At 39.8% G+C, this 144,179-nt stretch overlaps 7 protein-coding genes across 8 annotated transcripts in view; 2 read left to right on the top strand and 5 right to left on the bottom strand.

The window, feature by feature from the left end:
* Positions 1-19,214, bottom strand: part of LOC124285954 (adenylosuccinate synthetase-like) — a 23,109-nt gene extending 3,895 nt beyond the window's left edge. Inside the window, 8 exon segments of the mRNA XM_046722243.1 lie at positions 2,009-2,132; positions 5,217-5,298; positions 5,419-5,480; positions 6,346-6,391; positions 7,044-7,101; positions 11,606-11,719; positions 15,929-16,031; positions 18,969-19,214. Coding sequence (XP_046578199.1) covers positions 2,009-2,132; positions 5,217-5,298; positions 5,419-5,480; positions 6,346-6,391; positions 7,044-7,101; positions 11,606-11,719; positions 15,929-16,031; positions 18,969-19,151 — 772 coding nt within the window. The 5' untranslated portion in view covers positions 19,152-19,214.
* A 16,861-nt stretch (positions 19,215-36,075) lies between these two features.
* Positions 36,076-58,082, bottom strand: LOC124285953. Its single transcript, XM_046722242.1, has 26 exons — positions 57,968-58,082; positions 57,175-57,367; positions 56,560-56,673; positions 56,143-56,272; positions 54,641-54,762; positions 54,047-54,244; positions 53,556-53,738; positions 52,781-53,032; positions 52,397-52,594; positions 51,821-52,015; positions 51,301-51,440; positions 50,000-50,300; positions 49,311-49,472; positions 48,450-48,611; positions 48,044-48,251; positions 47,759-47,925; positions 43,170-43,337; positions 42,605-42,835; positions 41,849-42,019; positions 41,109-41,312; positions 40,527-40,787; positions 39,573-39,755; positions 38,585-38,740; positions 37,991-38,008; positions 37,650-37,740; positions 36,076-36,432 (listed from the first exon to the last, which is right to left on the bottom strand). Exons 1-26 carry the CDS (start codon positions 58,043-58,045, stop codon positions 36,297-36,299), a joined length of 4,422 nt encoding a protein of 1,473 aa, XP_046578198.1. The 5' UTR covers positions 58,046-58,082; the 3' UTR covers positions 36,076-36,296.
* Positions 58,083-62,878: 4,796 nt separating this feature from the next.
* LOC124285983 (neurogenic locus notch homolog protein 1-like) lies at positions 62,879-107,724 on the bottom strand. Of its 2 annotated transcripts, none has more exons than XM_046722294.1 (6): positions 107,584-107,724; positions 65,721-65,895; positions 64,452-64,565; positions 64,087-64,332; positions 63,571-63,768; positions 62,879-63,225 (listed from the first exon to the last, which is right to left on the bottom strand). In XM_046722294.1, the coding sequence occupies exons 2-6, from the start codon at positions 65,761-65,763 to the stop codon at positions 63,053-63,055; spliced, it is 774 nt and encodes a 257-aa protein (XP_046578250.1). In that variant the 5' UTR covers positions 65,764-65,895; positions 107,584-107,724; the 3' UTR covers positions 62,879-63,052. The 2 variants fall into 2 exon arrangements, with proteins under 2 accessions (XP_046578250.1, XP_046578251.1); XM_046722295.1 differs by lacking the exon at positions 107,584-107,724 and adding an exon at positions 66,216-66,604.
* Positions 67,578-89,302, top strand: LOC124285952. Its single transcript, XM_046722240.1, has 27 exons — positions 67,578-67,585; positions 67,941-68,016; positions 68,372-68,540; positions 68,708-68,839; positions 69,128-69,263; positions 72,213-72,337; positions 72,598-72,768; positions 73,455-73,631; positions 73,994-74,242; positions 74,694-74,930; positions 75,761-75,949; positions 76,287-76,760; positions 77,667-77,828; positions 78,241-78,402; positions 78,781-78,973; positions 79,474-79,664; positions 79,991-80,134; positions 80,398-80,628; positions 80,963-81,133; positions 81,574-81,777; positions 82,444-82,728; positions 83,307-83,507; positions 83,873-84,031; positions 85,042-85,077; positions 85,230-85,323; positions 85,752-85,875; positions 88,836-89,302. Exons 2-27 carry the CDS (start codon positions 67,948-67,950, stop codon positions 88,923-88,925), a joined length of 4,575 nt encoding a protein of 1,524 aa, XP_046578196.1. The 5' UTR covers positions 67,578-67,585; positions 67,941-67,947; the 3' UTR covers positions 88,926-89,302.
* LOC124285951 (protein crumbs homolog 1-like) lies at positions 92,501-97,431 on the bottom strand. The gene is made up of 8 exons (XM_046722239.1): positions 97,425-97,431; positions 96,218-96,359; positions 95,527-95,693; positions 94,936-95,103; positions 94,391-94,621; positions 93,804-93,974; positions 93,173-93,304; positions 92,501-92,775 (listed from the first exon to the last, which is right to left on the bottom strand). Exons 1-8 carry the CDS (start codon positions 97,429-97,431, stop codon positions 92,501-92,503), a joined length of 1,293 nt encoding a protein of 430 aa, XP_046578195.1.
* On the bottom strand, positions 104,728-107,637 carry LOC124285950 (sushi repeat-containing protein SRPX-like). The gene is made up of 5 exons (XM_046722238.1): positions 107,580-107,637; positions 106,450-106,563; positions 106,122-106,367; positions 105,469-105,666; positions 104,728-104,954 (listed from the first exon to the last, which is right to left on the bottom strand). The coding sequence occupies exons 1-5, from the start codon at positions 107,635-107,637 to the stop codon at positions 104,782-104,784; spliced, it is 789 nt and encodes a 262-aa protein (XP_046578194.1). The 3' UTR covers positions 104,728-104,781.
* A 2,601-nt stretch (positions 107,725-110,325) lies between the features above and the next one.
* Positions 110,326-120,813, top strand: LOC124285948 (neurogenic locus notch homolog protein 1-like). Its single transcript, XM_046722237.1, has 7 exons — positions 110,326-110,651; positions 111,190-111,363; positions 112,336-112,455; positions 113,411-113,446; positions 113,624-113,717; positions 119,917-120,037; positions 120,718-120,813. Exons 1-7 carry the CDS (start codon positions 110,339-110,341, stop codon positions 120,811-120,813), a joined length of 954 nt encoding a protein of 317 aa, XP_046578193.1. The 5' UTR covers positions 110,326-110,338.
* Positions 120,814-144,179: the final 23,366 nt, after the last annotated feature.

Raw genomic sequence — 144,179 nt, 5'->3', positions numbered from 1 at the left:
TTTTAAGTCAAAAGGACCACTAATATAAGTTTGCTGTAACCATAGTATATTACATGCATTTTTAATAAATTATACATCAAGTGGCTGAGTGAGTGAGTTTAGTTTTACGCCGCACTCAGCAATATTCCAGCTATATGGTAGCAGTATGTAAATAATCGTGTCTGGACCAGAAAATCCAGTGAACAACAGCATGAGCATCAATCTACGCAATTGGGATACGATGACATGTGTCAACCAAGTCAGTGCGGGTGACCACCCGATCCCATTAGTCACCTCTTATGACAAGCATGGGTTACTGAAGATCAATTCTAACCCACATCTTCACTGGGTCCATCATGAATAGACAAGAACAAAGGGCTGATAGCATGATAGATGATCCACAGTGATGGGGAATGACACCAGCTAGGTCAGATCATCTAGTTAAGTCTGGGATGACTTCTCAAAATTTGCCTCCATTGAACATATTCCTTCAGAGAGAGCACTCACTCTCATTGAATGCCACAGAATAAAACCAGCAATAACTTAACTTAGTGTGACTAGTTTTTTAGAAATTACTAGAATTATGATGTTATGGCACATCTGTCTGTGATGCCATTTTGAATTTGTATACAAGAAACAATTTAAATTTTGCTGGTTTTGTAATATTTCAGCAGCTCTGATAGGATCAGTGTTTCATAAAGGTTTTGTTTAGAAGCCCAATCAATCGAAACAAAATAATGTCTCTGATTTGGGGCTAAAAGGCAGAAAACAGATTTAGAACACATCATGTCAGCTATGCATCAAGTCATTTTCAGTTTCACAATCATTGTCTTAACTAAGACTATAGTACTCTATTGTGTGGTGCCGGAATGTACGCAAAAATATGCATTCCAGGTTGTGATTCAATTGTCACATGTTCTTGTAGATGCGTACATTTTGTCCAGAAACAGGAACAACCCCAATATGCCACTTTTTAATGGCATTTTTTTCTTTAATTGATTCATATTTCTTACACAACTGGATGCTGAAGATAGTTTTCCCAATATCCCTTAACTTCCCAAAAATCATCTGAAATTTACAAAAGTGCCAACTGATGAAGGGAGGTAACTCTAAGGTTTTCACCGTTCACTAGGGACCGTTCATAATTTATGGCTAGGGGGGTGATGATGATTTTTATGGAGAAGCATGTACAATGTGACTGACCCCCCTAAAATTTATGTACAAAGTAAGTGACCCCCCTGCTTGTCATGTACAAAGTCATTGACCCCCTTCCCCCTTCAGATATTTTTCATGCACAATTTTCAAATATTATTATGTACAAAATTGATGACTTCCCCTAGTGCATGTGTACAAAACTGACGACCCCCCTACCTCCCCAGAACAAAATGGGTGACAACCCCCTCCCCCTAAAATCATCATCATCACACACACACACCCAGCCATAAATTATGAACGGTCCCTAATGGCGGTGCTGAAATTAAGATTCTTTTCTACATAATTTCATGTTTGTTATGTATGTTCACATGAATAGTTCTCATTTAGTGTTTTCCTTTAGTGTAAGTATAATATTAAAAGGGGGTAATTTCTTCAAAACAATTCAGCATTAACATAACAATTATATCTTACTGATGCACATACAATAAAACAGAATGTGTTAATATAGAGCTGATTAGACATCAGTACTTAAGCTGTTGGTAATGAATACCTTAGCTTATTTCTGAAATCCATGGAAAGGGTGAAAAAAATTCATTAACTGGACATCTGAAATGTCCAAAATACAATCATATTGGTTATCTGTCCCTCGGTTTGGTAGACAGATTTGCTCTGGCTCATGGACTTTTGGCGTTTTATCCAAATTTCTGAATTTTTAAGATATAACAGCACTTAAAAACTTTTCCAGGCTATTTCAAGGCATGCAGTCTTAATGAGGGAGTGTAGTTGAGAAAATCTGGGATTCAATCAAAAGAAGCTACTCCTTATAGTTCTGTCCCAGGGAACCATTGTGAAGAAAGACACGAGCTGAACATACCAAAGTCTATATCCAGAATGGTGGACTGAGCTCCTTCTATTAACACGTTCTTTCCCTCCTTCAGGCATTTGTTTAAATAGTAGATCGTGTCAGTGACCATTGGTCGAATCCTCTCCCGTAGCTCCTGAAAAAAAATGGCACCATTTGAAAACTGCACCTTAATGTTAGGTCTGCCTGCAAACTGAAGAGCAGTAAACTCAAACATAGGGTAAAAAGGAGGTTCAGATGTCACTAAAATCACAACTGATCACTGTACTAACAAGTTTAGCGTAACACATTCACAGTGAGATTTCTGAGCTAAAACGTGAAAAACTGCAAATGTGACAAAAATACATAAAGTGAAGTTAAACCAGACAGTGATATTTATATCAAAATCATGCAGATGAACAAATCACCAAATTATGCAACCAAGAATACATTGTAAGCTAAGATGCTTCTGTACTTGTATATCAGCAACAAGAAGCCAAGACTAACTGACTGAGTTTGGTTTTATGCCGCTTTCAGCAATATTCCAGCAACAGCACGGCGGGCGACACCAGAAATGGGCTTCACACATTGTACCCATGTGGGGATTCGAACCCGGGTCTTTCGGCGTGACGAGCCAACGTTTTAACCATTAGGCTACCCCACCGCCCCTAGAAGCCAAGAAGCTTCTGTAGTTGTATGTCAGCAACAAGAAGCTAAGATGCTTCTGTACTTGTATGTAAGCTACAAGAAGCCAAGATGCTTCTGTACTTGTATGTAAGCTACAAGAAGCCAAGATGCTTCTGTACTTGTATGTAAGCTACAAGAAGCCAAGATGCTTCTGTACTTGTATGTCAGCTACAAGAAGCCAAGATGGTTCTGTACTTGTATGTAAGCTACAAGAAGCCAAGAAGCTTCTGTACTTGTATGTCAGCTACAAGAAGCCAAGATGCTTCTGTACTTGTATGTAAGCTACAAGAAGCCAAGATGCTTCTGTACTTGTATGTAAGCTACAAGAAGCCAAGATCTTATTGATGACATAGGGGCATATCCATAAAAAAAACATCAGTCAGTTGAGCAAATTGTTTTTCTGTGCCACGCAAACAAGAACTTCTGTAACCTTTGAAAAATTGACACTGTGCAGTGATCTTATACTTGCAGAACAAGGGCTGAACACCAAAAGGTGTCCTTGAAGGCAGGAGAAGTATGATGAGCACATACCGGCAGAACAAAACAAATCCAAACCCCCAAATCCTCAAATGGTTTCGTTGCATCTTCCTGTATCGACCACACATCAAATGCACCCATTAACAATATGTGCTTCAGATTCTCTATAATAAGCGAAGATTTTAAATGTCCACTTCAATGACATATTACGAGTTATTTTGAAATTTCTTTGATTGACAAAGAAAAATATTTTCTAAAATTTACTTTACAAGCACAAGAGATGGTCACATCGACCATGACTGAGCTTTGACATATGTGAAACACCAATTGTTATTCAGAAGAAGTAAAATGTGCAAACACTACACCATGTCCGATAATCAAATCTGTCAGCAAGTGTGTGAATATTGTTTATGCCAAGGTCGACAAATTTTTAGCTGTGCTTGTCTGACCAGACACACCTGTGGATGTTAGCAGCAAAACTGTCTACTCTGTCATCTATAAGTCTCCAAGTTCACAGAGTAACTCTACTATGTCTGTGCATGACAACCAACCAGAGCCCCAGATAAGCTACCTATTTGCGATATGCTATAGAAAAGTTGAAATACGCAAGAAAAATAAATGCCAGCGTATGAAAAACACTAAATATTTATGTTTATGCTATGTCAAAATAACATCGCGGATTTACCCAATACATCAAAATCATGTTGCATATGGTAGCCCTTCACTGATTGGCCCATCTATAAATAGCGACCAATCAAATAGCTGTTTTCTTTCAACATGTTGTGTAAACAAAATGATAATGGTGAGTAAGTGTGGTCGAAAGCTTCAACACGCTCAAAGTAAAATATCTTTTTTTTATGCTTTACAAACAGAAAACAACATCATTAGAGGACTGCTAGATGAATTAATATAAGTTTCACAATCAGAATCAATTGCAGGTGATATTATATATATGAACTTGTAACATTAGCTATTCGTGGCGTGGAAGTGAAAAAACACTATGGGGACAAGGTTTCAAGAAAACTGTTAGAGTGAGGACATGGCTGTTATATCATCTAATAGCCATCTTGATATCTTGTTTTACACCAAAACGGATGTAGACTAAGGCACATATAGTGTAGTATATGGACAAGTACGTTATTTTATATACATATATGGGAGACAACTCCTGCAGACTTATGTGACAGTAGCTGCAAGCCGATTAGAGTTGGATTCCTTAGGGACCCCTACTTGTTACCCCCACTTCCGTAGTAAACGCTCAACATTGAAGTCACGGTTTTATTGTGTTCTGTTCGGCTGCGGCCTTAGAAGTGTATAGGATTCAAATACACAACATATTATTTCTTACAGCACAAGTGGAAAAAGCGATATTAGCTATTAGCTATAATTTAGCATTGTCAGGAGGATTTTGTATTATTATATCAATGAATAAAAAAATGTCGCACCTCTTCTACTTATTTCTACTTATGGTAGGTATCTAAAAGTATAGATATTCACTTGAAATTGGAAATACCCACTTAGTTTCAAAAGTATAGGTATCATACCCACATGGCCAAAAGTTTATCTGGAGCTTTGACTCACAATCAACAAGATCAGGGAGGAATAATGAAATCAATGTATAATCTCCGGGTCCTCGGCAAGACAAGCAAACACTTGAATCACAAGGTTACCCTACAGCCTTTCAGAAAAAAAAGCCAAACTTTTGACCAATATGACATTATGTTGAATACCTAAAATGTCACTGTACATCTCTTAATTCAGCAGAAGTATCAACTGAGGCAGGTACCAACGACAAAGTGTTGCAAGACATCTTAGGGTCACACTCAAACCCAGGACCAATAGATGTTGATTTGATGGAAGGACATAAATTAGCGGACATAAAGTAATTTTATAAGGACAAAAGTAACTGACAACTGACGAGACTTGATCACAATCGGTCTCATCATTTCACTGACATGTCAATCCACAAAACACACAACAGGTCATTAACTATACACAATGAAAAGGTCTGCAGCAGTTCAAAGGTTGACTCTGCGTGTCAACAAAGGGGAGACAACTGTGGCCAGGCACAACTTACTTTATACTTGCTTAACTCTGCATCAGCGTCCACATCAAGGTCGGGACAGAGGCGCTTATGATGCTCCACAAGATTATGGAATCTGGAATCAAACATACAATATCGTTTCCATGGCAAAATTTGAAATGTCTAGGGAATCGCAAGTGAATGTCCCAACTTGTGCAGTCTGACAAATACAGTCTGCACAATGGTGGCAACTTACTTTTCTGAGAAGGTTTCAAAGTCTCCCATCAAGTCACACACGCGGAGTCCATTCCTTGTGGCCTGTGAAAACACGACAAAGGAAGACTTCTTAACATGTTTCAAAAGTAAACGGCATGTGAAAATATCGCGCCAACAAAACAAAAAACATAATCACAGTGTACCGTGGTTCAACCCAAGTTGCTAAAGTAAGTTTCTGGCATGCCAAAGGGAAGTAACTCTGCACAGTAAACTGCAGTGTCTTAAGCAAATTGGGGAATTTGGGCAGGTGCTTATTAGGTGTTTGTATATAATGTTCATCCATCACACAATGTATTATTGAAGATAAATCATGTGTGAAGCCCTCTATTGTCTAACACAGAAGTAAAGAGTACATCAGATATTACATGGCTGTGGCATACGCTGGACATATGGGAAACATTTTCTTTTGAGATTTTTAATCTGGGTATACCTTGGCGATTCCTTGGATCACCCTCTCATGAGAACTATTTTGTTGCTTGATTTGTTAGCACATAAAAATTGCGACTTCACAGTAAAACGGCCATATGTAATGATGGGCAAAACTGTGGAATACTGACAGTGTGCACATAGCCATAAATTCAATGAATCTATACAGTGAGGGAGTTAGTAAGGCTTTACAGCACTTTTAGCAATATTCCAGCAATATCATGGCTGGGGACACCAGAAATGGGCTTCAAACATTGTACCCATTTCGGGAATCGAACACGGGTCTTCAGTGTTACAAGCAGACACTTTAAGTTTAACCAGTCAGCAGGCTACGCCACTGCACCCCCCCCCCTATATTATATGGGGCATATAGCATTCATCAATAAAACTTAACATATATTTCAGGTCTTTCTGCATTGAAAGTAATCAGTTTAATCAACATTTGAGTAAATATTTCCCTATATATCTGGACTGTACTTACTTTGGAGGAATAAGCCGGACCTATTCCTTTCTTTGTTGTTCCAATCCTGTTGACAACAAAAACATTGTGTCAGATCTGATATGTCATGTGCATCTTATTTATAATGAGTCAAATCTACACCATAAAATATGCCAAATAGTTGTACATTTTCCCCAGGCAATGGATCCCAGGATACTCAATTTTGTCCCGTCTCAGCTTCCTGGGGAGTATCCAAACTGTCTGTGATTCACTAGAATGGTAACAGTCATATTACAATCTCACCCTACCATGTACCCAGTCACAGAACAATAACAATAAAATGTAACAGTATTGTGTGTTTATAATATCAGAGATGGAGCTTTGGTCCTTGATGTCTTCAACAGTATAAGTATTTTAGCAGTAGCACAGGTTCATTTAGTCCTAATAAGTTACCAATTTTAGATTTGAAAGCAAATGTCAATAAACCCATCTAAAATACATATAATCCTAATACATGTTAATATGGTAGAATTAATGTCATGATGAAGCACTCTCTGATTAGTATTTCAATATGGGAAACTGGAAAATATAACATTAGTGTTACATTAAGGATGTTGAAGTATGTATGATGAATCATGGAGTGTTTTACAGTGTCAGTGTCAAATTCCAGGAAATAGACATTAATAAAGTCATAATCCTTACTCGTAACACTGTCCAAATTTAACAATCTCTCAACTTACAATTTCGTACCACGACCTGATTCTTGCATCCCATCCACTTTTTGGTGCAGGTCAAAAACTGAAACATAACAAAACCAATATACTCTCTACCGTGTTTACAACATAACATGTAAATCAATGCCAGCCAATAGTAATTCAGAAACTCAGAAAAGTCAATTGGAGACAATCATAAACATTATTATTGTCTTGACATCAGCAGATCCTGTCTGAAACTAACCCCTGAAGGTCCGGGTTAAAATATTGATCTTCAGTAACCCATGCTTGTCATAAGAGGCGACTAATGGGATCGGGTGGTCAGGCTAGCTGACTTGGTTGACACATGTCATTGGTTCCCACTTGCACAGATCAATGCTCATGCTGTTGATCACTGGATTGTCTGGTCCAGACTCGATTTTTTACAGACCACCACCATATAGCTGGAATATTGCTGAGTGCCGCGTAAAACTAAACTCACTCACTCCCTGTCTGAAGCCACATATTGCTTGGCCATACATGCTATGAATACACAATGCCATTTAGAAAGTGGCCAAATGTAATATCTGTTATATTTGGGATTACACTTTCTCAATAAAGAACACATTCTAGTACTAACAAAAGTACTACCGTATATTACTGTAGATAAGCCGATCTCGTAGATAAGCCGAACCCCCTAACTTGACCCTTCAAATCAGTATCAAAATGGTACATTCAATAGATCACAAGCCCCTTTAGCATAGTAATTACCATGGGAATTGAGATCAGAGTTCCACATAACAGATCAGTGTTAAGGTGTTTAACTTGGAATCCCTCGCATGGCCTCGTCTTTACATTTAATTACGATCACAAGAAATGAGTCTCTGATGTTAAAATGTTATTCCTCTTTTTTTTTCCTGAGCATGTACAGAAAATTTCTGCTTCAATAACTAGCTCATGTTTCATTGAGACCATCAGGACCATGTCGCATCTTAATATCAGTTGCAGTCTAACAAACCTAATAATATACATGCTAATGAGAAAATCTCACTGTTAGTTGGCAACAATACATACACAACCAGTTTTATGGTTGGCAACTACACATACACAACCAGTTATTTGGTTGGCAAAGACACAACCTTATCACTGGCTGGAAACAACAAAAATATTATTATTTGTTCACAATTAATTAACACAATCATTCATAACGTGTTGACTGACTAAAGGCTCAAGAAAACTTCAATCTTTTTCCAGTGGTCTCCAGTTGCAAATACTATTACAGTATATCGCTGGCTGTAAAGCAAGTTTCAGGTACAGTCATCCCTCGCAATGATGCTCTTTTCGCGAAACCGCAGATTCGGTTAAACCGCGGGGTAATCCGTGGCTCCCATAAAAAAAGTTGCCCAGTGATCACACATATTCACGTCATCGAAAATAGCACATCAACAAATCCGCTGTTGAGCTATGGTTAATCAAGTTGTAAACTAGTGAAATTCAGTGCGGATTGCAATTAACAGTGTTTATTGTATATATCCATGGTTTTTCAGATGCTTAAAAAATGCAGGGTTTTTTTCAATAATAATAGATGAACAGCGAAACATCGTAATAACTTTATCATAAAGACATGTCGATCATCAGCCGAGTACTTACAACGTTTGCTATGATGCAACACACCGCGTAATTGCGCGGGTAAACACTGCCATCCAAATTTTTTGATGTCAGAAAACACATTTTATTTGATTAAATTCAATCCCATTTTCATTCATTAAAACTGTTTACAATAACAACGGAGAAACCATGAGTGAAATGGCATTAACTCATTCCATACAACACCCGCTTACCCCATTCGTGAGGGTCCGTTTTTCGCGCCTACAATAGCAATAGCACCAACTTCACATTTTCTCAGCAATCACGAATTGATTACAGCCTTGTCATCCATTGACCCCAAGACCCACGTTATTGACTCATTGAAGTCATATTTGACAATTAATTGCCAACATTTTGTTTTTACAATCAAAGTGGCACATACTGCGGGACTGACTGACTGACTTGTCAAACTGTCTCCTACGTAAAATGTATCCAGCCAGGTAACCCAAAGTGCTTAGCAATGCTAATTATTATGTTAAATATGTTCGTAGAAAACATGCATTATACTTATACATTAGTAATATATAAGATCTCTGTTAGATTAACTGCTTGACATATAAATTATTCTGATAATGGAATAGAAATTCTTTGATGTTATATTTTTGGATCAATTTTAACTGAATCACCAGTACATTTGACCAAAACATCAATCTGTGCCCAGCTGATTGCTATTTCTGGCTTAGTTGAATATCAGGTAGCATGACAGGAACAACAATTGAATTATCATGTCTTGTGATGTTTGATTGCAAGTTTCATGTACATAAATCAATTTTCATTTACAAAGTTTTTTGTTTTTTCACCTCAAACAATATATAGTTTTGACTGGGCACAATACACAAAATAGCAGTTTTGTTATGTCCCTGGAAAATACGATTTTACTTTGCCTTTGTTCCGCGTTATGTAATCGTTACTATAACGCGGGTGTCTAATAACGCGGGGGGTCATCCATGGACCCCAAGACCCGCGTTATGGCAAGGGATGCCTGTACCTAGAATGAGTGGAGCATAAAACTGGGTCACACAGTTGCAATGACTGCTCCCTACGCTCAAATACATGGGTTCAAAAACCACACTCAATGACTTCCTGAATTTGTGAGGAATGCTGGGTAATAAACGACATCATGGCTGACCACGGATGGTGTTATTAGTGACTTGGCAGTATCTAGCTGGGTTTGCTACAAGCATGGTACAGGACTGACTGAGTTTGGCTTTACGCAGCTTTTAGCAATATTCCCGCAACATCACGGCGGGGAACACCAGAAATGGGCTTCACACATTGTACCCATACAGGTATTCGAACCCGGGTCTTCGGCGTGAAGAGCCAACACTTTAACCACTAGGCTACCCCACCGCCCCGCATGGTACAGGAGGTGCAAGATCTCTCAGATTTTTCAGACTGCTCAGGTTCCACTAGTGATGCCATCAAGAGTATGAAAGTTAGCCCAAACTTATAAACATTTAAGTGAGTCATGATTGCAACCTAAATTGAAAAGCCATCTGACAGACGAAATACAAATCAATAACATGACGTTCAACGCCGGAAACAAGGATAGCGGAATCATCTCAAATAGCTAGTACGTAATTTGCATAACATGTACTCTGAATATAAACAAAATTAAAATTGTCATTGCATTTCCTTCATTCCATCAATGACTTTCACGGTTTTATAAAAATGGAAACAAAAACAAAGATACAACCAATAACAAAATCACATGTTTTATGAACGTGAGATGTCCCATCTGTCGTCAAATCAATTCAATTCCCACTGTTTACTGCTGAGTTTACTGTGTACTATGAGAGTGTGATGGAGTTAGTGAGTGAGTTCTGTTTTATGCCGCTTTGAACAATATTCCAGCTATATCACGACGGGGAACACCAGAAATGGGCTTCACACATTGTACCCATATGGGGAATCGAACCCGGGTCTTCGGCGTGACGAGCGAACGCTTAACCACTAGGCTACCCCACCGCCCCAGAGTGTGAAGGAGGGAGTGGATTAGAATCTGTGAATAGAAATGCCTTTAAGAAAGAAATTTACTTATTTAGTAAATTTAATTGATGATTTAACTACAAAAATGCTATTCCCAGTTCCTCACTAAAAATCACACCCATTGCCTTTTTTCACATTATTTTGTAGGAACCCATTAAAGATTGAACTGTGTAAACAAATGATGCCTTAATGCAACAAAGCATCTTAGACAATACTTGCTAAGGAACACATGCTTGTTGTAAGTGACGACTAATGGGATTGGGTGGTCAGACTCGCTGACTTGGTTGACACATGTCATCATATCCCAGTTGTGGTGATCGAGGCTCATGATGTTGATCACTGGATTGCCTGGTCCAGACTCGATTATTTACAGACTTCTGCCATATTGTAGCATTAAACAACAAACAAACAACCTACATGCTCAGGGCCACACCTCTGAGTAAAGATGACAACTTCGGTCTTTAATAAGTGCTCAGTAATTATTTTTTTTAAATCTATTAAATTTTTTTCACATTTTCATGTCATGCTTCAGTCTGGAACGTAAAGGCAGAGTACATAAATTAACATTGATATTTAGGTTTCTAAGGAAATGTATCATTACTGACAGCAATATACTGCAATTGTAACAACAATATGTCTGTACAGATTTCCAATGATACTTTATTGTGAAACTGTATTCAATCTTGTACGTGAACCAGATGGTGAGAGCTGACGAGATCATGAGAGCCATCGTGGTATGATTCACAGGAAGTGTTTTCGTCAGAACCTACACACTGAGAACCTGAGCTCTATACAGTAACAGAAGAAGAGAGTAATTTCATCAGTCAGTTGTAGAAACTATCAACTACAGACACAAGTCTCATTTTCCTGTTTAAACATTTCAGTACAACACACTGAGTCAGTCACTATACAGATTGTCATCACTCAATCAATGTATCTGGGTCACACACGATGTACACACAAACAATACTTACCCAAGTGAGCCCTGTTCGAGATGAGTAGTCTCCCTTTCCAATCAGGGAGACCATGTTTTTCATTTTTGGCAATCTCGTCAAAAAGATTTGGTAGATGTATAACCACGCCATTTCCTGCAAATATATATAAAATTTATTAAAGAAAAGCAATCCCTGAATCACTGTATGAATTGAGACTGAAAACTCAAGTAATTAATTATCTCCTCAAGTATTGTGTTAAATGACTACATGTCAATGCTTGCAGCATTGAACAATAGACATTCCACGTTATACGTCTAATTTGCACCAGGTGCAAGTCAAATTTTGAGTGGGAAAACTTCTCAAAAGAAATCTAAATAATTTAGCATATGTCTTTTATTACATGTATATTGCAATATTGCAATAAAAGCAGTGAAACTGGCATTTGGCTGGTGCACGTAGGTTTTATCTTAACATCTCTTAAATCGAGCCCTGCTGTCAAAACATTTAATACAAACTCTGAACATTTAACTAAAGATTATGTCATTACCCAGATAGCATTCGGACGTTGGCAATGTTGGCAAAACCATTGCCAACGTTGGGTAATTGTCTAATTGCACTCTGTCAGCTTTGATCTAAAAATATACTTTACTAATATATAAAAACAAAAGTTTTTTCAGGTATATCATGAGCATGTTATAAAATATAAAATGAACCAAAAGTAATTGCTCCATTTAGTTAATATCTGAAGTAGAAATATAACTAGCTGCTGATGCAATATCCAATGGAGGCTTTGTTAGAACTTCATCAGGTTCATGCAGCAAGGAACCCGTGAAGATCCAGGTTAGAATTGATCTTAAGTAACCCATGCTTGCCGTGAGAGGAGACTAATCAGGTGTCAGGCTCGCTGACTTGGTTGACACATATCATCGTATCTCAATTGCTTAGATCGATGCTTATGCTGTTGATCACTGGATTGTCTGGACTAGACTCAATTATTTACAGACAGCTACCATAAAGCTGGAATATTGCTCAGTGCGGCGTAAAATTAAACTCAATTACTCATGCAGGAAGGCTTGGTATCAGAAAAAATGATCAAACTTTAATAAAACTTACAGAAGGCTATATATACATTTTCAGTGACAACCTAATCCATGGTTTTTTTTTATTAATTAATGGTATTTCTAGATTTATTTCATTGTGTTCAACCATGCTAATTACTGTGTGTCATAAATGATTCATCGAAGCAATTCGAAAGTTATACACAAGTCCCCCGATTATCATGTCAAGCAACTCAACAAAATCTGTACAATGAACACAGAATATTTATCAGTTGTTTGTTGTTTCGGTCCAATGCTTAACAACGTACAACAGCCTATAAATAATTAAGCCTGTGACTCAACAAATCACCAAGTCTGACTACCAAGTAGCTAGGTGACTTTACACTGCATAGAGCTGGAAATAATCTGGGTATCTTTGTCAATGCAGTCTGCAAAAACGCCTCAGTCTGACTAGCAAACTCTCCGGAGTTAGTTACAGTAGAATGTGTCTTCCACAGAAACACAATCAGGACAATCATTTGGCAGACGCATTAATTAAAGCTGTACTCTACAAGAACGCTCAGTGCCAAAAGCGATTTATTTCAGAAGGTATGCTGAACTACATTCATGAAACTCATTGTCATATTTAACACCTTCCACAAAATACAATGAGAGCTTGGGGATGTTGACAAACAGTAGTGTTCATTTTATGCTCGCTGTAGAAGTGAATAGTACAATACACAGACTTAATGGAAAACATTCAATATACTCCAGCAGTTTCACGTTGGACATCTCAGAATCATAAAATATTCAAGTGAGAATGATTTTGCACATCTTTTAGCAATATTCACATTAAAGTGAGTGAGTGGGGTTTTTTATGCCGCTTTTAGCTATATTCCAGCAATATCACGGCGGGGGACACCAAAAATGGGCTTCACACAATGTACCCATGTGGGGAATGGAACCCGGGTCTTCGGCGTGACGAGCCAACGCTTTAACCACTAGGCTACCCCACCACCCCATTTTACACAAAAAGCAGAAGAAATAAGCCTTACAAATTGTATCTATCAGGAGTCAAACCCAGACCCACATTATGACAAGCGAACACCTTAGTGTCTGTACTAACAAACTGCCACACATATTCTTGTGGTGTAGTGGTTTGTCTGGTGGTTAAAGCGTAGCTTGTCACGCCAAAGACCCGGGTTCGAATCCCCACATGGGTACAATGAGTGAAGCTCATTTCTGGTGTTCCCCGCCATTATATTGCTGGAATATTGTTAAAAGCGGCATAAAACTAAACTCACAACAGATTAAACATGCTTCTAGTATTGATTCCATGAAGGTGTAACAGCTAATCAAACACCAAGAAACAGGATGTGTCCAGCTGCTTACTTATTCATTCAACATGTTCAATATCCAATCACTATCAATACCCATAGGGCCATAAAAACATTAATAATTGATTTTCATCCCTACCTATCTCACTAACAAAGACCCTCTCAAATTAATTTCTTCTCCCAACATACAGAATAAAATTGCTCTTTCTGCACTTTTCTCTCTTCTTGAGGAAGTACCCATCCATATTTGTTAGTATGCATGACACGTAATATATACAATAAATATACATTTGTAATATATACAGGATATATACAAAATAGTTTAAATTACAAGAATAGAAGCTTTGACAATTGTGCCCCAATGAATACATATTTACTTAAATTTAACCCAAGGGTGGTGGGTGAAATCCCATCCATGTTTGTTAGTGCACACAGATGCCTTGAAGTAATACAATACAGAACATTTTCATAAAAAATAAAATGCCTCCCAAATTTTCTGATAATGTTTTAATGACAATTCAACATATTGTGGTAATATCTCACCTGATGAATTTTAAATTACCTGTTCAACATATATGCATAATAAGGTAACAAACTTAGTTCACTAGGATGACCTTGGTTTTCAAGGTCAGAATTGACATACCTGAGGTAAGTGCAGTAAGTGGTGTCACTGTGAACTTACACCAGGCCAGGCCATACACACGATAAGACTGCTTCTGTACGGAATCATGTGTTCATTCTATATTGATTTTGCAAACTAACATTTAGGTGTAGCGTGAGTGTCATTGAGAAAGAGTGAGTGAGAGAGAAAGTCGGTTTAAAAACAATTTCAACAGTGTTTGTATTATGACACTGCAAGTCAGCTTCCTGGGCATGATCGAATATGTGCCTTCGGGGACTACCCCAGGCATGAGCCCAAAAAGGGAGAGGGAGAGAAGGACAGAAGGGGAGAGAGAGTGTGCGTGTGAGAAAGAGAAAGTGTGTGTGCGTGTGAGAAAGAGAGAGAGAGTGTGTGTGTGTGAGAAAGTGTGTGTGTGTGTGTGAGTGTGAGAGAGAAAGAGTGTGTGTGTGTGTGAGAGAGAGAGAGAGAGAGAGAGAGAGAGAGAGAGAGAGAGAGAGAGAGAGAGAGAGAGAGAGAGAGAGAGAGAGATGGGTTTTATGCCACTTTTAGTAATATTCCAGCAATATAATGGCGGCAGACACCAGAAATGGGCTTCACCCATGTGGGCAATAAAACCTTGGCAAGATGAGTGAACGTTTTAACCACCACAGGGCCAAATGTCAAGGCCATCTATGGCCGACAAGTGAGTATGATTGCCGATGGTTTTGGAGAAAATGCCTGCTTACTGTCGAGGAAATGATTTGTAGATGTTGCAATAAGTTTTTAGACCCGTGGAATGTCACTGACAATCGAATCTAGCCCTACATAGGTGCTGTCAACGTGGCTCGAATTAATAAACGAATTTAAAAGGTGAGTTTTCGTTGTCTTGGGTGATCCACGATTTTGGCTTGGAATTGCGGAGGTAGCTGTTTTCGGTGAGTCGTGGCGTATAACTTTTGAAATAATGATCTGATTGTGACCATTTATAGCTCATTTTGTAGGGAAATCATCTTGCTTTCGATCTGTAGGCCTCGACGGGGCCTTAAAAATAGTTTACGTGGTGAAATCTAACTTTGAATGAGGCGGGGTGGTTCCGTCGTAACATCCCTTTCCTTTTATATAGTACTAGGGTAGGGTCTATATACTTACCGGTATATGTCTTTCTAACGCTGTTTCTAAGCGCACATGCCCCTGTGTTAACCACTAGGCTACCCTGCCACCCCTCAAGTGGGGCTGATATACCATGAAGACTAAACAAAGCAAACTGGATTCCGACCCAAGATCACTGGTTCCTTGAGAAACTAAAAGGCGCAACTCTTCACAGTTTGTGTCACCGTGGATGATGGGACTACCAACGCCCTGTGTAAAAGAGAACTGGAATATTCACCAATGAGAGCCTTGCATTCTGGATTGACGATTCCACTGGGCAGTAGATGGAACGCGAATTCTTTCCCATCTACAACAACTGAGTGTCCTGCGTTGTTCCCGCCCTGAAAGATCAAAGTACTATCATATAGTTTTAACCTTGCAATTACAATGACTATCACAAGACTACAATGCTTGTTTGTATAAGGCTGCACAGAATCCAACATGAAGTGAATATGATACGGATCACCCAATCTAGGGTAATGAATACGAATATTTCTTATGAACACAATAACTTGTCAGGAGTTGATGTATTATTCATTAGATTATGTGAAACAAAAACAAACATAGCTAATATGATATGTGTTCACCATGTTGACAGTGTTAAATTGAATATACAACTGTGTTGTCCATTATCCGTCCCAGCTTGAATTAATGAATCTACATTTTTTATAAACAAAATTAAATAAAAAATAAATACAAAAATAAAATAAAATAAAATAAAATAAAATAAAATAAAATAAAATAAAATAAAATAATAAATAAAAAAAAATAAATAAATAAATAAATAAATAAATTAATAATCCACACTTTTTGAAAACAAGATATAACACGCAAATGTAAAGTAACAACCTTAGCACTCACAACATTAAAACCATAGAATACAGTACTGATTTTGTGTACTGAAACAGTGCGTTACTGCAAATGTCCTCTGCATTTCCACTGTGGGTCGATAACTTTCCATGACACAAAAACATGCGAGTAAGCCATCAATCAATTTGTTGTCAACTAACACAACCCATGGTGATAAAATGTTATTTCATGATACATACTGACTCAAAAATACTGCAGGGAAACAGGATACTGGTCAGTTTGCTGTGTCATGTGTCAGTTGGCCTGACGGTAAAGGTATCCCGATGGTCGAGTTCCTTTCCAAATTGTTTTAAATAACCGAATGAAGCAGTCCGGTGACCTTTGCGTTCCAATTGTTTTGTTGGAGGTCAATGGCATTTGGACATTTTCACTTCTTTATTGAACAGGAATACAAGTTAAAAAATATTTGGAAGCAATCTGTGAATGTCACAGCAAATAAACTGGTTACAAACTGTGGGGAGTTTTGGTCCAGTAAATTAAACAATTTCATTCCAACTTTTAACCCCCATTTAGTGGAGTAGAGCTTTATGATCATTCATGTTAATAACATTGACACAACTTTTTGAAATTGAGTAAGAATAGTTTGACAGTAGTGTCATAATAAATATTTAGAACTAAGGACCGATTTTCTGTAAAACTGTTCATTCAGGTATCAATAGCATGCCCATCACAGCTTTATATTGGAATTTTGGCATAAAGTTGAGACCACAAGAAAGTATTCCTTCAAAAGCAGTAGAAAAAGGAAACAAATTACGACCAAAGGATCCATATCATTTGATAACCAAACTCATTAATTTCATTTCTGTTAACAATAAGTTAAATTAACTTTAAAATGGTGTTTGAGGGTTCATTTTAAGCCAGAGGTGTGAACATAAATTTGGGGAAATGATTATATATTTTTAACGGTTTCCTAAAATGTAAACATAGCTTTGGAAAAAGTTCCTTCCGTTCCCCCAACCTAGTATGTCTCACAGTCCCTGAACCACATTATTTTCCCCAATGCTTAGCCCTCCCTGCAGTGCTGAAGCCCTAAATGAAGTAAGTCTATATTTCCTCAGGTTCAGGACCTGTTAACATCTGCAAGAAAACTAACTCACTTTGGGGGTCGGGCTACAAAGTAAACATATCTAACTGCCATGGCTGGCTGGACCAACATCCTCACCAGTGGTCTGGAATCTTGCCTCACATGTTAATCTGTCAACTCTTAATTAACAAGCACATGGGGTGACACAAGCTATAGTGGAGGCCTTGTGCACAGTTTTTGGTCTTTAAGAGACAAATCAAGCAAAATCTTAGGGAAACTTTCCTCCTGAATGACAAAAAGTATTATTTCCATGCCTGTCTTGGGTGCACATATGGCAGGTCAACTGTGAACTCAACTGGTTGACTTTTTCGCATACTTTTGTCACTACACCGATGCAGTTTTTACAATGTTTGTATACCACTCTTGAATAAAATACCCAGAACATCCTCAAGCATAGGACAGACGCTGGTCTTTTCACTTCCATTGAACAGTTTTCTTATATAAAGCGGTTTGTCAATCTATATCCTCTCCTCATATTTTACAAAAGGAAACTTTTGAATTTGGAGACAAGTTCCAACTCCTAGATAATTTTGTTGGTGATCATATAGATCTTGCACCTTGACATCTAGCCTTCAAGTAACATTGTGGGTTGAAGTTTCCAAACATTTAGGCAGTAGGGGCTTGACTGGGCCACATGAGGTGACGACAGCACTCTGGTCAGACTCCATGGAGATGGGACAGGGCTTAACACAAGGGCCAATAAATATGCCTGTCACATAAAGCGTCATCTGATGGTTGTATGATGTGACTTCTAATTTATAATGACCCCAGGACGTGCAGCCCCAATGCAGATGCTATTAGTCCCTGAATCTCTGGTCTCACTGGGGCTACTTTTTAATTTAAATGGGTTTATTTGCTACTATCAAATTTATATGTATTCAGGGACTAAACGTTAGTGTACCCCCAACCCTAACTAACTCTAAACCTAACCCTAACCCTAAACCTAACCCTAACTTAAATTTTGGACTTCAGTCATTTTGTGAGTTCTCTTGTAATTAAATTATATTGGGAAAGAGCGAGACGCTGTGGATGTGGGAACAAATGCAGCAGCGCTGATTAAGTATCCAGTGGCAACTCGCCTTATAGATCATGTACGATGGTAGTCATGCAACATGTGTTTCCTCGGTAGATAACCGACCGAGGCCAACTTCTATTAATATCAGTACAGGTTACCGTGAAAACAACAACACACAAACCAGTGCCCTTGCTTGACGTTCATAACCGCCAGCTTTATATTGGCAAGGGATCAAGTTCGATGACACAGTGGTGCTACAGTGGATGTTGTTTTCTAGTTGTACACATGTTGGGAGAGGAGAGTATTTACCTGACATCGACACACAACATCCGCGTCAGCTGCCAGCAGATCCACGACCTTGCCTTTACCCTCGTCGCCCCACTGGGTCCCCAAGACAACTGTGATCTTCCCTGTCTCCATTATTCGTTGTCTTTTGGCAGGTACATCGCCATTTCGGCCATTGACTCTGTGACAGTCTGAGTTGTTCGCCATCTCTGTTGATCGGGAAAGAGACAAATAGGGGTCATGCGCAGAGCCCAATTTGGCGCGAAACAGCGTGATACTTTATAGAGTTATCGTTCTTTGGTCATACATATTTCATCATCCCAAACCACAAGTATTCAATGTTCTAGGTCGAGCGTGTATTGCATACTATATTCGCACAAATAACCTCCCAAGCCAACAAATAAAACACACACCCTCGAAACATGAGCAGACAGATATAAATACAGACACAGGGATGGTGTTTTTTCGAGACAGATATATATTATGCCATATAAGCTAACATCGAATTCCTCTGTCCACGTGTTGTTGGAAATCAAACGAGTGTGAAAGAGAACTGGGGCGGAGAGAAAGAAATGTGTAGAGCGTCATCAGAAGAAAATGGCAGCTTATTTACGTGTCTAATGTTGATGTAAAATAACACTCAAATGCGAAAATATCACAAGCTTTAATTAACTCCGTACAAGCATAAGATACACGGATAGCATATATAGTATTCACATTCTCGACAGAATTGGGCACATTTTCGCAAATTGAAACAGACGAAAGAGCTACACGATATAGATTTGTCTAACAAAATAGTGTTTACTCATCAAGATTAGCTAGATGACTGACACAAGCGTATAATTAAACACATGTGGTATGTTGATTAAACTCGCTCTAAACATTATTGACGGTATTCAGACAATAGCATCTTAACATTATAGGACGTAATGGGAAGTAATATTACAGCCAGAACAAACATGGGGTCACAGTCAATGGTATGTAATATATATAGGCCGACACTGTTCCCGCATGGACGCGGTTATATATATGCTAGCCACATGTGTAATAGTACATTGTTTAAGTACACGATTGTATGTGATATGGACGTACCACACTATTTGCACATTGCGGTACCTTATGACGTCATAGTCAATTATAGTAATGAGTGTAAAAGTAGCACATTTACACTATCACGTGACACACATTACAAACTCTCGGAGTATACTAGTAACTACTTGACCTGTCTCTGTAGTTATGACAGAATGCTACACTCGTGTAAAGCCTTTCTTCTGTTTAGCCCTCGAAAAGATTCGTACTCTACGCTGTAATCCACACACACTACACTGTATACTGAATATATAATATCAATAGGTATTATACAGACAGCGGGTTACTGTATGTGAGCCTGTATGTGCGCCTGCTTTTGTGTAAACGCATCAAGTATTGATACCATTGATTGTCAGATTATAATATAATATAATATAAATAATGTACAATCACACACATATATATGAGAGAGAGAGAGAGAGAGAGAGAGAGAGAGAGAGTAAGAGAGATAGAGAGAGAGGTGCTCTTAAATTTACTGCTCTTCGGGTTCAGTTAGATACTGATCTTTTTAACGGGTGCTCTGTCTCATTAAAAATTGGCGACGTGTTATTTGTTGGCATTGTATCTAGCACATGTCAACAGACCTTTGTTTTTTAACATGCCTTCGCGCAATGTTGCCTATGGGTCTATTTCAACTAATTGACCATATACATACATATATACATTCATTTGAAACGGTTATTACGAGTGTGCGTAATACTGCATGTGTATTCACTGACATATATACCGACAGTTTGGCATATGCACATGTACATATATACAACCGCTCCTTATTTCACACATGTTGCCAAGCCAATACACCTTCACACAAGAAGTAGAACGATTACATCAATTTTGGACACATATTTGAAAATACAGAACTGATAATACGTATGATAGATGAATACACAATCCGATTTCGAAAGTAGTCAAATGTAACGTATGTTAAAGTGGGGATAACACTTTCTCGGTAAAGGACAGACTCTAATATTCTTTTTGGTTGTGTCCATTCGGGATTCGAAGCCATACTTTCAGAGTCAAGAACCTTAATTATAGCCTGCACACAAAGTCAGCGCTCTAACCCAAACCGCCAACGCAGTTTCCACAGATATGGAAATCTGGCAAGTGGTGGTCTAGATCACCCACTTCGTGTATTACTTTCTGAAGTGGCATGGTTTCTTAATTTTACTTCAAAATACGTTTCCTTTTACAAAGTGAGAAAGATCAATAGTCCAAGGCATGTTTTATAACTGGGCCACGTCAGCAGTTACTGACGTTGCTGTATCATGTCACATAGTCCGTGTGGCAATCTGGTGGATCCCGGAAATAGTCTTCATATTTAAATAAACTAAAGAGTTAAACATTTCATATCTTCATTACTTCATTGGAACTTACCTCCTACATTAAGCTGACACACTCACCTAATATACGGGAGAAAAAGAAGCCTTCACACCAGCAATCCTTATACAGCACAATGCACTCTACAGTAGATGCCGACTATACCCACGTCTCCCCGGACACTCAATACAAGTATATTGTATATCTCACCCCCAATGAAGCAGTAAAGCCTAATAACACACTACATAATCTGACGTAATGACTTTATCAACGTTTCACATTAACGATACACATGTGTGCGCTTGTATCTATCTGTTCGTACGGATCAGTGCGCGCGGGTGTTTGTGGTTGTTTGCGTGAAAATGTAAATAGGTGTATTCAACTGCTATTCGGTCGATACCACAATCAGACTTCATACACTGCCTGTTTCACAAGACTGATGTACCTTACGGCGTCAATGCAATGTGTCGTAATCACGAATGTTTTCGTAATCTTGGCCAGATTGTGGCTTTAGTAAGAAGGTGATAATAGATATAGACGAGGTATTGATAAACGTTAAATGTGAAATGGCTGTTATCTGTTCTATTTATTTCTAAAGCTGTCAATGAGAACACATATTGCGAATATATTACGCAAAACGCTTACGTTATATTTACCGCAATTATATAAAGCTTGATAAGCATGCGATAGCAGCAATCATGTTGTAAATCGTACGCCAGTGAAACTATTCTCCTGGTTTTTGTTGCGGTTTAAGGAGGGAGAATTATATTCAAATTTACATTTTAATACGTTATAACAAAGTTATTTCTTTATAAAGTAAAAGGGACATCGTTTGTCCACCACAGGGCTCGCAACGCAAAAAGACAAACAAAACTGGCGTTAGGGTAACAGTATATACCTTGATGCCAGGGTTTGTTTGCGTTACAAGCTCCTCTGGTGATCACATCAAGTCCAAAATATTAAGGCGGTTTTACGGGCAAGCAGATCTGAAGAAACAGCTAATTGTAACGTTATGGACGTTTGGAAGGTATTACGGCGTTTCTGCTGAATATCACTTATAACTTGGAGCAGTGACTGTGTATGTTTGCATTATTATATCAATAACGACAACCATACAAGTAATCTTTCTACTTTTCCATCCATAATATATCTATCAGAGAAGAATATACATGTATGAACAAAATCTCGCTCACTCGTTCGTCACACTGGAGATTCGAGTTCGATTCCCCACGTGGAAAGGAGCTATATATATGGCCTATGATTATTATTATTATGGGTATAATCATGGATAATCTACGACAACGTTATATATTCTCCCTGGTATAATGTTCCTTGTGGGAAAAATTCCGTACACCGGATAGAATGTGTGGAGCTCATTTCTGGGATCCTCTGTCATGACATTGCTGGAATATCACTCGACTGTCGATGCTGCTAAATTAGTCAGATACTATAATAGCATAGTACTATGTGCCATATCGACCCATAAACAGGTGCCGAGTACTACCACAAAACTCGATGCACTTGCACTCTTAGCATGCATATTCGATACTAGAATTATGGTCCGTGTTCATTTGTGAAATATCGTATTATACAGCCTTTGTATGAATATTTACAACAATCAATACCGGGATTTGACAATGACCACATCGATTGTGGTTTGATTTCAGTGGTAATGTGGGTACGGTTTTGTTTGTTGTTCAACGACCTACATAGCAACATTCCAGCTGCGTTACTGTTGTCTGTGAATAATTGAAATGGTACCGTGACACCCAATCATAATGCGAGTCATGGCAATCTGAGATTCAAACCCATGATTCTGATATTCCTCAGATACACACACATCAGCACTTAGAGGTCACATATGGCTGAAATATTGCCGATGTGACTATTAATCTTAACTCACCCACTGAACTCAAAACGCAACGCCTCCATGAGTTGGCCCTATCGTTGTGGTTTTCGAGATAATATAACCTATAGTACAGATTCTATATATCATTGATATCAGCCGATGGACAAAATATTCTGTCTACTGAATTCAAAGCTGGAGATAATTTAGAAATCAAAATAGAACACCACTGAACTAGAAATATACGTGACCTACCTTCAACGTCAGTATATCCACGCCAAAATCAGACCTTTCACTAACTACTTGCTTAACAAGCCTTCTCAAAGACGCAAGTAAATAATCAACAGGTTTGTCATTGTCTAACGTTACCTAACCTTGCCACTTCAAGTCACGTGACACACCCCACCCCACCCCACCCCCCAAGTGATTAATTAACTTTGCATAATTCTCGGCATAGCACAGTGGCTATAACGTTTGAACGTTGTTCCTCCACTTACAAGATGTATCCACATAACGGGTTAATTAGACGGTATCCCCTTTCTGACACACAACAATTGCCTGTAGGTAGTTAATTGTAAGGGTATTGTGCAGTGTGACGTAAGCGGGGATCAGAAAGCCCCGTTGTTGATTGTAAAAGCTGGTCGTAAGGTTGTTCGAGGAGATTATATCAAGATTCGATAAAAGGGTTACGCCGTCCTTTTTTTGCTGAAATTACTCAATAGAGAAAAATAGTGGAAAAATACCCATTCTCATTTGGAAGTGAATAAATATGTGATAAATCGTTATGTTAACAAGAAAATTGTTCGGCTTCTCAATTCAGAGAAAATATAGTGTATGTCTTCAAACTGGGAAATAAAATCCCACAATATGCCTAGAGGGATACGGGGAAAAATCTGAGTATTTTACAATGGATTTTGTGAATGGACTGTGACAAATGGATGGATGTGTGTGTGCGTATGTGTGTGTATGTATATTATCCAAAAAAAGAAACGCATAGGCGTTTTTGTATTTTTAAACATATATTAATTACCTTTTGTGTTCAAACAGTCATTAAAATATGCAAGAAAAGTGTTGATAACATGATTTTACACAACTGCACAAGTAAAAAATCGACTTTGATGTTGATCTTGATGAGATTTCTTACAAGGATTAAAAAGTCATCGCCACAATGCAACAGGAATCACCTTCCAGTTGAAATTGTGCAGCAAAGAGCATGCACTGTCTGGCTATAGAAATCCAGATTACTTTCGGAAATCGGCTTTTGTTTTGTAGGAGTTTTAAGGCCAAATCACTACGTCACGTGGAACATCGCCATTGAAAGAATGCACGCTGGAGATTACCTTCCACCAGACAAAATGGGGGTGTGGTCGAAGCAAGCCCTCTGATTGGCCAACGCTTGCAAATCTGCACATTCTTTGTAAATTCGCTGGAAATTTTCCTTCCATCGACTGCTTAATGTAAGAATATTCTTCGAGCAATGACTTCTTAAGAGAAAGCATCAGTTGTAAATGTCCCCTTAACATGCATCAACCAATCAGAGGACTTGCTTCGATCACACACCCATTTTGTCCGGACATATCGTCATCCATTTGTGTCAAGATCGTTTAGTTGAGGCTCAAAATCGGCTTTCAATCGACTTGCAGAAAAAACAATAAAGAATTGGTAGGTGTTATGAGTGGTGATCGATAGCCCAACCATCCATGATTATGTTTACATTAAGTTTTAATCGATTGCATGCAATGGTGGCGTAGCGATCGGCAAAGCAGGCGGGTGGGGTGCACCGAAGTGTCCGGCCTTGTCATGATATATTGTACTGTGAAGCATTTCGAGTCGGGGGTCATCTAAAAAATGTATTCTTTTTTAATCTTTAATCTACGCAAAGACACGAGGTCCTGTGGTTTATGCAGGTGCTCATAATTTGGTGCAACTTGCTTATATGATGTATGTACACATTGTATGTGATGTCGGCTAAATAAAATATTTGAATAATAAACAATCTTCATTATTCATTTGGAGTTTTTTGGGTTTTGTGCTAAGGGGGTTTTGTCCTAGGCGTTTTTGTCCCAGAGGGGCTTTCGTCAACAGGGGTTTATATATGCTGTATATGTCCGCACATCTCATAGACATAGCGCAATACTCGTATTTTCCTTACTTTAATCTCCATTGCGAAAAGAGAATTCAAAAATATATGTCACACTCCATGATTGTGATAAATAGACGTGTGTACTGTCTGGTCCAACACCATTCCTTGAAGCAAGGCGGTTATCAAGTACATCAACCTAGTTGTACCACTTCACCTGGGATAAACGGGCATTCTGTTATTGTCACACTGAAATTCTCTAGGTTGCTTGCGTCAGCTCACATCTCACCTTGTTAGTCAAGGTTAAAGTGTTGTTCATACGAAGCCTTGTCACATACTAACGTGGTATGGGTATAGTTTGTTACAAACGTGTACGGGTATAATTGATGCAGCACTATACGTGCGTATACCTCTGGGGAAAGCAAACTGTTTTGTATTTTATGCAACATCCCTGAAGGAAAACAAAGTTCTATGGATAGTCAACTTCTTTATTGCAATGAGTACAAGAAGTTGACTATCCATAGAACTTGTTTTTCCTTCACCTATTCAACTTCTAAAATGCCTCTCAAAGAAACATCTCTGAAGACTCTCGCAAACATGCAGTGAGCGAGTTAGACTAATGCTTAGTCTCAATATATATATAATTTTTAGTCTCAGAATATATATATAATTTTGATCGTAACAAACAAGCCCATTTAAATTGAAAAGGAGCCCCAGGGAGACCAGGAACCTGAGGAAATCTAGACTTGCATTATTTAGGGCTTTAGCGCTGCAGAGAGAGAGTGGCAGTGGGGAAAATAATGTGGTTCAGGGACCGTGACACAGACTATGAGCGAGTTTGTATTAAGGCTGCTTTGATCAGTATTTCAGTCACATCGCAGTTTGTGGGGTAAAAGTGTGAAGAAGTTTGAGTATGTTGACAGGCAAAATAATTCTTGAAACAGCAGATCCTGGCACAACTAAGAGACGCAATTTTGTTTCAGACAACCATGACTTTACTGTGCACAAGGTGCGTGCTCAATGTGCAACAATTAAAGTTTTGCTCAACGTATCAGTGTGCACTAGAATTCTATTCTCAGCCCATGTACCATCCTCACAATACAACCCGAGCTGCCCTGTCAGGCGCTAAAGGTGAACTGTCACGTTACCATCTCATTCTACCGGGTACCCATTCACTGCTGGATAAACTGATGCTTATTCGAACAAAGTACCTGCCGAAGGAGACACCACACGTGCTACATGTTCTTCAGTGTATGGTACGATCGAAACCCTGGAAACTCTCAAAGGTCAATGACATCGATATCTTACCATGCTATTGGAAATACGTTGATGCTATAAACTCATTCTTGATGGTGACCAAAATGGAACAAATAAGAAATGGTAATTCGATGGTGATTCACTTATTTTCATAGTTGCATTTTAGACCTTCTGTTTGGAGAGTTTCGGCGAATGCCTGTCCTATGTCTGTCCCCAAAGGAGAGTGAGTGAGTATGGTTTTACGCCACTTTTAGCAATATTCCAGCAATATCACGACGGGTGACACCAGAAATGGGCTTCATACATTGTATCCATGTGGGGAATCGAACCCGGGTCCTCGACGTGACGAGCGAACGCTTTAACCAGACCATTCCACCGCCTCCTCACGAAAGGAGAACAAGGAAGATACTGTGGTGAGGCTCGGCTACTGGGTTAAACGACGTGCCTGATGACGGTACTTACCCGGCTGGTTTGTCTGGTGTTATTTACAGACAGACGTGCAAACGACTGGGTTTCAGCTGATTGTGATGTGCAGGACTCACTTACCCACCTTCACTGTTGAGTGACGAGTTTTACAGTCAAAACAGACTGTCGGGATGCACACCAGCTACGTTAGACATTGAACTTGAACATATGACAAGACTGGCACAGGTTCATCCATTTCCATGGCAATATAAGAATTAAACTGACGTACAAAAGTAAGTACACACACGGTGCTTTGTCGTTGTTTTCAAGGAACAAATACTACAGTAAATATTTTTAAAAGTGTTTTACCAACCAACCGAAAGGACCCTTAATTGCCACACCAACCCATCCATTGGGAAGTTGTTGAACCGTATGAGCAGTACCCATCGCCACTGAACACACTCGCCACGTTCAGACTAGCTGCATTCCATACCACATACCATTACCATTATGAAGGCAAAAAGCGACCGATTTATCCCAACCCAACTTACACAAACCCAGGTGAATGTCAACAGCAATAACACCTGCTCAGGTGTATAATGAGTAAATATGTTCGGGAAATGAGTTTCAGAAACACATTTACGAGACCTGAATGCTTACTTAATAGTGTCAGACATTCGCTTTATGTTTTATGTTTATTTCCCATGTTGTCTGGTCACAGATGCAATCGCTACAAATGTGATTAATGGATCCTTATACACTGCAGCTGACATCTGACTATTTAATGTCAATCAAAACTTGACCAATCGTGTAATTATGCATATGGATTTACTCAGAAACCCGTACCCTAATAATTTGGAGCGTTCGCCATTATATCACATTACGGGGTTGACAAATAGGTGATGTAGGATGGATCACAGATACGCTATATGGGGGAAGTGTATGTATGCAGTATATTGGGGAGTTGACGTATACGTTGCATGGGAGAGATCATGTATGCAGTATATTGGGGTGCTGTCGTATACGCTATATGGGGGCAGTTTATGTGTGCAGTATATTGGGGAGTTGACGTATACGCTATATGGTAGAGTTCATGTATGTATGCAGTATATTGGGGAGTTGACGTATACGCTGTATGGTAGAGTTCATGTATGTATGCAGTATATTGGGGAGTTGACGTATACGCTATATGGTAGAGTTCATGTATGTATGCAGTATATTGGGGGGTTTACGTATACGCTGTATGGTAGAGTTCATGTATGTATGCAGTATATTGGGGAGTTGACGTATACGCTATATGGTAGAGTTCATGTATGTATGCAGTATATTGGGGAGTTGACGTATACGCTGTATGGTAGAGTTCATGTATGTATGCAGTATATTGGGGAGTTGACGTATACGCTATATGGTAGAGTTCATGTATGTATGCAGTATATTAGGGAGTTGACGTATACGTTTAATGGGAGAGTTCATGTATGAATGCAGTATATTGGGGAGTTGACGTATACGTTTAATGGGAGAGTTCATGTATGAATGCAGTATATTGGGGAGTTGACGTATACGTTACATGGGGGCAGTTTATGTGTGCAGTATATTGGGGAGTTGACGTATACGTTATATGGGGGCAGTTTATGTGTGCAGTATATTGGGGAGTTGACGTATACGTTTAATGGGAGAGTGCATGTATGTATGCAGTATATTGGGGAGTTGACGTATACGTTATATGGGGAGTTCATGTATGTATGCAGTATATTGGGGAGTTGACGTATACGTTATATGGTAGAGTTCATGTATGTATGCAGTATATTGGGGAGTTGACGTATACGTTATATGGTAGAGTTCATGTATGTATGCAGTATATTGGGGAGTTGACGTATACGTTATATGGGGGAGTTCATGTATGTATGAAGTATATTGGGGAGTTGACGTATACGCTGTATGGTAGAGTTCATGTATGTATGCAGTATATTGGGGAGTTGACGTATACGTTATATGGTAGAGTTCATGTATGTATGCAGTATATTGGGGAGTTGACGTATACGTTATATGGTAGAGTTCATGTATGTATGCAGTATATTGGGGAGTTGACGTATACGTTATATGGGAGTTCATGTATGTATGCAGTATATTGGGGAGTTGACGTATACGTTATATGGGGAGTTCATGTATGTATGCAGTATATTGGGGAGTTGACGTATACGCTGTATGGTAGAGTTCATGTATGTATGCAGTATATTGGGGAGTTGACGTATGCGTTATATGGTAGAGTTCATGTATGTATGCAGTATATTGGGGAGTTGACGTATACGTTACATGGGGGCAGTTTATGTATACAGTATTTTGGGGAGTTGACGTATACGTTTAATGGGAGAGTGCATGTATGCATGCGGTATATTGGGGAGTTGACGTATACGTTATATGGTCTGAATGAAAAAAGTCTGAACTGCATCGACTGATCATATGCTTAAAATGATGGATATTTCTGATGTTGACAAACGATCTCAATTAAAGCGAATCTGGAATTGAACCCATGATCTGTGACTCCTGCTGACTGGTAGGAGAGATATACGAACAATCACGTAGAGTTTGTGAGTGAGTGAGTGAGTATAGTTTTGCGCCTAGCAATATTCCAGCAATATCACAGTGGGGACACCAGACATGGGCTTCTCATATTGTACCCATGTGGGGATCGAACCCGGGTCTACGAACGCTTTCACCACTAGGCTACCCCACCGCCCCTGTATAGTTTGTTTGTGTCGAATTAAAATAGCTTTTCGTTTTTAGCGGACGTTAGAAGTAACTTCATTTAGAACCATCTGATTACAGGTGCGGAAGTATATTCTTGCTTTACTTATGATAGTCTCAACTTCTAAAATATACTGGTACATACCGCTATGTTACTGGTAAATCTGCGTGTCTTCTATCTGGTCCAGAGGTGATGGAATAACCTACAGTCGTAAAGTAGAAATCCCCGGTTCGATTCCCCGCTGTGGTACAATATGAGTTCCGTTTCAGATATTCATTAATGTTGGTGGAATGTGGCGCGGAAAGCGGCGTAAAACCATATTCATTCACCCCATTTATCTTGTCTTTCACTCATCGCGTGTGAAAACAGATGAGGCCTGCTATCAAGTTCATCAACCTGGTTGTCCGACTTTACCTGGGATAACAGGATATCCTGTCATTGTCACATTGAGCAATGTCGTGTTGATTGCATCAGCTGACACGGCGATTATTGACGCGTTGTTGATGGAGAACGCTACTTCCCCACCCATGTGACGCCGATGACGTTATGGTGATCATAGTTACATCATTGTTCAGGTGATGTCTGGACATGTAGCTCTACTAATGTTTAATTTTTTAAATACTGGAATAGTTTGAACATGAAACAGTGGATGTGTATTGTGAAACATCACTATACGTACACATTTCTGAAAAATTAAACAGGACAGGCTTCTGATTTGCCGAAAGACTGACTGACTGACTGACTGACTGACTGACTGAGTTTGGTTTTGCAATATTCCAGCAGCATCACGGCGGGGAACACCAGAATGGGCTTCACACATTGTACCCATGTGGGGATTCGAACCCGGTGTAGCAGCCCAGAATAACCCCCCACCAGATTATACCCCGGGGTAAACTATAGGCTAGCCCAGTTTATACCCCGGGGGTATATTCTGGACCAGGCCAAAGTATACCCCTCCAGCCCAGACTATACCCCTAAAAATTATGTTGACAATTCGCTCAATATGAGTGTGTGACTCCGGGCAATGGTCTTGGTGTCATTTAAAGGAATTTGTAGGTGCATTTCATTTACATTACTGCATAATACAAAATTACTGCATAATACAATGCCCAGAAGCGCTGGAAACCATCCTCGATCTCCGTAAAGGCATCTGTTCCACTGTTTCCGACAATATCTCCAATGCACAGGATCGCCAGAAAGAAAACTACATTAATGATGAACTAAAACATTTCCTGAACCAAACCGTGAATGAGTACATCACTAATTCAGGAATTTCACGATATGGAATGTGGGCAACAGATGCAGAAGTTATGTCAACAGCAAGTCTGTTAAGATGTGACATTTATATTTACAGTGCAGTTAGTCAGTCAATGGAATGGCTGACATACCCTGCCAGCTTCAGCTTGAAAACCCAGACTGATTATGCTTTGTACCTGGAAAATGTATCGGACCATTTCAATGTTGTAACCAGTGTTTAATTGTGTGAGAAGTACAATAAAATTATAATAGTATCCTTAATCACTTGTTTTCTGTAGGGGTATAATCTGGGCTAGGGGGGTATACTATGGCCTAGTTCAGAATATACCCCGGGGTATAAACTAGGCTAGCCCAGATTATACCTGGGGTATAGTCTGGGCTAGCCTAGTTTAACCCCGGGTATAGTCTGGGACAGGGGTATACTCTGGCCTGTTACACCGGGTCTTCGGCGTGACGAGCCAACACTTTAACAACTAAGGCTACCACACCGCCCGATTTGCCGAAAGAGAGTAATTACAATACATTAATTTCTAGAGCTGACGTACATATTGTGTATGACAGCTGACTTACACATTGCACAGGAAAATTCATATGTATATATTGTACAGGAGAGCACACGTATGTGCTGCATAGGAAAGCTCACGTCTATGTTTCATATGGTAGAGCATATGTGCTTATTGTTTCGAAGAGCTCGACCATACATTGTATAGAAGAGCTCACGTATACATTGTACAGGAAAACTGACATGTATATTTATTGTACAGGAAAACTCACGCATGTGTTGTACAAGAAATCTCACTTATATATAAAGCTCGCGTATATATATTTTTCAGGATATTGAGTGAGTGAGTTTTGTTTAACGCCGCACTCAGCAATATTCCAGCTATATAGCGGCAGTCTGTAATTAATCGAGTCTGAACCAGACAATCTAGTGATCGACAGCGTGAGCATCGATATACGATCCCGTTAGTCGCCTCTTACCACAAGCATGGGCTACTGAAGATCAATTCTAACCCGGACCTCGTACAGGAAACCTCGCGTGTATATTGTACAGGAAACCTCACGTGTATATTGTACAGAAAAACCCACGTGTATATTATGCATGAGCTTCACATACGCCCTAAATGGAGGCTGATGAATATATTGCGCACGCGCGTACGCACACACACACACACACACACACACACACACACACACACACACACACACACACACACACACACACACACACACACACACACACACACACACACACACACACACACACACACACACACACACACACACACTGTGTCAATTTGAATTAATGCAGCAACTTCAAGAAGTAACGTAGAAATAAGTATTTTACGTGTGTTTCAAACTATAATAACATAGCGTTTCGCCCGACAAATGTACGTCTCAGTAATAATATATATAATTTAAAAGATTGCTATTGTTGTCCCTGTTGGCATATTATGAATAAATATTTTAGCAAACTTGAACATGCTGAAAATTAAGAATAAAATGTTCATTAAGTCCATGTTCCATACAAATGTATAAAGTTGCGTGGCTGCCGACAAAGAACCCCTTATCACTTTACATATTCATCCTGTGTGCCGAGGTGCTAGCAAGTATGATTCAATAAAGAACATGAGAGGTAATTAAGTAGATAATCTTGAGTATGTATTGATATAGTATGCTGACGATATTGAATTTTTACTTGATCGTAACCAGTCCTCATTTGACTAATGTATTAAGACTATGATCTTTTGCGGATATATCTGCCAGATATACACTGCTGTAAACATAATACTTAAGTAACTAAACTGGAGGAATCAGAAGTACTATCGTATGAACCATACAACAACTGATTCTGAAACACCTGCAATGAAAGAAAACAGTACAGACTGCTTTTAAAATAAATAGAAAAGAAGATGCAGGGAACAAAGGGACATTTGAATCCAAGTGGCAACACGACCGGACCTGGTTGAAATATGAAGACGTCCAGAATGAAGGCATGATATTTTATTCTCTGTGTCAAAAGTGGAACACGAAAGGGAGAAGTTGGATTCATGGTATGGAATAAGGAGAGTTGTCAGACCATTAGACGTGATAAGGTATCATTGCACAAAAACTCTCCGATGCATCAATATTACATGAGAAGGACGAAGCAGTTTCCATTGAGAATTCTTTCAGGAACCCTTCTGGGCATGATAATGATGTCACGGAAGGTTCTGTATTTTCTTATAAAGCATAACTTGCTCCATACCACACTCTTTGAACCAATACTTGATTTATGCATTCAGCATGGGGCTCCTAACATTGCCAATATTTACTCTGTTAAGAATACATCTTTCAAGGATCATAGGACATTACAAGAGTTTCTGGAATGCCAAACTGAAGTAGCAGAAGAATTGGATAAGAAGTAAAGGAAAGCAGATCATTGGATTCATGTTTGATAAGTAAACAGACGTTTCACCGAGGAAACATCTTACTTTTGTTGGACGTTATGTTGAGGATGCGGAGTCCAAGCTAACTTATCTTTGCAATCAGGAAATCCCAAACGGAACTGCGGACACAACTGATGGGCCTATTTAAATGTTACCCCTACGGCGCGGTTAGATCTAAACGCCTTGAGAAAATGTAGATTTTGATGAAAGAAATGGAAGGCTCTGAATCAGGAAATCACATCACAATCAAGAAGGCAGTGCATACCAGATGGCTGAGTCATGAAAAGAGCAGTACATGCAGTAAGGCAGTGCTACCCAGCAGTTCTTGTAGATCTGGAAAATACAGCTGGCATGGGCAATGACAAGAGGGTTGATGACAAGCTTAGTGTAACTGCTAAACAGCTAAAGTCATATAACAAACTACTCCTCTGGCTATGTCTGTTCAATGTTGGCTTCCTGACAAAGTTGTTTGAAAGGAGAGATTTGGCTTGCGTGTTGTTGAACCACAACTTCGCACCAGAAGAGAATGAAGAAGAAGCCAGGACCATGTCTCTCCAAGGTTCGACAGCTTGCTGCTCAGTATGGTCAAGAGATGGCAAAGAGCAGTCAGATAATGTACAGCCTTCCGTGGATACCTTCCTGGACCAGCTGATGGCGAACTTAGGGGACAGACTGCAAGTCACACCAGTCCTCACAAGTCTGACATCCCTTGACCTGAGGAAAGATAGGGATTCCTCTTTTCTTACAATTCATGAAGATGCTGTGGTGTGCTTGTAATGCATGATATTGTTGCATTATGTTTTAAACACTGATTTAAAATTATTGCTAGCTAGAGGGCCTGAAAACTGATTCATAATAAACCATTTTATGGTAGATTTATATCTATCTACCTACCTATCTATCTGTAATCAATATTTTATAAACATATATATTTAAGTATGACGTCGTTGTTGAAAATATTCCAAGTAGCTATTTGTATGTTATATCTTTACAGGTGTCAGAACTTGCAGAACAATTCCAGTAGGATGCAGACCAAAGTCTTCTTGAGCAGAATCAAGTGTACGACTCTTCTCTCACGATAGCTCACCCGCAGCCATGCTCAAAACACTGACAAGCCTGAAGCCACAACTGGGCAACCTGTATCCATGCATAGTCAAGCTGCAGAGTGTCTATGCTGTTGTCATCTTGTCTACATCAGAAGTGGAGAGGGTTTTGTCAAGAGTGAAGCTCATTGTTACATACCACAGAAACAGACTGAGTGTTTAGAACTGCAACATGCTCTTCATGATCAGTATTAACACATCATCAACAGCTGACATTGACACGGGCAAAATGGTAAGAATGATCTTTGTTTCTCTTGTCAGATTAAAAAACACAAACATCGTTCATTTCTTGTGGGAAAGAGATGTAATTAAGAACCTTGGGGCTTAAACCAGTGTGATCGTGTGTGCAATGTGAAACTAAAGTACTGGATTTATACTATTTAGTGTTAAACAAAACCTGACAACAGACAAAGGTTTTTATTTCATTTTCATTTTTGACAATTTTTCTATTTACAAATGCAAATATCAAAATGCAAAAGTTTTCACTACATTTATACAGAAAATGAACTACATTACTCGTAAAATAGAAAAGGACAGCTTTTATAGACAGTGATCAAGAAAAATTCAACTAGGCTTGGATATTGTACCATGTGCTTTTAGCATTATTGGAGCAGCAATAAGCAAGATAATCCATTTGTACAATAGGTTCTGTTTGTTTAACGGCACACATGACAGCTGTCCGTAAATATTCGAGTCTGGACCAGACAATCCAGTGATCAACAACATGAGCATCGATCTACGCAACTGGGCTACGATATGTGTCAAACAAGTCAGCGGCCGATTCCGTTTGTCGCCTCTTACGACAAGCAAGGGTTGCTGAAGAGCAATCTTCACGGGTTTATTATAGGTTATTATAGAATATATACTTAACATGTTATATGAGACCACGGGACATATTACACACCGCCAGGTTGTGTGTAAGTATGTGGATTAGTGTTTGTGTTAATGGGACAAAAGCCTTCTTCCTCTATGCATCTTTTAAACACCCATGGAAACACAATATTTTAAATGCATCTCATGCTGTGGAACTCGCATAGCGTGAGCTATCCCACATGTGACAATAAAGGATGAAATATAGGATATAACCAAGACATAATTTCAGTAATTTGTATGTGATTTTTCATAACGATTTTGACACAAATAAACTTAGTTCGTATAAACAGGTGACATGGATCAGGTGGTCAAGCCTAATGATTGATGGTGTCTAAACTATTGTCTGAAAAATCGATGTTTTTATTAAATTTGTTTTCATTCAGCGCACATTGTCTTGCTTGATAAGAAGTCTACATCATAGCATCTGTACATAAACACACTAATCCAAAATGCTCTCTCGCAGTCAGTCGATATTTTAGTAGTGACAGTTGTATTGGAAACTTCGACCATAACAGTTACTATAAGTACGTCAACAAAGAATATAAATTATATATTATAATATGTTTATACTTCAGAAATATTTCAACCCGTGAAGGTCCGGGTTAGAATATTGGTCTTAAATAACCCATGCTTGTCGTAAGAGGCGACTAACGGGATCGGGTGGTCAGGCTCGCTGACTTGGTTGACATATGTCATCGGTTCTCATTTGCGCAGATCGATGCTCACGCTGTTGATCACTGGATTGTCTGGTCCAGACTCGATTATTTACAGACCGCAGCCACATAGCTGGAATATTGATAGTTGTGTGCGGCGTAAAACTGAACTCACTCACTCACACAGATATATTTCAGTGGAAATAACAGCTGGATCATCAGAAACGGTCTTCACACGTTGTACCCTGCTATTCCCTTATCCACTGATGTCACAACTTGTGGACCAATGTATCTTCTTTACATCTCTCCATCGTGAAGGGTCAGGGCGGTTTTGGGTCTGAAGTGCGTGTTACTTGGCAAGACATACGGTTGTTGCCGATGTATCGTCTCCAGTTCTTTCTGAAGAGTCTGCACTTTTCTGTAGCGCTTCCACCTGGAACACAAAAGGATGTGACTACCACCAAGTTCGTTAAAGTCTACATGCTTTATTTATGCCACAGGTACATGGTCATATACTACCTAACAACAACAACTACTACTACTACTACTACTACTACTACTACTACTACTACTACTACTACTACTACTACTACTACTACTACTACAATTTATCAGAATAGCTGGGACAAAACCTTTGAAAAGAACAGTCACAAATTTATGATGGAAACCAGGAAATCTATGCACTGTGGCCAGTTTCTGACAAAGGATTTTACAAAATTCAATATGCTGTTTTAATGAATATACAAAATAAGGATGAAATTTGAAGTTTTCTTTCCGAAAATTCAAAATTCACACTACTCCGACCATGGGCTTGCTCTTTAGGGAAACCATTTAGTCATGGCCGAATATATACCTCGTGTAATGTTTAGCAATCTCATGTATAAAGCGTGTTTTAACGTGAGACAGGAGCGAAGCACTCGTAAATATCAGGAGCAAAGCTTGTTGAGCATTGGCCACGCAACCCATTCAGTTGGTGTGCAACCTTTGTTTTGACCCTCGACCATGTGCAACAATTCAGGTAACATGAACCAATCAACACGCTGGCATACCCATTCCAAAAAAAGCGGATGTTCCTCATATATTGTCGATGAAAAACGCAGAGATGCCAACCCTTACGCTTTGGGCGTAATTATTAAGATTTCGACCATTAAATTACGCCATTACACTTAATCTGTGAAAATTACGCTTTTGTACCCGTTTTGCGAAAATCAATAAAGTGGATACAATTTCACAGGGAATATTTTTCGTAACGCACTAGTGCAGGGGTTCAGAAATGGCCTTATACCGATAGGAATCGCTTACTCTTAGCATTGCACTGATTCAAACTAACTTGTAAGGAATTAAAGTATTTTGTGTCACCTGACCAACAATTTTTGATGTATGGAACTGCATAAGGATTGGTCACCTGTATTTCTGTCTAGAATCTTTCCTATTCATGTGAATAAACCTTTTTAAAAGTAATTTTTATAATGTTATCACCTTTCAATATGTAAGTGTTTTAAGTATTACACTTTTTGGGTCCAAATTACACTTTTTGACCTCCAGTATTACACTTAGGCCCAAAATGGGGTTGGCATCTCTGAAGACGAGATGATGTCTCGGCATGTAACAACTATCACTTTAATACAGCAGATCATATATCTGTCTCACCATTTCTTATATAGAACGGCAATGACGATGGCTGTGAGAAGACAGCATGCAGACACGGAACAGGCAATGGCAACTACAGGAACGTTCCAGTCTGGAACCGTATATAAGGAAGATTAACCGATTAAACACTGTGCGTGTACATGTCATGTTTGCGGCAGATCATGTTAATTGCATAATGGTAATAATGTTGAATTGGAAATTAATAACGACGATAAAGCTTAAGCTATTCATCATATAACCTGTTCATGTTTGTTATAAAAATCAATATTCTCAACGAAATATGTGTGAATATATTTTATATGTATGATCTAACAAGGGAAACAATATTTATCGATACCTACCTGAGTGTTTCACATCAACTGAAATATACAATATAATATTTACGATAATTAATGTTTTAGGCTATATAATTGTACTGTAAAGAAACACCATCCATCATGTTCATAATAAGTTGGTTGGCAACTATTTCTTTCCCTACAAAAGAGATTGTGCGGAAATTTATTGCAAAAAAGTCATTTCGGAAATCAAGACAGATGGCAAATATTATAACCATGAGTTTTAGAAGAACAAATCACTTCATTCTGAAGCAACAACATTATTCAGTAAATGAAATTACAAATGTATATGAATAGGAAACAAGTTCTGTATCAGTATAGGAAAAAACCCAATGTTATATGTATATTTACTGTAATAGTAAAGTATGTAAGTTTTAGTCAGCGGGTAATCTAATTTGAAAGAATTTGTATCCTAACCCCGTTCACTTCTTGTGAATAAATATGATTTAATCAAATCAAATCAAGGATTGAACTCATATTCTGATATTTTCGGTAAAACAATATAGGACACCAAACCTCATGCTATTAATACGCTGTTGGCCACAATTCGGCTTTACTATAATCGTTATATTATAGTGACGTATAAGATAGGGCATGTACCGCTGCACTCGTTGATGTCAACAGCACCACGCCCAAGAGTTGTCTTCCCGGAAGTACAGGCCTTACAATATGTCTGTCCGGCTTCATTCTGGTATCGTCCCTTGTCACATGTTTCACAGAGTCCGTTCAGTAGGTAAGTGCCGGATCCACAGGGAACTGTTCACACGTACGTCAAACATCAAACATGTGACAGGATATATATACGATCGAAATGAATGCAGTCTTATGCCCTTGTCAGCTGTGATCTAGCTATTGTCATGATGGTTGATCATGTGTGAGAATCTGTCCAAATTTCGATCTATGCATGAAGATTCAGATTGAGAATATAATATCAAGACCTTATGACAAGAGGAGTGACTTCAACTTTTCGGCAGTCATCTTTCCTGGTAAGTCGAGTAATATTCAAATAGCTTCAGCCCTCGGTGTGTACATTTAACATCACAATCGAACCCTTTCAACAGAGATTTTAGAAGACGTCATACGACTCTTGTGATCATTGGTTCAGCATCCAAGGCTTTTATGAAGTTCTTTAAACGTTTTACGGTAGGAATATGCGAGAGCATTTCCAAATTTGACGTATCAAACACACAAACGATGTCTTTGTCAATTCAGTATTTTGACTTGAACCATTTACACTCATGAGGACGCACACCCTTTCTCGAATACATGGTAGGCTCACTGTTTGAGAGTCTTTCGTGGATTGTATAATGCCAATGAAATATGAAAATTAGAATAGCTCTAAATGTTTTATTTAAAAAATCACGATACGTTCGGTTTTAAATCAAATGTAGAGCTGTTATAATTTCGTTTTCGTATACCCCTGATTTTCCAACACAGTATGTTTATCTCCTAATTATCCTCCAAAACATATAGTTATGGAATAATCGGAACAGGAGAATGGACTCTGATTTTAGCAGAAATTTCTTATGACTATGGAGATTGTTTTATTGCCATATATAAAGACCTACAATCGTAGGCAACTACCTACTGCAGAAGGCATCAACCCTGGTGAGAGTATCAGGACACGTGACATCTCCTGTGATCGAGGTTGAGTGCTGATTCAAGTAGAAGCTGCTGCCTCCGATGTTGACAGTGAAGACTCCGCTGAGGCTAGAGGTGTTCATGTGTATCACTGCACTCTCCACATCTTTCAGACTGACTATCAGACCAACTAAAGAGACAATTCATACATCTTTTTACCCAGTCGACATATGCCGAAATGTGGGTTGGATAAGAAGTTTGTAGGTGCATCTGTATTGTAGTTTTGCTTTCGTCCGAATAAACATAATTTGGACAACATTTTGAAAAATTGTCCTGAAACGCTTCAGCTGTCTAAATGATAAGAAATACAAATCGAGATTCGAAACCTGGATGTATGGAGTGATCTTTGAAAGGATGAAACAGGTAATTTCTGAAACGCACAATACTGCCATTAGTTTTGTGTGTTTGTGGCTATGTAATCCTTCTTCTCGTTATGGGTCAAGACCGTTTGAAGAAACTATGATAGCGGATTAGATTTAACTCGATTAAACTTGATTTAAGTCACAAATGTAAGAAACACACAAGATTTCCACAGAGTAGATAACTAAAGTAACATTCCATTTTTCAATGCAGGCATTCATATTTGACTAATAGTTTTTACAAAGGTTAATATGATGAATCAGAAACAAGAATAATCCATATCCCCGAGTCAAGGAAGTTAACTGACCAAAGTCTCCAGTCGTCATGTTGTTTATGAACCGGATGCCGATTTTGTTTCGAGATTCTGATTGGTATATGTAGGATCCGTTAGTCCAGTCTATACCCAGCTCCATTATTCGAGCATAGCTCAGCATGGGTGGAAACTGCACTCTTACAATCAGTTAACTTCCTTGCATCGTGAAGAAGGAATCATCTGGAGATGACAAATAACACAGTGACTATATCCGTTATCCGTACACACCAGTTGCAGGGCTGTTTCCGAACGTCACTGTAAACCCGGTGGGGGACGTCGAACGCTTCTTACGTTGTCCCCCCTCACAGTTGTCAATAACAACACTGGTCACCTGGCAACGTTTTTCTATTATACAGGGGATGGAGGGTATTTCTGCTTGGACGACCTCTTTAACTTTGTCTCTTGTCTCGTCCACATTGTCGGCTTCACAAATCAGATCCGTATACTCGGCTGTGTAGTGAACGTCTAGTGCATCTGCTGGGTGGATTTCTACAAACGTGGGAGGTGTATGATTAGAGATTCTGTTCTATAAATGGTGAACAATTTTATGTAATTTGTGGACATATAATTCTAAGCGGACTTATGTATATTATATCATTTACATGTACTTCCATTTTAAAGTCTTTTTAGGGTTTGGAGTGAGCATGAGTAGCATCGAAAGTAAAGTACACAAAGAGCGCAAAAAGGTATGATTTGTTTTCAGATTTTAAACGCTACAGAAACATATTGACGGGGAGAACATACACATAAATGTGTACCAACAGCAATAGTACTGTTTGTATCACATGATTAAATTAAGATGTATCTTGCCCATGCAGTTCGGTAGTCTGTGGTATGGGTTATCTTCAGTTTTGAAGTTCCAGACATATCCGGTTTCATCACCGCACTCGTACATGTCCAGCGGGGGGATGTCGAAGCTGTAGCCTTCGTCGCAACTCACGTTGCAGAACATCATCCTCCCTTTCGTGTCGCAGTCAAAAGTTCCATTCATCGGCGGAACAACATCGGAGCAGACTAACGATAACATAATCAGTTTCATAAACATTTTAATATTATATGACGCTCTTCTCGCGGAAGGAATATATCATCTGCACGCCTCCTGCTTTAAGACCAACTACGTTCATGTCAAGTTGTATATTCATTAAATATTTGTTCCCACTGTCTGAAATATATAACATTGTTATATCTGATTATTATGTAATCACGTGATTGGAGGAAGTTTTTTCATTTTACGCCACAGTAAAAAATATTCCAATATTCTGGACCAGACAATCCAGTGATCAACATCATGATGAACATCGATCAACGCAATTGGGAACCGATGACATGTGTCAAACAAGTCAGCGAACCTGACCACCCGATCCCGTTTAGTCGCCTGTTGCGACAAGCATGGGTTGCTGAGGACGAATTCTAACCCGGATCTTCACGTGTGTGATCGCAAAAGATGAGATAATAAATAATACAATTCTTTATTAATTTCAGTTTCGCATTCAGTGATTGCATTGAAGTGTTTTTGCATCAAACTAACGTAGCAATCATGTTGCACCTACCTGGACACGTCTGTGTGTTACAATCTCCAAAATCGTCGTCGCCCCCGTCACAGTCCCTGCCCCCATTCTGAGGTTGTGGATTGTCACAGCGCCGTGTACGATTTCTGACCCCTCCATCACATTCTTCACTGCATCTGCTCCAGTTGCCCCAGCTTCCCCATCCACCGTGCACTGCACAACAAAAGAAATATGTCCATATACATGTGTGAATGCGTCTTCGTTACCTTTCGTGTACAACAGCAAGAAGACCCATCGACCATCTTCCTTGCACTGTGGTACACCTAATTCGACAATCGATCTGGTATCGTACTGTTAACGTTATTGTAATGCTACCGGCAGAACAGGACATGCTTGCTCTTTTTGCGAACACCTGATGTCATCATTTTCACTGGTCATTGATAGTCAAGACTATGTATTCTTACAGCGCTTATATCCAATCGTCAGAAGACTGCTCAAAAGCGCTGCTGAGCTCCGTATGCAATGCTGAACAAATGAGTCTTTAATCTGGATTTGAATGTGCTGAACGTCTCTACTGGTCGAAGAGAGAGGGGTAATTTGTTCCACAAAGTTGGGCCGACAAACTGAAAAGACCTATCACCAAATGTCTCGGTCCGGCTGACCACAGTCTGGCACAGTCTGATGACGTTATATATTTAATGTATGTTTTGTTCATCACGCCAGTTAATGCAACTGCAAGGGCTTCCAGACAGGCTGGTAGAAAACAGCTATCTGTATTTGGCAAGCAATAATTCTTACCAAGAGCGTCGTCACAGTAGTCGCCCGTATATTCCGACGTACACAAACACGTGTAGCTCTCGACGCCGTCCACGCATGTACCGTTGTTTGCGCACACATTACCGCCACAATCGTCGATGTTGACGTCACAGTTCGATCCGGTGAAGCCACCGCTACACGTGCACCTATACCCTCCTAGCTGATCCGTACAGTCGCCATGGAAACAGGGATCAGAGCTGCAGGCGTCAGTGTCTGAAGAGCAGATTTTTACAATCTCCTGTTGAGCATTAGGTCTTATGTTTGCCTTTAAATGTAAGCATTTGTATGACTTAGTACTTAAAGGAGGCAATCAATAGCTTACAAGACGTGGCGGATCTGGTGTAACACGTGAACGATATACTCACCACAGAAACCCTTTTTGAAGTTACCACTACAAGCTTTTCTGAACAACTACATATTGGCACACCCTTGACCTAAAAATATCAGAATAATGAGATCCATCGGTTTGGGATTAAGAATTGAATGTAGGAAAAAGCTTTCAATCTTTTTAATGTAAATCTTTACTTCTGAAAAAAACCCAGCTTACCATCACACTCGCTTGGCATCTGTACGAAACTGTCTACTAAATCAGCTTTGGCAAAGGTCTGCCACGAAAACAAGTCTCCGTGATCATCGCTGAAACATCTTCGAGACATAGAGGCGTGAATACCGGACCATATGTTCACCTGTGAGATGATTCCGGCGAACCCTTCCCCTGCAAATGAACGTATATTCCCAACGTATTTGAAATATCCTTACGGAGTCATTTTTTGACGCCATGAGTTTGTGTATACCGGGACTGTGATTCACTACAACAAGTGACAAACGTTTCAAACAAAGTTTCAGTTCTGTGATTATATTTGATTGAATATTTCATAGTGAATGAGAGTTTAGTTTTACGTCGCTTTCAGCAATGTTTCAGCAATATCATGGCGGGGTACACCAGAAACGGGCTTCATTCATTGGACCCATGTGTCGAACCCATACGAACCCGGGTCTGTTGCTCGACGAGCGAACGCTTTAACTATTAGGCTACCCCAGTGCCCCCTTGTAATCAGAGTGTGTGAGTGAGTTATTATTTAATGTCACATCGGCAATGTTTCAGCCATATTGTGACGAAAACAATTTCGACGTTGATAAAGAATATACGAGCGTATGTATTTGATAAAAAATTGTCGTCAAACGACAGTAAAACGCCTATTGCAGTTAAATCAAAACTAGTATGTTACGTTCAAACAAATACTATTTTTGGACAATTAAATCTAAAATAACTGGCTATAGATCTCCAACAGCTGATGGTAGATCACCACACTAGGGACCATGGGGACGTACAGTACTTTTGCTTCCTGCATATACCCTAGCTGGATTACTTATTTTGTATTATAGGATATTTATATAGCGCACATATCCAGGCAACTAGTGCTTGCTCAAGGCGCTGATATATCTTCCCTCGATCATTGGATGTCAATATCAATGGCACATCGTATTATCAATCTCAACTCCCTGGGGAGTATACAACTCTTGCAGCCACTAGGCGCACCGAGTTATTGTGGCTTTCTAATCCTAGCGAGGTGCCCATTCACAGCTGGATGAACTGGGACACATAGTCACAGTACTTTGTCCAAGTCCACTGCACTCTGCTGTACCCGCAACTAGGTGTTTGCACGTTACATCACCCCTTCAGTTGTTGGCAATTTGGACAATTACAGCCATTAATTTAAATGAACATATGTTCTATGATTAAAAATAAGGTGATATTACATATGCTTTTAAAGACGTGGTCTTACATGCCCTGTCAGAGGGACCCTTGTAATCAGAAAGAGAGGAGTTGAGTTGAGTGACGTCACATCAGCATTTTTCCAGCATAGTTTGCATTAGTAAATATTGTAAGTACATACTCGGAATGAGTTTTATTTCAAAGACATTTATTGATTACATTGTCATTCAAAAGCAGAAAAAGTCATAGCATCAAATTTAAAAGCAGGCGGATTGTTACATTTCATAGTTACAATTTATGGTTGTTACATTTCACAGTTACAATTTATGATACAGATCAACTTCCCTCAGGTAGTTCAGTATCAGATGGGCGCTCACGCGTGAGAACAGATCTTTTAGGTTTGTTGCATCATAATGTGAGTCCCTTTGCAGGCGATAAGTCCACGCATTCAAGCAGGATATGCTTGACGGTGAACACCTCATCGCAAGAGACACACATGGGGGTCCATCTCCATCCGTTTTCAGCAGATAGTCATGTGTAAATCGATCAGGCCAATACGACATCGTCGTAAAATTACCTCATCGCGTCTTGACTGACAACCCAAGTAGGTATAACCGATTGTTGGCTTCAATTCATGGAGTTTGTTTCTTCCTACTTGAGTGTCCCACCTTTTGCATCAGGTCCCGAGTATAGCTTTGATAGTGGGTTTGAAGTCACTGTATGGGATTAGCAGTGGAGATAGGGCTTTTCGAGAGCTGCTTTTGCTGCAGCATCGGCCTTAGTGTTACCTGCTATGCCGACGTGACCCGGCAACCAGCAGAGGATGATGTCATATTGGCCAGTAGAAAGGTCGTTGTACAGTTCTAATATGTCCAGGATGATTGGGTGACTTGAAGTCACATTTAGAAGTGCTTGAAGGCAGGATAATGAATCTGTAAATACGATGAAGTTTTGGACTGATTTTGCTGTTGAATGTAGGTCAAAGCTGAGAAGATAGCTTTGGCTTCAGCGGTGAAAATGGAACTGTTGTCGGGGATCCTAGAGGAGACAGTCTTGGCTCCAATGACTGTAGCGCTGGCAACTTGGCCATCGTCCTTGATCCGTCTGTGAAAATGGATCTGTGAGTGTTATACTTAGAACGTAACTGGTTGTATTCCTGTTGGAACACCAGGGATTTGTTTCCGACTTTTGAGTTTGGTGAGGGTAAGATCGACCTGTGGTTTCACCCATTTGCCATGGTGGTGAGGATAGAAGTCGGTATGGTGCAATGATGTCGAGATCAATTTTAGCTGCAGTTATGTGTGGTTTGATCCTGATTCCAAGTGGTGGAACCAGGCTTGGCAGTTTAGGAAATAAGTTTTCATAGAGAGGGTTGAAAACACAATTGTATGCTGGATTGACTCCATTTGAACGTAATTTAGTGATATACTGCAGTGAGAGTTTAATGCGGCGTTGTTCAAGGAAGGTTCATTGGCCTCTGCATATAGACTGTCTACCGGAGAGGTCCTAAAAGCTCCCAGGCAGAGCCTCAGTCCTTGGTGGTGGATAGAGTCTAATTTTTCTAAATTAGCTTTTGCAGGCTCCACCGTAGACAATGGAGCCATAATCTAGTTTACTGCGAACTAATGATCTGTACAAGTGAAGGAGGGTGGTCTGATCCCTCCCCACTCTGTATTTGAAACTACTTTTAGCAAGTCTAGAGCCTTCAAGCACTTTGTTTTCAAATATTTTATGTGTGGTAAGAATGTCAGGTGGCGGTCGAATATGAGTCCAAGGAATTTGGCCTCTTCTACTACCTTGATGGGAGTACCATCTAAAGTTAGGTCTGATCCTTGTGTGGTTTGTATTTACGACAAAAGTGAATACAATTTGTTTTGGATTTTGAAAACTTAAAACCATTTTCATTGGCCCATTTTGGATTTTGTTAAGGCAGAGTTGTAGCTGCCTTTCTATTGCATGCATGTTCTTACCACGACATGAGATATTGAAGTCATCCACGAAAAGGGACCCATCAACGCAACTGTTCAGGACGTTAGTGAGGCTGTTAATTTTGATGCTAAAAGTGTGACAGACAGGATGCTGCCTTGGGGACGCCCTGATCTTGGTGGAAATAGTCAGACAGTGTGGAACCCACCCGAACTTGAAATTGTCTGTTATTTAAAACCGAGATATGAATTGGGGTAATCTACCCCTCAATCCAAACTCGTGTAAATCTTTTAGGATACCATGTTTCCATGTTGTATCATATGCTTTTTTCTAAGTCGAAAAAGATAGATACTGCATGTTGTTTGTTGACAATGGAGTTTTTGATAAATGATTCCAGACGCACCAGATGGTCAATGGTACTTCGGTTTTTTCGGAAACCACATTGGAGGTCACTGAGGAGGTTATTGGTCTCCAGGTACCAGATTAATCGATTGTTGACCATGCGCTCCATGGTTTTGCAAACGCAGCTAGTTAGTGATATAGGACGGTAGTTTGAGGGATCAGTATGATCGCGACCGGGTTTTGCTATAGGGATGATGATGGCATTGTGCCACGAAGGGGGGAAGTGTCCGGATGTCCAAGTGTCATCAAATATATTTAGGAGTGTTTCCAAGCCTATGTCAGGGAGGTGTTTCAGAAGCTGATAATGGATTTCATCAGCTCCTGCCGCAGTGTCGTGAGCCTGTCCTAGGGCAGTACGTAATTCATGGAGGGAAAACGTTTCGTTGTAATCCTCCCCATTATCAGAGTGAAAATTGACTGGTTTCTTTTCTTGTTGGGTTTGATATTTCTGGAACTGAGGGTTATAATTTGATGAGGAGGAGTGGTTTGCCAAAGTTTCGCCGAGTTTGTTTGCAATTTCTGATTTATTTGTTAGAAGGGAGTCACCATCTTTCAGGTGGTGGACTCCTGATTTTGACCCTTTGCCCTTGATCTTTTGAATCATGTTCCACACCTTGGACATGGGTGTGCGGGAGTTGATTTTTGACACATATTTCCTCCATGAGCGGCGTTTAGTTTGTTTGAAGGTACGTTTTGCCCTGGCATTTGTCATTTTAACAGCATTCAGGTTATGCACTGTAGGATGTTGTCGGAAATATTTTTCCGCCTTCTTCCTATTTTTCCTAGCTTGTTTGCAGTTTGTATCAAACCATGGTTTGCGTATGTGCGGGTTTGCAGAGGACTTAGGAATAGTTTTGTCTCCGATGGCATTTAGGGCGTCTGAAAATAGTTCCATGGGGTCAGGAACATTTCTGAAGTTGTCCGGCTTAAGTTTTTCTGAACATAGGGTTTGGAATAAAGGCCAGTTGGCCTTAGTAAAATTCCATCTTGTTAGAAGAAAGAGAGGATACAACAAATAATATAATTGTACCCAGAGGCCACCCCACCGCTCCGAATATTTCAGACGATCATGCTCAGTTGCTCGTACATACCTCCAGCAGTAACCACCAGAGATCCGTTGATTGGCAGCATGCCTGTATGCCCAGTTGTCTTTCCAGATACACCGTCCGTGTACGTTTCAACATCGCCATGTGTGACGGTGACAATGTGCTGGTGCCACATCGTATCATGCAGGAAGACAGCGGACGTAATGGTAACACTTCAATATGCAAATAAATTGAAGTTGAATGTACGAAAAAATTCATATTGAGGAACATTAAATACAAAATGTCTTTAAATATAAATTGTATCTCTTAATTAACAGGACGAGTATGTACCCTTGAATCCTGGTTCTGAGACGGTTGCTTTCCATGTGTACTGACATCAACTCTGTGCCATCTGATGTGACTGTGATGACATAGCCTTCATCACTTTGTATCTTCAACCACAGCCCCAGTGTGACATTAGGCAGGTCCAGTTGACCCCCAACAGCTGTCTGTGCAGTAGCAGTCGTGTTGTCGCTCGGAATAAACTCAACATCAAACTCTAAACAGAAACACAGTTATACGAATGTATCGGTTCATCCTTGAAACGCGATCATTTCAAATGTTTCATCTTATGGGTAAACAACTCATAAATGTCATATCCCATAATGAAAGACACAAATAGCGTTTCTTTATCAAAATCAGTAACGACAACGTGTGAAGAATTGATTCAGAAAACTAAAGCTTAATTTGTTTTTACCATGGCATTTGTCAATTGACTTTGCTTCTTGGGTTAGTGTAGTCTTTCCCCCTGGGCATTTCAGACAAGACCTGGTTCCCCAGCTGTCCTGGTACTGGCCGATATCACATGGACTGCATGGCACCACGCCAGTCGCAGAGAACATGCCTGGCTTACACATGGCTGGCAACATAGAAGAGAATTGTAAACTCTACTCGACAATGGTTTCAACATAAAAGAGAATTGTAAACTCTGCTGGACAATGGTTTCAACATAGAAGAGAATTGTAAACTCTGCTGGACAATGGTTTCAACATAGAAGAGAATTGTAAATTCTACTGGACAATGGAAGAGAATTATAAACTCTGCTGGGCAATGGTTTCAACACAGAAGACAAATGAAAACTCTACAGGACAATGGAATTATAAACTCTTCTGGGCAATGGTTTCAACACAGAAGACAATTGAAAACTCTACAGGACAATGGTTTCAACACAGAAGAGAATTGAAAACTCTGCTGGACAATGGATTCAACGTAGAAGAGAACTGTAAACTCTGCTGGACAATGGTTTCAACATAGAGGATTTTTGTAAACATCTGCTGGTCAATGGCTTTCAAAATTGAAACGAATTGTCAACTCTGCTGGTCAATAGCAAGCAAAATAGAGGAGAGTTGTAAATATATTCATTGAAACGAATAAGGGAACACCTGAAAGTACAAGTGTTCCTATATTTTCTTCCAGGTTTACTTTCAGGTGTTATTCGTTCCCATGAGTATATCTGTCAGTGGCTGCTTGCAAATTCGAACATTGTCTTGAAGATCACAGTGTGTGATTATGTGTCTTAGCTCGTTGTTATGCTTATCTAAGGTAAGAATGTGTCTACCTTCACACTGGACTCTAGACGATGCTCCTGTTTCAACTGAGGTAGTGTGGGCTGGACAAGGAGTGCAACTGGTGTGTCCAGAACTGTCTGTATATTGACCTACTGGACATTGGGTACATTCACCCGTATCAGCATTGTAGTAACTGCCTCGGACACAGCCCACTGGAAACAAAGCAATGCAAAAACATAGCATAAGCTACTGTAGAAACGACTTATGCAATCCGCACGCAGATAGTTGGAACTGACACCATATTTGACAATCTGGTTAGGTACCTTTGACGAAATGTATATTCTATACCCACAAGTAAATCTTAGTAAACCAGGGTCTGGTAGAATAATACCTTCACAAGGACTTACCGCTGCCGTAGTGCTTGGGTTGTCTTGTGGAACCGTACCCATGCCTTTATTAGGCTTAACAATGCTTAGATGACAAGAACAATCCTTAACAAATGTTACAACTACTTTAATGTATGTTTAAATGGACATACCATCACGTACATTTGCCTCAGGATATACTCCCATTTGCATAATATCTTGCTAAATTTACAACCTTGAACGGCTTTTGTAAAGCTGAACTTTTAACCTAGTGTTAAGGCAAGACAATCACATTGATCATAATATAGCCCTAAGTAGCATTGACAATGACATACTCTTATTGAACGTAACGACATGCTGGACCTAACACTTACCGCAACTATATGTTCTGTATGTAGGGAATGTACCCAGCGGACAATCTAGGCTGAGCTGACCACTCTTGACCCCAGCTTCATGAACTGATGTAATGGAGGCGGGTATGAATGTGGACGAGTTGCTGTGTATATCGGCTTCAATAACTCGTACTAGATGCTGCATGTTTGTGTTGATGCCTTCAAATTGACCCTCTGCCGAACGTGATGGGTCCAACGGCGATACGAGGCTTGTCTTTAAACGGTATTCCATTCCATGGGTAGCGTTCACGCTGCGCTTTACTGTTATAGGACCACATGAAACCTGGGGATTGGGAATCAGTTTATTGCACTACTTAAAGTAAAATCAATTTTAAAAGTAATTTCAAAGCATATTTTGACGATTGACTATTTTCTTTTGTAATTGTTGATGGTATGTGTAAAATAGAACTGTGAATTACAATTTGATAACTTGCAATAACGTAGAGTTTAGATACTGTCTACTGACATCATACGCCACTCTGAATTCAAAATATCACTATTCATAACATATCACAAAATATAACATCACTGATACAATATAAACGGTCTAACGTTATTTCATGATTAACCTCGTGATAGTCAGTGGCCATCTAATGCTGGAAAATATCAAATCTATATATACAAGGAGTTGACAGTTAACTAAGAAAACAGGCTGAAGACACAGTCCGTCTCCAACCACATGCCATCACACAAATAACTTGAATGTTTGGTACGGAACTAAAGCCATCAAGGCAACGGGAAAAACTGACGGTATCGGAGTTATCTAGAGAACACTGATAGGGCCAGTAAGTGATTAACAGCACTTCGCGAGACCTTAGTACTTCCGGTGAAAAACAACGTTTCATACTTTCGAATGGTCTCATGGCTGACAAATAATTCTTGCAGGAATAACAAATGTCCGATCTAACCATCCCCAAATTAGCAAACTATTAAGACTGCCAACAGCTGTGACGACCAAGCACGGTTGTACACTCGGTCCGATCTAGTAAAGCCATATTTGTAAAGTGCAATTTGGAACCAGAACTGGTTCTTGAATATACGCTTGTCACCGGAAATCTGGTACCGAAAGTAAGTTTGGCCCCGTCTAGCATATCGCAAGTTGGCGAGCGCAAACGGAGACGGGAACCAGTGTTGTACCGCGAGACTTACAGGCCCTACAACCTAAGAAATGTACGGACTCAGTCACATGTGCGAACAACAGAAAGACTCTTTTTCTTCACGAAGTATTATATGATCATGTACAAACCTGCACATCCGCTACTCGACAATCAGATTTATCACACGCTTCCTTTGTAGGGGCCCGCTCTCAAAGCATTTACGAAATTGTGTCTGATCGCATCCATTGTCGCTGGGTTTGGACATTCTCCGTTAAAGTAGCAATATATGTTCATCATCATTTCCGTCGACCCAGCGCGCATGACCTCTTGCAAAAAGAATGTAGCAGTTGGAAAATACTACAAGAAATATGTTAACACTGAACAACAACAAAAATACCAGAATCTTTCCACCGCATTTCATTTTACTGAACCGTAATTGAAAGAAATAATATGTTCTAGAAAATGCTTCCAAGAAATAATTTGGTCCCAGGTTTTACTTTTGAGGCTGTGGGAGGCATGTTCAGTTATGGGTGAATTGATTTAAGACCATTTCAGTTATATCACAGCATATCACCCTGATGGTGGAGGGGAGTGACCCATGTGTTTGAACTGTTGAGTTTTGGGAATCGAAACCAGGCCTTCGGTGTGATTAGCGAACCTCTAGGCTACCCCACCGCCCCAGGATGATTAAGAAACAGTTTTATACTTGCGCAGTCAGGAATGCCGCCGTCAAAGTTCCACGTCCCCGATCGCCCACAGACAAAGAGCTTCTTGTAGGGAAATCTTGGTGAGATATCCGTCCCGTTCATACACTGCATCTGGCAGTAGTTTCCACCCTCCCACAGGTCACACGCCAGGGCACCGTTACCGGGTGGGGTCAGGAGGGGACAGGTTCGATTTACTTCAGAAAGACACCACAGATGGAAGACTGTTACTGACGTACCTCAGGTCAATTTACATGCAAACAACTATGCTCATAGTTTTGTAGTATGAGTAAGATGTAATCATAAGTACAACTACATCCACACGAATATTGTCGATGAAACAGGATCAGCAACGGGCTGATATATCCTGTTATAATTCAGGTGTAAAGTGGAAATAATGTCGCCATGTTTTGATGTCAGTATCATACATCAGTTAGAATGATGATAACATATGTTTTATCGTTGTTATCATCGTCTAGAGCTGAGGCAAAATTACATCATATTGAAATATACTCATATTGTCTCATCTAAATCTGTATGTCACAAATTTAAAGTGAGTATCCCAAATAAACACTCACAGTGGCAGACTGGTTGACTGTTTGTCCACGTAACATACTTTGCGCCACTCTCTGGTTTCTCGCACCTTGTGTTATCTGGTCCCCCGAGTAGACTGTACCCAGTCTGACAGGCGAAGTTACACCGTGCGCCGTATCCGTGACCACTTGGACAGATCACTCGCATGTAAGGATGAGCGTGTATTGCTGGGCACTTCAGCTCTGAACATTTTAACCAAATAATCAAAATAAATATGATCTGTTTTGATATCGAAAAATATTTGACGTTGATGTCATATTTATAAGAATATCTTCAATTTGGAAAGTCATCCCGATATCAAATATAACAAATCAAATATATACATATCTGTTATGGATATCGCTTGTGAAACCTATTCTGTGTCTTACCTCGTATAACGACCTTGAAGCTACACGGGTGTCCCTTGTTGCCATTAGCGTCTGTTGCCGTGTACAGAACAGAGTATACACCTGCTGCCTCGAACGCATTGTTTGACAGTTTGCTTACTGGGGTCACTGTGACCTTGTCACTGTTATCAGTTGCGGTTGGTTCCTTCCAGTCAACGAAGCCGCGGCTTGACCCTTGCTCAGTGAAGAACACTTGGTAGCTGGGGCAGACTGTGAATCTGGGCGGTTCTGTGTCTGTGGGCAGACCTTTTTATAAAGCATCATGTAACTCCCATGCCATATTATCACTAAAACATGTGAGGTGACGTTTGTTTCACGTAACATTGAGTGCAGAGTCAGATTTGATACGTGGTTACGTTTGTTTGTTGTTTGACGCCGCACTCAGCAATATTCCAGCTATATGACGGCGGTCTATAAATACTCGAGTCTGGGCCAGACAATCCAATGATCAACAACATGAGCATCGATCTAGACAATTGTGATACGATGATATCTGTCAAACAAGTCAGCGAGCCTGACGCCAAATCCCGCTAGATGCCTATTACAAGCATGGGTTGGTGAAGACCAATTCTAACCCGGATCTTCACGTGTTCTGTGATTACGTGTTTGTGTTTCATGTAAGGTAAGTATTGTATTCCTGAAACCTTTAATCACGATGAGATGTAATTGTGAATCTATATGAATCTATTTTATTATTATTGTCTGCTTTTGCACGTAAGTGTATGACAGAGTGTTAATAGTATAAGCCTCTCTTTACCAATGCACACTGGATTTGTTCCGCGCCAGGTTTTCTGAGCACTGCACACTCTCAGTCGGGTCATGCCTGGCTTGACGTCATATCCGGGTAGACACTCATATGTACACTTGCTTTGGAAGAACATCTGATCAGAACAACTGATCTTAACATTTCCCACAGGTTCTAAAGTTGTACATTTTACTCCTGAAAAGATAAAAACGATGGTGTAATGCCAGTTGTACCCCCAAAAAATCATCATTTTCACATACTAATCATAGTATCCCTCTCTGGTTTCTATGGACTAATGCTAAGTCTCTGAATATATATTATTTTGAAAGAAACTCCAATCAAATTGAAAAGGACCCCCAGTAACCTCTGACATTCAACTTCAAATCTAAACTTGCTTCACTTAGGATTTCTGCAGAAAAGGTGTTGTAAAGAAAGGGCTGCAGAATGGAAAATAATGTGGTTCATGGACTGTGAGACACACTATGGTTTCTATTTCATCCTACTTTCACAAGTTGGTTCCGGAGCCGACCATCTGCCGCTGTCCCCTTGTGGTTCGCAAGTCCGGACACTGCTCCCGTGGATCTCATAGCCGCTGTAACACCCGTATATACACCGTGTACCCTGAACAAAGTCAGCGCTGGGGTGACACACGTAGTACCCGTTGGGGAACACCTTGCTTGGACCACTGCTGCATCGAATCACTGAGAAAGTGAAATACAGGACCTGTTAATGATCCATATTGTTAGGCTCTGTACACTTTTTTACAGTATAGACGTGAGCTTGAGTAATGAAGTATTGGAGAAATGACAACCATTTTATAGCTGACGTACCAGTAAGAAGTATGTCTCAACATAGTAAGAAATGTGTCCCCCCAAAATAATAGAAATGTGTCCAATAAAAACCACAAGAAGTGTGTCCAAAAAGTAAGAAATAATGTGTCCAAAACAATAAGAAATGTATTCCACAAAGTAAGAAATGTGTCTAAATAGTAGCAATGTGTCCAGTAAAGTAAGAAATGTGTAAAATAAATAGGAAATGTGTAAAAAGAAATCAGAAATGTGTAAATAAAAGTCAGAAATGTGGCCAGAACTACTAACCATGTACGTGGACGATGAATGACATTCGGTTTTCATTTCCTGATCTGTCCTTGGCATAGTAGTTTACTGGTGTTGGGCCTTCTACGAACGTGTACCCTGGACCAGGACCGTAGCGGTGAACGCTGTTGACAACACCACAGATGGTCTATTCATATGTTATGTTTACAAGTGTCGCATGTCAAGAGTACTTCCCTTATGTCTCCACTGCTTGCATTTCGATGAACCTACTCTCACCCACTGATCCATTCTCGTGGCTCTCGCAATCACAAATTAGCCGCCCTTGATTTCCATTTGCTAATTTGATTGGGTCTAACATACCAATCAGAATGCGAGTTACAAACTTGAAATTCAACATTGAAAATCACGACCAGGACAGCCATCACAAATGCTTTTGTTGTAAAAGATGTGCTAATAAATACTGCCTGCGTTGTTTATTTCTAAGTGATAAGGGTTACCTCCCTTATCCTTTCCCTGGTTTGATTGGCCGATTATCAAGGGTAGGTAATTTGCTATGGTAGAACCAGGGAATGGATCCATGGGTTAGTGTAAGCTTACCAAATACGAGCTCTGGAGCTACAGAGAATGGGCAGGACTCCTAAAATTACTTGAGGCGGACAATCAAAACTGGCTATTCTAAACCAGGGCTCCAGATAAAGGCCGTATCGGCGTATGTACTGAAAAAGTATGCACGATACGGTAGAGAAATGAATGAGTCCAATTAACCATTTCAGACAAAGACCTACGTTTCAGCCGATCCGAATTTTCTCGTGTGAAAGTGAACAGAGACCATACAAACAACACTGAATTCCAATTCCTTGTTTCATAATGGTATTTACAAATCAATTTTAATTTTAAAGTTTAAAAATATCGTATTTCTATATTTTATGTCGAGGTTTAGGGAGCATGTCGTTAACTAGGATGTTACAGACTGCCCCTGTTAGAAGAGGTTGATTCACAATTCATCTGGCTCACTGGTTACTCCCGTTAAGTGTTTTTTGCGCTAATTAAACGTGTTTTTGTGACGTACAATGTGATTGATGTAATATCAAGTCCGTACTAGACGGCCAAAGTTTTCTAGCGGCTCTGCCTCGTTTTGAGATTTCCACGATTTCCAGATTTCCGTCTGTCAGAGCACGCTGTACGACAGAGCACGCAGCACGTCGTGTTTGCAAGGATTAGAAAGAGCGTAGTGTTGCAATATACAAGTGATTAGATGTATCAAATAATACTGATAAATATGTTGTAGCTATGTTGTGGTGCACATATGAAACGAAACACAAGATTACTGATACGCCATTAAATTCCATTCAGTACTCTAAATGTACTCTTGATTTTGTTCCAGTTCTCCTATATTGAAAAAATAAGGAGTACGTACTTCTGATGTGGCAAAATTATCTGGAGCCCTGTTTAAACTTAACAGCACATGTCATTATGTTTATAATTCAACATCTCCACCAATTCTGATGACTCAGCATTCTATTACCATGACAACAGGAACCTACCTGACAGATCCATCCCGGTTATCCTGGGCTGTCGGCTCCACCCATGTGACTCCTCGTTTGCTGGTCTGTATTGGGTCAGCCTTTACGTAGAGATCAGGTAATACTGAACTAAAACGTGGCTTTTCGTTATCTACAATCATAACATATATTGAATTACCTGTGGCTCATGATAGTACTGCTTCTTCTATACACGACTTACATTCACAAACTCTTCACGATAATATGTCAGCTAAAGATCATCATAAATCGACCTGTCGGTATTACAAATTGAAAGACAATAAGAAAATATATGTCGTTGTGTTTAAGGTTACGGATGAATCAGTCCTGTTCACATTACTGGAGATTACTCCAAGGGAACTCTATTTGGAGTGATGAATCTAATCCACAATGTATTATAATTTAGTGGGCACATGTTACCTCTTGGTCGATGGTGGCAAAATATCATGCATCCAATTGCTACCGCTACGAATATTCCAAGAAAGCGTTTCTCTCTCTGCGCGTTTTCCTTCTGCAAAAATGTGCTTGTCACACCTACACAACGATAAAAGACTTTAGAAAATGTACAGTATGGTGAGGCATCTACACCGGGAGAAAAATCAGGAACTGCCAAACTGGCGTAAAGATAATTTTTCAGTTATACTCACATCATGATCTAAACCAGTGATTGTTCCACTAAACAAACAGTCAAGTTTCAAATATACTCAGGTGTATTACCGATATTAGAAACCTATACCTTTGACTTCTTAGCGGTATTTGAACCAATAAGTTCCTTTGTAACGAACAAGTCTGGAGGCTCATGATCATGCAGGTACTGATGTCTACCGTGCATTGTGTTCCTGATTAAAAACACTTTGCTAACAATCTCGCACATATAAACAATGTATATGCTCAACTAATCAGTTCCCCTTACTCAAATAAAACAAAGTTAACGTTGTATGGTCTATGAATTGTAAGCTATGTAATCATGTGTTGGCTTCTATATATCTGACTATTTCGTTAACGGATATTTAATCTTAACCCTTTGGTTCTTACCTCTCTGACATGCTATGTCCCATTTTCCATCCACACAGGTCGCAGTTCCTGGTTCTCCGGAAGTCTGGCAAACTACATCACACTGAGTGCCTGGCTCCAGTATCTGTGTCTTGTTGTGAGATAACACGACAGTACCGTTGTTTAAGTTGCAAGACTCCAAGGGAGGATTCACGTCAGGGTGCCACGGGCATGACTGAAACAAAGTCGGCTACCAAATCACCCCATCTCCTTCGACAATCAGATATCTCACAAGATGTATGGAAGCTTGTGTTATACACGAAGCAAACATCAGGCACGGTGTTCAGTTATAAATGATGTGTAATCGCACTCAAGAGTGTTTCTCAAACTGAACGCTGATGACAATAAGGAGGAACAATATTACCTGTTTCCAGATTTTGCTGTATTCTGTAGTATGGGATGCCCGATAATTAAAGGAATACTAACACATAATCTTTATCGACATTGTAAAATTCAAAAGTCCTCCGCTCTCTCTTTCTACGTCATTATTACAGATGTGACACGTCACTGTAGAATACCATAATATCATCATCCTATGTATGACTTAAAATGCCGCCATGACAACTGGAAATGGACCATCTAGCAGATATTCAAGCTTAAAATGTCTTAAATGCTGTGTCAATTTTAACAGTATTAACTCTCTTAATCTTAACTTTGATCAAATACATCTACCTGTAGTATGACTATTTACAAATTTACGAGCATTAGCTGTAGTTAAAATGTACGTATTCATGATTGTACATAAAGAGCAGACGTTTATTTATTTTTATCTTACCTTGAAGTTTAGAATGTCTCTCTGCGCGGCTCTTGAGAGCACAAATACCATCAACAGAGGATAAACTTTGTTAAACATCTCTGTTATCGGCCTCGAAACGTTACTGTGTGACACAAGTGCTGTTGAATCTTATTTCCTATCTTGTAGTGTTACTTGATTGGATGTCTCAAGCCGTCAGTCATTGTGCACAGAAGCCAGTAGAGGTGAGTTGGCAGCGTTTCAAATGATTCGTTATGGTCACATGTTTACCAAGCTATTCTCAGAGACGGAACCTGACTGTTCTTAGCATAAACAATCAAACACTCACTCATAGAAACCTTGTATTATCGTGCAATACGAACAGTTAAAATTTGCAGTAATGCGGAATAACTTCCAAATATCATGTCCCTGCTCCTCTTTTTGTTCTATCGCAAACTGCGATTTTAAATTTGTTTAAATAGCGTCCCTTAAGTGAGTCTGGTTAAACACCGCTTTGGACATTGTCTCATTTCTAACACAAGGTGTTTGCTGTGGGAGAAAAGCTCGAAGCTTGCTTAGGTCTACTCTTATCACTTTAAGCGGAATGCCCTACAGCTGGCCAACCTGGACATATAATCAGGAATTCGAACCAGAAAATCATATTTTTTTTAATTCCAAGGGACGAAAGTATAGGCTTGGTGTGGGTCATTCATGAATTCATTGACTCACGTCAGTGCTTATAAAGGTGGTAAGAAAAGAGAGGACATTTTACCTATCGTGACGCATTGGCAGCGATATAAGCATCCTTGGCCAGATATAGGACCTGTGACATTACTTTGCATAACATTCAAGCAATATCCGTTATAACACTGGCAATCAAAGGAGTAGTATTACCATGTAAATACGTGTTTCCTTCATTTGAATGTACAGTTGAATCACAGATTTTCGCCCTATAAATCAAAACATAATTCTTGATTATGGTACACTGATACATGACTGACGTCTCAACACAATTCACGTGCTTTCCAAACATAAAAGAAGGCTTTGCAAATGCGCATGTCCAGACTTACAAACAACAAAGAACACAGCGGCTTGTGTTGAATTTGTTTTTGAATTGAAAAAAACTTGATTTAAGGAGAGATAATAACGTCAAACATAATACATGTTGTAATTAATTTAGAATAGTTCATTCTTTCATGACATTTAAAGAACCGCAGACAGTTTTCGAGACTTACGCCTGATAAACAAGGATTAGATAATCTATTAATTCTCTCCGGCATTGATAGGTAGATATAGCACTTACCAAACAAATGCACAATGGGTCGCACAGACCTATGTATCTGATGATTAATGTGTCACTCCGTGTACCAGGAAGTACTTGCGAAGGGACAAGTTGACTGGTTATCGATTTTCTCTCTCGGGAAGGTTTTGATCTCTAACAGTAAAATATATTCCCCCCCTCCTCTCACTCATCAGTTTCGAAAATAAGCCATACTCCATGGCATTGCACTTATTTACTATTAGAACCTAAATAATAAACTTTGCGCAATAGCAAGGCATAATAACAGAAGTATGGAAAAGCAACGCACAGATGAATAAGTAAAGCTACTAGGAAGTAGGAAGTGGTTATATTCCGAAATGGCAAGCTGATATTACCCATATGGCCACGGAAGTTGCACATAAACCAGGGGCGGATCCAGGATTTTAGAGAAGTGTGCGTGCGTGCGTGCGCGACCGCACCCAACTGATTACCAACTAAAGAGGCGCAAAGGAGATATCTCACAAAACGTATTTAACCGTATCACGATATAGCATCAAGATATATGTACTTCATACTGGTTGTAAAGGGGGATGATTTAGAAAGCGTTTTGGAGAGTATCTTTGTTTTCATTCTGTTTCATGATAATTCCTTCTAGATGTCGCTTTAGCTGTGGAACATTGTTGTATGAATCGAAATGTATCTTTGATTCATCCGAACACAACATTTGCACAACGACCGCAGGTAAAGCGCAGCCGCTCTTGATACCGACGACCTCTTGCAGCGTTGTCAAGTTCCAGTCTTGAGATATCGTCTGTCCACTTGTTCTAACACCTTTAGGTTTATGAAGCTGACCACTGTTTCCTAACGCAGTCTTTCTGATGAAAAGGTCCTGTGCGCTAGTTGTCGCCCTTGGTAGACTAGATCAGCACCATGATCTTGCTTCATACTCGCGTTTTCATTTAATTTGCATTTTTGATGCGTTTTCCTCTTGAGCAATGTCTGCATGCTTGCATGAAATCGCTATGGTATTCACGTGACTCAGCCTACATGCCATTCCCGTGTGTATGGCACGACAAGAACATGACAAGAAATCACCAATTCACAATAATTATTACCAATAATACGTGTGTCAAGTTTATAATTTTCTTGGGTATAATTTGTTCACATGTACATGCGGATGGCTACTGTTAATTGTGTATGTTGTATATTTTTTTTCGTAAGCTGGAGACCATGATTTTGGAACTGGTTGATTCGATCCGTTGGTCTGATTCTAATCTGTGGTGGCATATCTTAAATCATGGTTTAATTCGAATGTTGCCTCTCCTGATGTTACGTGCTTATTCTCAGCCGCATGGATCTTGTAGACGATCTTGGAATAGCAAGCGACTTTATCAAAACCGTTTTCAAAGTGATAGGTTACACCTTGATTAGATTGTAACTTAGTCACGAACAGGATGTTTTTTTCAAAGTTGATAGCAACTAGAAATCATTTATGAGGTTTAATGTATTTAATCATTCTGATAAGTTAGTAATCGTTTGAACCAGGACGTCCGCCCAGTACAAAACCATTGACATGTAATAAAAAAAATACAATACAACAAACTATACGTTTTACTAAACTATACTAAACCATAGATATATAAAATCCACAAAAGCCTCTTCACTTCCACAAGTATTCTTTGTTAAAATCAGAGTCCATTATACAGGTTCGGCTATTTTATGAGTATCTGTGTGATTGGTTAACACCAGACGCAGTAAACAATCTAATCTGGGCCAGACATTGGTGTGACTGGCATTATGAGGTACGATGGTAGGTCATGTGTCTGTCAATCAGTATCAATTACGATCGTGGCACACTGGTGACCGCCGCCATTAACGTATGCAAAAGCAATTGTTCACTTGAAAAATCGCTCAAAGAAGTCAAAATAGGGATTTGCAATGGACATTATGTTTCGCCACTGATGCATCAAAGTTTGAATTGCCCTCCAAGCATCTGCCTTAAAACGTTTAGAAAGCATAACTGAGGCCTTGAATGTTGTAACCTTGATCGAACAAGTTCTAAGAAGGACGCTCTTTGAGACCTTGGTTAAGCGAGCATGCTCGATTTTATCTCGAATGTTGGAAAATATAAACACCAAACACTGAAGCCATTGGAATTTTGCTCGACATGAACGGCAAGTTGATTATTGGAAACTGGAAATCATCCATTTTGCCAAACAGCCTTGTGGAAGGTTTGTACCTCTGAATAAAAGAATTACGTTTCTTTTCTCTGAGAAAATAAATATGAGAAATAAGTTGAGTGCTGACTTTGATTATAAAGAATGTACAGATTTCTTCAACCCAGACACGATCAAATGTAGAGATATTCGAACTGACCTTTGAGACCACACATCAAGTGGGTCACATAAACACAAATGAGAGGTGTTTTATTATTTTCTGAATTTTTTTACGTTTCCATTTTCTCAGATCCTCTCATTTTGACGGACGATCAGGCTTACTATTGATCACAAGTTATATGTGGCATTGACTTGTACATGACGGCAGACTTTTATTCATTCAACATTCATTTAGCTATTTCGCCGGAAGCATACAGTTGATGTAATATCATTGAAACTGGTGATCATTTGCGAACTTTGAGTAGTATATATTATTTACCAAGGTAAACGTAGTCCAAAGAGTCTGTAACCAATCACAGTTTGTGAAATAATTCAGGATGATAAAGGATGAAGTATTCTTCAAGTCTTTTTTTTTCCTTATGTGTTCTGTTCTATTTTGCCAATTCTTTTTTCAACATTGTAAACAAGTAATTAGGCGAAATGTTAACTGCATGAACTTTGGACACACTTAACTTTGGACACACATTTCACTTTGATTCTGGGTAAAATCAAGTATGCCTTTAGTTAATTCATACAAAAGTTGTCAGTATGTTTCACTCATGCCACCTAAGCCGCTGAAGATGCACATATATGCTTCGCTAATGTTCTAAAGGTATAGATGTTTTTACATACAGCTTGTCAGGAAAGGATCGTCCATCCTCAAAAGAGACTGTTGATTTGCCATGTTATTAATCTGTAAGGACAGTTTACTGAACGTTTATATTTGCATAATGACAGATACGCGTATTGCACGTGATGCTCGTCATTAAGCAAATATATCTATCACGTGCATATCTGAAACCAATGTATGGTGCGCCGTAAGGGAAAACATAATTATACAAACAACGATGATTTAGATATGGATATATATGACTATATGGAGGGTATAAGTAATATGTCTTGCGATGCCGTTTTTCCATGTTGTATATGAAGTGTTGACTGGGGGTCTTGACTATTATAACCTTTATGAAACAACCTCTGAGTCATTGCTTCTTGATTTGTCTAGGCCAGCACATCAAATGTGAGTAATGGCTTCTTATTTAGTTTACGGCAGCACGTCAAATGTGAGTAATGGCTTCTTATTTTGTTTAGGACAACTCATCAAATGTGAGTAATGGCTACTTCTTTTTGTTAACGCCAGCACGTCAGATGTGATTAATGGATTGGGGAGGCGAACCTGGGACTAAAGTCGTGTCGTATAGTGACGTGCATGTCAAGCATAACTACTTATAAAAAGTATGTTTTTCAAGGCACATGTCATCCAAAAGGTATGAGCCGAAGATAGAAAATCAAGGTAACAACGCAGCACACCAATAATTCCTGTTCAATCAAAATAAATGCTATATTTGCTAAAATATACCATACATTTTATGTTTACGACTGTCAAATAAAATATATTTTCTTAATAGTTCTATCAATTATTTCATCAGCATTCAGACGATAGTCAGATATGAAATTTATCTGATTATAACATTCGTATCTGCCCACCATCTATGCCCCGCATACAACATTGACATTGTCAGGGGAGCAGATAGTAGGGTTGTCAATGCACACAGAGTTGAAAGGCGACCGTTTGAGAGCATGGATGAAGTCTTCCTTTTGCTTGTGAGTCCCGCTGAGACAGTCTCCAGGCGTCAACACCACATGGCCACCTGCATCTCCGACTGTGAAAAATAAGAAGCAATCATAATGCATGTATGAATAGAACACAATCTGCTAATATCATTAACGTGGCAGCAGCCCAGCGATTAAAGTGTTCGCTCGAAGACCCGGGTTCGAATCCCCATATGGGTGCAATGTGTGAAGCCCATTTCTGGTGACCCCCGCCATGATTCTGATGGAATATGGTTAAAACGGCGTAAAATCATACTACATATAAGGCGTATTGTGATTCTAATCCTGGACATATAACATTGTAAACTATATGGTAAGTCACTGTGGTAATTTAAAATATTCTTGTGTGTTTAATAAAATGTGACTGACGAGAATATACAATTCGTGTCACTCACCTTTGCATCGTAGTGGAAACAAATCTGGAGCCCAGTGTCCACTTGCGCCACACACTAGCCACTGTCTCGCGTCAAAACTGCGTGGGAGAGAGTAGTTCGCGTTGCATCCAACGAGACAGTACTGCCCATAGTCTGCTCTCCATCCGTTACACAGGACGTAACCGTCGCTCGGGGCAACGATGGGTGGACACGGTTTGGCTGTACCCGGAACATAAATACATACGTTGTATATGTATCCCATGAAAAGAAAAGATAAGAAAGATCGAAGACATTGAAATAATAATTACATTGATACAATTATCACTGTTGGCTGTCAGGACAGATCACTTAATATCAGACTATTGTTACTTTCTGTTGCAAGATCAGTGAATTAGTTTTACGCCGCTTTAAGCAATAGTCCAGTAATATCACGGCGGGGGACACCAGAAATGGGCTTCACATATTTTACCCATGTTGGGAATCGAACCCAGGTCTTCGGCGTGATACATCTATGACCAATTCAACAAGCGGCCTTACGTCTGACACTGATTGTAAAGCTGCAGTTCGTCTCAAGGCCGTTGCTGGGTTTCACTGCAGTGTAGAGGACGGTGAAGTCTCCCCAGGGGAAAGTAAAATTGTTGCTATCATAATCAGAGGACGTTTTCACGGGGTTGCCATGGGGATCAGAGAAGACAGGAACTGTCCATGTGTAGGTCATCTCACGAGATGAAGTAGTCAAACGGACACTAGAAGGACACTGGTCAACCACTGGAGCTTGCACATCTGAAACGAACATTAGCAATTATGCTAAAGGCAGTTTACCTGTGTTAACGAGTATGGTTTCAATGCTAATGCTTATGCAGTTTTTGTGGAATAGCAGTCTGTTTCTTAAACCTACTTACCCACATCACAGTTTTTCCCAGTCCAGCCGCTTCCACAGACACAGTCGTACCTGGCCAGACCATCCACACATGTGCCGCCATTCTGACACGGGCCGCTCCTACACGACTCGGCGACTGGAAACAGAACAGGGCATATGTGAGAGGTGCATTATATCAGATATGAAGAAATGCATACACTTCAGAAAATGCTGATAAAATGTCTCGACTACAGGAACATTACAATATCATGAAGGATAACAACACAATGCAAGTCAATGCACTTCAACGGCAGAGATTCCGGATTCCAACAAGTCCCAGCTAAACCAAGATCTTGTATGTATCCGGGTTTCAGGAATCGTAGTTTTGTTGAGTGCATGTCATCCATACCTACATGTAAAAGCTTCGACTCGTTAAGATTAGATTAGAACTGGTCTTCAGCAACCCGGGCCATGTTTGTCGTAAAAGGCGACTAACGAGATCGGGTGGTTGAAACATGTCATTGTATCCCAATTGTGTATAATGATGCTCATGCTATTGATCACTGGGTTGTCTGGTCCAGATTATTTACACACCGCCGTCATATAGCTTGAATATTGCTGAATGTGGCGTTAAACAACAAACCTTCATCACAGCTATAATTAAATGCAGCAATCATGATTATTTTCATTTATTACCCAAACGGGCGAGGAGACCCCGTGTAATATCTTTTTGATAGTTGCACAATGTGCAATTTATTGATTCTCGACGTTGTTTGGTCGATCGTATATTTGTACATTTTTATTGGATGCCGGAACTAATTTAATAATAATAATAATAATGTAATCACAGTGATTCGAGATTTTAAAATATCAACAAGAAACATACAGGTTTTCGATTTTGATGCTTATTTAATGCTTCATTTCATACGTCATTAACAATATGACGTCGTTTACTTAACAACGTGTTTTATAGTAAAAAAATGTCTAACCGTATTTTGTAAACAAACAAGGCTACCCAGTTAACTGCAATCAACGTCAATGACCTGGTCAAGGTGGACGTATTCATTGCTGGACGTGGAACGAGAATAATACATCCACTAAATTCCTTTCGCGTGTACATGTGAAAGAGACTAAACATGGTGAAATAGAACTTGCAAGGTGTACACTAAAAGTGTAGCCGGAAATGATATCGAACGATACTGCAAGATGATTTTTTATTCATTTATTAATTTCACGAGGGACATATTTCCTGTCATCACTGGTACCTCTTGGGTTATTCTCTAAATATAACACAGCTTAATGCTATACATACAGAGACATCTTGGTGTAGAACGACTCCAGCCTCCGTTAACCATGCAGGTCCTCTCGTAGGAACCGGTCAGGTTATAGTTGGTGTCACACGTGTAGGTGATGACGTCATTATACTGGAACCTTCCCCCCGTGAACGTTTCCGTATGGAATAGACACTGGTCTGGCGCAGGTCGTTACTAAAGAGAAAACGAGTCAAACATTACGCAGCACGAATGTAATTCTGTTATATTGCAGTTTTCGTACCTTTGTACTTTTGACAGATAGATAGATAGGCTTTGAGAAGAGCAGCAACTAGAAACATACGTAAACAGGATCGCTGACTTGATGCATTCCTATGGATTGTCTGACTCGATTAGTTACAGACTGTCGTCATAAAACTGGAATATTGCGGAATTAAACAACAAGCAAAACAAAACAAAACATAAGCTCGCTACCTGGTATAGGCGCCATTGTTCTTGAGGGTATGTGTTACATGTTTAGATGAGGTGATACTTACTGCTGTCACAGCATTCTCCATATCTTCCCAGAGGACAGGAGCATCCTTGCCCATTGTAGCGACCTGCATCACAGTGTTTGTTGCAGTCTCTTCTGTCCCAACCCCCATTTCCTCTGTCGCAGGATTCAAATGTCCCACATTCTGGTCTGGTGTCAACAAACACCCCTCCTCTCACGTATCTGTCTGCCATAACATCTACTGGAGCACTTCGACCAGGCCTGCCATGTCTCCCAGTAGCATCCACAACTGTCCCATGTGTCGGCTCTCTGGCATGTAGTGATAGGAATGACGGCGATCAAGATCAACCACAGCATGGTTACACCTGCAATGAACTCTTGGTTTGTGCAGACTGGTAGTGCTAACTCGTAAAATCAAAACACCAAGCTGATAAGAGTTGGCAAGCTTTCAAAGCTACACTGGGATATTACAGGCTGGTCCATTGTCCCTCTATGTGTATGTTACGATCAAGGACCCATAAGTACGTAAGACCAAAAGACTGACTTCACCTTTACAAAAGTCACAATGAAACATCTGTATGTCACTCGGATCTCAAATCTTTTTGCGGCCAAAGACCGTCATACGTTGTCATGAGATGTTTGATGAGGGTTACAGTCTTAAGGTCCCAATACAGCTATAAGGCCTTAATACTGATATAAGGCCTTAATACAGCTTTTCACGTTTTACACCGTTTCACACTCACTCACTTGTTCAATATATAGTAATATGTTCCCGTGAACACTTGATTTGGTTGTCCCTGCAGGGGTGCCACTATTTGATAGTAGTTCATGAATACATTCTTTGATATCGTTGGAATCAAACAATGATTTCGTGCTATTGTTTGAATTATAGAAGAGGTGTAATTCTACACAGCCATGCGAAGGCAGAATTTGCATTTGTGGAATAACCATTGAATTTGTGTTACTTTAGTTATGAATATATATAAACTGTACATTTACAGTCAAACCCAAATTAAATTAACATATTCATGTGTGTGTTGCAAGCTCTAATCTTCCGAATGGTGGCCGTTTCGAATGAACAGGATTCGGTATAACAAGGTTTCACACTTATAACTGTCTTTGAACGTAGGAACATAAGTGGTTGAGCCTTAACCCTTATTGGCGTTACATTATTTCATTGCTTAAAATACACACGGTGGGAGGAATGTGTTTAATTACGCCCGTGACTAAAATCTTTCATGTTAAAACTTCAGTGACTGCCAGATTTTGCTTGTACCTTATCACAGGTGTTTCCTAAACCGGTTATGCAAATCAGTGGGAGGTTACCTGTTAAAAGCTGGCAAGCAGTCAAATCTTACAGGTATACATTTGCGCTGTTCTCGCACGTACCACATATGGTCACCGAAGAACACGGTTAGTACATGTTGCTGCTAATATTTTCAAAGCAATGATATTTCATAAAATATGTGATCTAATTTGGATGAATTTCATGTTCATTTACATATATATGCGGGCAGGGCACGAGGCAATGTAATTGGTAGCTAAGTTTTAGAAGTTTATGTGTTTTTGAATGATTTTAGGGTTCGTACGTATGTCGATTGATATTTTGATGTATTATATGTACGATAATAAATATATGTTACTGTTATAGTGTAAACCGACGTTATAGTAAAATCCTACTCACTCGCTCACTCACTCGATCACTCAATCACATACTCACTCACTCACTATCTGATTTTTTCTGCTTACATGATCTTGCTGTTTGCAGGGCTGTCATGATAGGTACATCGCCCTCCCTGTCTGCCTCTATAGCGATCATCTTGATTCATACAAATATCACTCAGGTATGATACATTCCATCTTACCATTTGACCTCACGAAGGGAATATTTGAAATCATTACATAATAACACAGATGTGTAACATTAAACTGAAATTGGCACGTATATAAAAATATTGTTTTATATGCTGTATATTCTGAACCTGTTATTCAGATTACGATTCATAATCTCTTAAGCACCTAAACAGAGCAGTTATGATAGTCGATGAATGTAGATTAACCTTAATGAAACTTTTAAATACAAACGTTCATCTATTTATAGTCTAACCGGTCCCGCCTTTATGCGAAAATGGTCCCAGGATTTCACTAAAGAATTTGGTAAGCTAAATTTGACGTTTTTGTTTTCTTTTGATTACACAGGCTACATATATTGGATGCAGTTTGCCAGAGTCGTTTGATGGGTCTTGTGACAAGGATGTGTTTCCTAAAACCGACTCCGTTACCAAGAGTGTTCTTCCAGGAACCAAATGTAGATTTCCAGGAACCATGCGAGTCATGCTATGTAACGAAGATACCACGTGGACACACGGTGATTCATTTTCGTAACTGAACGTTAATAAGAAATACAAACTGACTAAATAGAATGTTGAGACAAAAAGAGTAATTATACATGTATTATCACACACAAATAATATGCCTGGTTGCCATATTGTTGAGTTTGCATGGTAATAATGACCGTGTGATACATTATTTCAGCACACGACGACCTGAAACACAATGCTATAACCAGACACAAACGTCAAATCCAGTATGTAGCGCCAATAATGGGGGCAGTAACTGGACTAATTACAGGAATAGCACAAGCCGTCTGCATGTTTGTTTGCGAAAGTAAGATCCTGATAATTATATTCTGAAGGTTTTGTTCGTTTTAATCTCAATATTTAGATATTGTGCCGATTTGTAAACGTATATACACTGTTTCTAGATCTCTGTAAAAGAATTGCATGTTTTGTGTCATTTAGTTAACATTATATGAACAGAATGTACCACTGTCCACATGCGGTCTTTCTCTATGTCAGTATTCTGACATACAGGGTTTTTAACGAAATCACAAGCCCCCAACTTAAAGAAAACAACAAACATGTCCATATTATCAGTTACGATGTTTCACGACAGAGAGCTCCCCGCCAAACACACCTCCAACGATCACGTGTCCACGAGTGAGTGATGTGACAGCAGAGACAGGTGCGACGACAGCACATGTGACTTGGTCTCCACCTACTGCTACAGATCCAGAAGATGGCAGCAAAGGGTAGGCAGAAGACGTGATAAACGATAGTCGTATTCAAAGTGCATAATAAAGTGCAAAGTTTATACAATAGATGACATTGGTGTAGATAAGGATATTGAGTCAAAAATCCTTTTGATTCCTTGAGGGACAATGTTCACAATTCACATCTGCAGTATTAAAATATGCTTCCAAATCCAACTTTATATATAAAAACTCTTAGAAAAAGGACTACCCACAATGACATAAAATACCTTGCCGTTTTTCCAATAAAATATTTCAGGTTTTGGCTGCTAAATAAAACATCTCAACCTCGGACATGATACTCAAACATTTAAAATTATAACATATTTCTTCATATTTGACTAAAAGACTGTTTGTAACCTCAAAATAAAGTAGGCATTGGAACAAAACATGACATTCACCCTCAACGCACTCATTACAATTAAAACACACACGTTGGTTCAGGGTCATGTTGGTGTATCGTTCTGTCTCAACACGTAGCGGGGCGACTCCAAAGCGGATCATTGCCAGTGCTCGGCGATACGACCAAGGGAGGTCACTCTGTAGATGCGGCTCAACTCCATAGGACTGTTACCATACAGTCGCAACTTTTCTTCCCGTCCTGACCGGTTACTGTTCTCCTGATTGACTGCAACACTCCACTCCTGTAAAAAGTTTTGCATCACTTTCTGTTCAAACTCTGATATTAAAAAGCGTATGTTAAACGTATTTCCAATTGGGATAAAATGTTCAAGATCTAAACTTCTAAATTTCCTGTGTACACGTTGATGCCAGTTCCGCTTACTAGGCACAGACTTAGAATGGGCCCATTTGAACACATTAGAAGATAATCTGTTCGGGTTCTGATCGCATGATCGCTTGTAAAATCGAGCAACACTCTTCCATCGCCGGACAACCGGTGGCACCCATCCCATATCACCTGATACAGCACTCTTCGGCGTAAACTTCCTCACGCCCATTAGTACGTCATAGTTCGGTTGTGAACAACGTTTATGGCTGGGATATGATAAGTTCCCCATATTGCAGCACCGTAGTCGATAGTAGCCCATACCATGGAGTCGTAAAGCATGGTGAAAGTCTTGTGCTGCATGCCTCCTAGGATTTTACACTTTGATATGAGGAGTCCTAATGCCCTGCTTGCTGCACCTACCACTGCATTTCCCATCCGGGTGTAGTTCATATGCTCTGTCAAGAGCAGGCCGAGGTAATTGTAGCTTTATACTATCTCTAAGATCTTGTCTCAACACTGAAATATCACATCTGTTCTTTCTACTGCTTGGCTTCTAAAATGTATGACCTTTGTGTTCTCTGGGTTGACAGACATCTTGTTTACCTGGCACCACTGACTGAGTCCCTCTAGAAGTGTATTCACGTCAACTTCGATCAAGGCCAGTAGAATGATATCATCGGCGTAGGCTAGGACGCTTATGCTCTTGTCGTCAACAGGTATGCCGATGTCAGAGGCGTTAGGGTTGATATCAGGTTGTTGATGTACAGGTTGAATAGTAGGAGTGAAAAAGCAGACATCTTTGACGTAGATCACTGTTGACCCGAAACCAGGGCGTACTTGACCCGCTTATCCGCACGTATGACTTTACATTATGGTAAAGCGAAACGGTGGCATTAGACATTTTCCCTTCAATTCCAATATTCTGCAACGTTTTCCATAGAATACTTCTATCTATACAGTCGTAAGTTTTCCTAAAGTCCACGAAAGCTGCGAATGTCTGTTGGCCAATACTTTTCCTGGTCTCTATAGCTGATACATGTTTTATGGTTGATCTTCCTCTTCTGAAGCCGTTCTGCTCATCATCTAGTATATCACGGTTTTCAACATGCCCAGAAAGCCCATTGTTTAAAATTCCACAGTATTGCTTGTAAGGCGAACGTGCTAGTGTTATTCCTCTGTATGACAAAGGGTCGCGAGGATCATCTGTATATGACTTTAGTATGGGGTTGAGAATTCCTTTCGATCATCCAGTTGGAACTTTCCTATTTCTAAACCACAGATTAAAGGAATTGTGTAGAAACGTGAGAGCTTCTTCATTCTTTAGCATTTCCACTTGTATGCCATCGTGCTTTACCTTTTTGGGCTTGGAGTAGAACATGGCGTATCTCCTGAAGTGTTATTGCGTTATTAAGGCGGGGGCTGACGTTTGTAACGACTGCCTTCCTCTCCATCGACTTTATTGTTAAGAAGGGTGGAGTATGCTGCAGTCCATGTGTCTAAACAACAGGCTTATTTCTGGATATCGATCCATCTTCAGTAACCACCTCCATAGGAATCTGTTTTCTTCTTGCACTTCCAACACCAGCCTTGCCGATCTTCTTCCAAAACTCACTTGATCTTGATTGACATATTTCTTCAACGTCTTGCAGGGTCTTTTCCCTATACATCCGCTTGGCTTGCTAAACGGCTTTGTCAAACACTGTCCGGGTGTGCACACACTCAGCCTTCAACTCCAGACGTGTCCGACCACGACTCCGACACCAACAGCACTCTGCCTTGCACATAGCATTCCATAGTGCCGTCATAGTCGTGCATTTCTTTTAAAAACATATCAAAATAGTTAAAGGCCTCATCTATATCACATTGCTACTGTTTGGATGTCTCAAGTTTAGAAATTATTTCCTGCAGACGGTTGTGAATATGCTGTCACATCCCTTTTGACACGGTTTAATGCAGAAGGCTGCAGTGCTGTGGAGTCTTTATATTCCCCGAAACGTTCTTTGTTGGACCAAATAGATAGGGCGTTCATGTCATTCACTCTCTGGATAGAGGGGTAAGGGATTGAAGCTGATTATGGGAATGGCCAGTCTGGCTGTTAAAGTATCAGGGTGAGCCTGTGCAGCTTGACTATAACAGGACCGCCCGTACCTCATCTGCTAAATTTGTATTTGAATCTGTAATATATAACTTAAACCCTCTTAACATTTCATAACTCAAAGAGTGCAACAGATAATGGGAAAAGATCCTGGAAGTGTGTTTGACGAAGGTACCCATTTCATACAATACAAGACCGTGGACAAAGGAGGGCTTTCTGCATCTTGTAGCATACAATTCACAGTAAAAGGTTTGCTCAAACTAAGGTCTAATTTACTGTAGATATTATGTCTTGGTTAAAGTAATTCTAACTGTTTGCATGATTAAACGTAGAATGTGTACACAAATCATTTCTAAACGAAATAAATAATTTTTAGGACAAGGATTTGGTCTTCTTCCGCTATACAGATTTTGATTTTTAATAATTCCCAGTTCTTTCTCCTTGACGTGTCATGGCTCACACAAAAAAACCATCTTTAATAAAGTGATTGTAATATATTATAAATCCAGTGCAACGATGCTCCCCGATCCACTGGCCGAGCACAGGGCGAGTGGAGTGCGACAAGAGAGAGATCTCTGGGTCAACCTGTAAGCTGTACTGCGATGAGGGATACGAGGCAGATAATGTGACTGAGTCAGTCTGTGACAAGGAGAAATGGAGTGCTACTTTCGAGTGTACAGGTTAGCTGTAAACCCCAAACATGTGAAAGCTATCTAACATAACGATTCGGCAGTTTCTCACATGCACGATTAATTGATAAATCAAACGAGACTTACCTGTAAGGTGAACTTTGATTGTAGTTCTACCGAGTTATAGTTCAGGAACGGAGGAGTCATCTGCCCACCCGGTATTATGTACCCTCCCATTTTGGATTGAGTATGTTGTGGTGGATATGTGTCCATTCACAGCTTTAAAAAATGAAGATTAAGCACGCGATAGTTTCAACAAACTAAGAAAATAACGAACTAGATGAACCAGGTTCTGAGTTCATCTACCGCTTTATATGAAGAAAGGTGAACAGCGTCTGCTCACCTCGAAAAAGAATGAAAAAGATTAAGCACGCGGTCTCTTCTCACGTGACTCCATAGTGATTTCATACCTATGACGAGGTAGAATTAAACACGACCGGAAAGCTTTATTAAGTTAGGTTCTCTAGTTCTTTGTGCTGGTTCAAGCTGATTGGGCCATATTATGGCTATGTCTTTCGTGTTCAACTGAAGTAAGAGAAAGATCGAAGGAATTGTACCCCAAATTGGTGGCTATTTTCAGCTGTTTTCACTTTGAGGTTTATGGATATGAAAGGTTAGAGGCAAATTGTACAAAGCAGGATACGTATATGTAAGTAAAATGTACTAGTATTTTACAGAAAAGGAGTGTCCGACAATACCAAATGTGACGAACGGAAATGTCTATTGCATGGGGAATCCGCCAACATTCAAGACTTTGTGTACACTATCTTGCAAAAGGGGTTTCTCAATTGAAGGACCATCAATGGTCATTTGCAACAAGAAGGGAGAGTTCTCACTACCTGGAAAATGCATAGGTATGCACAATACCCACAGGTTAGGTCGATTCAGACGCTTATATTATATTAGTAACATCGTATCGTTTCCATGAAACTGCATTGGTACTCAGCTCAAGGAATGTATAACTCGATAAATATTCGTTAGCCCTCATTAAATGAACAATATTACAAAGTATTATAATACTACGCATATAATGAACTGACCACGTGTTGTATGGTTTAATCAACATGCATATAAAGAACTACGGCTATAACTAACTGAAATTAGTGGTTTCTTAGATTTCCTTTTAAGCGTATGTATCGTTTACTGTACTTCATCAAACTCCCACCAATGTGTGTACATTAGTGCAACAAATTAAGTTACTATCTGATGTGTTTAGATACAAAACCACCAGAGTTTGTTGATGGTTGTCCCCTTGACGTTGAAAAGTATGCTGAGAAAAAAGGTGGTGCAAGGATGGTTCATTGGGCAGACCCAGCAACCAAGGACAACTCTGGAGTAGCCCCAACAGTGAAGAGCACTCCGTCTTCCGGGTCTGTCTTCTCTCCTGGTCGAACTCCTGTCCGTGTTGTTGCTACTGATCAAGACGGAAACACAGCATCTTGCAGCTTCACAGTTAAAATCCAAAGTGAGTGCATACCTGATAAACGAAATGATAGTTCATTCTTAGGAACATGGATTAAGACATAATTGCTTTTCCCACAAGGATCTAATTTGATTATTCAAAGAGGGGTTTCATTCTTGGTCATATTTCGATCTAACGTGTTGATGTTTCAGCATGTGTTTGGAAATGTGAAATTTTTTTGAAAATGTTTTTTTACATTTATCATAAAGTCATTTATCATTTACCCCTACTAGTTTATTCTAGTAGTTTGAGTGAGTGAGTGAATAAAAAATGTCACATCATCACTATCTTTGCCGTATCATGACGTGAAATATTATACGCCAATAACAAATGTAGGAAACGGTGTAAAATCATAGATTATCACAGAGCATGTAAATGCTTAACTGCCAATCAACAACACAATGTAATTTGAAATACCCAAAGAAATTATTGTGAATTTTTCATTATACTTCAGGTCTTGTTTGTGACGACCCCAAATTAGACAAGTCTGGAAGAGATCTTCTGTTGTACTCATGTTCTGATGGCATGACCTATGGAGACACCTGCACAATGTCCTGCAAGTCTGGCTACCCATTGGAGGGTTCAAGCAGGATTTTGTGCGATGAAAGACCTGGTTCTGAACGCCCCCAAGAGTTCACTGGACATGGCCAGCTGATACTATTGAACCCTACTGTAAAAGTGAGTAATAGAGGTATTTGTTGTAATTATACTGTTAGCCGGTAAACCCTTGTGTTATACCTCACAATGATTGTCCATGGCGATTGTCTGATATACAATGGTTTGGAAATGAAGGTCGAGGTATTTTGTTGTTTACTAGGTCCAAACATTTTGGGTACCCGATGAAATGGGTATATGTGAATACAATCTAATCAGACTGATGGTGATGACATTTCATCTTCAAGACAATGGAGTTATTATAGCGGGGCTTTAAAATAATCTAACATTACGAATTCCTTCAAATGTCATTTTGATAAAATACAATTTTTGACTAAAGATGATCGAGAACTCACCATATACCACGTATCCAATACAGCAGTCCTGTCTCATGGGACAGGGATAAACTGATGTTGATCAAGGCTTTAAATCGCCATGTTCCAAGTCTTCTGACTCCTGAACAGAAACGATCCAAGTTCATCATCTCTAATAAGAATGGGTGCTGCTCTGAAGCAGACATAGTTGATTTAGTTGAAGTATTAGTAACCATTTGTAATGATTCTTGGGTTCACCACTGTCAGACAAAGAGTAGAAAAAAGCGGTGGTTTAAATGACTTTACAACACATGGAAATATGACTTGGAAATTTCTGTTTTATGTTGTACGAAATTGACTCTCTAAATCTGGAAGTCATGCCACGCTAGACAAAAATTGGGATCAAAGCTGAAAATAGGTAGATATTGTTGAGGTCAACCAGTTAATTATGGAAATAAGTTCCCAGCTGCTTCAGTATCTTGAAATTGTTAGACCTGCATCTGGTTTTCAATTGTTTGTTGAATTAGTCCCTTCACTGCTTGTTTTCCGTCAGTCAACAACTGCCCGGACCTCAGGCAACCTTTGAATGGCGCCCTAGCATGTGATCGATGGAATCATGGGAAGATGTGCCAGATGCAGTGTAATGAGAAGTTCGATGTGCCGAGAAAAGTGCCCGCCCAGTATGTTTGTGGAGAATCAGACGGAACTTGGCGCCCCAGTGACGACATTCAGGACTGTACTGGTATGTTAACATGTGCTTCATCGTGTTATCTTGCTGAGAGTAAAGATTAGAATATATATAACTAATATCCTTTGCATCTGGTTCAAAGGGAATTTCTGCATCTGGTTCAAAGGGATTTTTCCAACTTTTTAATTCTTCAATTAATCATTGAATTCATGATTGACGTAGGAATGAGTGACGTGAGATTACAGAAAAACTCCAAAAACTATCATGGTCTTGGGGCATTAGATCCGGTATGAAGTGTCGACAGCAGAGTGAAATAAAACAATTTAATTGTTCCGATATATTAAGTAATTCATGGATAAATACCTGATAAGACCATGTATGATTTCATTAGTGAAGCGACGCCCTGGATCCATGATGATGCCATCCGAGCTGTATTACTACAGTGGTAACTGTCCTGATGCCACAGCAAACCAACAGATTAGGGAGAACTTCATCAAGATGCTCAAGGCCAATCCTTTGTTCAAGGAAGAATGTGGTGGAACTGTCCCAGACTGCAGGGCCGAGTTCGTCAGCGTGAAATGCGGTAAAACATCTCGCCGTAAACGTGCCGCCAAAGTCAACGTCAGAGTTGAATTTAACGTCATATTGCCATACAGAGAGAACGGGCAAAACTCCAGCGTTACCGTCAAGTCATGCGAAGCTTCATTCGACAGAATCAAGGCTGCAATAGATAATGCTGTTCAGTCTAAAAGCCTCGATGTTGGAGTTCCAGGGCTAGAACTGCAGGATGATTCCTTTGCTCCTGGCATTCCAAATTTTCTCTGTGGGAAGGGCATGATAGCAAATTATCGCACTGCTTCGTGTGGTAAGTGTTTAGTGTTTTATTGTGCAATATTGGAATACTGATTGAAATTCCAGTTCCAACTAGTTTCTAGATTTGCAGAATAGGCTTTCATGAAGGCAATTTTCCGTCTTGTAGTCAGTCCACTGATGTTTGAAAAAACGTTTTGATAAGAACATGCTACTCAAGTGCAGAACAGTTAAATTATATTTTTTCACATTTCATCAACACATGTACTCCTAAAACATTATGCATAGAAATAATGATCAAAGAATGATGAATTTTGTAACCATAAAATATATACTTAGGAACAAAACTAAGGGAAGTGATTGAGGCTATCGTTGAGGTATACAATTACAATACTGTGAACACAACATCAACTAACAATATAATTTCACGTGATGCGTGAACAGTACATGATGCACGTGCACACAGATACCAAAGTGGTAAGTTCAAAATCACCGATGCACTTTAGCAAAGCACACGCTTCAAAAGCCCTCCGAGACAGTATCTCAAAGAAAGGTGTGACACTAACCAGCTTACCACAGGCGGCATAGTCTGAAATGCAAGACGACAGGTCGTCACCGGTGAGGCACTATGGACAGTAGGCTGTCTGTCCTGATTGGTCCACTGACATGCCCGCATTAGATCATCTGCAGACGTTTTTTAGGCGGAGACAATAAGTCAGAGAGCCTGCAGCCTCCAACGTGTCCCTTCTTGAAAGAGTTCTTTAGCCGGAATGGAGAGGAATATCAAGCGGAACCATACGCATGTTAATCAACAATACGGCATGAACGTGATGCGCATGTTTTGCCCAACATGGTAAACACACCAGATAGTGATATTAAAGCCTTAAATACATATTACAGCTGTTTATCGTCATTACATTTTCATTTCCTCGAATCTGAATGTGATTACAATTTCAAACAGCCGGTTGTCCATCTGGAACGATGTTCAACGAAACTTCCAACGATTGCACTGATTGTCCCTTAGGATCATACCAAGATAGTGGGTTTGCTTCAACATGTTTGAGGTGCCCAGATGGCTTTTCCACGAGGTCCACAGGAAGCAGAAAGAAGGAAGACTGTTTAGGTTGGTTGACATGTTAATGTATATGTAATCCAATAGGCTGACAACTGACTTTCTTCATATTACACATGTTGGTGCTAACATTTGCTTCACGCATTTCGCTGTAACAATTACATGGCAGATAAATGCAACATTGCAGATTGCGCTAACACCTTGTGTCATCACACCAATGCAGTCCGAACAAATTATCATATTAACTACATGATTACTAATGAAAGATTTTGCTCCTGTTGCAAGGTGTTTTTCATAGATCACTCATATCAGTAATTATAGGAACAGGTAATTGAGAAGGAATAATATGGAATATATATATTGTATGAACGTTTCTGAGATTCTGTTTGTTCTGAATTGAATACGTCAGTGTTTACAGGAACTGAGACTTGGCATGTCTTTGAAGTGTGTATTTGTTCTGCAGCTATGTGTCAAGCAGGGCAGTCTTCTCGGTCCGGTCTTTTACCATGCAACCCCTGTCCTGTTGGGACCTATCAAGACATTCGTGGTATGACATTATGTAAATCGTGTCCAGTGGGCCAGTCAACACTGAATCAGGGTACAAACAGCATCACAAATTGTGTAGGCAAGTACATTTCTAGACATACAATCATATGAGTTGGTTGGGTTGATCTTCTCTTTGAAGAGACAACTAACGGTTGGTAAGATGGAGAAACATTTCCCATAGAAAAAATGTGAGATGATGAGACTTAACGAACCGTTAAACAAAAACATTTCAGTTACATGACATAACGTATTCAGGAAGGTAACCAGAACTGATGCATGTCTTGGGTGTTTACTGACAAACCATGAGTAAACAACCAGAAGAATCTGTGTTTCAAATTTACAATAAACGGATTGAAACAGAACAGCGAATTGCAGCGCCTGTGATGTAATGGCTACCATGACCTTTTGAATATTAGGGTACACGTGCTGTTATGACTACATCCTATTTCTTTTACAGATTTCGATATCTCTGTCAACAAATCTACGTTAGGCGATTTTGGAACAATTAAGGGTGATTTCACGTCCCTATCGGTGTATTTCTGGATAAAGATACATGGAAATGGTAGCTCGAAGGTGAAGATTTCCGACGGGCATGGTGGTGAAAGCTTCAATGTCAACATTGCGGATACAATTACGGTTGGAATAGGAAGGTAAGATGTCAACAGGTGAGATTTAATCTCATGACAACAGTTCAGTAAACTTGAATATTGTGGTATCGCTTAGAAAACAAGTTTAGTTGTCATTGCATGGCCCTTTATAAAAAAGAGGGTTAGGAGAGGCTGGCGTTTTTCGAATATGCAGTCAGCGTAGTCTCTCACTTTCGTTCATTATAATATGATGATGATTTGTTGTTCAACGCTGCAATCAGTAATATTCCACTCTGTCTGTAAAGAGTCGTGTCTGATTTGATACACGAGCATCAATATCTGTTGGTGGGATAGATACGATGACCACTCTATCCCCTTTGGTTGCCTCTTACGACAATCACGGGTTGCTAAAGATCTAAACCTGGATCTCTACTGTCCATATGTTCTTGAGACACAAGCTCAAAGGTCAAGCAAATCTACCAAACTGTGCATTACATGGACGTGGCGTTCAGTTCCACGGCACAGAAATTCTGTTCAAATAACCCAATATTGGCATGTTTCAGTGACTCAGTCGATTCAGGTCTGTCTGTGAGGAAAAATGACTGGATGCACATTATAACAACAGCTGACACAAGCACGAAAACGGTCACTGTTTTTACTGACGGCAAACAGGCGTTCTCGAAAGTTCTTTCCAGCATTGCTTCACCAATGGTCTTAAACGGAAGTACTGTCTCATTGACCTCCGACACAAAAGGTCAGATTGCAACAGTGTTTATACTATTCTGCACTACATGTTTACTTTCGTTTTTCTTTTAAAGACATTATTCCGAAGTCGCGAAAAACGACAAAATTGCTTACTTAGCATACATATTCATTTTAAGGTTGTTATGCTACACACGTTTATTGAGGGCAAATTAAATTTCTGAACATACTGGTCGCTTGTTTGAACCTTATCGTCATCATTTGCCTCTTCCAGACATTTGCCTCTTAAACAACATATAACCGATATAATTATTATTTCTATAGTGCAATGACGCTCACATCTTACTAATATTCTTTTGCACATTTGTTTACATTTAGTTACCATCAGTAGCCTCAACATTGTTGGACGGATTTTGACCGGAGGTGAGGTGGGGGAGGTCAGTTCCGGGTGTGGCGTTCATGTACGCGACTCTTCCATGGAGGCCAACGCCGAGGGATTAATTGTACCCAGCACTTGTGATTGTAAGAGAACAATTGCAAATTATTGCATATGATGTCCCATTTTTGATACCCTCAACTCCCAACTGATTGAAAAAACACACAGTTGCAATGGCAGTTTAAAATGATTTTGATTTTGAGTCCTTCCAAACGCCTTGCAAAAAATATTCCAACTATTCCGTGCTCGTTCGCCTGGGAAATACATCAGTCTGATACACAAGAGTATGACACAAAATCCTAATATCAATCAAAGTGAAGATTGTGATGAGTAATCTTTCTTTTTGCAGCTATTAATGAATGTCTGTCGAGTCCTTGTGGCAACCACACCTGTGTGAACGAGGTGGGCAGGTACAGGTGTGACTGTGCACATGGGTACTCTGGACGACAGTGTGAGGTAGCTCCTGACCACTGTCGACATCACAGCTGTCAACACGGGGCCAGGTGTGTCAACAACTACTCCAAATACACATGCGTCTGCGGACAGGGGTACCGGGGACAACTATGTGAAGAGGTTATAGGTGGGGAGATATGTTCTCACCACAAAAACTGAAAAGAGTTACTATTATTATTTTCATAAATGTTTTTCACAACATTTTAATAGCCTATTCATATGTTCTTTCCGGATAATTATTACTCTTCAGTACTTTTTGCAATGCAATCTTTCTTAGAACCTTTCTTGGACACGTTCTACGTTTTCATGTAATTTCAAATATAACAATCCACCAAATTAATAGTTGCTTAGTAAATAGGTGTTAATATGTGATATAATATGTGTGACGTGAAGTCAATTTTCACTGAAACCAGTTTATGAGTTATATAATGTATAAACCTGCAGTCTGTTTCTGTTTTAAGTTAACGGTGGGTGGAGTTTATGGTCCGACTGGGGTGAATGTAGCGTGACCTGTGGGGGAGGAGTGATGACCCGGAACCGGAAGTGTAACAGTCCCTCACCTGACCCAGATGGAAGACCGTGTGCAGGAAGTGACACCTTGTCCGAAAATTGTAATGCACATGAGTGTCCAGGTAAAAAGTGACTATAAACGTTCAATCGGCCACAGGTATTTTCAAAATACTTCCATACAGAGTTTAAACTTGCTTCTCTGAACTCTCGCCCATTCAAGGAACCATCCTACAACCCATTCAACATAGTTCAGAATTCAATACTGCATACTGTTTATAAAAGTGTTCTTAAAATATCATCTGAAGCAGTTTAGAATTGTAAACATGTTTATCCAAACACTCTTGGTCAGGATATTTATATTTTTTAATAACCATTTAATAGTTCAAACTTTGACCGACATAACGAGACTAAAATGGCCGGGCTTCTTACACTGACCACGGATAATATTCTACACATTCTTGCTCTAGGTCTGCGCCATTAACACAATTCAAACATCAAATTGCAAATAGCAAACAAGATCCTTATCACTGATACCCTGGTACAGGTTGCAATGCCGTTTCAGCTTGTAGTCACCTGCCGAGGTCATACGGTGTCCAGACTCACTGCAACACGACTGCCGACCTGATCCAGTGTTCCATCTCGTGTCGGGATGATCTGATGTTCATCAAGCCGGTGCTGCCGCTGTACGAGTGTGGAAGGGAGACCAACTATATGTGGACCCACCAAACAGAGGACAACCCCCATGCAAGGCTGCCAGCCTGCTCTGGTGTGTAGCTCATAAGGACTTAATCGATAGTTATCTGTGTCGGTGAAGGTGTCTGTGTCGGTTGTCAAGTCTTCAACGAAATTGTTGTCGAGGAGCCGTCGTTGGAGACTAAAGTTCATATAAATTCACGTGGATTCATAAAGATAGTAAACAAGTCATCGACATTTACCTTAATATTCTATTAGTAGTCATCCTTAACATTTACTTTAACCTATTACTTTAAAAATTACTTTTAAAAGTATTTGTTTCATTTTTATGCTTAATCACACGACTTACATGATTCTAAAACTGGAAAAAAATATAATATATTTTTACTGTATCCGATTATTTGTCGAAGCAAACGTAATACTGGAATATTATAGTTGAAATTACGAAAGATACCTCAATCTATGTGCATGTTGTGTTAAATATCAAATATAATGTAGTGTTAAATATCAGGGATCTAAATAACGTGAATCACATACCTACGTGACATCTTGTAATGTTCGGGGGACGGTGGGGTAGCTTAGTGGTCAAATCGTTCGCTTGTTGGGACCCGGGTTCGATTCCCCATATGAGTACAATGTGTGAAGCCCATCTCTGGTGTCCCCCGCCGTGATAGTGCTGGAACATTGCTAAAAGTCGCATAAAACAAAACTCACTCACTCACTGTTATGTTCGGTTTAGCTGTATCAAGTGCCCGTGGCTTCACCATCCAACACCAGATGGAGTACCCATCTCTAGCCTGTGACAGCAGTGAACAAACCAAGTCCTCTCTGACAACACAGCTCCTTGCCAAGACAAACACTCTGAATTGCACGAAGGACAACTCATGCCAGATTCGGGTGGAATTCTGTCCCGGCACCACCAGAAGAAAGCGTTCCACTGGTGCCCCTGTGGCCATTGTGATGACGTCAAACACCGACAGTCTTAATCCCATGAACATATCGCTCGTATTCAGAGATAAATCGCGTAAGTAAATAATCCGACTTTTGTCACTTTCAGTTGCAAATGTAATATGTATAATAGGAAATTAGTGGCCTTCAAGGATGTTTTCCCTTTATCAAATATTTGCATCTTATTTCATCTAACTCTTCATATGTCCGAAAGAAAAAGAATGAATCATAGAATCCTTTGTGCAAACAATCAGCAGAAAGGTAAGTAGTATGCAAACTGTTTAAGATCAGCAAGTTAATATAATCCACACGAAGAATCCCTGAAATAACGTCACGTGCTGTGTAATATTTCTTGATATAATCCAGATGCCAGTGTCTATGTAATGGCATCGGTATGGACAATCGACTCCCAGGCATGCCAGTATCATATCATTGTCGATCAAACCCCATATTAGCCCGATCTATTGTGGTTCCATCCAAAACCTGCATTAACCTTTCCCCTCCTGACATGTTGATGTGTCCATCTTGTCCAAGTCTCTTCAACTCATCAGTGGATTGTCTGGTGCACTCGATTATTTACAGACCGCCGCCATGTAGCTGGAACATTGCTGAGTGTGGCGTAAAACTAAACTCACTCACTCTTTAACGCTATAGGTTCCGGGCAGCTGAAGACATACTTCACTGATGTGTCCACGTTCGAGATATCCGCCCAGCAGCTGGTCAACAACAGCAATACGATATTCACAGTGACCCTGGGAGGCAGGACGTACACGGTGGATCCCAACAGTGGAACCACGGATGTGCACATCAACTGCCCACCTGGAACTGTGCCTACAGAAGCTGCTGGGCTTTGTGGTAGGACGAGACTTGATTGAAGAGTAGGCGTCGATGTACACTTCCGGTGTCTTTTAGTCGAAATCTACCACACGGCCTTTGCATGTATACTCATATAATTCTCAGTCAGAATCAGTCATCACTGACATATTGTCCATTGGCACAGGGGAAAATTATTACAACGCATAGACAGAGTACATAACAAAAAGTAGTCTGACACTCTTCAGAAGTTAATTAGCACAATAGCAACAACAGTTATTTCTCTATATTATGTTGTTACTTGAGCTAACATATACTTACGACCTGAGGGCAAATCAAGTAGAATGCTCTGATTTATGCTGCAGTATTCTAGTAATGAGTAGTTGTATACATATTGTACTGTATAGGTGAATGTCCTGCTGGGACGAGAGAGGACAACAGCGTGTGTGTCCTGTGCGGGAAAGGTTCCTACCAAGACCGTCCTGCCAGCGTCGCATGTACCCTATGTCCGTCAGGAACGACAACTCCAGGTTTAGGAGCAACATCTGCAAGTGATTGCAGTACAGGTATGTGTAAAAAACATATGTTTATGAAAGGGGTATTGGTCGAGTTAGTGAGTGAGTTTAGTTTTACGCCGCTTTTAGCAATACTCCAGCAATATCACGGCGGGGGACACCAGAAATTGGCTTAACACATTGTACCCACGTGGGGAATCGAACCCGGGTCTTCGGCGTGACGAGCGAACGCTTTAACCAGTAGGCTACCCCACCGTCCCGTATGTTCAAGGCTCCTTTGTAGGATCCTTCGGTTGGAATCCCGTATTTGGTCAGACAGTGAGTATGTAGCTGTATTCTGTGTACTTACATGTATTTGCGTTCTGTGTATGTACTTGTATCTGTGTTCGTGACATCTATGACCTACGTCAATATCATATAACTTAAAGACTGTTCAACTCTCACTTACTAACTCCAGGCAAGAAACGTAAGTTCTGTGAGACAGGCTTTTCATTATATCAGATGGTTGATGAACATTACAAGACAAGATTTCAAAGGAAATTACAAAGGATTCATGGATTCGACAGACATGGAGCAGACAAAGTGGAACACTTTTTATGGATAGACAACTTCTTTGTTGCAGTAGTAGTTGCTACTACTGAAACAAAGAAGTTGTCTATCCACAAAAAGTGTTCCACTTCATCGGGGCGGTGGGGTAGCCTAGTGGTTAAAGCGTTGGCTCGTCACGCCGAAGACCAGGGTTCGATTCCACACATGGGCACAATGTGTTAAGCCCATTTCTGGTGTCCCCCGCCGTGATATTGCTGGAATATTGCTAAAAGCGGCGTAAAACTAAACTCAGTCAGTCAGTCAGTTCCACTTCATCATACTAGCTTCTAAAAGCCACTTAAGGGAGTTATGGAGCAGACAGTTGTAAAAATCTGCCATACTGATGGAATATGCAGTACATGAATTTAGGCAGCAAGAGGGTTGACGACTTTCCTCTCAGATAATATTAATGTTAACGCTACTAAAAAGAAACATATACCCAATTTAGTTCACTGTACGTTTATTTCTTTAAGATGGTGGCCATTCTCCTCCTGATTCTGCTGCAGATGGTAAGCCCGAGAAATAGCTCATCTTTCTCCAAGTACTGATGAAAGTCCGAGAGAATAAAATCTCATTCAGTGGTCTATCTGTCAGTTGATATAATTTAAGTGTAACCAGCATGTAGTAAGAAATACCGGAATATACTTTACTTGGTTTACAGATTCCCCAAACACTGCACTGGTTATAGTGCTTCCTACACTGTCTGCTCTGGTGTTGATCATCGTGGTGATTGTGGTGCCTTTCAAAGTTAAAGGGTAATCAATTACTAGCAAATCTTCGATATGTGTGTACTATGTTGACAAACAAGTCGGGTAATTAAGAACTTCATTAGCATCAGGCTAAATGTCTTGCCGTCATGACCAAAGCTGTTATCATCCTTTAGCAGGCTGATAAGGTAAGAAAGACATCTGTGGCATGAATCCACGCCCACAGCCATTTGAAGCTCTGAGAACGATATCACCGAAAGGTCTAAACGTTTTCGCTTGGGTAGGAAAATCTGGATGTTGATGTTACGTTTGGTTGCAACAGAGTATAACATATGGGCATCAGATACTAGTATGACATGTTGGCATTAGATGCTAGTACTATACAAGCGGACTACACGTGAGTATGCTTGTATTGTATAAGGGATTGAAATAGCTTGAACCACATCTCATGTGATCATATGATCTTATTCGGACAGCACCAAGGTGAAGAGAAGCGGCAGCGCTCTTTGGCCCAAGAAATACAAGGCAGACTGTTCTCCTAGTCCTCCACCATACACTCCCGGGAACATACTTGACGACACATGCAACATAGGTGCTCCTGTAAGTAGACACCCCAGTGTGGGGCTGGGTTGGGGTAGTTGGTGAGTGAGGTAGGGGGTGAGGAGGTAGATTCTCACGTAGACTAACGCTTAGTCTTTGAAATACAGTATATATACTAGGCACATAAAGAAACTGTGCATGCAAAAATTTAAAATCTAAATTTATCAAACCTGTGTAGACACATAAGGATTTAAACTCAGAGATTAGTGACATGTATCCAACATGTCCACGTTCCGTGACGTCAGTGGGTTCGTCCTTGAGACGTGCAATACGTTGTTGCACGTGCATTCCGGGAAAGATAAACAGAGCAAATGAATGCCACACAATATTGTCACTTTGGAAAGCTCAACCCCTGCCCTTGCGATCGTTCAAAAAATTAAACGGCTATTGAAACGCATAGCATGCCAAGGCTCACGTCTGCACAACGTCATGAGGCCATCGGGATGGTCCGTGGGGGGATGTCTCAACGACAAGTGGCTGCACATTTCCACTGCCACCGGAACACCATTTCTGCACTGGTGAGACCCTACCAGAACACAAATGACGTCATCCATCGGCCACGTTCTGGACGTCCACGTGTAACAGCGCCAAGACAGGACAGATGGATAAGGGTGACCCATCTTCGCCACAGGTTTCAGACTGCAGTGATGACTGCTCGAACCATCCCAGGACTTCGCCGTATCCACCCCAACACAGTTCGACAACGTTTACGTCATCATGGGATCAGACCACGACGTCCCGCCATACGGCCTATCCTGACACAACGTCATCGACAAGCTCGCCGAATGTGGTGCCCAGAAATCATGTCCGCAGACCCTTGTTTTGGTGGAGAAATGTTGTTTTAACAGATGAGTCCAGGTTTAACATTTCCCATAGTGATGGACGTCAACGTGCCTGTAGACGCGTGGGAGAACGTTATGCACAGGCCTGTGTCTTGGAGAGGAATCGCTTTGGTGGTGGTTCCGTGATGATTTGGGGTGGAATAACAGCACGCCAAAGAACTCCTTTGGTGATTGTTCAGGGCAACTTAACTGGTGTGGGCTACAGGGATCAGATTCTTCGACCTGTGGCAATTCCTTTTCTGCAACGTCATGGCCCTGGGTTAACATTCCAACAGGACAATGCCCGCCCTCATACGGCAAGGGTTGCTATGGATTTCTTGCAACACCACAACGTTGACTTACTGCCTTGGCCTGCACATTCACCGGATCTCTCCCTGATAGAGCATGTTTGGGACGAGATGGATCGACGTCTACGCCGTCTTCCTCATCCGCCAGATAACGTCCTTGACCTTGCAACAGAACTTGAGAGAATCTGGCGTGACATCCCACAAGCCTTTCTTGCACGTTTGATAGGCTCTATGCGTCGTCGATGCACTGCTGTTCTCAATGCCGATGGTGGACATACCCGTTATTTAGCTTGTGACATGGTCGTTTGACCCCTGTCCCGCTTGTGGACTCGTGACGTCATTGTGATTGACTTTTCAATTGAAATTCTCCCGACTTGTTATGGTCCCATGATTCCTCCATTAAAGTTTATATGTACCTTTGACATTGTTATCGTACCTATCAACTGGGATAATATTTTGACAATGCACAGTTTCTTAATGTGGCTAGTTTATATTACTTTGGTAGAAACAAAAAAAACATTTTATATGGAAAAGGCGCCCCAGTCAATATTGAGATGATTCTGAAACCAGACTTGCTTCATTTTGGGTTTAAGCATTGCAGAAAAGCCCGGGTTCAAGAGAAAATGATGTGGTTGAGTGACTGTGAGACCGATTAATACTTAATAAGCAGCAATTCCATTATTTCAGTGTATTGAGAAACCGCAAATATGCCAAACGCCAACTATATCGCGACTATTAACTTCATTGGATTGTTTGTGTCGATTTGTATAATTTTTGTTCAATAATTTATCCTTCGGGTTGTGAACATTACGCACATGGAATAGAATTATGTAGGCATTCTTTGCGGCGTATTCGTTCAGCCAATTTCATGATTATTATTATAGGATATTTATATAACGCACATATCCACGCCACTAGTGCATGCTCAAGGCGCTTGTTTTTTTCCTTCGATCATTGGATGTCAATCTCAACGGCACATCGTATTATCAGTCTCAACCGCCTGGGTATTATACAACTCTTGCAGCCATTAGGTGCACCGAGTTATTGTGGCTTTCCCATCCCAACGTGGTACCCATTCACATCTGGGTGGACTGGGACACATAGTCACAGTACTTTGTCCAAGTTTACTGCACGTTGTTGTACCAGCAATGATGTGTTTGCACGTATTCATGTGGCCACCATCTGGTCATATACCAACAGATTCGTGGGTTCTATTAAGTGAACGGGGTTGTGAACTGTACACTAGGGCTTGTGACAACACTGAGAGAGTCTGCACACAAAGTTGACTCCAAGGTTTTCACACCCGGTAACAGGTGGACTCGATCCCGGCACCTCAAGCTTGCTGTAGATAGATAAGGGTAGGTATGTTCCTTGAAAAAAGTTGACGTAACTTTGACAAATTCGGCCAGGATCATAATTCATTACATGAATTAATAAAACTAGAGTTAAGTAGGGCCACGTACGTGCTGAAACTTGAAACAACTGAAACTTCATCTCAGTTAAGCGGCTAACAGATCGAGTATTGGGGTCGCGCGCTAATCTGATGTACGGTTATCCGATGTTTTCATAGCAATTCGCGGCACTTCTAGCACAACTTTGTTTTCGCTTTACCGGGAATATGGAATATTGAAATTTCGCTTTCCCGGGCCGACACCCCTGGGACAGCTCGCCCACCATGGTAGGGAAAGTATGAATGTAACTACAGATAGTGGGTCAGATTATATAACATTACCCCGTTGATACTTTTTGGTGATGAATATATAACCTAACCTTCTGAAACCTATGTACATAATGAAATTATGTAAATGATGTCGAATTCAAATGGCTTCAGTGGTATCCCCTTCAAACGGCCCAGTCACCGCCGGACTCAAGCATGTCTCCTGTGAAGATTCCCCCACAGTCGGATGTGACAACTGAGTAGGTCCCACACAGAGAGGTGATTTCACAATTAACTAGTGTTGTAACCGTCATAATGTACAGAAGTGTGTATGTCTGTAGATATAGATGTAAACAAATTATTTGGGTGCAGTTAATCTGGTTAGTGACATATCACGAATCTGTTTAAGTTACAATGTGTTCTTTTGTCTCTGTGTGTTTCTCTCTATATATACTATTTTGTTTTCATGGACGTGTAATGCAGTGTATAATATTGTTGTAAGTTATTATGATGATCCAAGTGAGGTAGCACATATAGATGTGTAGGTTTGGGTGAGTGAGTGTTTATATAAAATGCTAGTTTTAGTCCGTTATTGCACATCAGTCGATTAAGGGTGTTAGATAAACTGTGATCATAACTTGTTTCATTGTTTTGTTGTGTGTCGGTTTTTAATAATTAGCTGTTAGTGTCAAATTGACTGGGAGAAGAAAGTACGATCGGACAGCAGAACAGAACAGAACTTTCATTACGTTCAGACAGGATACTCGGCCTATGATTTTACGCCGCATTTAGCAATATTCCAGCAAAATCACGAAGGGGGACACTAGAAATGGGCTTCACACATTGTGCCCATGTGAGGAATCGAACCCTGGTCTTCAACTTGACGAGCGGACACTTTAACAATTAAGCTACCCCACCGCCCCACTCGGCATGTATACAAATATACAGTTAACTGTACATAGGATGGCGGGATGGTCGACATGGAAGATTGTACAGTTTTCATGATGTTATTACAAAATATACATCGTTTACAATTAAACAAGCATTGTCACTAAGGTGACATAATCCCCCTCCGCAAATTATCAAATCAAACCTAAGAAGTAATGAAAGTGAAGGTCGTAATTTAAGATGAAGTTAAATGTCAACCAAAACATGACCAGTCAACCTCTCTTGATATCTTGCTCTGTATTTGTTCAAACACACAAATATTTTCAACACACACTTTGACCTTGACATGAATGTCTTAGTGTATTAAATATGTAAAAATAGTAACAAAGAAATTGTTTATTGAAAAACATTCAAGGGAAGTCTTGAAAGTCTATGAAGAAAATCCAGTGAACCGTTCTTGAGATATCTTGCTGACAATCTTACCATGCAGCTTAATATGCTGAAATCTGCAAAGTGTCACCGTGACCTTGAAAATTATGTGAAGGTCACCAAAATCTACTTGGCCCTGCGCCTTCCCTAGATAAAGCTTGGTGTTGAATATGAAGAAAATCCAGTGAACGGTTCTTGAGATATCTCGCAGACAAGCTTAACATGCAGCTTAACAGGCCGAAATCTTCAAAGTGTCGCCGTGACCTTGAAAATTATGTGAAGGTCACCAAAAGCAAATGTGCCCTGCGCCCAGTCTAAGTAAACTTAGTCTCAGTATTATTCGTTACACTACTATACTGAGTCTAACAAAACCTTGTGGAAGGTCGCGTCAGGTAACCTTTGAGCGACCTATGACCGTCCAATCAAACGCGAGACGGCCGAACGGATTTAACCAATCAGACAACGGCTACTGTTTAGGGTTCGGCGGGACTTACAAAATTCCCCAGTCACTGACACTGATCTCTCAACAAACGAAAATCCGCATAAAACACAGATATTTGACCTGCAGTATATAAGCTTAGGGCTTTCTGATGACATGGTTACCATTAGCTAATATTTCCGCAAGCTGACATCCTTGAATATTGACAAAAAGGATATTTTCAGCGACTGTTTACTCACTATTGACAGTGTTGTAGCGTGCTCCATGTGCATCACCCGGAAGCGATCGTACGGAAAATAGCATTCGGAATCGTTCGGGTACAAACCTTTTCGAGGTAAAAGTTCAAAAGGTATGTGCGAATGTCCACTTTCGCGATTTGGTAAGCTGTGTTCTGATTGGTCAATCTCAAAGGTTACCTGACGCGACCTCCTACTAGGGTTTGTTAGACTCAGTAGAGGAGTGTAACGAATAGTACTGAGACTAAGTTTACTTAGACTGGCCCTGCGCCTTCCCTAGATAAAGCTTGGTGTTGAATATGAAGAAAATCCAGTGAACGGTTCTTGAGATATCTCGCTGACAAGCTTAACATTTAGCTTAACATGCTGAAATCTTCAAAGTGTCGCCATGACCTTGAAAATTATGTGAAGGTCACCAAAAGCAAATGTGCCCTGCACCTTCCCTAGACAAAGCTTGGTGTTGAATATGAAGAAAATCAAGTGAATTGTTCTTGAGATATCTCGCTGACAAGGGTAAACGTTAAAGTCCCCTTGTGACCTTGAAATGAAGGTCAAGGTTACCAAACCAGACTGGTACCTTTCTTATACTGTGATGAACCTAGGTACCAAATATGAAAAGAATCTAGTCAACGGTTCTTAAGATATTCCAATTCGTACGTACGGAGCCTAATACTATATACCCCTCTTCGCGCTAAACGCGCGGCGGGGGATAACAGTTCATTAAATTTTAACGCTGTGGGTTTTTTAACATAATGGTTGGGGATAAGGTTTCCGATGATGTTTGAAGAAAGGGCAGAGAAAAATGTTATGAAAATCATCGCCAACATCAAAAGTGTCGCAGAGGTTACACATTCTTTCTTCGGGTTGAATTTTGTGACACCTACCTACTGCTATAGGTAAACGATGGCAGGAAGTTTTAAACAAGAGAAATTTAAGAGCCAATGAAAATGGAATACAGTGTGTATGTCAAATATTTTACAAGCACAAGTTCAGTTTTGAATACGCGATAAGTGGCGTGGGTTAAATCTGTTAGCAGCGACATGACTATATGTGATAAGGTGAAGTTCTCATTCTGAATTTCCGCTACATTGCTGATAAATTAACAACTCTTAAGTCGGTTAAGCCAGGTCTTCCAAAAAGATGAGCAACGTAAAATCATCAGAGCAAGGGAATCGCGTTTCAAGGGAGGCTACTCTTACAATCTTCACATCTCCTCGTATACGACAACCATTCGTCACAACACTTGCCCTTTCCGTAAACTCCAAGAACGGTATTCGGCTTGTCCCGGAATAACACGAATGGGTCACGAATGATACGACAACGTCATCAATTATCACTATGTGCTTGACGCCAAACTCAATGTTCCTTCTATATGAGGACATCCTGTTAATACTCAGGTCAGAACAAACAATCCGGTGATTGATGTTATGAGCGGTGGCCCATTCCGCCGGGGTAAGATGCCACGCCATAAATCGTTACAAAGCCTGACTACCAAACGCCCGGTTTCCTAATATGACTGTTGACTGGAAACATTAATCGCTCTGGATCAGTGGCCTTTTAATATAAAGAATCAGAAACAAGAACCATCCATATTCCCGAGGCAAGGAAGTTGACTGACTACACTAATATCTTCACGACAGTCGCTATGTTATTTATGAACCGGATGCCGATTTTGTTACGATATTTGGATTGGTATATGTATGACCCGTTAGTCCAGTCAATACCTAGCTCCATTATTCGAGCCTAGTTCAGCATGCGTGGAAACTGCATTTTTACCCTCAGTTACCTCCCTTGCCTTGTATAGATGGCGCCATCTGGAGGTGACCAACAACATGACACTATATCCGTTATCCGTACACACCAGTTGCAGGGCTGTTTCCGAACGTCACCGTAAACCCGGCGGGGGACGCCGAACGCTTTTTACGTTGTTGCCCCTCACAGTTGTCAATAACAACACTGGTCACCTGGCAACGTATTTCTATTATACAGGGGATGGAGGATATTTCTGCTTGGACGACCTCTTGAACTTTGTTTTTTGCCTCGTCCACATTGGCGGCGTCACAAATCAGATCCGTATACTCGGCTGTGTAGTGAACGTCTAGTGCATCTGCTGGGTGGATTTCTACAAACGTTGGAGGTGTATGATTAAAGATTCTGCGTTTTAAATGGAGACCAATTTTACAGTATTTGTGGATATACATTTCTTCTATGTGGATTTTTGTATACTCTAATATTTACATGTTCATACCATTTAAAGTCCTTTTTAGGGTTTGGGGTGAGCGTGAGTGGCATCGAAAATACACTACGCAAAGAGCGTAAAAAAGGTACGTTTTCAAATTTTAAACGGTAGGTCTACAAAAACATTGACAAAGAAAACATTTTCATAAGTGTGTACCAACAGCGATAATACTGTTTGTATCGCATGGTTAAATTAAGATGTAACTTGCCCATGCAGTTTGGTAGTCTGTGGTATGGGTTATCTTCAGTTTTAAAGTTCCAGACATATCCGGTTTCATCACCGCACTCGTAAATGTCCAGCGGGGGGATGTCGAAGCTGTAGCCTTCGTCGCAACTCACGTTGCAGAACATCATCCTCCCTTTCGTGTCGCAGTCAAAAGTGCCATTCATCGGCTTAACAACATCGGAGCAAACTAAAGATAACTTAATCATTTTTTAAATTTATTTCAACATTAGGCTATATGACACGATTCTCGCGGAAAGATTATATCATCTGCTTCCTGGTTAAGACGAACCAAATTGATGTGAAATTGGATTTTATGAAATATTTGTTCCTGATGTCTTAAATGCAAAATATTGACGTATACAATGGCTTATATAATTACGTCATCGGAAAGATTTTATTTGATGTTGTTTAACGCCGCACTCAGCAATATTCCAGCTGTATGTCGAGTCTGGGCCATCATGAGTATCGATCAATGTACATGGGACAGGATGTCATGTGACAACCGAACATGACCATTCCGTTAGTGGCTTCTAACGACAAGCATGGGTTGCTGAAGACCAATTCTAACCCGGATCTTTCTTCATAGGAAAGAGATGATACAACAACTAATATAATATATTTCTTCATGAATTTCCGTTTAGCTTTGAGTGATTGCATTGCTAACGTAGCAATGATGTTGCGCCTACCTGGACACGCCTGTGTGTTACTGTCTCCTACATCGTCGTCGCCCCCGTCACAGTCCCTCCCCCCATTCTGAAGTTGTGGATTGTCACAGCGCCGTGTACGATTTCTGACCCCTCCATCACATTCTTCACTGCATCTGCTCCAGTTGCCCCAGCTTCCCCATTCCCCGTGCACTGCAGAAAAACAACATGTCCTTATACAGGTGAATGCGTCTCCATTACCTTTCGTGTACAACAGCAAGAAGATGCTTCGACCATCTTCCTTGCACTATGGTACACGGTTTTCGACAATCGTAACTTACTTGTTAATGTTGTTTTAAACCTACCGACAGGGCAGGACTTGCTTACTCTTTATACGAACACTTGGTGTCCTCGCTGATTTTCAGTGAACCATTCATACAATTTTCACTTTTTCCCTCTACATGAAACGGAATTCTGAGGATAGACAAGCCTGGGTATTATTTTGCACTCACGTTCTATACTTAATGTATATTTTGTTTGACACGCCAGTTAATGCAACTGCAAGGGCTTCCAGATATTGTCAGACAGGATGGTAGAAAACAGCCATCTATCGAGGCAATAATTCTAACCAAGAACATCGTCACAGTACTGGCCCGTATATTCCGACGTACACAAACACGTGTAGCTCTCGACGCCGTCCACGCATGTACCGTTGTTTGCGCACACATTACCGCCACAATCGTCGATGTTGACGTCGCAGTTCACTCCGGTGAAGCCACCACTACACGTACACCTATACCCACCCAGCTCATCAGTGCAGTCGCCATGGAAACAGGGACTGGAGCTGCAGACGTCAGTGTCTGAAGGGGATAATTTTTACAATCAGCATTTGGACATTAGGTCGTATGTTTTCCTTTACATGTAAGCGTTTGTATCTCTTAGTTCTTATAGGAAGCCATCAATCGCTACACAAACGCTGGCGGATGTGATGTAACACGTAAACGAAATGCTGTACCACTACATTCTTTTCAGAACAATTACATATGGGCACATCCTTGACCCTCAAAATATCAGAACAGTGTGATCCATCGGTTTGGGATGGAGAATTTAGTGTAGGGAATAGCCTGAAATATTTTTAATGTAAATCTTCATTTCTGACAAACAAAACGCTTACCATCACACTCGCTGGGTATCTGTACGAAACTGTCTACTAAATCAGCTTTGGCAAAGGTCTGCCACGAAAACAAGTCTCCGTGATCATCGCTGAAGCATCTTCGAGACATAGAGGCGTGAATACCGGACCATATGTTCACCTGGGAGATGATTCCGGCGAACCCTTCCCCTGTGAATGAACGTATATTTCCGGAGTCATTTTACCGAGCAACGCCATGACTTCGTGTGTATGGGAACTGTGACTCACTACAACAAGTGACAAACGTTTCAAACAAAGTTTTAGTTCTATGATTATGTTTTATAGAATATTTCATAGTAACTGAGAGAGTTTGGTTTTACGCCGCTTTAATGTTTCAGCAATATCACGACGGGGGACATTAGAAATGGGCTTCATACATTGTACCCAAGGGTAGAACCCAATCGAACCCGGGTCTGCGGCGCGAACACTTTTACCATTAGGCTACCCCAGCACCCACTGTAATCAGAAGGAGATGATACAACAAAAATGTAATTGGGATTTACGCATTGTACCCATAGTCTACCCCACCGCTCCGAATATTTCAGATGCTCATGCTCACTTGCTCGTACATACCTCCAGCAGTAACCACCAGAGATCCGTTGATTGTCAGCTTGCCTGTATGCCCAGTTGTCTCTCCAGATACACCGTCTGTGTACGTTTCAACATCGCCATGTGTGACGGTGACAATGTGCTTGTGCCACATCGTATCATTCAGGAAGACAGCGGACTTAATGGTAACACTTCAATATGCAAACGAATTAAAGTTGAATGTGAGTAAAACATTTTCATATTGAGGAACATTAAATACAAAATGTCTTTTAATATAAATTGTATCTCTTAATTAACAGGACGATTATGTACCCTTGAATCCTAGTTCTGAGACGGTTGATTTCCATGTGTAATGACATCAACTCTTTGCCATCTGATGTGACTGTGATGACTTTGTGTCTTCAACCACAGCCCCAGTGTGACATTAGGCAGGTCCAGTTGACCTCCAACAGCTGTCTGTGCAGTAGCAGTCGTGTTGTCGCTCGGAATTAACTCAACATCAAATTCTAAACAGAAAACCGAGTTATACGAATGTATCGGTTCATCATTGCAACGCGATCATTTCAAATGTTTCATCTTATGGGCAAACTACTCATAAATGTCATGTATCATCATTAAAAACTCAAAAAAGCGTTTATGTATGAGTAACGGCAGAAGAATTGATGAAGAAAACTAAAGCTAAATTTGTTTTTTACCCTGGCATTTGTCAACTGACTTTGCTTCTTGGGTTAGTGTAGTCTTTCCCCCTGGACATTCCAGACAAGACCTGCTTCCCCAGCTGTCCTGGTACTGGCCGATATCACACGGGCTGCATGGCACCACGCCAGTCGCAGAGAACATGCCTGGCTTACACATGGCTGGCAACATGGAAGGGGATTGTAAACATCAGCATTTCAGTGGTTAGCAACATGGAAGGGAACTGAAAAATCTGTTGGGAAATAGCTGGCAACATAGAAGAGAATGGTAAACTCTGCTGGGCAATGGTTTCAACATAGAAGAGAACTGTAGACTCTACTGGACAATGGTTTCAACATAGAAGAGAATTGCAAACTTTATTGGACAATAGTTTCAACATGGAAGAGAGTTATAAACTCTGCTGGACAATGGTTTCAACATGGAAGAGAATTATAAACTCTGCTGGGCAATGGTTTCAACACAGAAGACAATTGAAAACTCTACAGGAAAATGGTTTCAACATAGAAGAGAATTGTAAACTCTGCCGGACATTGGTTTCAACATAGAAAAGAATTTAAACTTTGCTGGACAATGGTTTCAACATGGAAGAGAATTATAAACTCTGCTGGACAATGGTTTCAACATGGAAGAGAATTATAAACTCTGCTGGACAATGGTTTCAACATAGAAGAGAACTGTTAATTCTACTGGAAATGGAAGAGAATTATAAACTCTGCTGGGCAATGGTTTCAACACAGAAGACAATTGAAAACTCTACAGGAAAATGGTTTCAACATAGAAGAGAATTGTAAACTCTGCTGGACAATGGTTTCAACATAGAAGAGAATTGTAAACATCTGCTGGTCAATGGCTTTCAAAAATGAAAAGAATTGTCAACTCTGCTGGTCAATAGCAAGGAAAATAGAGGAGAGTTGTAAATATATTCGTGGAAACGAATAAGGGAACACCTGAAAGTACAAGTGTTCCTTTATTCTTTTCCAGGTGTACTTTCAGGTGTTATTCGTTCCCATGAGTATATCTGTCAGTGGCTGCTTGCAAATTCGAACAATGTCTTGAAGATCACAGTGTGTGATTATGTGTCTTAGCTCGTTGTTAAGCTTCTCTAAGGAAAGAATGTGTCTACCTTCACACTGGACTCTAGACGATGCTCCTGTTTCAACTGAGGTAGTGTGGGCTGGACAATGAGTGCAACTGGTGTGTCCAGAACTGTCTGTATATTGACCTACTGGACATTGCGTACATTCACCCGTATCAGCATTGTAGTAACTGCCTCGGACACAGCCCACTGGAAACAAAGCAATACACAAACATTATCTAACCTTGAAGTTTAGAATGTCTCTCTGCGCGGCTCTTGAGAGCACAAATACCAGAAACAGAGGATAAACCTTGTTAAACATCTATGTTATCGGCCTCTAAACGCATCTGTGTATCACAAGTGCTGTTGAAACTTATTTCCTATAATCTCGTGTTACTTGATTGGCCGTCTCAAGCCGTCAGTATTTGTGTGCAGAAGCCAGTAGAGGTGAAAGTTGGCAGCGTTTCAAATGATTCATTATGGTCACATGTTTACGTAGCTACACTCAGAAGCTAGAACTTGACTATTCGTACAATAACAGTAAAACAGCAACCCACAAAAGCCTTGTATTATTGTGTAAAATGAACAATTAAAAATTGCAGTAATTCTGAATAACTTCCACGTATAAGCTCTCTGTTCCTCTTTTTGTTTAAACTGCGATTCCAAGTTTGTTTAAATAGCGCCCCTTAATGTCAATTGATATAGTTAATTAGTTATTTACTGTTATAAAGATATTTACAGGATGCATTTTTGTAACTACCTAGATTAATTTACAATGTGCATTTATTGTCATCTAAATATCTACAGTGTGAATTTACTCCTTCGTGGATAATGTAATTTTACCGGGATAATTTATTCGATTCATTTACATTTCGATTTATAGAACAATTTTACACAGCTGAAGCGACATCTAGAAGGTTTTATTGTGAAATAGAATGAAATCAAAGATACTTTAAAAACGCTTTCTGAATTATCCCCCTTTACCGCCAGTATGAATTACATATATATTGATGCTTTATCGTGACGCATTAAATACGTTTTGTAAGTTATCTCCCTTGTGTCTCTTCAGCTGGGAATCCGTACTGCCATATGGGCAATATCAGCTTGTCATTTCGGAAAATAACCACTTCCTACCTCCCGGTATCTTTTCTTGGAATGCGTGTTATTCATCTATGCTAGTAAAGCCTAACCATTGCTTTTCCAAGCTTCTGTTATTATGCCTTGCCTTTGCGCAAAGTTTAGTATTTAGGTTCTAATAGTAAATGAGTGCAATGCCACGGAGTATGGCATATTTTCGAAACTGATGAGAGGGGAGGGGGCTAGGGGATATATTTCACTGTTAGCGATCAAAACCTTCCAGGAAAGGAAAAATCGATAACATGTAAACTTGTCCCTTCGCAAGTACTTCCTGGCACACAGAGGGACACATTAATCGCTATATATATAGATATATAGATATATATATAAGTCTGTGCGACACATGTGTGCACGCCCTGTTTTGTATGTGCTAGATCTACCTGACAATGCCGGAGAGAATGGAGATAATTAATGGATTATGTAATCCTTGTTTATCAGGCGTCAATTTCGTAACTATTCTTTTAATGCCATGAAAGAAAGAACTGTTCTAAATTAATGATTATGCTTGGTGTTATTATCTCTCTTTAAATCAGGTTATTCAATTCAAAACAAATTCAACACAGACTCGACACACACACACCCCACCCCCCCACACCCTACGGATAGGACAAACATTCAAAGCTACACTGAAATGCTGGTCACGCACTTGACCTAAAGTTGCTTTCTAAATACATCGATTACATTGTGAATTGAAATATACTGAGAGAAACAAATAGAGACACACAGGAGTGAGTGACTGAGTTAGGTTTTATGCTGCACTCAGCAATATTCCAGCTATATGGCGGCGGTCTGTATAAAATCGAGTCTGGACCAGACAATCCAGTGATCAACAGCATGAGCATCGATCTGCGCAGTTGGGAACCGATGACATGCGTCAACAAAGCCAGCGAGCCTGACCACCCGATACCGTTAGTCGCCTCTTACGACAAGCATGAGTTACTGAAGATCATGCTAACGCGGACCTTCACGGGTTAGAGACACACAGGAAAATTCAAGTGTTCCTTTAATATTTTCCAGTTTTCATCCCCAGCTTTGAATAGTGCTGTGTGTGTGTGTGTGTGTCCATTGGGAGCACATGAATTGTGTTGATACGATACAACTAATATTTGTAACGAGTCAGTCATATATCAGTGTACCATAATCCAGAATTATGTTCTGATGTATAGGGAGAAAATCTTGACTTGATTCAACTGGAAACTCAAATCAAGGAAACCCACATATTTACATGGTAAGATTACTGTATTGAATACCGGTGTTACTGCGGATATTGCTTGAATGTTACAGCGATGTTATACCCGTCCTGTATCTAGGCATGAATACATACACCACTGCCAAATTGTCATGCTAGGTTAAATGTCTTTTCTTACCACTTATTATGAGCATTGACTTCGCGAATGACCCTCACCAATCCATAACCCCTACTTCCGTCAGTTGGGATAAAATAAACTATGAAACTAATTCGCCCTGATTATGTTTGCAGGTTTCTCAGCTCTAATTCTAATGGATTTTTTGTGCAATTGTGATGGATTCCACCGTAAGTGTTAAGTGTTCAAGAACTGCATAACATCGGGCTTTTCTCCCTCTACACCTGAAACAATGTTCAATGCGGGGTTAAGCCAGGCTCACTTAAGTGACCACTGTACAGTGAGTGAATGAGTGAGTGAGTATGGTTTTACGCCGCTTTTAGCAATATTCAAGCCATATCACGGCGGGGATCACCAGAAATGGGCTTCACACCCACTGTAAAGTAAATGCACACAGTATATTACCCATATGGCAACAATGTATACTGTATAAAATCTGTTTTCAAAGTCATTTACTGAACATACCTCTATAATTCAAATAATTGCAAAAGACTGGAAACGTTCATCAATATGTATATGTTTGTGCGCGCGCGTGCGTGCGTGCGTGCGTGCGTGCGCGCGTGTGTGTGTGTGTGTGGGTGGGGGGTTTGTACTTGTCGACATTATGCTTGTTAGTTGTAACATGCTTGCCGCTGATGATCATGGCAGTTTATGTCGGAAGCTTGTCATAGCCAATCGCTTATTGCGATAAATTCTACAATATACTAAATATGTGGAGGATATAAAACCACTACATCTACAATGAGATAAATATTTAAACAGTGTAACAGGGACACCTGAGTGAGATTGTATTCGTCGTTTAACGTCAGATGACCATGATGATCTTGTTAGATGATTGGCCAAAGCACCTTACAGAAAACACAAAATTGATAATATCGCGTGAATCCGCCACTGTTCTCTTGACAATCGTGGATTCGATTAGGCATACTCTTAATCAAACGTCCAATGCCAACTCGAGTACACTCCATCCCATTCATTATACAGGGCAGCGCCAAGTTCGTTGATAGTGGTCGGTGCTTTTTGACTGTGGCGTGCAGGATATCCAAGACATTTCCGATGGGTAACAAGTCTGGACTGGGTCCTGGCCATGATTAGGCTGGCTGGTTTTTCATATTTGAGGTACTCAGTAACAATACGAGCCTTTTGTCTTCTTGCGTTGTTATCCTAAGACATTAAATGGCGTCCAGGTCGACACGCCAATAGCATCCCGTGTGCCTCCAGGATAATGTCACTGTACTAGTACTGCCTAGTGACAGTCAGTGAATGACAGTGCTGTACCAGTCAGTGATCCCACCCCTAAAACGATCGTTCTGTCAAACGTTAACGGCATGAGAAAGCTCATTCTGTCTGCGAAACACCCTGTTGCGCCTGTCAAGGATGTCCAATTAACTTTTGATTCATCCCAAAACAACGTGTGCCCATTCATAAGACGTTGCGAATGGAATAATCATTTTATAAATCCATAAACCATCATTCAATTTGGATCCAAAATAATATCCCCCCAAAATGGGCTACCCCCTATTCCTTTTAGCAGAATGAATGCCATTTATGCAGAGAAAGATTGATTGAAGTGATTTCCCATTACACGCTGAATATGTTCGTGTATTGTATTTAGTAACATTTGTAGACAAGGACCAGTCGAGGATGAATAAAGTTGAATTGTAAAACATACGATCCCCAAGGTAGAAAGACTGTAATCACTGTCCATTTCTTTCTTGAAGAGCAAAGCTTCTTTAAGCTGCAATATCACTTTATTTGTAATCTTATAAAACGCAGTCAAAACTAATTAACTTCTTTAATACAATTGCATATACTTAACCAAAGTATAAACTTGACACTTGTTAAATTTAATCGAACAATGGAAGTAGTGTGTACACTTAATGAAAATAAATGTGTTTCATCCGGGTATCAAATCGACGATTGCGTAAACATTTTATTGGAAAAACTCATTCATGACGTTCCATGACTAATTTTGTTAAGTATAATTTGTTGATAGCTTCTGTTAATTCTTTTTATTATATATATTGTAAGCTGGAGAAAATGATTTTGGAACTGGTCCATTCGATCCGTTGGTCTGATTCGAATGTTGACTCTCCTGGTGTTACGTGCTTATTTTCAGCTGCATGGATCTTGTAGACATCTTAGAATAGCAAGCGACTTTATCAAACATGCTCTCAAAGTGATAGATTACACCTTGATTAGATTGTGACTTTGTCATGAACAGGATGGTTTTTTTCAATGTTGATATCAACATGAAATCACTTAGGACGTTTAAAGTATTTAATTATTCCGATAAGCTAGTGATCGTTTGAACCAGGACGTCCGCCCAGTACAATACTGTTGGAATGCAATAGAGGATATACCAGATAACAAAATATACGCTTTACTTAAACATGTAAGATAAAAAAATCTTTTATATTTCCAAAAACGATTGTATGCATCTTCACCAGGACCTATCTAATTTGAATATTTAAATTTCTTTTCTTTTCTGGTTTCTCTCCATATTAATAATCTATATCTACAAAAGCCTGTCCACATCAATAAGGATTCTTTATTAAAAGCAGAGTCGATTATACAGTTCCGGCTATATTATGAGCATCTGTGTGTTTTGTTAACGGCCGACTCGCTAAACAAATCTAATCTGGACCAAACAATCCAGTGACTGGCATCATGAGATACGATGATCATGCGTTTATTAATCACCATCAAATAGGGACAGTGGAACACACGACATGCACGCATGCAAGCGCTAGTCAATTGTTCACTTCGGGAAGGTATGGTACAAGTCCAAATCGGGAATTGCATCGGACATCATCTTTCGTCACTGATGCATCAAAGTTTGAATTGCACATATCTAGACTAATATGCCATAAAACGTTTAGAAAGCTTATCTGATGCCTTGGATGTTGCAACTATGCTCTTGTAACTTCTGAGAAGGGTCGCACGACTCTTTGAGATCTTGGTTAAAAGACTCTAAATCCTGAAGACATGTCCATTCCTCTTTTGAACTCTATCACAATCCATACAAGAAGAGATTTATTGCTGGTTCCAGCAAATGTACCACCAGATCCCTGTCTCAGAGATTAACCATAATCTTTAATACTATCAAGGAAGGACTTTCTCGATATTCACAGAACATTTTTGAGACAAGCGGAATTAATGCCATGTCGTTTCTCAAAAACTCAAAAGATTTGCTTACATTTTTAGAATCTCAGAAACGGACCGAGTTCCGTTCTGTCAAAACATTTCATTTTGCAACATTGTATACTACTATCCCAAATAACAAACTTTAGGAAAAACTTCATTCCTTGATTCATGGGGCTTTTGTAAACAAACGTGGTGAACAAAGATATGCCTACATGTCTATTTTCAGAGGTTCATGACGATTTGTCAAGAATGAAAGCAAATGTCATTCGAAGTGTACCGAGAAAACAGTATGTGAAATGCTGGACTTTCACATTGATAACATCTTTGTGAAATGTGACGTGGGGGTAAAACATTTCGCCAAGACGTATAGGCACCCCCATGGGCACCTATTGTGCTCCCCTCCTTGCGGAACTGCTTTTATGCATATGAATAAGAATTTTTGCTGGTGTTGGCAAAATCAAAACACGATAATTTGGCAAAGAAGTTTAACTTTCAATACATCGATGATTCAATATCGTTCAATAACCATCAGATAGCCCATTACCTTCCACTGATTTACCCACCTGAACGTGCAATTAAGGAAACAAGTGAGACCGCCTGAACTGTTTCACATTTAGATCTTTGCATAAAGATTCAGAGTGACAAAATATCTCTACAAAGCTGTATGAAAAACAGGATGATTTCAACTTTCCAATACTCATCTTCCCTTTCATGTCGAGCAATATTCCAACAGCTCCAGCCTTTGGTGTTTTCATTTCGCAACTTTTGAGGTACAATCGAGGATGCTATTTTTATCAGGATTTCAAAGAGCGTCATGCCACTCTTGCTCAGAAGTTGTTTGATCGAAGGTTAAAACATTCAAGGCCTCAAGAGTCATGACTTCTTTATTGCTTATGCCAGCACGTCAGATGTGACTCATGACTTCTTTATTAACTTATGTCCGCACGTCAGATGTGAGTCATGACTTGTTGTTTTGTTTTTGCGACCACGTCAGATATAAGTAATGGCTTTTTGTTTTCTTAATGCCAGCACATCATATACTATCCCCAAAAAGGAAACGCATAGGCGTTTAGTATTTTGAAAAATCTATTAATTACCTATTGTGTTCAAACAATCGCCAAAATATGTAACAAAAGTGTTGATAACATGACTGTACACAACTGCACAAGTGAAATGTCGGCTTTACCTGAAAATATTTATTTTGATGGGAGTTCTTACAAGAATTAAAAAGGCATCGCCACAACGCAACCGAAATCACCTTCCAGTTGCAATTGTGCAGCAAAGAGCATGCACTGTCTGGCTATAAAAATCCATATTACTTACGGAAATCGGCATCCGTTTTGAAGGTGTTTCAAGGTCAAATCACTACGCCACCGTTATCTAAAATTTACCTCTTGGTTGTATAGACATTACCTTCTAAACTGATGTAAAAATCATTTCTTAAAGTCTATTTGTGGACGAGTTATACATGTTTGAAAATACAACTTTTTCGCAACATATTTCTGGGTTATGCGTTTCGTTTTTGGAATAGTATATGTGACTAATGGCTTAGGTAAGCTGAAACTGTGACTTACGTCGTATCGTATAGTGACGTACATAGTGAAGTATGCTTTTCAAGGTACATGTAATCCCAGGTATGGGTCAAAGCTGGAAAATCAAGGTACCAACACAGCACACCAATAGTTCCTGTTCAATAAAATAAATGTTTTATTTGCTACAATATACCATACAATTTATGTTCACGACTGTCAAGAAATATATATTTCCTTCAAATAGTTCTTTCAGTTGTTTCATCAGTATTCTTTGACGATAGTCAGAAAATGGATTTGTCTGATTGTTACATTCGTATATGCCCACCATCTATGCCCCGCATACAACATTGACATTGTCAGGGGAGCAGATAGTATGGTTGTCAGTGCACACAGAGTTGAAAGACGACCGTTTGAGAGCATGGATGTAGTCTTCCTTTTGTTTGTGAGTCCCGCTGAGACAGTCTCCAGGCTTTACCACAGCATGGTCACCTGCATCTCCGACTGTATAAAAGAAGCAATCATAATGCAGGAACGAATACAACACAACCTGCTAATATCTTTAACGCGCCAGTAGCGCTCGTCACGCCGAAGACCCTGGTTCGATTCCCCAGATGGTTACATTGAAAAGCCCATTTCAGGTGTCCAGGATATTGCATAATGTTACTGAAAAGGGCGTAAAACCATATTAAATAGAAGGCGTATTGTGGTTTTGATCCTAAACTGACTGACTGAGTTTGTTTTTACGCCGCGTTTAGCAATATTCCAGCAACATCACGGCGAGGGACACCAGAAATGGGCTTCATACATTGTACCAATGTGGGGATTCGAACCCGGGTCTTCGGCGTGACGAGCAAACGCTTTAACCACTAGGCTACCCCACCGCCTACCATTGTTAATCATTTGGCAAGTGACTGTATTCATTTAAAATATTATTGTGTGTTTAGTGCTTTCAAATATGACGGAATAATACATAGAAAAAGAGAATAAATCACATGTAGAAAATCGTGTCACTCACCTTTGCATCGTAATGGAATAGAATCTGGAGCCCAGTGTCCACTTGCGCCACACACTAGCCACTGTCTCGCGTCAAAACTGCGTGGGAGAGAGTACTTCGCGTTGCACCCAACTAGACAGTACTGCCCATAGTCTGCTCTCCATCCGTTACACAGGACGTAACCGTTGCTCGGGGCAACAGTGGGTGGACACGGTTTGGCTGTATCCGGAACATAAATACATATATTGTATATTTCATGTCCCATGAAAAGGAACAGACAAGAAAAGAGTGATGACAATGAAATAATAATCACATTGATAAAATTATCACTGTAGGTTGTGTCTTTTCTGACAGGACAAATCACTTAATATCATACTATTGTTACTTTCTGTTAAGTCGTGTGTGCAAGATGAGTAAGTGAGGTCACACCGCTTTTAGCAATATTGCAGCAATATCACGGCGGGGACACCAGAAATGGGCTTCACACATTGAACCCATGTGGGGAATCCAAGCCGGGTCTTCGGCGTGACAAGCGAACGCTTTAACCACTAGGCTACCCCACTGCTCCCTGTTCAAGATGAACATCACAATCGTTGATAGTTTGTAAGTGATTGGGACATGTACATCTATGACCAGTGCCACTTGGGGTCGAACGATTCGACAAGCGGCCTTACGTCTAACGCTGACTGTGAAGCTGCAGTTCGTCTCAAGGCCGTTGCTAGGTTTCACTGCAGTATAGAGGACGGTGAAGTCTCCCCAGGGGAAGGTGAAAGTGTTACTGTCATAATCAGAGAATGTTTTCACAAGGTTGCCATGGGGATCAGAGAAGACTGGAATTGTCCATGTGTAGGTCATCTCACGAGATGAAGTAGTCAAACGAACACTAGGAGGACACTGGTCAACCACTGGAGCTTGCACATCTGAAACGAACATAAACTGGTTATTTCCACATCGGGAATCATGCAGTATAAATGTTCGCGCTTATGGTTTTCTTAAACGTACCCACATCACAGTTTTTCCCAGTCCAGCCGCTTCCACAGACACAGTCGTACCTGTCCAGACCATCCACACATGTGCCACCATTCTGACACGGACCACTCTTACACGACTCGGCGACTGGAAACAGCACAGGGTGTATGTGAGAGGTGCATTATATCAGATATGAAGACATACGTACACTTTAGAAAATGTTGATACCATCGACTAGATAAAAAGTCTCGACTACGGGGGCATTACAATATCATGAATGATAACAACGCAATACAAGTCGATGCACTTCAACGCTTCCGGATTCAAACATGTCCCAACTAACCCAAGATCTACTTCAAACACGGCAAATATACGTGTATGGGGGTTAATAGGCTTCGTGATCATGTAGATTAAATGTCATCCATCCCTACAAGCTTCGACCCGCGACTTGGTTGACACCAAGTTGTGTACATATGGTGACTTGGTTGACACCAAGTTGTGTAGATCGATGCTCATGCTGTTGATCACTGGATTGCCTGGCCCATAATCGATTATTTACAGACTGGCGTCATATAGCTGGAATATTGCTGAGTTCGGCGTTAAACAAACAACCCAGTAATCACAACTATTTTCATATCTAACACAGCTTAATGATATACGTACAGAGAGATCTTGGTGTAGAACGACTCCAGCCTCCGTTAACCATGCAGGTCCTCTAGTTGGGACCTGTCAGGTTAAAGCTGGTGTCACATGTGTAGGTGATGACGTCATTATACTGGAACCTTCCCCCGTGAACGTTTCCGTGTGGAATGGACACTGGCCTGGCACAGGTAACAACTTAAAAGAAAACGAGTCAACCTTTACGCAGCACGAATGTAATTCTATTATATTGCAGTTTTCGTTCTTTAGTACTTTTCTCTTAAAAATGTGCGATGAACATATGCCTTTGAGAAGAGCAGCAACGAGTAACGTTGATAAACTCTTCAGCAACCCACGCTCGCAGGATCGCTGACTCACTTGCATGTCACTGGTTTGTCTGACTCGATTATATACAGATTGACGTCATGAGTTAAACCACAAACAAAACTTGATTTAAATTCGCTACCTGGTATAGGCGCCACTGTTCTTGACGGTATGTGTAACATGTTTAGATGAGGTGATACTTACTGCTGTCACAGCATTCTCCATATCTTCCCAGAGGACAGGAGCATCCATATCCATTATAGCGACCTGCATCACAGTGTTTGTTGCAGTCCCATCTTTCATAAGCCCCATTTCCTCCGTCGCAGGGTTCAAATGTCCCACATTCTGGCGTGTCGAGAACATTCACCAGCCTCTCGCGTATCTGTCCACCATAACATCTACTCGAGCAATTCGACCAGGCCTGCCAAGTCAACCAGTTGCATCCACAACTGTCCCATGTATCGGTTCTCTGGCATAGAAGACTTGTCGCCCACGTCCTTGTATTCAAGCTGATAAGAGTTGGCAAGCTTTCAAGACTAAACAGGGATACTACTCGCTGTTCCGTTGTTCCTCTGTGTGAATTTTGCCATCAAGGACGCACAAGTGCTTGAGACAAAAAGACTGACTTTAATTTTCCTACTTCCTGTAACTTCTGTATGTCACAAGGATTTTAAGCCTTTTGTGGCCAAAGACCATTATTACGTTGCCAAGAGTTGTTTGATCAGAGTTACATCCTTAAGGCCTTAATGCAGCTTTCAAGGCTTTAATACAAATGTAAGTCCTTAATACAACTTTCAAAGCCTCAATGCATATTTCACACCGTTTCATTGGGGATATGTAGACGAATTTACCGAAAAAGTCTGTCGGGTGTATTTTCACTTGTACAATATATGGTAAGATGTTCCCATGAAAACTTTAGCGTAATAGCTGATAACCTTTCCACCTTGTTATTTAAAACAATGAAATCATTTACGGCAAGCAGGGTTAAGGTTCCACCACTTCACAACCAATCTGATTTAAGAGGGTTTCTGTCTTACGTTCAAAGACAGTTATAAGTGTGAAATCTCGTAACGGTTATACCTAATTCTGTTCAATCGAACGCTCACCATTTGGAGGATTACAACTAGCAACGCTTACGTGAATACAAAATGAATATATTAATCCTGACGATTATATTTGGGTTTCATTGTACATCGATCTGCATATACACTACGTTACCTGTAAACGTCCCACCATATTTATTATGATATATGTATTTATAACTAAAGTAACATAAATGCAATTGATATTGCAGTGTTACATGATATACTAGTATAGAAAGGCTCAGAGGCAGAATGTCGGTATATTCTGCCTTCGCGTGGCTGTGTAAATTCTATAATTTAAACAATAACACGAATATATTGTTCGATTCTAACGATGTGTTCATAAACCATTATCACATAGTGGCACCCATGCAGGCACAAACAAGTCAAGAGTTCATGGGGACATACACTCGTAAAAGAAACGCATAAGCCATTTTATAGAAGAATTTATTGCGTTAGTTTAAGAGCAATTATTTCATGTAATTTCAATGGTAAAGAGGCCATGGTAAGACACTGACGTTAGAATTGGCAAGGCAGCGGACCATGACGAGTGGAACAACTCCCTCTGTCGGTCCATAAACGGAACCATGTGACGTGCAAGGACTTTGCTGATGTACCGATTTGCTGTCAAAATCCCCTGAACCACCACTAAATCAAACCTTTGTGTGCTGGATATATCACCTCACACCATGACAATGCCTCCATCGAATCTGTCAACCTGTCGAATGCATTTAGGGACAAAACGTTTATTTCTCCGTCAGTAAACACATTGTCTTCCATCTCGCCTGCGAAGTAGACATCGTGATTCATGAATCGTGAACCAGACTCGCCTCCAGTTTCTAAGGTTCCAGTTCAGGACTTTACAACACCACCGCAAGCGATTGCGCCGATGGAAGTCTTTCAAAACAGGGGCGACAACTGGCCTTCTTGGTCGAATCCCCACTTCACACTTCGATTCCTGACAATTTGGTCGAAAATTCTTCTCAAACCAGGGATGGGTTGTGCAGTCTCCACGGCTGTGGCAAGACGATGACGCAAGTGAGCGGTCCTGGGCTTGGGTAGTAACTCTTGGACGGCCGCTTCTCGGGCGATCTTGGGCGGAATTGGTCTGCAGGAAAGGATTCAAAAGGCGAGATATGCTGCTCTGACGAACCTTGAAATGTCGGGTAACTGCAATCTGCGACTCCCCAGCTTCAAGGCGGCCTATGGCGATGTTTCAATTGGCGACACACAGTTGTGGCATGATGATTTCCTCTTTCCCAGGCGCAAACAAATGACAAAATCAAACACAACGTTTGCCTTTTTATAGTGACCAATATCGCATGTTGTATTGGTGACGTATTGGCGAATAGTTCTTCAAACGCTTCTAAAACATGAAAAAACACGTTTTGGCGCTGAAGCTGTTTACAATCACACAAAGATGACGGATGGAAAGAATTTTTTTAACGAGTGTATTGCCATATTTTGCAGAAGTGAAAATACACGGGATAGACTTTTTCGTTAAATTTGTCTGCATATCCCCAATGAAACGGTGTGAAAGATGTATTTAGGCCTTGATAGCTGTATAAAGGCCTTAAGGCTGTAACCCTGATCAAACAACTCTTGGCAACGTAATAATGGTCTTTGGACACAAAGGCTTGAAATCCTTGTGACATACAGAAGTTACATTTTGATTGTAGGAAAATTGAAGTCAGTGTTTTGACTCACGCACTTGTGGGTCCTTGATCGTAAAATTCACACAGAGGAACAACGGAACAGCGAGTAATATCCCTGTTTAACTTTGAAAGCTTGCCAACTCTTATCAGCTTGAATATAAAGGCACGCAGAGAAGCATCGACATTACGATTTACCATTACCAGTTCTTTACAGGTGTAACCATGCTGTGGTTGATCTTGGTCGCCGTCATTCCTATCACGACATGCCAGAGAACCGATACATGGGACAGTTGTGGATGCAACTGGTTGACTTGGCAGGCCTGGTCGAATTGCTCGAGTAGATGTTATGGTGGACAGATACGCGAGAGGCTGGTGAATGTTCTCGACACGCCAGAATGTGGGACATTTGAATCCTGCGACGGAGGAAATGGGGCTTCTGAAAGAAGGGACTGCAACAAACACTGTGATACAGGTCACTATAATGGATATGGATGCTCCTGTCCTCTGGGAAGATATGGAGAATGCTGTGACAGCAGTAAGTATTATACCTCATCTAAACATGTAACACATACCGTCAAGAACAATGGTGTTTACTAGTATTCGAGGTAGTCCAGTTTTGTTTGTTGTTTAACTCGGCAATGTTCCAGTTTTATAACACCAAAAATCATCGAGTCAGACAATCCAGTGACATGCATCAAGCGATCCTTCGAGCATGGGTTGCCGAAGATATTTTGTATGTTACTCGTTGCTAGTCTTCTCAAAGCCTGAGGGGCGGTGGGGTAGCCTAATGGTTAAAGCGTTGGCTCGTCACGCCGAAGACCCGGGCTCGAATCCCCACATGGGCACAATGTGTGAAGCCCATTTCTGGTGTCCCCCGCCGTGATGTTACTGGAATAACACTAAAACTAAACTCAGTCAGTCAGGCGTCAAAGCCTGAATCTAATATGAATGAAAGAAATACAAAGATGAAAGCATATGTTCATCGCACAAGATGTTTAGTATAATAGGACGAATACTGCCATATAATAAAATTACATTCGTGCTGCGTAAAGGTTGACTCGTTTTCTTTTCAGTATTGACCTGCGCCAAGCCAGTGTCCATTCCACACGGAAAAGTACACGGGGGAAGGTTCCAGTATAATGACGTCATCACCTACACATGTGACACCAGCTTTAACCTGACCGGTCCCTATGAGAGAACATGTATGGTTAACGGAGGCTGGAGTCTTTCCACACCAAGATGTATCTGTATGTATAGCATAAAGCTGTGTTAGATATGAATATAGTTCTGATTACTGGGTTTCAGTATAGCTATAATGAAGATTCTAGTTTGGTTGGTTGCTTGCTTGCTTAATGACGCACTCGGCAATATTCCACAGTCCGTCTCCAACCACATACCACCACACAAATAACATGATTGGTTTTGTTTGGCTGTTGTTTAACGCTGCACTCAGCAATATTCCAGCTATATGGCGGCGGTCTGTAGATAATCGAGTCTGGACCAGACAATTCAGTGATCAACAACATGAACATCGTTCTACACAATTGGGATACGATGACATGTGTCAACCCAGTCAGCGAGCCTGACCACACGATCCTGTAAGTCGCCTCTAACGACAAGCATGGGTTGCTGAAGATCAATTTTAACCCGGATCGTCGCGGGTCGAAGCTTGTAGGGATGGATAACATACATTCAAAATAATCACGAAGCCTATTAACCCCCATACATGTATATTTGTCGTGTTTGAAGAAGATCTTGGGTTAGTTGGGTCTTGTTTCAATCCGGAATCTCTGCCGTTGAAGTTCATTGACTTGCATTGCGTTGTTATCATTCATGATATTGTAATGCTCCCGTATTCCAGACATTTTATCTAGTCGATGACATCAACATTTTCTAAGTGTATGTATCTCTTCATCGCGGGTCGAAGCTTGTAGGGATGGATAACATACATTCAAAATAATCACGAAGCCTATTAACCCCCATACATGTATATTTGTCGTGTTTGAAGAAGATCTTGGGTTAGTTGGGTCTTGTTTCAATCCGGAATCTCTGCCGTTGAAGTTCATTGACTTGCATTGCGTTGTTATCATTCATGATATTGTAATGCTCCCGTATTCCAGACATTTTATCTAGTCGATGACATCAACATTTTCTAAGTGTACGTATCTCTTCATATCTGATATAATGCACCTCTCACATATATCCTGTGCTGTTTCCAGTCGCCGAGTCGTGTAGGAGCGGCCCGTGTCAGAATGGCGGCACATGTGTGGATGGTCTGGACAGGTACGACTGTATCTGTGGAAGCGGTTGGACTGGGAAAAACTGTGATGTGCACGTTGGTAAGTAATAATAAATAATGATATTAATGGACATGTAGCCTGCGCCTGTATTCATGCACTTGTGCATGCTCATGGCGCTACAATAATCAGAGGATAATATACAATACATATACATGGTTGGTTTGAAGAGTTAGTAATAACTGCTCTTGAGAAAGTTTTTCAAATGAGATTTGAAAGCTGTGTGAGCGTCAGAAAGTTTAATGTTGACAGTTGGGAATTTGACAGATGTGGAGCTGCATGTCGGAAAGATCTTGGGGACTGTTAACAAGAGCTGGTTATGGGAACGAAGAGTTCTGGTTGGAGTGAATTCTGGGATGAGATCCTTGAGTTGAGCTGGCGCGAGATTGTGTAGACACTTGTTGACAATACAGAGGAGCATCAATACGATATTCAATAAAAAGCCAACCGCCTCCGTGGTGTAGTGGTTAGAGCGTCTGCCCGGAGATCGGAAGGTCACGGGTTCGATCCCCGACCGCGTCAAAAAAGACGTTAAAATATGGTACTTGTTGGTCCCTGCCTGGCGTTCGGCATTAATGGGTACAGCAAGGACTGATCGGCTCGGAGTCAGTATAATGTGTCTGAGTGGGGTATTCATGCTTCACTGAGGCATGGTATCTCAGTGGGCTAGCACTATAAAACCAGCTTAAGCTAGTACAAGCAGCCGCACATACACATACACATGCATGTGCATCGTCATATGAATGAAATATTCTCAAGCACGACGTAAAACCCAATTTCACATCAATTAGAAGCCAGTGTAGGGATTTGAGAATAGGAGTTATATAATCTGGAACAATGCGAGCAGCTGTATTCTGTGTTGTTTGCAGTTTGTAAAGCTGAGGGAATAAGCAAGTTTAAGAAACAGACTGCCATTCCACAAAGACTGCATAAACATTAGCTTTAACGATACTTAAATGAAGCATTTACCCACTCATTGTACGTTCATTTCTTTAAGATGATGACCATCCTGCTCGGGATTCTGCTGCAGAGGGTAAGCCCGAGAAATATCTTATCTTTCTCCCAATACTGATTGAAGTCCAAAAGAATAAAATTTAGTGGTCCTTTTGTTTGTAAATGTCTGTCAGTTAATATACCTTAATTGTAACCAGCACGTAGTAAGAAATACCGGAATATACTTTGTGAAGATTGTTACTTACTTGGTTTACAGATTCCCCAAACACTACGCTGGTTATTGTGCTTTCTACCGTGTCTGCTCTGGTGCTGATCGCCGTGGTGATTGTGGTGGTTTGCAGGGTTAAAGGGTAATCACAAACAATTGATAACAAATCTACGATATGTGAGTAGTATGTTGACAAGCAGTAACGGAAACAAACAAGTCCGGTAATTAACAACTCCATTAGCATCATGCTAAATATCTTACCGTCATGATCAAAGCTGTTATCACTGTAAGCAGGTCGATATGATAGATAAGAATGACCCCATCTGTTGCATGACTCAACGCCCACATCCATTTGAAGCTCTGAGAACGATATCACTCATAGGTCTCAACGTTTTCACGTAGGTAGTAAAATAGAAATATGCATGTTGATTTTCCATCAGAAATTATTACATGTGGGCATCAGATACTAGTATTACATATCGGCATCAGATACTAGTGCTAGATGTTGGCATCAGATACTAGTATTAGATGTTGGCATCAGATACTAGTATTAGATGTTGGCATTAGATACTAGTATTAGATGTGGACATCAGATACTAGTATTACATGTTGGCATCAGATACCAGTATTAGATGTTGGCATCAGATACTAGTATTACATGTTGGCATCAGATACTAGTATTACATGTTGACATCAGATACTAGTATTAGATGTTGGCATCAGATACCAGTATTAGATGTTGGCATCAGATACCAGTATTAGATGTTGGATACTAGTATTAGATGTTGGCATCAGATACTAGTATTAGATGTTGGCATCAGATACTAGTATTAGATGTTGGCATCAGATACTAGTATTAGATGTTGGCATCAGATACTAGTATTAGATGTTGGATACTAGTATTAGATGTTGGCATCAGATACTAGTATTAGATGTTGGCATCAGATACTAGTATTACATGTTGGCATCAGATACTAGTATTAGATGTTGGCATCAGATACTAGTATTACATGTTGGCATCAGATACTAGTATTAGATGTTGGCATCGGATACTAGTATTAGATGTTGGCATCAGATACTAGTATTACATGTTGGCACCAGATACTAGTATTACATGTTGGCATCAGATACTAGTATTAGATGTTGGCATCAGATACTAGTATTAGATGTTGGCATTAGACACTAGTATTACATGTGGGCATCAGACACTAGTATTACATGTTGGCATCAGATACTAGTATTACATGTTGGCATCAGATACTAGTATTAGATGTTGGCATCAGATACTAGTATTACATGTTGACATCAGATACTAGTATTAGATGTTGGCATCAGATACTAGTATTAGATGTTGGCATTAGATACTAGTATTACATGTGGACACCAGATACTAGTATTACATGTTGGCACCAGATACTAGTATTAGATGTTGGCATCAGACACTAGTATTACATGTTGGCATCAGATACTAGTATTAGATGTTGGCATCAGATACTAGTATTAGATGTTGGCATTAGATACTAGTATTACATGTGGGCATCAGATACTAGTATTAGATGTTGGCATCAGATACTAGTATTAGATGTTGGCATCAGATACTAGTATTAGATGTTGGCATCAGATACGAGTATTACATGTTGGCATCAGATACTAGTATTAGATGTTGGCATCAGATACTAGTATTACATGTTGGCATCAGATACTAGTATTAGATGTTGGCATCAGATACTAGTATTACATGTTGGCATCAGATACTAGTATTAGATGTTGGCATCAGATACTAGTATTATTACATGTTGGCATCAGATACCAGTATTACATGTTGGCATCAGATACTAGTATTAGATGTGCATCAGATACTAGTATTAGATGTTGGCATCAGATACTAGTATTAGATGTTGGGCATCAGATACTAGTATTACATGTTGGCATCAGATACTAGTATTAGATGTTGGCATCAGATACTAGTATTAGATGTTGGCATCAGATACTAGTATAACATGTGGGCATCAGATACTAGTATTACATGTTGGCATCAGATACTAGTATTAGATGTTGGCATCAGATACTAGTATTACATGTTGGCATCAGATACTAGTATTACATGTTGGCATCAGATACTAGTATTAGAGTTTGGCATCAGATACTAGTATTACATGTTGGCATCAGATACAAGTATTACATGTTGGGATCAGATACTAGTATTAGATGTTGGCATTAGATACTAGTATTACATGTGGGCATCAGATACTAGTATTAGATGTTGGCATCAGATACTAGTATTAGATGTTGGCATCAGATACGAGTATTACATGTTGGCATCAGATACTAGTATTAGATGTTGGCATCAGATACTAGTATTACATGTTGGCATCAGATACTAGTATTAGATGTTGGATACTAGCATTAGATGTTGGCATCAGATACTAGTATTAGATGTTGCATACAAGTATTAGATGTTGACATCAGATACTAGTATTACATGTTGGCATCAGATACTAGTATTACATGTTGGCAGCAGATACTAGTATTACATGTTGGCATCAGATACTAGTATTAGATGTTGGCATTAGATACTAGTATTACATGTGGGCATCAGATACTAGTATTACATGTTGGCATCAGATACTAGTATTACATGTTGACATCAGATACTAGTATTACATGTTGACATCAGATACTAGTATTAGATGTTGGCATCAGATACTAGTATTAGATGTTGGCATTAGATACTAGTATTACATGTGGGCACCAGATACTAGTATTACATGTTGGCATCAGAAACTAGTATTAGATGTTGGCATTAGATACTAGTATTACATGTGGGCATCAGATACTAGTATTATATGTTGGCATCAGATACTAGTATAACATGTTGGCATCAGATACTAGTATTACATGTTGGCATCAGATACTAGTATTAGATGTTAGCATCAGATACTAGTATTAGATGTTGGCATCAGATACTAGTATTAGATGTTGACATCAGATACTATCATAACATGTTGGCATCAGATACTAGTATTAGATGTTGGCATCAGATACTAGTATTAGATGTTGGCATCAGATACTAGTATTAGATGTTGGATACTAGTATTAGATGTTGGCATTAGATACTAGTATTAGATGTTGGATACTAGTATTAGATGTTAGCATCAGATACTAGTTTTAACATGTGGGTTCAGATACTTATATTACATGTGGGCATCAGATACTATTGTTAGATGTTGACATCAGATACTAGTATTACATGTGGGCATCAGATACTAGTATTAGATGTTGGCATCAGATACTAGTATAACATGTTGGCATCAGATACTAGTATTACATGTTGGCATCAGATACTAGTATTACATGTTGACATCAGATACTAGTATTAGATGTTGGCATCAGATAAGAGTATTACATGTTAGCATCAGATACTAGTATTAGATGTTGGCATCAGATACTAGTATTAGATGTTGGATACTAGTATTAGATGTTGGCATTAGATACTAGTATTAGATGTTGGCATCAGATACTATTGTTAGATGTTGGCATCAGATACTAGTATTAGATGTTGGCATCAGATACTAGTATTACATGTTGACATCAGATACTAGTATTAGATGTTGGCATCAGATACTAGTATAACATGTTGGCATCAGATACTATTATTACATGTTGGCATCAGATACTAGTATTAGATGTTGGCATCAGATACTAGTATTAGATGTTGGCATCAGATACTAGTATTAGATGTTGACATCAGATACTAGCATTACATGTTGGCATCAGATACTAGTATTAGATGTTAGCATCAGATACTAATTTTACATGTGGGTTCAGATACTTGCATTACATGTGGGCATCAGATACTAGTATAACATGTTGGCATCAGATACTAGTATTACATGCTGACATCAGATACTAGTGTTAGATGTTAGCATCAGATACTAGTATTAGATGTTGGCATCAGATACTAGTATTAGATGTTGACATCAGATACCATCATAATATACCAGTTTGCATCAGATACCAGTATTAGATGTTGGCATCAGATACCAGTATTAGATGTTGGCATCAGATACTAGTATTAGATGTTGGCATGATACCAGCATTAGATGTTGGCATTAGATACTAGCATTAGATGCACAGATACTAGTATTAGATGTTAGCATCAGATACCAGTATTACATGTGGGTTCAGATACTTAGTATTACATGTGGGCATCAGATACCATTATTAGATGTTGACATCAGATACTAGTATTACATGTTGGCATCAGATACCAGTATTAGATGTTGGCATCAGATACTAGTATTAACATGTTGGCATCAGATACCAGTATTACATGTTGGCATCAGATACCAGTATTACATGTTGACATCAGATACTAGTATTAGATGTTAGGCATCAGATACCAGTATTACATGTTAGCATCAGATACTAGTATTAGATGTTGGCATCAGATACTAGTATTAGATGGCATCAGATACTAGTATTAGATGTTGGCATCAGATACTATTATTAGATGTTGGCATCAGATACTAGTATTAGATGTTGGCATCAGATACTAGTATTACATGTTGACATCAGATACTAGTATTAGATGTTGGCATCAGATACTAGTATAACATGTTGGCATCAGATACTAGTATTACATGTTGGCATCAGATACTAGTATTACATGTTGGCATCAGATACTAGTATTAGATGTTGGCATCAGATACTAGTATTAGATGTTGACATCAGATACTAGCATTACATGTTGGCATCAGATACTAGTATTAGATGTTAGCATCAGATACTAATTTTACATGTGGGTTCAGATACTTGCATTACATGTGGGCATCAGATACTAGTATTAGATGTTGGCATCAGATACTAGTATTACATGTTGGCATCAGATACTAGTATTAGATGTTGGCATCAGATACTAGTATTACATGTTAGCATCAGATACTAGTATTACATGTTGGCATCAGATACTAGTATTAGATGTTGGCATCAGATATTAGTATTAGATGTTGGCATCAGATACTAGTATTAGATGTTGGCATCAGATACTAGTATTAGATGTTGACATCAGATACTAGTATTACATGTTGGCATCAGATACTAGTATTACATGTTGGCATCAGATACTAGTATTACATGTTGGCATCAGATACTAGTATTACATGTTGGCATCAGATACTAGTATTAGATGTTGGCATCAGATACTAGTATTAGATGTTGGCATCAGATACTAGTATTACATGTTGGCATCAGATACAAGTATTGCATGTATGCATCAGATACTAGTATTACATAGATGTTAGCATCAGATGTTAGCATCAGATACTAGTATTAGATGTTGGCATCAGATACTAGTATTAGATGTTGGCATCAGATACTAGTATTAGATGTTGGCATCAGATACTAGTATTAGATGTTGGCATCAGATACTAGTATTAGATGTTGGCATCAGATACTAGTATTACATGTTGGCATCAGATACTAGTATTAGATGTTGGCATCAGATACTAGTATTACATGTTGGCATCAGATACTAGTATTACATGTTGGCATCAGATACTAGTATTAGATGTTGGCATCAGATACTAGTATTAGATGTTGGCATCAGATACTAGTATTAGATGTTGGCATCAGATACTAGTATTACATGTTGGCATCAGATACTAGTATTACATGTTGGCATCAGATACTAGTATTAGATGTTGGCATAAGATACTAGTATTACATGTGGACATCAGATACTAGTATTACATGTTGGCATCAGATACTAGTATTACATGTTGGCATCAGATACTAGTATTAGATGTTGGCATCAGATACTAGTATTAGATGTTGGCATCAGATACTAGTATTAGATGTTGGCATCAGATACTAGTATTACATGTTGGCATTAGATACAAGTATTACATGTATGCATCAGATACACTAGTATTACATGTTGGCATCAGATACTAGTATTAGATGTTGGCATCAGATACACTAGTATTACATGTTGGCATCAGATACTAGTATTATATGCATGCATCAGATACTAGTATTACATGTTGGTATCAGATACAAGTATTACATGTATGCATCAGATACTAGTATTAGATGTTGGCATCAGATACTAATATTACATGTGGGCATCAGATACTAGTATTAGATGTTGGCATCAGATACTTGTATTACATGTTGGCATCAGATACTAGTATTAGATGTTGGCATCAGATACTAGTATCACATGTTGGCATCAGATACTAGTATTACATTGGGGCTACATATGAGCATCCCTGTACCATATAAGGGATGAAAACAGCTTGAACCACATCAAACGTAATCATATGAACTTATTTGGACAGCACCAAGACGAGGAGAAGCAGCAGCGCTGTTTGGCCCAAGAAAAATCAGGCAGACTCTTCTAGTCCTCCAGCTTACACCCCAGGGCACATACTTGGGGACACATTGAACACAGGAGCTGCTGTAAGTAGACACCGCAGTCACTGTGGGTGGGATGGGGGTAGTCTGTCTAGGATGGGGGGAGAGAGAGCTGGTAGATTCCCACGGAGACTAACGCTTAGTATCTGAATATATTGGTAGAAATAAATAATTCCATTTGAATTGAAAAGGAGCCCAAGTGAGTTGGAACATTCTGAACCTGAGAAAATTTTGACTGTCTTCAATTAGCGCTTAATCATCGCATAAATGGCCGGGCGGAAGGGAATATAATGAGGTTCAGGGACTATGAGGCAGACTAATTTTCACACTGTAATGTATGAAGTTAAATGTATTTTAAATATTGGACACAATACAGAATAAACATCATTTCCAATATTTTTGAGTAAGCGATAATATACCAAGTGCCAAGTATATGGTGATCATTAACTTCTTTGGATTATTTTTGTCGATTTCTATGCTTGTTGTTCAATAATACTTACTTTTCGTAAAATTACGCATTCGGTCAAAAAGATTTTTATGAGCATACTGGTTTAGCAATGACGTTATGTCATGCTTGGAAAGGTATGACTGCCACTACAGGCGGTGATGGATCAGATGAGATCATATACCTCAGCAACCGTTTGGTAATGAAACTATAATCTCTCCTGATGAAACATATGAACATAATGAAATTATGTAATGATACCGAATTCAAATGGTTTCAGTGCTCAAGCATGTCTCCGCAAACGCCCCAGTCACCGCCGGACTCCAGCATGTCTCCTGGGAACATACCCCAACAGTCGGATGTGACAACTGAGTAGGTCCCACACAGAGAGATGATTTCACAATTAACCAGTGTTGTAACCGTCATAATGTACAGCAGTGTGTATGTCAGTAGATATAGATGTAAAGAAATAATTTGGGTGCCGTTAATCTGGTTAATGACATTACGAATCTGTTTAAGTTACAATGCGTTCGTTCGGGCTGTGTGTGTGTGCGTGTGTGTCTGTGTCTCTCTCTCTCTCTCTCTCTCTGTTACATAAACTGTGACCATCATTTGTTTCTTTGTTGTTTATACAACAGTTTATTTTGCTGTGACCCGTGGAGATCCGGGTTAGAACGTATCTTCAGTAACCCATGTTTGTGGTGAGAGGCGACTAACGGGATCGGATGGTCAGGCTCGCTGACTTGGTTGACGCATGTCAACCTATCCCAATTGCATACGTCGATACTCATACTGTTGATCACTGAATTGTCTGGCCCCAACTCGATTATTTACAGACCGCCGCCATAGAGCTGGGATACTGCTGAGTGCGGCGTAAAACTAAACTTACTCACTCAATCACTTAAATTGCTGTGTGTCGGTTTTATTAATTAGTTGTTTGTGTCAAGTAGACTGAGAGAAGAAATTACGATCGGACGGCGTGTGTGAAAATCATCAGCAACGACATGACTAAATGTGATCTCTTCGCACGCCTCATTGCTGATAAATCAACGACAACGCTCACTTGTCGGACCGCCACCGTGGTGTAGTGGTTAAAGCGCCCGCCCGGAGAGCGGAATGTCGCGGGTTAGATCCCCGGCCGCGTCATACCAAAAGACGTTAAAATATGGTACTTGTTGGTCCCTGCCTGGCGCTCGGCATTAATGGGTACAACAAGGACTGGTCGGCTCGGAGTCAGTATAATGTGTCTGAGTGGGGTATTCATGCTTCACTGCGGCGTGGTATCTCAGTGGGCTAGCACTATAAAACCAGCTGAAGTCTGGGCCAGTACAAGCAGCCGCACATACACATACACACGCATGCACGTCATCATATGAGCGAAATATTCTCAAGGTACGATGTTAAACCCAATTTCACCTCACCTCATTTGTCTGTTTAGCAAGGTCTTCCAAAAGGATGAGCACGTAAAATCAACAGAGTGATGGAATCCAGTTTCAAGGGAGGCTACTCTTACAATCTTGAAATCTTTTATACGACAACCTCAACAATTATTAACGTGTTCAATGTTCCTTACGTCTACAACTTCATCTACTCCAACTTCTTTGATTACTATTGTTATTTGGACAAATCGAATTATATTATATACGTAAAGATATTCAATTAGAACACACCTGTGTAAATCCGTGAGAATTGATCTTCAGTAACCCATGCTTATGGTAACAAGTGACTGACAGGATCGGGTGGTCAGGCTAGCTGACATGGTTGATGCATCTCATCGTATCCCAGTTGCGTAAAGTGATGCTCACGATGTCAGTTACTGGAATGTCTTGGTATCTACAGATGGTCGTCATATAGCTTGAATATTGCTGAGTGTGGTGTTAAAAACAAACAATGTTAATTTGTAGAATGTGTGAAGCCCATTTCTGGTGTTCCCCGCCGTGATATTGCTGGAAAATTGCTAAAAGCGGCGTAAAACTAAACTCACCCACTCTTTCACTAATTTGTAGAATGGCCTTAAAGTAATTCTGAGGCAAACTGTAAAAGAAAAACTAAGTTATTAAGTGAAAGTGAAAGACGACCTTCTGAATGCCATCACATAAAATAGTAATGAAGTTTATACAAGCCGTAAAGGTTTTATGAACAGAGGTGAAACATGATAACAGCATAACGGGCACAAAATACGATATAGTTAAAGATTAAGATACAGATCTAACAATTGTATTTCATGCTGCCAACATTATTCCAAACATCGGTATTAAACTAGGCGTTGTATTGAGACCCCCACAATAAGGATATATACATATAAGATAGCTTGAACCTCGCTGATACACGCTTTATTGGGTTTCGTATTGATCGGGGTGAACAATTTCGTTCAAAATCAAGAGTTATCCCCCTTGCACCGCAAACATCCGCGTTTACATCCTTCATGTGTAATACTATTGTCCACAGCATCATCTAACATTTAACTGTACATAAAACATTAAATTCATACGCATGTTTGAATTGTCTGAATTCAGGAAACTACGTGTTATATTGTATGATGACATGCAAAAACAGGCAATAATTATGTACATTATGAGTTAATTTATACATGACAATATGAAGGTTGTCTAAATTATTAATACATGCAACATTATCTTTATGAAATATTCGACGCCTAACACCTGTGAGGGGGTTGTTTGCATCTCAGACCAGCTGCTTCCGCGTAGCAATGAGTGCAATGATATGAATACGAAATACGGACAACCCTCCAGAGCATCAAATACAAAAATCACAGTAAAGTTTGTATTAGAATGAAAAAGCTGTGATTAAAAAGCGGGTATGATGATCCTAGCACAGTCAGAATGGTTAGTCTCAGCTCAGAACCCTTGACCCTCTGCACGCAGCCCAGACAGCGATGGAGATCATCATCTCCATCATCATCATCATCATCATCATCATCATCATCATGTCTCGAGTCTGTCTAGCGGGTAACCGTCACGTTCCTTTACACAGTATCCATATCCACAGCCACCTTATGTTAACTAAATACATGTCGTACAATCATCTTCGCGATCCTGGTCTTAAATCTCCGCCAATTTGAACCACGAAATAGGATGACAATCAAGAAACGAAGTGTCACGCAAGACGTCTCGTACGACAGCAATAGCAACATATCATTGCAAAAAGAATCGGTTGTTCCTAGTGGGGAGCATGTTAAAGACGATACCGGTGACATCAAGCGATTAATTGAAATAGAAACTCCATTGATAACTCAATAACCAAAAGCAAACATTTAAATTTACCCATCCATTTTTTGTCACATATGCCGCAGGCTTGTATCTGATGCGAGAGCCGAAATCTCATCCCCGTATCGCCCACTATCAAATAAATTGTATTTGATTTGCTCCACCAATCTCAATCATCTAATCCCGAAATAGATAATATCATACCGACCTCAAACGAACTTTCTTTACCTGTTTATTTGTCTGAAAACTTTTAAAGCGCCATCTTCGACACACCTGCACGAATTCAGGGTAATTCAGCAACGCATGAACTATAGCTTACCAATTAGTCTCTCTCTCGCACGTGTGGGGCTCGGATTCTGCCGCAGGGAGAGCGAGTTCGTCGTTTTACCTCATATGAAAAGATACATATTTTCTTCAGAAATAATTCAACAGCGACACAGCTGTAACAGCCTATGGCTATCTTCATCTTGGTGCCAGTAGCTTGTTTAATGAAATTTGGGTGTCAAATTGTTCTAACTTAACCCGCCTCACTAACCGGTAACAAGCAGCCCCCGATTGAGATTCACAATACGCGAGATGCAATTCATGGCCGATTTATGAAACATATTAGATTTCTTTCAATCGGCCAATAGTCGCTTTCAAAAGGCAAGAAAAGATTATATCCATATAGAGAGTTACAATAAGGAATGAGGGACAGCGTTCTTTTAGAAAAGGGGGATGTTATTCTATCCCACTGGACCGAGACACAAGCCTTTACTCGACAAATCGAGATTTAATGGGATCGTATTATAGCATGGCGAAAATCAAACATTTTGAGCCGAGTGAAGAGTGGGAGTAATTTGACGTATAAACAGTGGAATCGTGTCTCTAAAACTGACGAAGTTGGGTGCCCCCAAGATATCACCCATGGAGAAAGGGCTAAAGAATTCCACGACAAAGGGCCAGTGAGAATTGATGAAGAGGGAGGGGCAAGCGCTGCCCCAGGGGCATGCGAAATAGGATTAGACCCAAGTACACGGCCCTCGGCCCATGCATGGAGAAATGAGGAGAAAATGTCGTCTGCTGCGAATCCGTTTTCGTCACATTTGCTACACCTCTCATCTTAGATAATTCAATGGCGGATACGATCCTTGCTTCTATATCGGGTTAATCCTTAACACCTCGTTACGTGAAAGATTCTCCTCTGAAAGAAGGGCTTCTTCTTCCTTAAATGGGAATCAAATTAGATACTGGATGAAATCTGTCCTCCTTTAGAAACATGCGCATCCTATCGAAAAGACTTCATTGCTGGGTCAATTTTCAAAACAGGTTACCGCGGGTGATACCGCCATGGTGTCCTCTTGTCCTCCCCACTTCACTGTGGAACCAGAACACACTGTTTCCTTGAAGTATGCCTCTCAAACATAACGAAACAAAAAGTCAGTGGAATGTGTACTGGAGCTGTCAAATCGTCGCTTAAGAAGCCTATGAGACTAAAACAAGGATCATCTTTGACGAACAAGCGCACCAACAATTGGTCTACAGAAAGTAATTTCTTTGAAAACTATGTGACGTTCTTGTACTATGCCGATTGAAGTACAACCTTACAGAAGAACAGATGCATCCAGATAGAAGGGGACTCGTGACAGTTTAGGATAGCAGGCGACCTAACTCTGACCAAATCATGTCGTGCCTCTATCTACTAAAACCTCACTATCACTCGGTGCATAGATGATCTGTGTCATCGCAATGTTTGGGGCGTGGATAGGCCAGTCGTCTAGGGCCTCGCAATTCGATATGCCTCTCTTATGGGTGTCTTAAGAGTATGGTCGTGGGTTCGAATCCATGTGGTACTGGGTTTACCAAAGTAGTAAGCGTTTCGGCCCTTTCCTCGGCCACCAACATCATCATCACCGCTGTTGGTGTAGTGGATAGTGTGTCTGTCTGGAGAAAGGAACGTCGCTGGTTCGATCCACTGCAGCGTCCTAAGTAAAGAGTCTGGGAGTTTTACGCCGGTTTGAGCAATATTCCAGCAATATCACGGTGGAGGACACCAGAAATGGGCTTTACACATTGTACCCATGCGGGGAATCGAACCTTCGGCGTGACGAGCGAACGCTTTAATCACTAGGCTACCCCACCGCCGCCTAAGTAAAGACGTTAAAAGATGATCTGTGCTTGTTGTTACCGTGCCTGGCGAAGGGACAAGAAGGTGGTGTCCGAACAACATACCTGAGTGAAGTATCCACGTTAAACTGCGACATGGTATCTCAATGAGCTAACACTATAGAACTACTACAAGCAGCCATGGACGTCGTAATAATCGTTAGAGAGACAAAATCTCATTTGACCTCACATCTTAACAACATCAGGGGCTGTGGGGTAGCCTTGTGATGTAAGCGTTCGCTCGTCACGCCGAAGACCCGGGTTCGATTCCCTCACATAGGTACAATGTGTGAAGCCCATTTCTGATGTCAACCGTCGTGATATTGCTGGAATATTGCTCAAAGCGGCGTAAAACTAAACTCACTCATTCAAACAACATCAAGCTCACAGACCGTGACAGATCTGGAATGCCGTTCATACCGGGGTTTATATGCCTTAACATCGTTTAACACATATGTTTCTTTTGATCTGTCCCTCAGCAATATTCCAGCTAATACAAACTGAACAAACTAATGATCGATATTATGAGCAACAGCTGCCGCAGTCGGGGTAGGATGACATGTAATCAGCGTCATCGTGACCATCTGATCCACATGGATGTCTCTCAGGCCAGGTTACAGCAATCCCGCGGGGTTTCGTGTGATTGTTTGGACTTTGGTTTTGGTGGTGGCGAAGGTATTCTAACTCCCACTGAAGCTGCTGCGCATCCTATTGCTGGAGGGTCAGAGATAGACTATTTCCTTGTCAAAGGAAGTCTACTGTATACAAAACACCACCGACATGAATGGCTAGGTTGTCTAATGCGATTTATATCGTCTTCATTAGGAGAAGCCTTACCAAACCGAATGAGTACACACGACATATTCAGCCAGAAGAATGACGGTTACCAGGAAGGTTTCCGCCAACCTACACAGACCACATGTATATTGATTGCATCCATCAAACCAACTACCACTGACAGTATATTCTCTGCTACCGTCCGGTCGGATTCTGAAATGTGTTGTCATCTGATTTTCCTACAAAACAAATGCGGACATCTGTAGTCTTCATGTCACTCTGTAAACTGTTGTAAAAAAACGGAACATTCCTAAACAGTCCACAATCACCGTGGCTAAAAACGAACGTCATTTATTTATAAACGGCAACGTATCTAACAAATATCCCTCCGCTTCAATATCTACAAATCTACATCCCCTCCTGATTGGGGTCTTACTGTTTGAGTAAAGAACTACTTTCATTCTTAGTTAAGCTGAGCCCGAGAGTGGCGTAAGGTTTTCCGACTGACGCACCACACCTGGAAAATATTCCGCTGGGGAGTATGTTTATTTCCGCTGTGCGTGTGTTGGTTTCAAAATAGCGACATATTCCTCTAATTTACCGCTCTGACTTATATCGAGTCTGACACGGGATCAAGTGTTCTTATATCTGTCAAAGAGGCTGCTAATGGCTCTCGCTGTGTGGTATCAGCGGGCACGGGGAAAGTACACTGTGTTTAAGCATTCCTAGTCAAAGATGCACACATTTATTGCCATTTGCGTCAGTAACTTGGGACTGATACTATGAGAGATGTTAACAGACTACAAGTGACCTTAAAATGTTATACGAAAGTTATCGATGGAATGTAGTGATTAAAAAATTCAAACACCAAGTCACTGACACAATAATTACTGTTACTTACTACCTAATATGATCTTAAATTTTGATTCAGCAGAATTACAATCACTGATATGATAATAAGCTTCAAACCATGTAAATAACAATGTGAATATGTGTTATATAGTTTGCACTGACGTTCTATATTTCTATATATATATATATATATATATATATATATATATATATATATATATATATATATATATATATATATATATATATATATATATATATATATTTTACACACATGCCACTACACCCAAACTGCGCAAAAACAAACATTTGTTGGATAATGTAACCACAAAACTGTGGGAAAGTAATATACGGTACTTATCAGGGTCCCGTTTCACAAAGCTCTCGTAATACTAAGATCTCGTAACTTTCCTCGTAGCATTCCTTCCTCCTATACTGTAACATTGACTTACGATAGTCGTAGTGCTATGAGAGCTTTGTGAAACGGGGCCCTGATCTTTAAGGTAATAATTTCTTACGGTATAATTTCTGACACTTTAAATTCGGATGTCGGTACAGTATTTAGACCGATGTGATCGGAATTTGAATGGCCATAAACATTATACGTCTAATTGTCGACTGAATTCCACGTGTCACAACGAAAATTCAAATATTATCATTCTAACATGTAAATGTTATCATGCTGATATTCCAGTGTTATCATTCTGACATAGAAGTGTTATTATACTGTCACCCATGATGGCATTTAAGTGTTATCCTGGCATCCAAGTGTTATCATACAGTCACCAAAGTGTTGTCAGAATGACATTTAAATGTTAATATACTGGAATCAACGCATGTACTTTTAACATACATACTTTAAAGGGATACGGGGAGAGAGGGGTAGCCTAATGGTTAAAGTGTCCGCCCGTTACCCGGGTTCGATTCCCCACATGGATACAATGTGTGAAGCCAATTTCTGGTGTTCCCCGCCGTGATTCTGCTTGAATATTGCTAAAAGCGGCGTAAAACCATACTCACTCACTCACTCATGGGATATCATACTGACATTTAAGTGTTATCATACTTACAATAAAGTTTTATCACAATGACATTTCCGTGTTACCATACTGACATTTAAGTGTTATACTTACAATAAAGTTTTATCACAATGACATTTCCGTGTTACCATACTGACATTTAAGTGTTATACTTACAATAAAGTTTTATCATAATGACATTTCCGTGTTACCATACTGACATTTAAGTGTTATCATACTTACATTAAAGTGTTATCATAATGACATTTCCGTGTTACCATACTGACATTTAAGTGTTATCATACTTACAATAAAGTTTTATCATAGTGACATTTCCGTGTTACCATACTGACATTTAAGTGTTATCATACTTACATTAAAGTGTTATCATAATGACATTTCCGTGTTACCATACTGACATTTAAGTGTTATCATACTTACAATAAAGTGTTATCATAATGACATTTCCGTGTTACCATAGTGACATTCAAGGATCAGACTGACATACAAGTGATACCATACAGGTAAAGTGTATATTTCCAGCAACAAAATATACAAAAAAATAGTTTAGGTTCTCTCTTGACATGCGCAATTATTTAGACTATTTCCCCATCAAAAAAAGAGCTAATGTCAAACTCCGCCAAGTTGATTGAGACGTTTCGAAGCCGGTGGCATTCTGAAATCTATCTTAACTGGAACCGTACACAAACAGGATGTCGGTTTAGCTTCATGGATGGCTGCTAGTCATGACCCAAGATCAGTTACAATGTTTCCGATTCGCTTGTGTTCGCTTTTCGTCATGTGCGCACACACATCTTAGTTGACATAATCAAATAAACACGATGCACGTGAGACTTTACTTACTCCAAAATTCGCCAACTTTTGCTCATGACAGGTTCTTTAAATGGATTATTGACATGGTGTAACGGCTGTCGATTTCGCTTGATTTGTCACTCTATCTAATTACCGGCTGATATATTTGTATTACCCAGCTTGGTTTTGTAAGTATGGAGTTTCTTCCTTGCATATGGCGTCCGTGGCAGCTTGCTAGGACGGAAATGAGGTGTATATTCATGAAAAGTAAATAAATACTAAATTACCCGCATAAACAGTTTTTGGAAAATACTATCACAACATCGGAGGAGCCGGCAGACTTGTATGTCACTCTTGCATTAATCAGCGTTCAGCAAATACGAAATTAAATGTATTGAAAAGAAACTTTGTTTACTCGTGTGTTTCCTCTTCTATCAGGATCTGCTTTATACTTTTGTGATGAGAATTAACTTTATTCAGGAATATTTAGTACTCATGGAATGACAGGTTAACCATGGTAATAGTAAGGTTCTGGTGTTCTTGAATGAAATGACAGGTTAACCACAGTAATGTGTAATGTTCTGGTGTTCTTGAATGAAATGACAGATTAACCATGGTAATAGTAAGGTTCTGGTGTTCTTGAATGAAATGACAGGTTGACCATAGTAATAGTATGGTTCTGGTGTTCTTGAATGAAATGACAGGTTAACCATGGTAATAGTAAGGTTCTGGTGTTCTTGAATGGAATGACAGGTTAATCATGGTAATGGTAAGGTTCTGGTGTTCTTGAATGAAATGACAGGTTAACCATGGTAATAGTAAGGTTCTGGTGTTCTTGAATGAAATGACAGGTTAACCATGGTAATAGTAAGGTTCTGGTGTTCTTGAATGGAATGACAGGTTAACCATGGTAATGGTAAGGTTCTGGTGTTCTTGAACATTTTAGTAATATAGTATTAGAGTGTATGATAGAAAGCACGCTAGTTGTGTTTACTATTAGTGCAAGCAAGAAATGACTATGCCTTCTGTTTATCTATAAACTGTGACACGGGAGCGTCCATTTCAATTTTATGAAGATGAAAATATTCCTGACACTGCCTCGTAATCATATGGCATTCTAGGTTAAATATTATAATTCATAATTAACTTACTTTAGCAAAATTATTATTCTGTTGTAGTACTATTTCAAAATAAGCTCTTGTTCGTGCTTTAATTGAAAATTTCATGTTTACATCGATATCATTAGAATATAGCGACCATGACCGGCAGAAGTGTGCGTGCGTGCGTGCGTGCGTGCGTGCGTCTGTGTGAGTACAGTTTTTGTTTGTGGTCAAGTCGGACCAAACAATCCAGTGATCAATGTTGTGAGCAACGATCAACGCTGTTGAGGTTCGAGCGCTAGCTGTCAACCAAGTGGCCTCGCAGGACCACCCGATCCATTAAGTTCCATCTTACGACCATCATTGGTTGCTGACAATCCCGATGGGGAGACGGTGAAGACACTGATCAGTGAATGAGTGGATTGGGTTTTACGCCGCTGTTAGCAATATTCCAACAATATCACAGGGGGAACACCAGAAATGGGCTTCACACATTGTACCCATGTGGGGAATCGAACCCGGGCCTTCGGCGTGACGAGCGAACGCTTTAACCACTAGGCTACCCTCCGCCCTTACGACATTGGTCAAGCTATTGCCAGATTGCATGTTTGATGTTTATAAGTTTTAAAGTCAAATATTGAACTCTAGCTTATTTCAAAAAACACTTCGGCCTAAATGATTAATTATTATGACATTAAAGATATTTCATATTAATATGACATCATAGTTGCAGTGTTGTTTTGGCGATCATCTAATACTTCAATTGTCAATGTTGTTTGCTTGTAATCAGAGCTTAATGATGGACTCGGTTGTGATGAAGACAGTTTTATCCCCGACTGCCGACGGAGACAGCCACAATATATGTGTCATCTGATTCACTTGCCTGGAAAAGCCACACATTGCGTGACAAGCCAGACTTCAGCTTGGAGTTTACTGCAGAAGAGCGGGCTTGATGTCATTTCGCTCTTTCCCTTATGAAGAAAGCAGGGCAGAGATAATAACGGATTATATTGATGATGATAATCTTTCGGATGAATTGAATGGTAATCGTTCTTGTGATGAACATTGTTATCGATCATAATCATTCTGATGATATTTGTTATTTTCCTGATGACGTTGATGAGCTGATAATATTAATGACAATTTGTTTGATGATATTAATAATAATTAGTCTGATGATATTTAGCCTATAATTATTATTAGAAGTGTTTATTGTTATTTTTCGTTCGATGACTGAGGATTAAAATTAGTCTAATAATAACAATGATACACATTCTATTGATATTATTATATTGTTCTGATATTGATTATAATCGTTCTGTTAGCGTCAATTGATCACACTTAGTCATATGGATTATTATCATTGGTTATCATGATAATCGTATTGATAGGAATATAGTATGATGATATTTCTGATGACACTGGTTACGCATATCCTTATATTAACCAGTTTAACACCCTTGTTGATTATCGTGTCCATGTTATTAATGATAATCATTAGGATTGATGTTTATAACATGTATTCTCATCATGAAGATTATAATTATCATCTTTGAACTGTATGATTTTGATTAAGAGTTAATAAGTTATATACAGCCAGATTTTGAAAGATTGGTACGCTTTTGAAAAAAACCCCGTGTCGTGTGGTAACTCGAAGAACACATGGCAGTGATGTTTTCTCGTTTTACAGTTAATGACTGGTTTCTACTTGGTAGAATGTGGGCGAAGGTATATTTACCCATGTGGTTAGATGAGAACCAGTGAGAGTTTAGAAGGACAAATTTGGAACTACAGAGAGTCCAGCCCACAAAAACCTTTACATACATTTTTTTTAAATTAATGTAATACGTTGATGAAAATAACAAGTATAATCGAGGGAAATGACAAAAGGAAATGATGCAATATCGTGATCATCTCTTTGTGAGACACAGAATGTGTCACACTGTTACCATATACAAGTAGCGTGTATATGTCTGGAATAAGTCGTAACGGGGCAGTGCAGGGCCCCGACTGAAGTGATAAAAAGTCCTTAGTTGAACCCGTATGACACGTAAAGAAGTGGTTCAGAATCGCCTACATTTCATTAAATGTTAACGACAGTCCGTAATGTAACTAAAATCGTGTCCGTAAAACATTAACTGACATTTAAATGGGCGGTGGGGTAGCTAGTGGTTAAAGCGTTCGCTCAATACGCCGAAGGCCAGGGTTCGATTCCCCACATGGGTACAATGTGTGAAGCCCATTTCTGGTATCCCCCGCCGTGATATTGCTGGAATATTGCTGAAAACGGCGTAAAACCAAACTCACTCACTATATTCAAATACAACAACTATACAAATAATGTGTAACTAACTCTAACTAAATTTTAACAAAGCAAGAAAATAAACAAAATACTTATAAATAATATTTTCAACATATTCATTGAAAAATTGTGATAAGGTTTCAAGACTAGGGCAGATGCTGTCTCAGATTTGTTCAGTTTCTGAGTCTAAATCGCGACGTAGTCACACAGCTGGCCAGCTGGCAGAAATATCCGTGCATTTCGGGGGGAGGTTTGTTTGAAGATTAGTGTACTGCTGAGAAAATCTTCCCTGGAATGGACATTGGTGCAAAGATGACTTTCTCCTTAGGTAAGTTAACAACTGATCAGTCAGATGAACAATGTCCTTTAAAACCTCATTGTCTGTTTCCTTCTGTTTTACCTATGAGATGCATTTTCATTCACTGTAAGGAAATAAAACGTATAGGGATTATGTCTTGCAGTGGGAACTTGGGGAAGCGTTTCTCATTCTCCACACAGGCAGGCTTTCATCAACATTTTATGAATTTCACTTTACGAGACGTCGGTGATAATGTTACAGTATAAGACAAGCATGCGGCTCCCCTCGCTTCTCAATCTATTATCAGGATGTTATTTCAAATATCGTTGATAGGGCTGGCGTGTTTAATGCGGCTAATATATTTTACTAATCGCCATAAGACGACAAAAAACTAATTAAAAATACAGGTAATAACCATATTGATGAGAACATTGTATACAAAATGACAAACTGGTAATATTGATACAACTGATTGTGCCACAGATTGAAGCGTTTAAAGCTGCAGAGATCGTAATTCCTCTCCGTCATGAATTGCGTTGTACACACTGCTCTGTTTATCATAAACACTGTGAACCGGTGAGACATACGTTTGAACATGCACACCTTGAGCCATACGTGCTGTAACATTCATCCCCTTTGCAAGACGAACGTCTTATACAGCTTATAAAAACAAACCCAAATGTTATAGTATTCTCGGTTCTCAATATCATTCGTCGGTCAAGACGTGAATGAAATCTCATCTAAGGCTATATATGACGTCAGGATGATGAGATAAGTCGTCATTGTATGTGCATCATCAGCTACAGCTTAACGTGTTATCTTGAAATCTTCTACTTGAGGACCGGCAGCATTAAGCCCATATGTTGTACTTGTTCTACAACAAAACGTCTAATCTTTGCCTCAGATGCCCTAAAGACATATTCGAGCTAAAACATACTGTGTCAACTTGTACGAGGAAATGTCTTAGAAAAAACGGCGATAGGTTATGCACTCAACTTTCTCTATTCATTGAAGCAGTTTCGAGGGTAGTATCATTTAAGCTCGGGGCGATGAGTATGCATTATGGGACCGTTTCTGTCATTGAATCAGTGGTGGGGGAAGTATCACTGAAGCTTCAGGGTTCTGACACATCTTGTTGTAAACTAAATGTTTACTTTAGCGACTGTATTTGCGAAAGATCGCTGTATGGAATGGACGTACACAATACAACGTGAGCTGGAGAGGGAACCGAAGTGCAACGGCGCAATATTAGATTCCTTTCATTAAATCAATGCGAACAACAGCAAGTAAAGCTTTTAAATTCGTGATACCTATAGAGCTACCCGACCTTGGAGACTCGCGAGGGGGTCGAACGTAAATATGTGGAATTTAAAAACTTAACTATTGTGCTATTTCTATTAAATGAACAAATATCAAGTTAATGGAAACTGATTATCACTGACAATATGTAAACATATATTCTCTGAAATTGGACTAAAAGTAATTTAGTATTTTTTTGGTAATAAAGTAGAAGGGGGCCGAATTGCCACAGTGCACTTCCCGAACCCTAGACTGTTGACCTAAATTTTCAGAGGTGATGGTCTTAAACATATTAAAAGGATTATTTAAGTTGAAAAAGCTCTCCTGTGACCCCGAACAGCATGTATACAGGGTTTTTATTGATACGTGTAGATGAACAATATATACCTAGACACTGCCAACTTGATAGTGGTGGGGTTAGTGGGTGGAGGTTGAGGAGAGGGAAAAAATACTTTTACTCGCGTTTTACAAAAATAAAAATAGTTTGCTGGACGTGTTGGATGAAATAATGTGTTATAATAAAACACTCAATTGTATTCCTCAAAATGTTAAAAATATCAATTTCTTAAGAAAATCAAAGTTCGTTGCTGAGTGGGTATTATTTTACGCCGCTCATAGTAATATACCCGCGATATCACACATGGGACGTCAGCAATATCTTCAAACATTGTACCCATGTGTGGAGTCGAATTTGTGCCTTTATTTAAATACAATATGCGTACCCTAAGTTTTATGGCGTTTTTACGAAGGGTTTCCCAAGCATTCAGATGTGTCAAGTGCACATAAATTGCCGAGATCATATCCACATAAACAGTAGGTAAATGCCGTAGCAACTGTCTACACAGGCGGATTGCACTAACAAGCAACCGGTTATGTATCATACTGTCAATGTCGATGTGAAACAACCATCTATCACACACTCATCGATTCTGTCGCGAAATTGTTCACTCATTACATGATTTTCAAATTTCCACAAAGCGCTAAATGATTTTATTGTCTTGGACAAGAAAATAGTAGTTCATTTCCTCCTTAAATATACGTGTAAAGGATCAAACATATCCATAGGCTTAATATATTTATAGCACGTCGATAATGATTGTATAACGCTGACATTAGATCAATTATAGTATCGGTCCCTGGATTATATTGAATCAACTTTCACGCTAACCTATCTGTTATATGTTTGTTTCCTGTTTTAAAACCGATGGTTTGCTGTATCGTGTACAGTCGAATACGAAACGATTTGTTCCATAAACAAAAAGGTGTTAGGATTTCAAATCTGATCTACTTTCTTTCAAACGAAATGACCCCTCATACACCCCCTTCTGGAACCCCATCTCATAAAGTGCCCCCAGGCAAAGGGTGGACACATCCAAACCAAATAAACGAAAATGTTTACACTCACTAGTAATCATATGATACAAAATCGTTAGAGCGAATATAAAGGAAGGTGTATGAAGAATGCAAGTATAAATACGCTGACTACAATCGTGATTAAAGCTTTGCTTCAAAATATTGACTCGTCGAGATTATTGTATAAATATGAATTGATCTGTGTCCCTTAAAGAACCAAAGCAGCAAGCATATGGCGAGGAACACATAGCCTTGTGAGCCCGAATGACAAATAAGCCTTTCAATCGCGTGGATGGTATTAGGTAGGCGGTCTCGTTGAATTTATTCCTTTATCAATCTCAGTCTTTCTTCGCAGCGACGCGCGCACCTTGCAACAGGACAGAGCCAGGGTGCCGTTTTAGCACCGGACCTTTATTCAAGGATTCGAAAGTGATGATTAAAATTTCCAAATTTGAACAAAGGTGGAGGGGTCTTTTGGATTTCCTTTAATGTGTGTCCGGAAGGGATTAACCTCTTGCCTTTGCTGGCACTTTGCATTCATATTTAGACAATTCATAGGGAAAACACTATGGTACTCATGTGTGACAGCAATTAGGCTAAGTCGAGCGACTTTTATTGAGAAACGAACACCCTCTCCCTCCCCATTCCACTCTACGGCGCGTGTCAAGCATCGGAACACGGTCTGTATATTAGGAGAAAGAATACTTTATTATTGCTTTGAATCATTCGTCAATATTATCAACAGCAGGTATTCTTTTTCAGTGAACTTCCACACATTGTAGATCTCTGCCCGAAGTCATCTGGCAGGATGTACCAACAAAAGACAAGACTGTTTTGCCACAGCCTTGTCTGCTTAATTCACCTATTTTTTACCATACGAACAAAACACGTGGTTATTTTAAAGATTCATTCACTGACATGCTTTACTAAACAACGACTGTGATTTTTTGTCATTCTGGTTATTTCTGATTTTTAAACATTATTGTTAATGTCTTTTTAAATTTGAAGTTTCTGTTTGATTTAAGTTGATGTTTTACCTGGAAGGCGATCAGCTTTATTGCTCTTGTAAATGACTGAGCCTGAATGAAGCCGGCGATTTCTTAGCATCAATTTTTTCCGCATTTATGTTCTTTCGGATTAGCAAGACATGGACTTGTGGTCTGGTGATAAACTATCGTGTTTACAAGTTCGGTGTTTGAATTTATTCCATGCCTGAATTTTTATTTTAAAGTGAGAGGTATTGCAGTCATACACCAGTCTATGAACAAGGCATTCAGTGTCAAGATTACAAGGATATGAACATTCAAATAATGTTCTTTATTGCTTTCCTCCAATAAAAATGGACTTATGTAACATCGGGAGTTACATTCATGGTATTACGTTCATGACCATGCCATTAATGAACAACCTGAACCCAAGGGTTCATTGGTGACATTTGTACACAATGATTTCAATGCAAACATTATAAATAGCAACTGGCAAATCTATTACCATATTAATATAAGTGATCAACTAAAACATTAAAAAGAAAACATGGGAACGTATGGCACAACTTTTTGAATGGCATTTAGAAGTTGGTGTGATGAAGAACGAGGAGAGTTCTATGGATATACAATTTCTTTAATACTATCACTTGCTTGGTAACGGTCGTAGTAGCTACACCGAAATGTCGCTCATATTACTATTAAAGAAGTTGAATATCCATAGAACTCACCTCTTTGTACATATTGTACAAGTCAAAATAGAGAATTACATTGAACATCAGTTATCACATACAGTCGAGCACCGTTGTGTCGAACTCTGATAACTCGATATCTCGGTTGTCTCGATATAACATCTCGGTCTCGGCAAACTCCTTCATAATTTATCATTATTCAAGCTCTTATAACTCGATACGGATGTCTCGATATTTCGAATATCTCGGTACAATTTCATGGTCCCAACAAGCAAAATTACCCTTTTAACTCGATATTTGGAAAATATTTGAATATGCATTTCACATATCTACCACACAAGTATTTGGAAGCTGTACTGAATCCTAGACTGTTTGAATGAATATTCCCATGGTAACCTATCTAGAGAAACATCATGTGTCTTTTATGTACAGCCGATGGTAAATGGTGTCTCCATAATTTCTGCGACTCTTTTAATAACCTCCACCACGGAAACTATCGGAACAACAGAACAACAGCAGCGTACAATCAGAACATCTGTCTTGTCATTCTGTAATGCTGCACCAGCGTCCGGCAAACATAAAATATTACACAACATAACATCTTATATGTTCCACGTATATTTTCTCAGTACACGTACAATGAAAGTGAATGACACCTCATTAAACCCAAACATGAAACATGATGATATTGAAGCTGCAAGTAGATTTATTGTTTTCTTAATTGTTTTCGAAAAATAATCATTTTGTAAACCTTAGTCATCCTGCCTTCCACATAGACCGTAAGTTTGGACGACTGACGACCGTGCTCCATACACCCATCTATAAAGTCGATATTTTATATTGATAGACGGGTCACGGGTCGACTGACATTACACCCACGGGTCGGCTGACATTACTCCTAGTAATAAAGTTATCTCTTTTGAAAATATGTAATCGAAGATAGATAGATAAACAAAAAACAAACAAACAAACAGGAACTCAGATAAATTCTTAATTTCAATCTAGTCTTGCCAAATCATTGTACACGTGCTGGCTGTCGTTGCGCGAAACGATCTTAACCGCAAAGGTGATCGTAACACCATACTTTCACATCGGCTTACGATCATCGTAGCGCTAAGGTTGCTTTGTACAACAGTACCCTTGATTCTTAACTCAGTAATATAATATATATCCGAAAACATTAACAGGTACATGCATATGGTATGTACCTGTATAAATACCTGTGTAAATACTCAATGTAACTGTGTAAACAGTATGTATATTCAGTAAATACCTCATGTACCTATGTAAACAATGTAAACAATTCAATAAACTGCGTCTCTCTCTCTCTCTCTATTTTCTCTCTTATTATATTATTTCCAAGTTCCAGGATCAAGTTCATTAATAGGAATATTTACGGTAACATTTTTACATTAACCTTACAATTTGGAAAGTGTCCAACACTCATATTACTTAACCTAATACATTGCCATTGAAGCCTGTTCGCGTATGACGCAGAAAACTCAAATCGACTGTTCCACAGCCAACGTTTTTTGAGACGTCATCACGGGGTTAATTCAAAGTTTATTCTCCAAATAAAACAGATCCGGATTTTTTATCAGCACAGGGACGCTTAAAAGTGGAAAGGACAAAAATATTAAATATTTCCATCCCCCGGTGCTCGTAATGCTGAAAGGTTTTAGCCCCACACTTCTTAATCAACAAATTTGCTGCTGATGAAGCAAAGGGACGAATATCCTGTTACGAACACGATAATTGCTTCGCTTCGATCACGACACCTGTGCGCTTTGAGATATTCTCCTCTCCTCTTCTCTCAAGAGTATTTTCTGATAAAAGTTCAAATGGCACAAATCAATCAGAAATCACGACTTTTCAAAAACACCACCTGCCAAGCCTCAAATGCAAACCGGACAGAGTTACCGCCCTTTGTACCTCGCAGTATCGTTTTACACGTGCAAACAGTGAGATTTGTTTCGTCTAAAAGGATATATTGGACGTGTTTGTATTCGACTAGATGTCAACCCCATAAGTTAGGGGTAGGTAAACACCCGTTCAGAAGCCAGTGGCCTTCAATACAGGGTCAGGTATCACCGATATTGGAGACCCCACACCCGCTCCCAGTGTAAACAAATTAAGACTATGTTTGCTAATCAAATGATAGGACTATGTAAAGGACAGGCTGTTGATTCTGGCACTTGTAAAGTATTATGTTTAACCCTATATATTTACGATATGCCGGTAGCAAATGACAACTACTTGTGCTCAGATCAAAAAGAATTTGAGAACTCATTCTCCTCAAATGTAACGATGGACAATACAAAAATATGCTTTCTGAAGAGATTTGTTTTTAGTTTCTGTTCATTTATTTTTCTATGATATTAATAAAATCATTTAATACACATATACATCATAAAATCCATACACATCTATCTAACGTGTTTTGAATGGCAATACTACCCATGAGGCCGTGTAATTGTAATGAATTATGTGTGAAGCAAGGTCGTATGGGTGTTTTCTTGTCATTTCAGTATTTACCTTTTCTCTAGATGATTTGATCTAACTTCTAGCTACGACAGGTGTGAGGCTATCGTGCATTCTGTTATGCCAGACATATCACCTAGCTTGCCAAATACACATTTTACTACAGAGGTGTGCATGACAATTGTTAACCGTGTTTACAGTTATGTGTAAAAACAATGGTATTTCAATTTTTAAAATATGAAATCACATATGTTCAGGTTATTACTGATATGCATTGATTGATTTGTTTGTTTGGTATATAGTATTTGAATGGATTGGTTGTTTTTTTAAATAAAAAGACATTCAAATCTTTATGTTATAAATAACAAGTTTAACAATATATTGTCATAATATATAATCGAATGGATAAAAACGTGTTCATGTACGTATTTCTTTCAGTTTCTAACCTTCAACGAAATTCGAGAGTGATTACTTCTTACAAGAATATACAGTCACGAAATGTGGTTACAGGTACCTTTTGACTCCAAATTCATCTTTTAGTAAATATGTAGCTCGATATCCAATGACGATATGACCATTGGTCTAAGGACATCACCTGCACCGCTTCATATTCTCAGATAATTAAGTTACGTTTAAACACAGTTGCACGGCGAACACAAAACCATCAGAGCAGATATCCTTTAGGTCCCTCTAACATTGACGCAGAAATAGTGATGTGATGTGAAACGGGGCTTAACGTGGAGTTATTGTTTCACCTATATCCGCCGTGCATGCACGTGTACTTATACTAGCCCAAGGTTAAGCCGGTTTTATAGCGGTACATAGTTCAACAAGATGCCGTTTAACATTGAGGTGAGGTGAGGTGAAATTGGGCTTAACGTCGTACTTGAGAATATTTCGCTCATATGACGACGTGCATGCGTGTGTATGTGTATGTGCGGCTGCTTGTACTAGCCCAGACTTAAGCTGGTTTTGTAGTGCCAGCCCACTGAGATAACATTCCGCAGTGAAGCATGAATACCCCACTCAGACACATTATACAGACTCCGAGCCGACCAGTCCTTGTTGTACCCATTAATGCCGAGCGCCAGGCAGGGACCAACAAGTACCATATTTTAACGTCTTTTGGTATGACGCGGTCGGGGATCGAACCCGCGACCTTCCGCTCTCCGGGCGGACGCTCTAACCACTACACCACGGATGTGGTCCGTTTAACATGGATACCCCACTCAGACACAATACAGACTTCGAGATGGGAAGTCCTGGTTTTATCCCCTTAACGCCGAGCGCCAGGCAGGGCAACAACAAGTACCATTTGTAACGTCTTTTGGTCAAGGGACTCAAACTATCAACGTTTCAACCTGTCCAGAACCCAGCAAAGGCAGTCCGCTGAAATACAGAGACGCATATGGCAGGAGAACGGCTGTGCAGCGTCAGGCACCAAATTTTGAGAATGGCGGGTGCTACCGGTAGGGCAGGGTATGCCTACCCATGACATGCCATACATGCTTACCAAGGACACCCGGTGTCACTGATTCACAGTGATCCATTCATATAATCTTCGCAGCTATTTTTCCCTTTACACTTTAAAAATGGAGTTTGTTTCTTGGGATATTCAAGACAGAGTATTTAAGTATATATGATCTTTAAATAAGATGTCAGTTCTAAAATGTCATGGTATAATTATGTTTTAGTAAAGAAGGCTGTGTTTATAAACACATCATTAACGCAATATGCAATTTAAGCAAAAGATATATGTCGTATTTAATATTCATTCATCTTTAGTTTTCAGAATCACTGAAGTTATCGTCCAAGGTATAACAGTGTTATGCCTCTGACTGCTGATAAGGTAACAGAATATGAGTACATATATTACATAATGCTGCTAGATTTGTAGTTGAGCATAATGTCATACTTGGTATGAGACCGCAATGCGCCATGTGAAATGATTCTCACTAATGGCTTGACTAACGCTTTGAGAAGATGTAACTTATTTTATCGGCAGCATCTTTGAATTACTACTCCTTATTCTTACAACGTGTATCTGGATATTATGTTGGAGTGTGCCCCCATGAACCAGGTCAGTTTATCTGAAAATTCCATTACAACAAACAAATACCCAAAAGTTGAAGTCTTGTCACCAAAATCTGGATTCTAAACAGGAAACTATATGTTACAGCTTTATGAACAATGAGTTTAGTCTTACGCCGCACTCGGCAATATTCCAGCTATATTGCGGTACTTTATGAACAATAGAAATATATGTGTGAGTAACAGAGGCTGACACGGAAAGTCGTGTACCTGTTTGGGTGCATCAGATACCTGCGTTCCATATATGAAATAGATGTCGACTAATTACAGGTACCAAATTACCATATCATAGGCAATGCCTGCACATAGATACACATACATGTATATGTTCATGAGGAATCTTATTTTAGAAGTTTGTGCTGCTGGTGACATTCCCGTTTGCAATTTACTCATTCTATCTATTTACTGTTCAGTAGTTTGAAATTATTTCAAAGACTTTATGATTTTATCTGAACTAAATAACATACTCATTCTGTTGATGTTGTCATGACGCAGTGGTCCGGTAATCTCAACGACTGCAGTATAATATATCGTCGACTAGTTCAGCTTAGTGAAAGGTAGCGTCCATTTACTGCCTCAATCTTCTATGAAGATGACAATCTACGACAAAAATTCACTTAATGTTCTATTTATCCGAGTATAATATTCCAAATGTGATATCACACCGTATTCTTGAGCACTGAAAACACCGCTATCCCTTACCTCTCACAATAGGGGATAGATATGACCTCTACTACAACACAAGCATGGCTGTCAGTGTTTTTGGAAGTCAATTGTATGATCAGATCATAATCGTGGAGGGTTCCTAAGATCATATAGCGAAGCTCAGTGACGATTTCACTAAAACCGCGACCTCAGTTTTGATATCATAAACTAAATCATTTATAGATCACGAGGGGGACTTCATATACCCATATAAATCACAGTTTAATTCATCCAATGAAATTTGAGACACGGAAATGGGCCACCTCTTTGAAGTGACCCTCTTAGAAGCGATGTTGTAGGCTTGTACAGCCTAGGGAGCGTGGCGTGCTCCCCAAACAGATATCATGGAAGATAAACTCAACTTTAATGTATTTATGAACGATGTTTCGTGCCCAAAAGCTTTGAAATTAATATATGACAGGTGTGGAGCAAGGTGCCATTCTTCCACCCCTTCTGTTTGCATATCTTCTTCCAAATGTCAACAGTTTCACGGGTATCAGTGCTCGGTTATTTTCCTTTCATTTTAAGAAAGTAAGTGCCCTGCACACTCCAGATCTCTTCGGTTGTGGGCTTCTGTTTTCCTAAATATGGAGTAGTCAAGTCTTACATCTCAAGATGAATATATTCAACCCGAGTTCGTTCTAACAAAAACAACAGAGCAGGTTCCTTAACATCTTGTTCCTAGCTAGACGCCTCGGTTTCAAAGCTAGCCAAATTTGCCCGTGTTTGTCGCCTACTCAAGATTGGGTGTTATACAAAGCATCCACCTTCGATGATAGTGTCACAAGCTCGTTATGGCAATGAGTCTAATCAAGTGGTTGGCAAATGTTAGCCCTCGCCTTGCCTGATGTATAATTTCTCGCTAAACTATCACTTGAAACTTGCTTCAAACATATTGCATATCACATACTAATTTACATGAACTCTTCAACAACAAGCTTTTCTTCGGTACAGTTTTCATAACACCGTACCTGGGTGCAGTAGAATTGAACTGATTTTCACACATGCCGTAAACAGGGAAGATAGCTGTCTCTATAACAGTTGAATGTGCTATGAATACCTCACTGAAAAGGACGTATATAGAACAGCATCCATAGAAATCCGCATTTAATCATTTGTCCTTTTCATCCATGCTGCACGAAGGAAAGATCATCCTCAACTCAATACAGGCATCAGTTATCATGAATGTATAGTGGCTCTAAAAAATCTGAGGCTATAGATTTTTTCCACTTACAGAGGACAGTATGCTACTGTGCTTTTTATAACCGGTTGCATATCACAATATAATTTGTATATACAATAGCATGTTTTATACGTATTTTCTGAATGAAAACTTACAAACATGATATCAAGCATGTGTCATGAATGGGTACCGCATCATTCTTTTCAAATGTAAAATAATAGCGATAGCTTAAGGCTCAAAGTGAACTGCAAAGGTTTGAATACTGGTTCGCCTATTAAGAATATGCCGAGCATGCCAACCCCCTCTAAAATGCAATAGTTATTAAAGAATTGTGCCACATAATTGTTTCAGGGTTATGTTTTTTAGGCATTTTATTTTTTTTAAGATTATTTTTTGTTTGTTATTCATACAATGTACTGGCA

This window comes from Haliotis rubra, unplaced genomic scaffold (genome assembly GCF_003918875.1).
Source record: "Haliotis rubra isolate DU_JTF1 unplaced genomic scaffold, ASM391887v1 Scf371, whole genome shotgun sequence".
NCBI lineage: Eukaryota > Metazoa > Mollusca > Gastropoda > Lepetellida > Haliotidae > Haliotis > Haliotis rubra.
The sequence above is the reverse complement of the archived record's forward strand: the minus strand, read 5'-3'. Positions and strand labels throughout refer to the sequence as shown.

What these genes read in the sequence shown, in the direction of transcription:
- LOC124285950 (XM_046722238.1), bottom strand. Translation starts at nt 107,637, where the DNA reads ATGGATATGGATGCTCCTGTCCTCTGGGAAGATATGGAGAATGCTGTG. An exon ending in CTTCACAGTCAGCGTTAGAC is followed by an intron (nt 105,667 to 106,121) that starts GTAAGGCCGCTT and finishes TTCCGGATACAG; the next exon opens with CCAAACCGTGTCCACCCACT. An exon ending in TATTCCATTACGATGCAAAG is followed by an intron (nt 104,955 to 105,468) that starts GTGAGTGACACG and finishes TCTTTTATACAG; the next exon opens with TCGGAGATGCAGGTGACCAT.
- LOC124285948 (XM_046722237.1), top strand. Translation starts at nt 110,339, where the DNA reads ATGCTGTGGTTGATCTTGGTCGCCGTCATTCCTATCACGACATGCCAG. An exon ending in TGGAGAATGCTGTGACAGCA is followed by an intron (nt 110,652 to 111,189) that starts GTAAGTATTATA and finishes TTTTCTTTTCAG; the next exon opens with TATTGACCTGCGCCAAGCCA. An exon ending in AAACTGTGATGTGCACGTTG is followed by an intron (nt 112,456 to 113,410) that starts GTAAGTAATAAT and finishes CATTTCTTTAAG; the next exon opens with ATGATGACCATCCTGCTCGG.
- LOC124285951 (XM_046722239.1), bottom strand. An exon ending in GATACCCAGCGAGTGTGATG is followed by an intron (nt 94,622 to 94,935) that starts GTAAGCGTTTTG and finishes TATCCCCTTCAG; the next exon opens with ACACTGACGTCTGCAGCTCC. An exon ending in GCTGGACATTTACGAGTGCG is followed by an intron (nt 92,776 to 93,172) that starts GTGATGAAACCG and finishes CAACGTTTGTAG; the next exon opens with AAATCCACCCAGCAGATGCA.
- LOC124285953 (XM_046722242.1), bottom strand. Translation starts at nt 58,045, where the DNA reads ATGTTTAACAAAGTTTATCCTCTGTTGATGGTATTTGTGCTCTCAAGA. An exon ending in TTGCCACCATCGACCAAGAG is followed by an intron (nt 56,273 to 56,559) that starts GTAACATGTGCC and finishes TTATGATTGTAG; the next exon opens with ATAACGAAAAGCCACGTTTT. An exon ending in ATTCATCGTCCACGTACATG is followed by an intron (nt 54,245 to 54,640) that starts GTTAGTAGTTCT and finishes TCACTTTCTCAG; the next exon opens with TGATTCGATGCAGCAGTGGT.
- LOC124285952 (XM_046722240.1), top strand. Translation starts at nt 67,948, where the DNA reads ATGATAGGTACATCGCCCTCCCTGTCTGCCTCTATAGCGATCATCTTG. An exon ending in ACTACCTGGAAAATGCATAG is followed by an intron (nt 73,632 to 73,993) that starts GTATGCACAATA and finishes TGATGTGTTTAG; the next exon opens with ATACAAAACCACCAGAGTTT. An exon ending in TAATGCACATGAGTGTCCAG is followed by an intron (nt 81,134 to 81,573) that starts GTAAAAAGTGAC and finishes ATGCCGTTTCAG; the next exon opens with CTTGTAGTCACCTGCCGAGG.
- LOC124285983 (XM_046722294.1), bottom strand. Translation starts at nt 65,763, where the DNA reads ATGGTTAACGGAGGCTGGAGTCGTTCTACACCAAGATGTCTCT. An exon ending in CTTTACAATCAGTGTCAGAC is followed by an intron (nt 63,769 to 64,086) that starts GTAAGGCCGCTT and finishes TTCCGGGTACAG; the next exon opens with CCAAACCGTGTCCACCCATC. An exon ending in GTTTCCACTACGATGCAAAG is followed by an intron (nt 63,226 to 63,570) that starts GTGAGTGACACG and finishes TATTTTTCACAG; the next exon opens with TCGGAGATGCAGGTGGCCAT.